The 121,347-nt window shown below is 34.4% G+C and overlaps 1 protein-coding gene across 1 annotated transcript; it reads left to right on the top strand.

Annotated features, from left to right (window-relative positions):
• Window positions 1–4,766: 4,766 nt before the first annotated feature.
• LOC133336800 (ATP-binding cassette sub-family C member Sur-like) lies at window positions 4,767–120,714 on the top strand (the record flags this gene model as incomplete). The annotated part of the gene is made up of 21 exons (XM_061545079.1): window positions 4,767–4,985; window positions 18,781–19,021; window positions 19,214–20,110; window positions 25,211–25,314; window positions 37,314–37,451; window positions 44,961–45,123; window positions 45,213–45,794; window positions 45,876–46,176; window positions 87,424–87,685; window positions 87,916–88,053; window positions 88,695–88,825; window positions 91,720–91,966; window positions 94,652–95,226; window positions 95,556–95,692; window positions 99,730–100,297; window positions 100,376–100,584; window positions 102,033–102,262; window positions 102,467–102,919; window positions 103,051–103,208; window positions 117,352–117,547; window positions 120,473–120,714. Coding segments are annotated over 21 exons (6,191 nt in total), but the record flags the coding sequence as incomplete, so codon positions are not given.
• Between the last annotated feature and the right edge of the window lie 633 nt (window positions 120,715–121,347).

Genomic DNA, 121,347 nt, shown 5'->3' with positions numbered 1-121,347 from the left:
CGTTCCGCTTGTTAAAAGATACACCCTTCAGCTTGTCTATAGGAATGCAATTAGCTAGTTAATAGAGGTTGCATTCATCTCATATGTAAAGACGTCATTTAGCTCGTCTATAAAGAATTACTTCAGCCTACAGCCTTCAGCTTGATTGTAGAGACTACATCTATAAATATGCCGTACATAAAGTGTGCCTCCTATAAAGATGGGGAATATTTTCAAACGATGGTGAACCTCTAATATACCTGTATCTACTCTTCTATAAGACTTCCCATCAATTCATCTCAAAATACAGTAAATCAAAATACGTTTAACCCATTAAACTCTGACTCTTAAAAAACGAAAAGTACGCAACAGAACAAAAATCCCAGTTTCACACATAGCATAAGGCATTTAACATGTAAAATATATAATATACACTGTGATACAAAAACTATTTATGATTCGTTTACGAAAATTGTCCTGTTTTTGATGGGTGTGTGTGTGTGGCAAACAATAACAAAAAACTCCACAACAAGAGATTGCTCTTGGGTAAATAAATTTTTAGCACTTTATTTTTTGAAGTTTCATGCTACAGGATAACAGGAGGTCTAGTGCGAGAGAATAAAACTATGTATGTTTTTATGAACATCAAAATTACATATCAACACTCTTCGCCCTGTGCCTCTGACTTAATAAAATTTGGGGCATTGGCATTTATGTAGTTTGAAAAAATGTATGTATGGACAAATAAAATAAACTAAACCAGAATCATTGCTGGTGGTATCCTAGAGTGTATAGACTGACAATAATATGCTGAAGGCAGAATTTGCAATACTTTTTTAGTTACGATAAAAAAATTACTTCAAGAGTGAAATTATTTTACACATAAATATATTAATTAACACATATAGAATTCTGAAAATCTGGGAAAATAAATCCATGCCTAGATCAATCGACAACAATAAAATCAATTAGAAGATTTAAATGATTGATATTATAAAAAGCCCTTGGTTGGCCATTATGGCGTATAAGTATTATCGCTATTCATACGATCCATGGTACTGCTTTAAATATTGGAAGAAGTATTCAAATAAACATATTAATTAAAGCAGTAAGGAAAATAGTAAAGTCGAAAGGGGCCGACTTTATGATACCCTTCACCACTTTGGGTATATTCAACAGATGAATCTTAACATACGTCGCACAGTGTCACTACCGCGGCCAAAAATGGTCAAAACCAAGTACCACGGAGGACAAATTTTTTGATGAGGATTGATAGAAAACACTCCAATTAGAATAAATATGAAATTTTATATCGATATGTTAAGTAGTTTTGTCTCTACAAAGGTTCAAATCTGATAATTATTTATAAACTGATTTTTTACCATATTTTCGAAAAATGGATGTGTTTTTCTGATGCTCAAATATTTGAATATTCAAATTAACGGTTATTATAAAAGTGTTTATTTTGGTTGCTGTGGATGTAAAAACTAGGATTCGCTTAAGTTTGTATGTATATAGATATCATATGGTGTATACAGTCGTCCACACTTGTAGTACTTAGTTCATCAAAATTTTAAAACAAATTTTGAAATTAGTGGAGCAGAAAAAAAAGTTTAAAAAAGGTTAGCTCTAATTTTTTTTATTTGAGTGGTGAAAAGTGTGTTATTTAAGGAATAAAAAAATTAGCTGCGGAGTCCTGCGGTCCTAAGAGTTATTTAACTTTTTTGGTGACAACCTTATTAAAAAATATGGCATATTCATGAGATGGTTAGAAGCGAATGGTCAAATATGTTATGTATACAATTAAATAAATTATTGAGGGTCAAATAGGAAGGAGAATATGTATTCAGAACATAGAAATAATACAATATTTTACATAAAATTTGCAATTAAGTGGTAAAAACGTTATTCGAAGCGAAGATATGGGAGAATTGTTTTTAAAATATAGCTTTTAAATAAATTTTCAGTCAGTTTGAAGATTATACTTATTTATCAGATCATTTGAGACATAATCTTATAATCTAAATTTAGATGTCGCACATGAATTACATTTGTGGAAAGTTCATACAGAAAAATATTAGTTCATGGCATGGGATATGCAAAGTGCAGTACAATACCTTTTGAGCGACTTTCACAAGATGCTAACAAGTCATGCCAACAAATGATTAGTAGCAGCCCGAACGTTTGTTAAACCGAGTTAAATAAGGATATTTAGAATTTTATATTACAACCCGACTTGTAATATCCTTAAACAGCCATAAAGTAAAGGCCCGAGATTATAACGTGGATAATACTAAATCGTACATTTGGGAAGACAATATTTTATATATATCTCTGACGTGTGTTTTGAAAATTTTGTGAATGATAAAAAAGAAATTTATTAGTAACTAAAGTATATCAAATATTTTATTATATAAAAATAAAAAAAATAAAACTACTATACTTAATTTAGCTGCATATAACGATTTTATAGTACAGAAAGTTACATTTTTAGGGATTTTTGGTATGGTAGGTACCTGAAATATGGGCCAACAACTAAATTACAGCACCTATTACTTTCTTCGCCCAAATTTGATGTAATTTGGAAGAAGACATGAAAATGTTCTTGCAATTTGGATGAATATAAAAAATGTATAGGTCCAAAAAGCGTATTTTTCAAGACCCTTCGTATGGGAGGTATATCAAATCTTGGGCCAATCTACCCAGTTTTTGGTCCGTTGCTTTATAGGCATAAGTAAATGTAAATTGCCAATTTTCACTGAATTTGGTTGAATATTAAAGATTATATAGCCCAAAATAGTAAAATTTTCAAGACCCTTTGTATGGGAGGTATATCAAATCTTGGTCCGATCTACACAGTTTTTGGTCAGTTGATTTAGAGGCCTAATTAAATGTAAATTGCCAATTTTCATTGAATTTGTTTGAATATTAAAGATTTTATAGGCCAAAAAAGGTTACATTCTCAAGACCCATTGTATGGGAGGTATGGGTATGGGAAATCTTGGTCCGATCAATCAAATTTTTTGTCAGTTGCTCTTTAGGCCAATAACAAGCACATGTACCAAATTTCATTAACTTACGATAACTCCTTCTATTTTTGGCCGCTGTGTATATGAACTCGCGACATAGTGCGTCGCATTTTTGAAGGATCAGTAAAATGAAATATGGTTATGGAATTTATATATATTTTCAGGAAACTTAACACACATCATTCTAGACCCAATTCATTATGCTGTGCCAAATTTCGTGCAAATCGAAAGATATATAAGGGACTCTGGTGCACCATTTATCTAAAATAGGACAAAAATATATATGGGAGCTATAGCTAAATCGGAACCGATTTTCACGAAACTTAACATACATCATTCTAGACTTTATTCAGTTCTATATGCCAAATTTCGTGCAAATCGGAAGGTATTTAGGGACTTTGGTACACCATATTCCTTAAATCGGACGAACATATATATGTGAGCTATATCTAAATCGGAACCGATTTTCACGAAACTGAACACACATCATTCTAGACTATTTTCAGTACGCTATACCAAATTTCGTGCAAATCGAAAGATATTTAGGGACTTTGGTGCACCATTTACCTTAACTCGAACCAAAATATATATGGGAGTTATATCTAAATCTGACCCGATTTTCACGAAACTTAGCACACATCATTTTAGGCTTAATTCAGTACACTGTGCCAAATTTCGTGCAAATCGAAAGATACTTATGACATTGGTGCACCATTTACCTTAAATCGGACGAAAATATATATGGGAGCTATATCTAAATCTGAACCGATTTTTCCCAATTTCAATAGGGTTCGTCCTTGGGCCGAATAAGGGACGTATGCCAAATTTCATCCAATTCGGATATTCGGATACAATTTAACATGGACAGACGGACGGACATGCATAAATCGACTTAAAAAGTGATTCTATGCATATTCTCAAAATGAACCATGTGTCTATCTCGTTTCCTTTTGCATGTTACAAACATATGCACAAAGACATAATACCCTGTACCACAGTGTAGTGAAGAGTATAAATATATGTAATTAGGAAAATCTGGGAAAATAAATTCATAGCTTTAGATTATGAAAAAGTGAGGTGTTTATATAAATAGCGTTTTAAAATTGTACCTATATATCTTATAGAGTATACGCATTTTCAGTATTTGTTCATAAAAATATGAACTTATTTTACCGGCCGGGAGAATGTTCATAAAAATATAAACATAATTTAAAAAGTGTATAGATTATAAATTTTTAATTGCCTAATATAAATATATTGCCATAGATAATTGCCGCATAAGTGATAATGCTTTATGAGCTGCTGGGGTGCAGCAATAATTAAGACAATGCCCAACTGATAATGCACTTAGCAAGGGAGCACCTAGTGATAAGTGCATAGAATAGATTTATATTCGCAATAAAATCAGAAGCGATTTAACATCTAAACAGTGCACTTTTCATAAACAGTATTTATACGCTCATTATTACAGATTTGAGAAAAAAATTCTGTCTCGGATTTGCCTGTAAATTATCTTCAGTCTATGAAAATATCCTCAAACTTTTCTTTTTGTAAATGCTACAACTGCTCTACAACTCAGAATAGTTAAAACTGTACCATTGAGCGTATGAATACTGACGACACTTATATGCTATAGGATTTCGGTTCAATTTTATGCCGAATTAGTTATTGAATTTATATTAGTTTGTCATATAATATTTCAAAATTTTTATTTTAATTTGATAGTATATTAATTTTCCTCTCTCTCTTCCTTTACAGCGTTACCGCCCAGATTACTTAGAGGATTATGATAAAATCGGTTACAAACATACGCTGGCCACATTTTATTCAAAGGCCTGCTTTTGGTGGCTAACTCCCTTGCTGTGGTTTGGTTACAAAGAACCCTTGGAATTGGAAGATTTGGGTCAAATGCGAGTGGAGGATAGTGCGAGGGCACATTATGATCGTTTTTTGCTGATTTATAAAACAGAAAAAGTGGTAAGTAAGACGAATTGCATACAAAAAGAGGATAAATTACAATTATTTCAATATTGCTTTCATTGCTTTGTATCGAATTATGCTTTTGTTTCTGTATTCAGAGTTATTTCATTTTGTGTATTATTTCATAATTTGTGTAAATTTTCTTTTTTCTTGTATGTTTTATATGAAATCAATTTGGGGGTGGCGTTTTAATTATACATGAATGTAAATTTAATATAAAAGTCATATAAAAAGTATTGGGCTGTATTAAAATTGCAGGAAGTTTATAATCAAAATTTGAGAAGATATTTCCAAGTGAAAAAAATTGGGTCAGCTATTTTGCGACATGACTTAAAATGTCTGCTAGTTAAAAAAATGTTTATTTTATTGAGAAAGAGCATATAAAATTTCAAAAAGACTTGACTTTGGATATTTTATATAAATGATTTATTTTTTAATTTATACATTTTTAAAGAAAACTATTTTATACTTTTAATTAAATACCTTGCAACCACATGGCGTATAATTGCCGACATGTATAATACGCTCTGATGTCCTTCATAAACATATATTGAAAATGAAATGCTGTTATAATAATAACTCATATTATATGATTCAATAAATATTCTTTTATGGTGAATTACTGAATTTCTTAAGCAGTTCGTATGCCCTACACTGCGTGCAATATTTGGCTGGATGCGACCCGAAGGAAGATATAACGTATTATGGAGCGATCGTACGAGGGTTGTCGACTTAACATTCCTAATATACCATTATATCCAGTACATACCTATTAGTGACCCATACATGAGAAGTATGGGCTAAGTGTGCTGCCGTAGTATCGAGTCAGTGTATCCGTAACATTTCAACACTGCGGTACCCATTATACTGGACCATTACTGCTAATATTGTAAAGAGGTAGAGGTCGGAAATTATTTAAAGCCTATGTTGAAGTCTTCAGATGTATGGCGACAATGGCAGTCCATCTGGAAGCGCTTAGTTGGTTGGATACGGAATGGTTTCCAGCAGTTCTTTTCGGAAGGGGTAAAAGTAGTGGCATGTACACCAACAATGGTACAAACTTCGTAGGTGACGCCTGGATGTTGAATGCAGATTTTGCGAATACTGTACGAACATTTTCTGAAATTTGAGAAATATTAGAGAGGGAAAGAGTTACTTACTTAGCTGGCTTGTGACAGAACTTTTGTTCCATAAGATGAGCTTAAACAAGATTTCCAGGTGCGTCGATCTTTTGCCCATTTTTTACCATTTGAAAGACCATGTTTGGCAATGTTGTCTTCCACTTGATATTTCCATCTTATTCGTGGCCTTCCTATTTATAAGGCTTTTGAGCTAAGGCATCTTCATCCATTCTCACAACATGAGCTAGCCAACGACACGTCTGAAAATGCCGATATCCGAGAATAGAAGATACAACTCATGGTTCATTCGACGGCGATATTCACCATTAACGCAGATCGGTCCATAGATCTTTCGGAGAAATTTTCACTCAAACACTGCCTCATCTGCTTGCGTAAGTACCCATGCTTCAGATCCAAATAACAGTATCAGCGTCTTGTAGAGTGTGAGTTTGGTCTGGCGGGAGGAGGCCTTGTTTCTAAAGAGCTTACTTAGACCATAGTAGCATCTGTTGGCCATCACAACCCTTCTCCGAATTTCAAAACTGGTGACATTAGTTTTATTAATGGCGGTACCAAGGTATATAAAATCTTTAACTAACTCGAAGCTGTAGTTCTCAAGTACTACAGTTGAACCGAGTCTACTGGAAGTCTTGCGCGTTGATACCATTAGCTTGGCTTCTCGCCGTTTATTGCCAGACTCACTTTGGCAGACTTCTTCTTAATTTGTTCAAAGGTGCCTCTCTCAATGTGACATGTGTTGTTTGGTGTACAGAGTGTCATTTGTGTTCACCTTTGCCTCTCTTTTGACCTTTTCCAGAGAAGGTAACACGACAAACTACCACCTTGTCTGAATTCTCGTTCGGTATTAAAGGGATCCGAGAGTCCTTTCCGATTTCAACTGCTGATCTTGTGTCAGTTTAAATTATCCTGCTTAACCGTATTAATTTTGCAGGAATGTCAAACGCAGATATGGCTTCAAACACCACTGAACGGATAGGGCTGTCGAATGCGGCTTTTGTAGTCGACGAATAGGTGGAATGTGTCGATGTGTTTTTCGTGTGTATTTTCCAGGATTTGGCGCAGAGTGAAAATCTGGTCAATGATGTATTTGCCAGGTCTGAAGCCGCATTAGAATGGTCCAATAATGTATTTGACCATTGTCTTCAGTCTTTCACACAGCACGCTGGATAGCACTTTATATGCGATGGGAAGGAGACTTATTCCTCAATAGTTGATACATATCGTCTTGTCTTTTTGCACGGGACACAGAATGCTGAGGTTCCAATCATTGTACTAATCAGCTGATGCATGCTCCTGATCAGCATCTGACCACCAGTTTGAGGGGTTTGGTTTTCTTTTGATAGTAGGAGGGGTTTTCGAGTGTGGGCAACTAACCCGACTTCTCCACCAATTTTTTATAGTTCTTTCATCAACGGGCGATGAAATTCGCAACCCCAGGTGACACCGTGGGGAGGTCAGTGTCAACAATTGAGCAGAAAGAGGTCGAGCTTCGCCATGTTAAAGCCAATTTGATCCGGTGCTTGATATCTATCATCCCCTACACCATCCGAGGCATACACTTAAATGGGATTTTAATCCGCCGGAAAGTTCTCACTTCGTATGAAACTGGGAGGCTGTAGTGAATTCCATGAAATTGGTCAGATGCTGGACCAATGATTAACTCGCTACCTTTCAGTAAAGATACAAATAAAAAAATCGGCAGGACAGATTACAGAAGGAGCCAATGTTAATTTTAAACAAGTGAATAAGTGTTAAGTTCGGTCGGGCCGAACTTTGGATACCCTCCACCATAGTTATGCTGACAGATACATGCAATGAAAATATAGGGAACATACCAAAAAGTGGGCATATACCGATAATTCTACAAACCGATTTATGTAAACCATTATGTACAACAAATACAAACTTCAGCAATTTTTAATGGGGATTTTTCCTAAAATCTGTAGTTCCAAAAAGTGGTCTAATACTGATAACGCATCCTCAAACTACTGTAATTTAGATTACAAAGGGTCTGCCAATATTGGGGGGACCAATATTGATTACATAGTGTAGGAAATAGTGAATACTTGGGGATATCACAATTTTGAACCCAATATTTTAAATGTTTATCTCAATTCTTTCCTTCATTAGGTATCACTATATTGAGGAGATGCCTAAATGTCTACCGATATATTTCATTATCGTCATATTTGAGTTTTTTTATCACAAAATCTTTAGTAGGCGGAATGCTTACAACAGATGGCTAAAAAGTCATTGTAGGGTAAAAATTGACTATTCCCCGTAACAACTACCCAACCGCAACACACGGAACAAATCAGATACCAATTTTAATATAAAAAAGGGTGTTAAATGGGGACCACATCTAAAAAGGGGTGAATATTTATAATTTTTGGTGGGGAGATATGTTACCATATACGACTACAAAATACCAAATTTCAGCGAATTCGGTTGAAAAACGCGCTCAAGAATCTCAAAATATCGAAAACAATATGGGGGCTACCCGAAAAAATTGACCTATATTTATATTTATAATTTTTTGTGGAGAGATTTGCTACCCAATAAGAACTCAAATTACTAAATTACAGCCAATTCGGTGAAAAAATCCGGTCAAAACCCCTCAAAAACTAGAAATTGGGAGGTAACCTTATATGGGGGCTACCAGAAAAAGTGGACCTATATTTATAATTTTTAGTGGGGACATTTGGTACCCAATAAGAACCCAATGTACCAAATTTCAGCGAATTCGGTTAGAAACCGCGCTCAAGAACCCTAAAATACCGAAAATTGGGGGGTACCCTTATATGGGGGCTACCCGACAAAATTGACCTTTATTTATAATTTTTAGTATAGAGATTTGCTACCCAATAAGAACTCAAAGTACCGAATTTCAGCGAATTAGGTCGAAAAATGCGATCAAACTCCCCAAAAACCGCAAAATTGGGGGTACCCTTATATGGGGGCTATCCCAAAATATGGACCTATATTTATATTTTTTTGTGGAGACATTTAGTACCCAATACGAACCCAAATGTAGCAAATTTCAGCAAATTCGGTTGTAAAACGCGCTCAAGAACCCCAAAATACCGAAAATTAGGGGGTACCCTTATATGGGACCTATGCCTAAACGTGGACCGATATATCCCATCTTCGAACTTGACCTGCCTGCAGACAAAAGACGACTCTATGCAAAATTTTGGCGATCTATCTCAACTCGTTTAGACGCTAGAGTGATTACAACAGACGGACGGACAGACGGACATGCTTAGATCGTCATCGAATTTTACGCTGATCAAGAATATATATACTTTATAGGATCGGAAATGATTATTTCGATGAGTTACAAACGGAAAAACAAAATTAATATACCCTCCATACTATGGTGGAGGGTATAAAAATGAAGATACACATCCAATTCGTTAGCCGTTGGGGATAATAGAACATACACATCCTGGCTTGCTGCGAACTACAACCGTTAAAACTAGTAGCGAAACAATGAAGAAGACGTATTTAAGGTATCATCAAAAAAACAGTGAAGTTCGTCGAACCAACCCTCAAATACTGAGTAGCAGATTTGTTTTTTCCTGTTAAGTTAGCAATGAACTAAAGGCTTTACAGTTGTTACGATTTCAAAAAATAGTTTAAATTGCTTTGGTAGGGGCATTCGAAGTCAACTTCATTTAACAATATCCATTTCAACTACACTTTGTTTTATTAATAAAATTTAACTACTCTGTGCAGAATATTTAACAAATTAATTACTTTCAATATTATATTTTCTGTTCGCCAATAATTTCCGCATCGAGTCAAAGTGAAATCTCCTCAGACGTTGTATATTTGTTGCTGCTACTATTTGCCAATGTTTATTGGCCAATTGCGAATTGCTTGTCGGATGACCGACTGCCTGGCAGAATGACTGTTTTCGAAGCGTATTGGTGTGGAGTTGCCATTTTTTCTGTTGGAAAATTTTTAATTATTGACACGTTGTTAATTTATGTTTTGTTTATATAAAAATAAATTGAAAAACGAAAAAAAGACGAACAGCTCTTAATGGGTAAACAAATTAACTGCAACAGAAAAAGAACATCTGGACATGGTAATGGAGGACAGGCAATGACTACATACAGCTGGACACAAAATAATAATAAGGAAAAAATGTAATCCCTTTAATTGTGTTTGAGTGTGGGTGGAAGTGTAAATGTATTGAGTTTGTCAAACTCTAGCTGGCGTTTGTGGTTGTGAGTGGGATGTTTATTTGGGCCTTTATTTTATTGATTTTAAATGAAATGTTTTAAGGAAATTATACCGTTTAAATTTTGAAATTTTCAAGGAAATAAAGCAAGGGAACAATGTAAACGTTTGGTTTCAAACGAAGTACTAAGAAAACAATAACTTTTTGTTTGAAGTAACCCGGGGAAATTTTGAAAAGGTCACAACTGGTGTCAAATCGTTGGAGCCAAAGGCGAAGGCAACTTTAGGTCATGACCTTAGCCTAAAATTGCCTTTTTTGTGGAACGAATTGACCAACTAAATATATGAACTGATTCTTTGAATTTCACAAAGAAAAATAAAATTGTAGCAAAATACAAGCCTTCTTGGAGGAAATTAATTTGAAATTGGAAAATATTTTGGTATTCGTACCAGACATAACTATAATACGGTACAATAAGTTGGTATTGAGTTCAAAAAATTTAAAATCCTAAACTGTCTGCACGTTGGTTTATCCTAAATTTTTCAAAAATTGTCAGCCATCTTAACCGTTTGCAAAAAAATCTGTACAATGGAATTCGACCACGGAGAGACCAAGGCATTTGAGGAATTAAAACAGATCTTTATTTAGGCTCCAGTACTAGCATGTCCAGATTTTACACTCCCTTTTTATTTGCAAACTGATGCTAGCATGGAGAGTGGCATTGATCCTTACTAGACGAGCAGTAATCCAGGATGTTGTTAAAAACCTTAAAGAACGCATCGTTTGAAAGTTTGTATGTCCAAAGGTATTGCTAACAGAGAACGGTGTCCAGTTTATAAGTCGGCTCTTTCAGAATGATCATAACAATGAACACCGAACAACCGCCGTCTACGCCTACCACGTAAATCCGACTGAACGCACAAATCGGGTAATCACCTTTGGGACCAATGCCTACCGCAAATTACATTTGTCATAAACACGGTCGTCAGCGAATCCCAAAAGAAATCTATATATATAAAAGAGCTTAGTGTTAAGTGAGTGAGTGAGTAAGTGACTGACAGATCATCGCCCAGACGAAACGGCTAAAGCTAGAAGCTTGAAATTTTAAGTGTGGGTTGGTGTTGATGTGTAGGCGTGAGATAAGGCTGGGTTTTTGGAAATTCGAACTAGAAGGGTACGAAAAGTACTAAAATGTACCAAATATGGTACCCTTTGTATTAGGCGAACGGGAAGAGCTAGAATTCTGAAATTTGGAATGTGGGTCACTGATGTAAAGTTAGGAAGATGTACAAAAGGGTTTTTGGAAATTCGTACTAGAACGGTACGAAAAGTACTAAAAAGTACTAAATGTGATACCATTTGTATTTGGCGAACCGGTAGAGCTAGAACTCTGAAATTTGGATTGGTGGTCGCTGAGTGTAGGATAAATGTACCAACGGGTTTTTGGAAATTCGAAATAGAAGGGTACGAAAAGTACTAAAATGTACTTAATTTTGTACAATTTCGTAGCATGTGAATTGATAGAGCTAAAAACTTGAAATTTGGAATGCGAATTAGGGATGAGATGTAGAGTCTATTTAAGGAGATGGTTTTGAAAGCGTGTACTCATGTGTACGAAAAGTACTATATGATACTATATTTGGTACAAATTTAATTTGGAGATACAAATCGAGCTGGAATCCTGAAATTTGAAATTAACATTAGGAGTTGGACATCTGAGTGTAGAATTGGGAATGTACGTAGTTTTGGAATTTTTTTACCCAGTTTCAGTAATTTATATTCATGGGTACTAAATGGTACTAAATTTGGTACAATTTGAATTTTATGCGAACCAATAGAGCTAGAATCATAAAATTTGGAGTCAGGATAACTGTTGGGGTGTAAGATCGAGATATGTAGGAAGTTTTAAAAATTTTTACTAATGTGTACTAAATTTGGTACAATTTGAATTGTGGGTGAACCGATAGAGTTGGAATCATAAATCTTGGATTTAGGATCAGTCTGGGGGTGAAAGTTTGGGTTAAGTGGGACGTTTTGGAAATTCGTACTACTGTGTACTAAATTTGGTACAATTTGAATTGTGAGTGAACCGAAAGAGTTGTAATCCTGAAACTTGGATTTAGCATCTCTGTTTAGGGTAAGTAAGAAGTTTTCTTGGATTTAGGATCACTGTGAGGGTGTAGGATTGGGGTCTGTAGGAAGTTTTGGAAATTCGTACTACAGTGTACTAAATTTGGTACAAATTGAATTGTGGATGAACCGATAGAGTTGGAATCCTGAAACTTGGATTTAGGATCACTGTGGGGGTGTAGAATAGGGGTATGTAGGAAGTTTTGGAAATTGGTACTACTGTGTACTAAATTTGGTACAATTTGAATTGAGGGTGAACCGATAGAGTTGGAATCCTGAAACTTGGATATAGGATCACTGTGGGGGTGTAGGATTGGGGTCTGTAGGAAGTTTTGGAAATTCATAGTACTGTGTACTAAATTTGGTACAATTTGAATTGGGGGTGAACCGATAGAGTTGGAATCCTGAAACTTGGATTTAGGATCACTGTGAGGGTGTAGGATTGGGGTCTGTAGGAAGTTTTGGAAATTCGTACTACAGTGTACTAAATTTGGTACAAATTGAATTGGGGATAAACCGATGGAGTTGGAATCCTGAAACTTGGATTTAGGATCACGGTGGGGGTGTAGGATTGGGGTATGTAGGAAGTTTTGGAAATTGGTAGGGGAGAGGGGGGCACCTTTGAACGTGGGGCACCTTTGAACAGCGCTCATAAAATCTTAGTTTAATATTTTTCCGACCCGCAACCACATTTTTATATATGGCAATCTTGTTCTCTATATGCGTAAACCACTTTGGCTTGCTTTTTCAGTTGTCGAAAAATTGTGCATGGGTGACCATGTTTTCTCAGTGTCATTGTAAACTTTTATTCATTTGGTTGTAAGGGCGCAGGAAGAATTATGTGACAGTTTTCTTTCGTCAAACCAATTTTTTGCATTCCAACAATCATTTCAAACATAACTAATGTAATTTCTTTCATATATATTTATTACAAAAAATTTTATTTTAAATTTCCGTAAAATGCCATGGGTGGGGCACCTTTGAACATGCCCATTAAACTCGAGTAAAAAAAGGAGTTTTTAACTTTTGGCTTCGATTTCTCAAAATTTCAAATGGGCTAATAAGATTACGAAATTAACTGTATTTTTCACCATATTAATTTGTATTTTTAAGTCATTTTATGTTTTAATAACTTTTGATCTAGATTTTTTAAATTTTGAACATTTTTTATATATTTTTTAATGAATTAATGCATTTTTGATATGTATGAATAAAATACATACATATTTGAACATAAACACTGTAAAAAAAGATGTCGTTCAAAAATGCTAACCCCTGTTCAAAGGTGCCCCCCTGGGGGGGCAGTTTTGAACACTTTGAGTTCGTCCATTAAAACAGTAATAAAATATATTTATCAAGCTTATAGTATGTCATATGTATATTCATTTTAAAGGTTACATATGTACCTATTAGTAACAATTAATAAGAAACCAAAAATGATAAAATAAAAAATGTTATAAAGCTTGAAAGCAAAAAGTGTTCAAAGGTGCCCCCCTCTCCCCTACTACTATGTACTTAATTTGGTACAATTTGAATTGAGGGTGAACCGATAGAGTTGGAATCCTAAAACTTGGATTTAGGATCATTGTGGGGGTGTAGGATTGGGGTATGTAGGATGTTTTGGAAATTGGTACTACTGTGTACTAAATGTGGTACAATTTTAATTGTGGGCGAACAGATAGAGTTGGAATCCTGAAACCTGGTGTTAGGATCACTGTGGTGGTGTAGGATTGTGGTAAGTAGGAGGTTTTGGAAATTCGTACTACTGTGTACTAAATTTGGTACAATTTGAATTGTGAGTGAACCGATAGAGTTGTAATCCTGAAACTTGGATTTAGGGTCACCGTGGGGTTGTAGGGTTAGGGTAAGTTGGAGGTTTTGGAAATTCATACTACTGTGTGCTAAATTTGGTACAATGTGGATTGTGAGTGAACCGATAGCGTTGGAATTCTGAAACTTGGAATTAGGATCTCTGTGAAGTGTAGGTTTGGGTTAAGTAGGAAGTTTTGGAAATTCATGCTACAGTGTACAGTCATTATGGGGGTGTAGGATCGGGGTATGCAGGAAGTTTTGTTGGAAGTAGAAGGGTACGAAAAGTACTAAAATGTACCAAATATGGTACCCTTTTTATTAGCGAACGGGAAGAGCTAGAATTCTGAAATTTGGAATGTTGGTCACTGATGGAAAGTTAGAATGATGTGCAAAGGGTTTTTGGAAATTCGACCTATAAGTGTACTAAAGGTACTAAACTTTACTGAATTTACTTCCTGTTGTATATATATTGAACATATATAGCATGAATCTTGACATATGAAATGGAATACTGGTTGGGAAGTAGTGTTGATGTACGGAAATAAGTACATTCGTACTTATGTGTATAAAAAGTGTAAAATGGTACTAAATTTCGTACTATTTACATTCAGTTGAGTGTGTAGATATGGAATCTTGATAATCGGAATTAGCTTTAAAAATCGTACTTATTTGTACGAAAAGTACTAAATGGTACTAAATTTGGTGGAAGTTGGATTTAGGTGAACAGACAGAGCTGAAGTCTTCAAATTGGGAATTAAAATGACTGTTGGAATGTAGGACTGAGGTAGATTATGAAATTCGTACTTATTGGTACGAAAGGTACTATATGGTACTAAATTTAGTACAATTTGGATTTTGCTTGAAAGGATGGAACTGAAAACCTGAAATTTGGAATTAAGATTTCTGTTGAAGATTGAGCTATAGAGACATCTTTGGAAACTCGTATTTATGTGTACGAAAAGTACTAAACGGCACTAGATGGATTTGGGTGAACGGAGAGAGCTGGAAACCCATAATTTGGACTAATGGTTGATGTTTGAATATAGAATTGAGATATGGAAGCATAGTACCTATGTGTACTAAATAGTACTATATTTCGTACAACTTGATTATGTGTGAACGGATAGAGCTGGACTCCCGAATTTTTTAATTAAAATTACTGTTGGAGTGTAAGATTGACATAGTTTAGGAAATTGTTAATTATAGAAACAAAAAGTACAAAATGGGTCCGGAAATTGCAAGATTAAGCAAGTATTGGAATTTCGTACTTATGGATACGAGAAGACCTAATTGGTACTAAATATGGTACAATTCGTTTTGTGTGAGCGGGAATCCTAATATTTGGACTTAAAAATAATTTGGAACAATTTGGACTTTGGTGGAAGTAAGATTAGGATTGATGGATTGATGTAGTTTTAGAAATTCTTACCTATGAGTATGAGAATTACTAAATGGTACTAAATTTGAAACCATTTGGATTTGGTTGAATCTTGAGATTTGGAACTTAGATTACTGTTGAAGTGTAGTATTGAGCTATGGAGACAACTTTGGAAACTCGAATTTATGTGTACCAATAGTATAGAATAGAAAATTCACTAAACTTGGATAACGGAGAGAGCTGGAAACCTAAAATTTAGAATGTTGGTCATTGACAGAGAGTTAGAAAGAAGGACCAAAGGGTTTTTGGTACTAAATTTAGTGGAGGTGACGGTGTTCGAAAAGTTCTAAATGGAATTACATTTGGAACCTGTACGTTTTTGCTAAAGTGTGGATTTCGGAAAATAGTGCTTATGTGTATGAAGAGTAATTAATGGCAATAACCTTGATATTAAATGTAGGAATAGAGGTGGAATTCAGAACTATAGTACAACTAATTATACGGTATTCACCATTTCCATATGAAATATTTTTTTATTCCCTTTCCGCATACGAAGTAGCGGGTACTTTGCTAGTATAGTATAAAACATTATTATAATATTTGAATGTAGTTACACATCCACAAAGCCCGAAACCTTATGAGCCTCCATTTTAAGCCCGGGCAAAGATAATTCTATTCGATTCCGGAATAGCCCAGAGTCTCCACCGTAACCATCATATTCGTACTGAAATATTGGTAGCAGCCTATCTCCCATTGTGAACCAGCCAGCCTTACAAACTCCAAGCTGAGTTCCAAGAGAGACTCTTGCAATATGCAGAACCTAGCAATGTCCATAACTGGTCAGAGACCGGCAAACCAAAATGTGTCGATGGCACCTACACCACATGCTCCTGATCGCAACATGCCCAAAATAGAGCGCCGGCAGAATTTTTTAACCCAGTTAGGAGGTCACCCAGATATGACTATGGTGCCAACCCCGCTTGCTTATTTGTATGCCCCAATCGAAAGCAGTAAATGGCAGAGTGGTTGCGGTCGTTGCGAATCCAGAAACCACATGTTCTTCGATACCAGTCCATGGTGGCGTACTCTAATCGACGACCAGTCAAAATTACCTTTCTAGTGTCTAGAAGAGCATGCCTACAATGTGGAGGTGTATCCGTAGTCGTTCCATTGGTGCCAAATAATGAGTTGTGCAGGCTCAATAACCCACAAACTTAAATTTTATATTAATTTAAAGTGGTAGAACAGCATAGTATTTAAGAATATCTATTTAAAGCTGTATGAAAGCATAGACCATTCGAAATTCATTAGTTCTTATCGGAAAGTAAGACTATAATTCATTTTTTTTCAAGCTGTAGGATTAAAACTTTTTAAGTTTAGGAAAACAAAATTAAATTAAATAAATAAACAAAACATCACCCTTATAGCCATTATAAAATACCACTCTAATATCCATAACACCATTTTATCTCTATTACAACAACACACATTACTTATGCGATCATTAAGACAACCAACCATCTATGTTTACTCATTCCCCTATTTTAACTTCAGTGCATTTATGCAATATATAGTGACAGAATAATTCACATTCACTTCGAATCACCATATGTATAAGTGTTTCACTTTTTCATCACTGAAGTTGTTGAGAACCAGAATTAGCGAACAGTACAAGTGAAGTCGACGTGTGGCAGGTCCGCAGTTATAGTAGCTCGTTAGTCGATAACAAAAGTCTTCGCCCCCCGCCCCCTCTAATAGCCAGGTCTACGTTCGTAGCGAGCTCCACGCTCGTAGCTCGATCCCTGTATCCACCCCGCTCCAGCATCTACCTCACTCCTGTCCTATTCCCGATCCTACATATAGCCGTACCTGTATTCAATTCACTTCTGGATTAACTCACCGTAACACCCATCGCGCTTTCCAGTCGTTTCCAGCTCACTCCTCGTAATATCTTGGCCCCGTGTCATTCTTGGGTTCCCAGCCAGTTACTCCTTACTGCCTAGCTAAAAAGGCTAACAGCCGAGAGTATTTACTGAAAACCTTCAGTTGACCCTGACCGCAACAAAGCTTACTCCAGCCTTAGATAAAACTACTCGTTATAACCACTCAAAGGTAGAGTTAGTTTTGATCCATACCTTGCACCAATATTTACTATAGCACTATTTCGAACTTTGTGACTTACATTAAATATTGTAAGAAATTTACATTAAATAATAAGACGAGGATAGCACAAAATTGGAATGGGAGAAGATAGCGCCACCCAGAAGAAAATGTCAACAGCAAATAACTAAGGAACTGCACTGCACAAAACTAAAGACCAATCATCTAATTAGCTGAACGCAAAACATTAAGATAAAACAAAATTGTAATGGCAGGAGATAGCGCCACCTAAAGGAAAACAGCAACACTAAATATAAGCAACGACTCAAACCACTGCACTATGTCTAGGCTACGATAAATGGCAGTGCCATCACAAAACAATGGCAGGAAATAACACAACCTAGATGAAAATGTCTACACTTAATACTCAAGTAGACGCTGTTTCTCGGCAACGATAGATGGCAGTATCGTCAACTGGGATAGGCTACAGCCTCAAGGATTCAAGGAGACCTGCATTCAAATGAAATACATCCGAAGCCCCCTGCCATTCTAATAACTACAACAAAAAATAGGAATGACAACACCTAAAATTCAAGGAAGTGTTGTTTCTAGGCAACGATAGATGACAGCTCCATCTGCTAAGGTATGCTGCAATAAATCTATCATCTACAGAAAAATAGCAACTCTAAATAAGTAAGGACCCCATCCACTGTAAATAATAAAATTCAAGGACACGTTGTTCCTAGGCTATGATAGATGTTAGCCCCATTGAGAATAAAACATAACATAGAAATTGCCAGGGATAGCGTAAACTTGAGGAAAACGGCAACCCTGAATAAGCAAGACCCCAACCACTGCACAAAATTCAAGGTGGCGTTGTTTCTATTCAAATGTAGATGACAGTCTCACCGCCATCAGAATGCTCAATATTTGAATATTGTTGCATATTTGAATTTTTTGAAAATTGTTATCAAATGTTTTTGTCGAAAATTTATCCAGAATTTTGTTATTTTACTATTTCCGTTTATTTTGTTCTTGCAGAAACATTCGGACAAGCCTCCCTCATTGTGGCTGTGCTATTTGAAAAACAGTTGGCGGATGTTCACTTTGGGTGGTCTCTTAAAATTGTTCGGTGATTTATTTGCGGTGATTGGCCCATTGGCTATACAGCAAATTGTGCAATATATCGAAATCATGTATAGCATGCATTACGACGACGGCAACAATCGACCGGGCTCTGATGACCATCAGCAACAAGGAGGCAATAGCAACAACAATATAAGTAAGTAATGACAATAACAATACATCAATTGCCGAAACCCCAAACTAAACTCATTCCAAGAGACGTCAATTCTTCTTAGTAACACACACGCACACACTAACTTACCCACTCTATACCCCCTGTTTTCCTTCCTTCCTGTCACACTTTCTTCCTCTTCGTGTCTATTACCAATTTCATTGTGTGTCATTATAGAAAGAAGCATTAGAAGTAACCAGGCCATTAATGCCACAAAAATGGCCCAAAAGGCAATCAATGTCGTAACTGTAGCAGCATTCGATGCAGCAACAGCATCGGGATCCAATTGGCTGCCAAATACAATGTGTCCAGAATGTGCAACAAGAGATTCAGCCTGGATGCTGCCCAGTTACGACAACTTAGATAACAACTACAATGATTTTGGAAATATTAATACCGATGTGTATAATCAAATTGCCAATGGTAACGATTATAATGCAACCACAATGCCTTATGCTTCTCTTTCAGCTGCTGGTGCTTCTTCGTCGTACGCCTCCTCCTCGTCCTCCTCATACGCTTCGTCGTACTCCCCCATGGCCATGGAAGGCATAACAAGTGATAGTGAAGTGGAAATTTACTATGCCACATGGTCTGATTTAGTAACGAATGGCTGGTGCATTGCTTGGCTGGTACTGTTGGCTGCCCTGGCCCAGGGTGCCTTGTCACAGGCATCAACGCACATACTTAATATGACAGGGATTCGCATCAAGACATCACTGCAGGGTCTCATCTATCGTAAAACACTATTGTTAAATTCAGCATACATTGAAACAAATGCCAGCCACTCCTCCGCCTCGACTTCCTTCGCCAGCAGCAGTCCAGGCAACTCAATGGCAGCTACGAGGCCAAATGACTTGCAACAATCGAATGGTGATAATCATTGTAAATCGGAAAATGGTGTGAATAGTAATTGTACCACTACCACCACGACAGCGTCAAAGACTAATGCAAGTAGGTCAGATAATGATAGTCTCATCATTGATGATTCTACCAATGCCGAGGATATAAATTTACCAACAACAACAACGACATCGAAGGATAATAACAATGTTGTAAAGCCGAATGACAACAACTGTAAGTATTTCTCGAAGACATTTCAAGCAATGATAGATAATAATAAATGATAGTTGGTTCGCAAAATGGGAAATTATTACTTTAAATAGTTGTAAGGACCAGGGATTATAAGGAGCGTAGGCAATTTTATATGTCGAAAGTGATAGAAATAGCATTCTATTGTAGAATAATGTGTGATTTGGGTACGGTGAAATCAGATGTCCGCACATGGTAAAGTCAAAATGTTAATGTTATGCTGAAAACGATATCCAAGTTCTTAATTGATGGGTGCAGGAAAATTTGAATATTTAAAAGATGTATGAGGAAACAAAAATAGAAAATAAAATATATAAAATAAGCTTAAAGCTATGACCAGAACAACTAATGAAGTACTAAATCCAAATGAAATGTATCCGAAATCTCGTGACATTCTAATAACCAACCTCGGTATAGACAATATAGGAAATGCAGTAGATAGCGCCGTACAGAGGAAAATTACAATAATAAATAAGCAAGGACATCAACCACTGCACAAAATTCAAGGGAATGTGGTTTCTAGAAAACTATAGATGGCAAATTCGAACACACGCTTCGGTAGTCTGGTGGACAGTAATGGACAAAAAATGTAATGTAAAATCGTTGCAGAAAGTACTGAAAACATGCTATATAGATATATGTGGGTCAATGCGGACAACACCAACGAGAACTTTTGAGCTATATTGTATATACATCCAATTGACATCCAAATAAGATATGAATCGGCCGTCTTTAAGCCTATAGGCTATGAACGAGTGGATCGACACCAGGCACTGTAACTGTTGTTACGCAGATGGATATGGGATGTTAAGGCTATAACAGAGTGCATGAACTGGTTTAATGCAAACTCGGTTCAGAATATAATAAATATAACGACAGATAGTAAACAAGCCTTAAAAACTAACCTCTAAAACAGTTAAATCCAAACCATAAATAACTTAACGCTGCACGGTCTCATACAAATCATATGACTACCGATTAATATATGTAGGAATAATAGGAAACGAGATAGCAAATATACTCGCTAGAAGGGCGACCGATAGGCCTACAATAGATTTAAATAGTTCCAAATAGTGAGGGGACTGGGATAAACACAAACATTTTATGGGAAGACCCAAACGAGGATAAGACAAAGAAAATCTTAACACTAAGAAGCAACTGGTGTAGAGTGTGTGTAGAAGACAGCGAAACGTTAGAACATTTCCCGTGCCACTGCCAGCCTTCTCAAGCTTCCGAACACAAATGCTAGGAAATAACAAAAAACTGAATGTCTTTACTAACACAGTATAATTCCTAGACGTTTAGGGCAATGTATCTACTAATAAAAACTCAAACCAAATTATATTGATGGGTACAGTTATAAAAAGTGAAAAAGTGTGTACCATTTCCAATATCAAACTACCTCGGAACCTCGGGCAATATTTCGTGATAGTTGCAACCTCTTGACCGACTTGAGGTCAACAAATATTACTAATGTTCAGTACAGCCCTTCTAATTGCATTTCCATATTCCCTTCACCGTGGGTTCTGCGGTTATGTTCGTCTTATAATTTTGGCTTATAGATCGACTCGAAACAATTAAAAAAGTAAGTTTTCGGTCCCCTCCTTCCCAAAATTATTATCCGATCAGCGCCGAATATTATAGGCGTTGTCCTTGACCATAACTGGAACCTCATGGAACATTTCGAAGCGATCGGCGCTATATTTCCGCCCTCCAGTGTGGTAATGGGTTAATAATAATATCTGAATACTTAAGCACCTGTAAATATTTCAGTGTAACTCCCACATCCGACTACATACTATCAAGGTCTATGACCTTCAGGGTTAAATATATACGCCATAGAATACAAATTTTGACATTTTGACCCGCTAAATATTGACCGATCTTTATCAAAATAGTCAGGCTTATTCTTCGGTCCAATTCCCTTCTCCATGCACAAATGCCCGATGTTTGGGCCATAATTGCGGCCTCGGGAGCTACCCGAAAAATCGAAAAATTATGTATTTGGTCCATTTCATCCCTTAAATAGTAACGGATCTTTTCCAAAAACAATAGGGGTCTTCATTGGCCAGAACCCATCCTACATGCAAAATTTCGTGAAGATTGGTCCATAACTGTGGTCTGTATCGTGTTTACAAATTATAATGGACAGACGGACGGACATGTCTAGATCCATTCAGCTAGTTGAGATATGACGATCGGTACACTTGAAGGTGGGTCTAGGACCAATATTTCGCGGCGTTACAAACTTTTGGGGCTGAACAAAGCTATAACACCCTGACAACATAGTTGTGTAGGGTATAATGAATGTGCAAAATTTCAAAGTTATATCCAAAGAATTGCGAGCCCTATCGAGATTTCAACAGACAGACATATATATGTATGGGGTTTTAGGGGAATATTTCGTGGTGTTCCAAACGGAATGACAAATAGAAAATACACACTGCCTTGTTTATTAACCCTTTGAGTCCCGATTTTTTTCCGTGATCATAAAACGATTTTCTGTGTGCAGATTGAATGCAACTATTATAAATAGGATAGGAACAAAATTTGGCCTCGCTACATCCTTGCGTTCCGGAGATTCAGTACATTCTTTTCGAAAAATAAAAGTCCAATATCAAGAAAAGTAAATGAGATATCGGCAAAAATATCACTGAAATTACTTTTTATGTTATTTTTTTCAAGAATGAAAAATAATTTTGAGGGTTTAATTTGGACTGTATACACAATATGGTACTGTACACATTTTTGTCCTTTTCTTTATATTTAAAAGCGCATAATTTGACAAATAATTTGAATTTTTAGATTTTTCTTTTGATATGTGTCGTCCATAATCAGGTCTTGACATATGTAATCCAAAAAATATAAATTTACTAGCTGTGTATTAAATATAAGCTCTAAAATATTTTGGAGCTGTGGAACCTAACGAACCAGGAACCCATACAAAAGCAGGGAATGGAAATGGATTGGTCACATCTTAAGGCAAAAAATATCCATAGCATAACAAGAATGGCGCTTGCAAATGAAATCCCCAGGGTCGACTATGAAACACCTAGCAGCGAACAATAATTTAAGATCTTAGACAAAATAAGAGTAAGATGGTGGTGCTTGTCATGGTGGCTTGTCATGGTAGTAAGATGGTGGTGCTTGTCATGTGTCACGTCCTTCAATTTCAGATCGCCATTGAGGGTTATGTTCTCAGCGACAATTCCAATAGCTCACAAATGTGTCATCATCCCTGTATTTTGTCTACAGGCAATTGTTCCGTATTCTGGAGATTTCAGACACATTTTTCATTGGGCTGTGTTTAGATGTAGCCCTCATATAATACCCTTTTTACCCTCCAACATAATATGGATGTTGGTTTTTAGGTTTGTAATACATCAAAATAATAATTTCTGAAATTTTTCATAGATTTGTCTTTTGTCTGCCATATAGCTGAATCGATCCATTTTAGTCATAGCCCCTTAACCCTTTGTGGCCCAATGTTGCCCACAGGCAACAAAATGTTTTAGAGCTTATATTTTATATGCAGCTAGTAGTTATGTATTATTTGGATTTCATATCTCAAGACCTGATTATGGACGACACATATCAAAAGAAAAATCAAAAAAATTAAAAATTTTGGTAAAGTTATGAGCCTTTTAATATAGAGAAGAGGGTAAATTTGTGTACAGTACTAATTTGTGTATACAGTCCAAATTATTTAAATCGCTTCGTATTCAAATTGTACAAATTCTACCCTCAAAATTATTTTTGATTCTTGTAAAATTCAATATAGAAAATAATTTAAAATGATTTTTTTGAAGATTTTGCATTTGGTTTTCTTGATATTTGTCTTTAATTTTTCCGAAAGAATGTACTGTATCTCCCAAATGCAAGGATATATCGATGTCAAATTTTGTGCATATCCTATTTAGGATAGTTGCATTAAATCTGTGAACAGAAATTCGTTCTAAGATTGCGGAAAAAAATTCGGGGCTCAAAGGGTTAATAACGGTACCCCAAAAGTTTCGTTATATTGGGCACTGGCTTCAACCGAATTACCTGTAATATTGTATATCCCACAAAAAAATGTTCAATATTGGTCCAATTTTCTATTACGTATTCCCATTATATAGCAAATCTCCCTACCACAACATATTTTGGCAACCCTTTATTTTGCGGAGTTTGGGCACGTGGCTGTATTGCCATTGGGTACCAAATATCCCTGCCAAAAAGTATCAAAATTGGTCCACTTTTTACGTTATTCCCATATAACGGTGCTCTCCGTTGGTCTTTTGGGTATTTTGAGCGTCTCGAACACGTTTTTCAAAATTTATTAATATTGAATCACTTTTTGAATTAGCCAATATATTGTTCCGCCTCATTTCTGGTATTTTGAATGTTTTAGTCTTTTTACAGAAGTAACTCTATTTTGGCATTACGGGTGTAGAAAACATTTTTGGAGAACAATTTCGACATAGATCTATGTTTTGTCACGACCCCACAATACAGTACGCCCCATTTCCGTTACTATGAAGGTTTTTACCACATTTTTCCATTTTAATGGATGTAATTTGGCATTTCAGATCCTTAGTAAAAATTTTCTTACAGCGCTATATTTTCGCTATTTTGAAGGCATTTCCAGATCTTGGAGGAGGGGAAATTTTCTGTAGAAAATGTTTTAAATTACTTATTTATATAGAAGAATTTAAACGAATGTTCTCATCGAAGGGGATATAATTAGGAATTCTGGGTTCATGGATGGTGTAAAACGTTTCTGTAGGAAATATTCTATATATTTTCATGTTTTGGAACAGCCGTCATACAAAGGTCACGAACCAATTGCCAGTATTTTCAAGGTTTTATCAGAAAATTTAGATCCATATTTTTAAAGAATTTCTTGATTGTTTTTAAAAGCTCATATATATCTGAGCCATCTAATGGGATATATCTGCGCCATCTTACGAATCTCGTTTATGTTATTTGGACTATATTTAAAAAATTAGTAGAGATTTGTTCGCCTCAACTCATCTAAATCTTCACAATATTTATATCTAATAATCAAATTACCCATATTTCTCTTTTATTTCTGCTTTATAGCACTAAATGACATTGGAGCCATAACAAATTTAATGTCTGAGGATACATTAAATATAATGTCCTTCTTTTGGATTGCTCACTACGTTTGGGCCATACCATTGAAAGTAAGTATAAATCTTTGATATAAATTGCACGAAACAACAAAATTTTCTGCCAGAATCAATCTGGTAATTATCGAGAATTTGCCATACAATTGTGTTGCTACTCTTCAATTGACAATAAATAACAAATTGGACATTATTCAAAGGGGCAAAAAAAAACTTTTTTCGAAATATAGCATAAAAAATATGTAACTTAACGATCAGAAAAAAATGAAAAAAAAAAACTGATGCTGCTGATGGAGGAAGACGAGATAGTGTAATGTAAAATAAATGGTTTTAAAATGCAATTAATTTATAGTTACAAAAACCCAAGAGAGATATAGAGAGGGGGGAGGGAGTGAACAATTACTACTCAAAGGATAACGGCCACTAGGCCAGTTGATTTTATTTCAGTTTCAGTTTTTTTTGTGGCCTACAGATTTATATACCAAAAAAGTGCTACCAATGGCAACAACCAAAATGATGAATATAAAAATCTCTCTTTTAAAATTAAAATTGGAAATTCATTGTGAATTTATTTGTTGTTTCTTTGTTTTTGTTCGTCGGATGCTGGCCAGCAGTGAACGAACGAGTTTTACATAATTTATGCTCTTAAAGTGTTTGATGAATGAATTGAAATTAATATCAAGGCGATATATTGATTGACCTACATATTTTACAATACATACTTGGAAATATTTTTAAAATTGTTGAGTTGCAAGTGAAAGAGTATTGAGTTGAATGTAAAGTGGATATTAAATTTGAAAAGAAGTATTAAATTAAATTTAAGAAAATAAAACCTGGTAATTATGCTATGACAACCTGAAAATTTACTACACCTCGTTTACAACAACACGAAATATTTATACCCTTCATCACACTGTGGTACAGGGTATTATGTCTTTGTGCATATGTTTGTAACAGGTAAAAGGAAACGAGATAGACACATGGTTCCTTTTGAGAATATGTATAGAATCACTTTCTAAGTCGATTTATGCATGTCCGTCCGTCCGTCTGTCAACAAAGTACAGGTCGCATTTATGTTCCGAATTGGATGAAATTTGGCACAGGTCACTTATTCGGCCCAAGGACGAACCCTATTGAAATTGGGAAAAATCGGTTCAGATTTAGATATAGCTCCCATATATATATTTAACCGATTTAATGTAAACGGACCCTATATATCTTTCGATTTGCACGAAATTTGGTACAGCCTAATCATTTAGGTCTAGAATGATGTCTGGCAAGTTTCGTGAAAATCGGTCCAGATTAAGATATAGCTCCCACATATAGTTTCGTCCGATTTCATGTAAATGGTGCACCAAAGTCCCTATATATCCTTCGATTTGCACCAAATTTGGCATAACGTACTGAATTGAGCCTAGAATTATGTCTGCCAAGTTTCGAGAAAATCGGTCCAGATTCAGATATAGCTCCCATATATAGTTTCGTTCTTCGATTTGCACCAAATTTGGATAACGTACTGAATTGAGCCTAGAATTATGTCTGCAAAGTTTCAGTAGTGTTTGGCGGGTTATTTGGGATACCATTTGTATTTTGTTTTTGCAAAATAGTCAGGCTTAATCCCAGTTTGTTGTTTTTATAAAAAACAACTATTTATTAGTGGGGAATGTATGGCATTGTCCGCCGAGGGGTAAGGCAGGGAAGACTATAGTTTCGGATCTCGCCACTGATCCTCATCAGTTCCCTTTGTTTTTTGTTGGGATATTCTCCCCAGAAGCTATTAATAGCTTCTTTACAAAAAACCTTTCAAACCCAAATGTCTCTTGTGACAATTCGAAGTTCTTACGTTACCAGCGATACGACCCCAATGAGAAGTTCCGACCCAATGAGAAGTTCCAAGTTTCGTGAAAATCGGTCCAGATTAAGATATAGCTCCCACATATAGTTTCGTCCGATTTCATGTAAATGGTGCACCAAAGTCCCTATATATCCTTCGATTTGCACGAAATTTGAAATAACGTACTGAATTAAGGCTAGAGTGATGTCTGCCATGTTTCGAGAAAATCGGTCCATATATAGTTTCGTCCGATTTCATGTAAATGGTGCACCAAAGTCCCGGTGCAAATCGGTCCAGATTAAGATATTGCTCCCACATATAGTTTCGTCCGATTTCATGTAAATGGTGCACCAAAGTCCCTATATATCCTTCGATTTGCACGAAATTTGGCATAACGTACTGAATTGAGCATAGAATGATGTCTGCCAAGTTTCGGGAAAGTCGTAGTTGCGTTTTCTAGAAGTACAGACATAGCCCAACGGATGACCTATTTATATTTGTTGGAAGTCGATTTACATACTTTATGGATAGATCTAGGTAGATTCACATTTAGATAAATATCACATATTTTATTTCATCCAATTTCATGTTAATAGTCCTGTTTAATATACCCATAGTGGTGAAGGGTATCATATAGTCGGCCCCGTCCGACTTTACTACTTTCCTTACTGTTTTTTTCTTGTTAATGACTATGATAACACTCAGTCGATACGCTGAAGGTGCCTCTTAGGCGTTTCTTTTCCCAAAAATTATTAAAACCCTATTTAAGACGGGGTTATGACAGTTCGAAATATTCTACAAAAATATTCGCCATTAATGAATCCACAATATGTATTACCTTATTTTAGAGATAATCGAGAGAAATGTGAATATTGTTAGTTCTTGTGAATGTTAGTTGGTTCTTATCAGGTTTCATCAGCCGATGTAGTTATGCTGCTATGGATGATGGGGGAGCTTCAGAACTACATATTATTGCAAATACATCCAATATCTTGAGGAAAATTATTTTCAGCAATAAGTTCATTTCCGCCGTTAGAAGACGTTATTTTAGACCCATATCGATATGTTGTGCAAATTTGAAAAACTTAGGTTGTTGGGGCATCATTTAATTAAAATCAGACGAAAAAATATATGAATGATGTATCTTAATCTGAACCGATTTTCTCCAATTTAAATTGCGGTTCGACCTTGGTTGAAATAAATGAGCACTATCAAATTTAATCCTTTTTTATATCGTCCACCATTGTATTGATGGTATATTAAGGGAACCCCCCATTCTCGATTTTTTTATTTTTAAGATTTTAAATGGGCTGGTAAATAAATACCAATGGTTGTTAAGGTTTGTTACTTTGCACATATATATTTGAAGATTTAAAAAGGAAGAAAAATAATGTAAAATAAAAATGTTGTTGTCGTTTTGTTGTTGTTGTTTTTTGTGATCCTTATTTTTGATGGCGGGCATGATAACTCCTCACTGGAACATCGGAATCCGAAAATTCCATCGGTGTTAGAAAGAGTACATGTCTGGTTCTCGTATGTACTAGGATTATTGACTTCGCTCTAAAATTAACAAAATGGTGGACGTTTGTTTTGGAAAATCGCCTATTTTTTACCACAAACTAAGTTAAAAAATAAGGAAGTTCTTCACCGATTGGCTTTATCCTAGTTCATACGAGAGCTATACACTCCCAGCGAAACGTGTCAAAATGTGGAACCGATTGGATTATTAGTTTTTGAGTTATCGTGCCCACCATTCGCAATAGAGAAAAACGCGTTTAAAGTTTGAGAAGCCCTTTAGCCGTCACTTGATGCTGACACAATAAATCGGCTATATCTTCAAGAGTTCTTGAGATTTTCACTTGAAATTTTGTAGGGACATTCTTGAATTAGTGTATATTTGAATTAAATCAAAAATGGTGGTCCCCTTAAGTTTGTTTTTCGTTTGTAACTCATCGAAATAATCATTTCCCTCAGAGTACAATTCTATGACGATTTATACGTGTCCGTCTGCCTGTCTGTAATCATTCTAACCTCTAAACGTATAGAGTTGTCTTTTGTGTGCTGTCGGTTCACATTGAATGTATAGATAATAAATGTCACTACTCTATGGTGAAAATTTTAGGAATTTACTAATAATATTTTTTTAAACAATTAAAATTTCTGGTCGTCTGTAGTTTACGTCTATATAAGTCTATATAAAGATCAGATCCATACATTCGAAGCATAACCACACTTCCCAAGGTCATTCGATATAGTATAGTTCTACGTGGGGATGGAACTTTAATTTCAAGTAAATGCCAGTATACCTATGGTGGAGGGTATCCAAAGTTCGGCCCGAACTTAACGCTTTTCATGTGTTGTGCCATTTAGCAGTACTCGACTATAGTCTGGAGCATATTCATAACATACTCTAATATTGATATCGGTCCAAATATTGGCATAGTCCCCATATAATGATAGGCCCAGATTTTCGGTATTTTAAGTGTTTAATTTAATTCTAGATATTTCTATGTGATGTAGTTAAGATTGGTCCAACTTTGGATATCGCCACATATAACGGTTACTTTATTTTTTCACCAATCGTCGGTCCATGTTTAGGGGGTTTCAGATTTTAGGAAAATATTCTATTAAAATTTTGTGGAATATCCCATATATTATGATACCGCTATTATTTTCAATTTGGCCAGGGCAGGAACTTAACGCTATCACTTGGACTCAGAAAGTGGTTATATGCATCTCTTCAAAAGTAACCATGGGTCTATCTTGTTTCCTTTTGCCTGTTACAAACATTTGCACAAAGACATAATAGTATGCACCACAAGGTCTTGAAGGGTATGCAATTAAATCATGCATTAGTAAAAAAGTTCTTGTTCCGGGGACATAAAATTTAATTTTGTTGAGAGATGTTCAAATAAATACTATGAAAGAATCATGATAAAACGAGAAAAGCTTGAGGATCCAAGATGGCAATGTGGCTTCTGAACTTTTTACCAGAATAACTACTATAAAGTCGAGCTAAAGAACATAACCTCTTTAGGTCTGTGGATCAGTGAGGAATATATGGTAATACGTTTTGTGACGAGCTATTGCCGACTGCTTTCATTCCACCACAAGTCGGCTTTAAATTTGAAAGGAACATGTCGTAAACATATAAGTCACAATCCAAAAACCTCTGGTGTCTTCGCGACCTCAGTTCAATGGAATTCGAACGAATAAAAGCCCATGCAACAAATTTGTCGATATTTAAATAAACATTTCAAATAACCAACCTTTACTGCAGAATTAAGGAATCTAGAAAATAAAACTTAGCGATATGGTCAGCATCTATAACATATACACCTCCACATTGTGGGGATGTAAAGAATACTCCATTATATCAACTTTTCATATCCTTTTAGGGTGAATTTTTGCAATCCAGTCACAATCTGTAATCAATAGTTACCCACTTTATAACATTCCAAGGCCTTAGCTTCAGTTGTTACATCAGGGCTTCATTCACCTATCATTGTGTCATCCCATGGCACTTAGCTATTTCGTATATTTGTGTACCTTTTTTCCATTGCACTAAAGGTGTGAATAAACAACAACAAGAAACAATCCCTGAACTATATCACGCTATTCTCGTTCTTTCATAAGTAATGGTGAAGAAATGTCACAAAGGACACAGATCCTGTGCTTTGACAATCCATAAAGCACACTGTTATTTCTTACTTCCCACAATTCAGTCATTTTTAAAGCTCAGATATTCCATTACTTTACAATTTTCATTTTTAATTACATGAGTATATGCGAGTGTGTTAGTATGCTGTTTTACATTTATGTGTATGTATGTGTCTCTTCTCACTCTCACTCCCAAGCCTGTGGTTTGGCTGTTGTTTGCTTGGTTAATTTGAATAAATATGTTTACTTTTTCGCAAAATTTATAGCAACAGACGTCAAAAGGTAAACGCTTGTAATGTCAGTAACAGCAACAGCTATCAAACAACCAACGAACCAGGCAAAACAGGCAGCCAACCATCGAACCAACAGCAACAGCAGCAGCAACGCCAACAAAAATAAATGACTTAAGTTAAAACATGCAAATAATACCGGAGTAACAACACGGGTTTATAAAGAACACAGCCTTGTTGCACAGTCACAACACAAATGGCAGGGAACTCATTATGTCACACATGAAAAGGGTAGTAGCAGCAATACACACACAAAGGCTATGAACTGAACGCGGAGAGTTGAGAATAAAGGTACTCCCTGATTGTGGTGGTTATGGTGGTACATACATACATATACACGGTGTTGAACTGTTGAACTTCATCGTCATCATCATCCACCTGTATTTTTGTTGTTGTTTTTTTTTGCTTCTTTGAAAGGAAAAATTAATTATGCGCATACATGTGTGCTGTTCAAAAATTTGTAATTTGTTAGGTGCGAGAGTTGTAAGTGCACACATGTTTATATCTGGATGTGTGTGTGGGAGTGTGAATGGATTTCAATCGTATAGCTGGTGTACAACTCTATGGTATTGGAGTATGGATTAAAATACGGATATATGACACAGTTACCATTGTAACGGGTTTATTATGACACAATAATTTGTGGTTTTAAATTGTGAAATTGTTATGAAAGTTACATAAATATATATAAACACAGGATAGAGATTATCAATGCCAAGGAAGATGAGGTTGATATTTATAGAAATTCTTTGGTATAATGATGAAAAATAAAAAGAAAAATTAACAATCTACTTCTACCCTTCACCACACTGTGGTACATGGTATTATGTCTTCGTGTATGTGGGAAACGAGTCTATATAGCAAACATGCCCCCTGGTAACTGTTGTTACACAGATGGCTCCCAGATAACAAAGAAGTCGGGAAAAAAAACTAAGCCTTGAAAAAATATTTAAAACCAGCAAGGAAAACAGTAAAGTCAGGAATCATTAACACGAAATTAAACATGTCATTCTGCAACCTATACTAAATTTTGGTCAGATATAAAGCTGATTCTTACAATGGGACAAAATTATGTAAATAAATCTGCCACATTTCGTCCAAATTTCGTGCAAATCGAAGGATATATAGGGACTTTGGTGCACTAATTACCTTAAATCGGACGAAAATATATATGGGAGCTATATCTAAATCTGAACCGATTTTCACGAAACTTAGCACACGCCATTTTAGACTTAATTCAGTACGCTATGCCGTAATTCGTGCAAATTGAATGATTTTCAGGGACTTTGGTGCACCATTTACCTAAAATCGGGCGAAACTATTTATGAGAGTTATACATAAATCAACCTATTTTCACGAAACTTAGCAGACGTCATTTTAGACTTAATGCAATACACTATGTCAAAATTCGTACAAATCAAATGATTTTCAGGGACTTTGGTGCACCATTTACCTAAAATCAGGCGAAACTGTATATGGGAGCTATATCTAAATCTGAACCGATTTCCACGAAACTTAGCACACATTATTCTAGACCGAATTTAGTAGGCTATACTCAATTTCGTGCAAATCGAAAGATATATAGGGATTTTGGTACACCATTTACCTAAAATCGGGCGAAACTATATATGGGAGCTATATCTAAATCTGAACCGATTTTTTCCCAATTTCAATAGGGTTCGTCCTTGTGCCAAATAAAGGAGCTGTGCCAAATTTCATCTAAATCGGATTATAAATGCGACCTGTACTTTGTTTACAATTTAACACCAACAGACGGACAGACGGACGGACATGCATAAATCGACTCAGAAAGTGATTCTATGCATATTATCAAAAGGAATCATGAGTCTATCTCGATTCCTTTTGCCTGTTACGAACATATGCACAGAGACATAATACCCTGTACCACAGTGTGGTGAAGGGTATAAAAAGAATTTGGTTCAAGAACCCCAAAATACCGAAAATTGGTATGGGAGCTACCCGAAAAAATTGACCTATATTTATAATCTATAGTACAGAGATTTGCTACCTAATAACAACTCGATGTACTAAATTGCAGTCAATTCGGTCGAAAAATCATCAGAACTCCCAAAATACCAAAAATTTGGGGGTACCGTTATATGGGGACTACCAAAAAACTGGACCTATATTTATAGTGGAGTAATTTGGTACCCAATAAGAACCCAATGTACAAAATTTCAGAGAATTCAGTTATAAAACGAGCCCAAGAACCCGAATATACCGAAAATTTGGGGGTACCCGAATTCGGTCGCAAAATGTGATCAAAACCTCCAAAATACCAAAAAATTGGCGGTACCCTTATATGGGGGGTATCCAAAAAAATGGACCTTTATTTATAAATTTTAGTGGGGAGATTTGCTACCCGATAAGAACTCAAAGAACCAAATTTCATCGAATTCAGTTAAAAAACGCGCTCAAGAACCTCAAAATACCGAAAATTTGGGGTACCCTTATATGGGAGCTATACCTAAACGTGGACCGATTTTCTCCAATTTCAATAGGGTTCGTCCTTGGGCCAATTAAGTGACCTGTGCCAAATTTCATCCAAATCGGATCATAAATGCGACCTGTACTTTGTTAACAAAAATACATGGACGGACGGACAGACGGACATGCATAAATCGACTCAGAAAGTGATTCTATGCATATTCTCAAAAGGAACCATGGGTCTATCTCGATTATTTTTGCCTGTTACAAACATATGCACAATGACATAATACCCTGTACCACAGTGTGGTGAAGGGTATAAAAACCTACGCTTTGATAAAATATTTTCAAAAAATTTAAATCTAAACAAATATTAAAAAATCAACGAAAAAAATAATTGCCCTGGAAAAAAATATTTTATAAACTCTACGCCTTGGAAAAAAATTATTTTAAAAAACCTTCGCATTAAAAAATTATGTTAAAAAACCTACGCATTAAAAAATTATGTTAAACCAGTGAGCGAAGCAGTATAGTCGGACGGGGCCGACCATACGATACCCTACACAACTACCACAGAACTCTAACTTTCTGCGGATGTTTATTCCGAGTCTAGGTAATATTTCGTTATATTTGTTCCCGCTACCCGATTAGAGGTCAACAACACCGATTCCTTACATTTTCGAATATTCAGCCCTTCTAATTACTTGTCCAGGTTCCCTTCACTTTAGGTTGTGTTGTGATATTTGGATTATATTCGAGTCGAAAACACACAAAAATTAAGTTTTCGGTCCATTTCATCCCAAAATATTAATCTGATCATCACCGACAATTATAGGCGTTTTCCTTGACCATAACTGGAACTTTCAAAGCAAAATTTCAAAGCAATCAGCGCTACATTTCCGCCCTCTAATGTGGTAATGGGTTACAAAATAATATCTGTATACGTAAGCACCTGTAAATATGTGGGTGTAACTCCCATATCCGATTACATACGACAATATAATTGGTATCAATTTAAACGTCAACCACTCCTCTTGGATGTACTGTCAACTTCTTGGGTCTATATCATGCTGGAGTAAATATATACGCCATAGAATACACATTTTGTCATTTTTCACACAAAAGTCAGGGTCCATTTGACCCGCTAAATATTGACCGATCTTTATCAAAACAGGCTTGCTTATTCTCTGGCCCGATCCCATTCTCCATGCAACAATTCGCGGTGTTTGGTACATAATTGCGGCCTCTGGAGCGACCAGAAAAACCCTTAATCTTTTCCAAAAACAATAGGGGTCTTCTTTAGCCAGAACCCATTTTACATGTAAAAATTCGTGAAGATTGGTCCATAATTGTGGCCTGTATCGTGTTTACAAATTATAATGGAAAGACGGACGGACGGACACACATGTCTAGATCGACTCAGCTAGTCGAGATATGACGATCGGTATACTTAAAGGTGGGTCTATGACCAATATTTCGCGGCGTTACAAACTTTTGGGGCTGCACAAAGCTATAATACCCTGACAACATAGTTGTGTAGGGTATAAAAACCTACGCATTGAAAAAAAATATTTAAAATAAAAACCTAGGCATTGAAAAAAATATTTTTAAATTTTACGCTTTGAAAAAATATTTTAAAAATATTTAGGCCTTAAAAAATTATTCTACGCATTGAAAAAATTATTTTACAAAATGTACGCCTTTAAAAAAAATGTTAAAAAATGTACGCCTTGAAAAAAATATTTTCAAAACATTTACGCCTTGAAAAAAAATTAAAAAATCTATGCCTAAATAAATTTTTTTTTTTTAATTCTATGCTTTGATAAAACTATTTTAAATTAAAAAATCTAAGCCTTGAAAAAAAAATATTTTAAGAAATTTACGACTGGAAGTAAAATATTGTGAAAAACCTACGCCGTAAAAAATATTTTAAAAAATCAACTCTTTGAATTTTGTTTAAGAAATCTATACCTTCAAAATAATTATTTTCAAATATCTACGCCTTTAAAAAACTTATTTTTAAAAATTCTACGCCTATCCGTCAATATAACCTGCTTCGTCATATGGTGCCCAAGAACTTCACCTTTCATTGTAAGAGACTACACTATGTCGGGTTTAATTTGAGGTCTGCAGAAAAATAGCTGCTACTGAATATTATATCGAAGGTGCCAAATCAGCATGCGGCGCCAAATCAGCAGGCATACTGTTCACCACATGCACGACAGAAATAAATCTCCGGATTAACATGAAATTTCGGTATTTTACAAAAAGTAACAAAACCAACAATTATTAATAACGGTTAGCTCCCATTTTAAAGTATTCACATGGACTTGGACACGTTTTTCAACCGAATTTGCTCTAATCCGATTTCATAGGTTCTCATAGGGTGTCAAATCTTCCTACGAAAAATTATGAATATCGATTTACGTGCTGATGTAGGTTACCGACCAATTTTCGGTATTTTGAAGGCATTAGCCGAATTTTCCGAATAATGTGGTTGTAATTTGGTACAAATTATATACAAAAAAATTATTATCATAATGCCTCTCTCATAGAAGTTCTGCTCTCTATTTGCAAAAAAACTCTAGTAGTCGATTTTCACAATCCTTCCTAGATACCTTTTTTATCATTAAAGAAATTTTGCAATGCAAGAAAAATATGATAATCGCTTGGTGCCAAGTCCGGTCTGTATGGCGGATACATTAAAACTTCACAGGAAAGCTCCCGAAGTTTCTGGCGAGTCACTGTAGATGTTTCGACGACAGGCCTAATAGATTTCTTTTTCCCCAACCTAAAAATATTAGTCTTCATCCAAATGTTCGGTTTAAATTTTGGTATGTTGAAGTTCCCAGCCCAGTTTTCAGGAGTGTCTGTATTGTACTACTACCGAATAATTCCATAATATTATCTATATTAACCGATTTAAGGAATTTTGCGCATTGCGAACATATATAATTGAACGATTCTAAAATTGTTAGGGCATGCAATATGGAAATTATATTGGTGGAAGTCAAAAATTGGTTTTATATAAAAATTTTAGTATTTACCGAATATTAAACTTTAAGAAATGACCAGCTAAATATTTTACCAAATGGTTTAAATTAAAATTTGAACAGATTTACTCTTCGCCCTTCAATACTTTGCGCATACAACAAACAAAATATTATTCTACGAATTTTATGTACTTTCAAATTCTTTGAATTTTATTTCATGTTCGTTTTTTTGTTGTTGCTGTAAAATTAGTTCGTAATCAATTAAAAGTAAAGCGATTAAATTTTCAAAATTATGGCCAAAACAATTTCGTCGCCGATTTCATCGAATACAACTTAAGCCGCTGTGTGTTTGTGTGTGTGAGTATTGAGTCAATTCCAACATTTTATTATCTCTTCGAAAACACAACAATTAAATTAAATGAACAATTCGCAAAACAACAAAATACCAAATTGACTGTAGAATGAATGATGGCTCTGTGAAAATAAGCTGCCAAAAGCTTTGACAATTAAACGGAGAAAAAGATTTCCTTTATTTTTAAAATTTTAATACTTTTTGAATACTTTCCAAAATATTTCGTCGGTTTGTTTGTTGCTGTTGTTGTTATGGCTATTCGAAGTGGATTAAATTTTGAGTTGTAAGAGAAACTAGCAGAAGCTATGGTCTGTAGCATCAATGGGATGTCCTTTACATTCGAACATTATCCTGAAGTATTATTAAGAAATTTTGGGAGTGGGTTACAATTACAATTTTGCAAAAAATACATTACATTCCATAATGTGAAAAAATTCATTAATAATTTCTTTTATTTCCTTATTGTTTCCATTTTCTAGATTGGCGTCGTTATGTATTTGCTGTACTTGAAGTTGGGCATAAGCGCTGTAATTGGTTCATTTGTTTGCATTTTAACAATGACTCCATTGCAGTTTTTAATTGGCAAGGCTATGTCTCAAAATGCTGAAGTAATGGCGGTAAGTTTCTAAAATATATTTTGTTTAAAAAAAGAAAAGAAAAAAAAAACAAACCCACTAAAATAAAATGTTGTTGCTTAATTTCTGCCCTAAAAGTATGCAATACATTTGTTATGGTAATGCCTTTATTTCGTTGCCGAAAAGTAGGCAATATTTATTTTCAATTATATTCAGGTTTCACACACACACTAATGAAGTTACTTTTCGACCTTTTTTCCATTTTGAAATCCTTTTCCTCATTTGAAAGTGTGTATGTAGGTAATTTTGAGTGTATGTTTGTGTATGTGTGCGGTTTGATGGAATAAAAATACTTGTTAGGCTTCTCCTTATTATCTTAAAAGAAAAGTTATTTTAGGTTTTCTGTTAACATGAACTCATGAAAATCGTTTCCCCTCCATTGAAATATTGATGTTAATTAACCAAACGTTTTTCTTTTAACTTCCGTTTGAAAATCTTTAAAGTTGCCCAAGCAAAAAAGGGGTTGAAATTCAATTTTCATTATGAATTATTAAATCATATGATATACGAGTAGTATTACTTTAATGAAGTGTAAATTATGGCAATAAAAGGGTTGGATCTTTGGAAACTTTTTTCACTAGTAAAAATTATGATTTACCATGAAAAACTCAACCTTTAGCCTCAAAATAAACATTGATTTGTGTTGGGATAGTCAATTCTTTTTGCGGATGAAATCCCTTGACGAGAATATTAAGAATCCAGAAGAACAAACTATCCGTAGTTGAAGTTTTTGAATAAAGGTATGATTTTTTACTGTTGTTTGGTTTGTATCAATTGCAAGTTATATTTGAAATGACATATCTTGAGTCGAATGGAATGAGAATGCAACCTTATGAAATACCACGTAAATCAAATACCTTAAGATGAGATTTTCGATCTCCAAATATTCTAAAATAATGTTGTTCATAAGATTCTGTCCTTATTGTCTTGAACCCCAAATATTACGTCCACCAATTATTTTAAATGTAATGAAAACTTTGCTGAATATAAACTGACAATTTCGAGTACAGAATATCCCCCAAACTATGGTAAAAAAGCTTGTATGGTGCCAACCCTTAATATGCGAAATTAAAAATAGAAGCTATATCTAAATCTGAACCGATTTCAGGAAACATAACACACATCATTCTAGACCTAATTCATTACGCTGTGCCAAATTTCGTGCAAATCGATAGATATAGATATTAAGAGACTTTGGTACACCATTTACTTTAAATCGGATAAAAATATATATGGGAGCTATATCTAAATCTGAACCGATTTTCACAAAACTTAGCATAAGTCATTCTAGACTCAATTCAGTACGCTATGCCAAAATTCGTGAAAATCCAATGATTTTCAGAACTTTGGTGCACCATTTACCTAAAATCGGGTGAAACTATATATGGGAGCTATATCAAAATCTGAACCGATTTTCAAGAAATTTTACACACATCATTCTAGACTCAATCCAGTACGCAATGCCAAATTTCGTGCAAATCGAAGGACATATAGGGAATTTGGTACACCATTTACATTAAATCGGGCGAAACTATATATAGGAGCTATATGTAAATCTGAACCGATTTCCTCCAATTTCAATTTCAAACCCTACGTCCTCGGGCCAAATAAGTGAACTGTACCAAATTTCATCCAAATAGGATCATAAATGGACAGACGGACGGACAGACATATGTACAAAGACATAATACCCTGTATCACAGTGTGGTTAAGGGTATAAAAAGGCCGACTATTGATAACTCTTAGAAGGGAGATTTGTCACCAAATATGAATCAAAGATACAAAATTAAAGTGAATTCTATTAAAAAACGTTATCAAAAACCTATATTGAGCTTTTTTATCAAATTAGAATCCAAAATGCCAATTTACAACCATTTCGGTTGAAAAACATGTCCAAACTTCTCCAAATAAAAAAAATATGGAGGCTACCGAATAATTTTTAGTGTGCAGATTTGATACCCAATAAGAACCCAAAAATTCCAAATTACCGCGAGTTCTACCTCAAAAACCCAAAAATAACAAAATGTTAGGGGCTACAAGAAAAAATGGATCGATATTTATAATTTTAAATATGGAGATTTGATACCCAATAAGAACCCAATGTGCCGAATCACAGCAAAACGGACGAAAAACGAGCTCAAAATACTGAAAATTGGAAGGTACCCTACCTACCAAAACGTGGACCGATATAGCCCATCGTTGAACTTGACACCCCTGCAGACAAAAGACAACCCTATGTAAAATGTCAGTGCCCTATCTTAATTCCTTTAGAAGATAGCGTGATTACAGCTATCGTCTAGAATTTTACCACGATCAAGAATATGTATACTTTATAGGGTCTGAAATGAATATTTCGATGAATAACAAACGAGTGACACAACTAATAAACCCTTCATACCATGGTGGAGGGTATAAAAACTGATTTTAACAATCTCAATACATGTCATTCTGGACTTAATTCGGTACGTTGTGTAAAATTTCGTTGCAATTGAGCTGTGCCGAACTTCATCTCATTCGGAAAAGAAATGCGAAATGTACTTTCGTTACAATACTAGACTTGATTTTTGTATATTTTCCTACAGATCCCACATATGATCTGAAGACCACGAAATTTGCAGATTGTGTCAAGTGGTTCGCTTCACAGTTAATGAGTTTTTACCCAATAGTTTGGTAAACACTCAAAATAAATTTGTGTGTGGATATTTGGTACACATTGAGAACTCTCTGTGCAAAATGACAGCAAGTTTTATTATAAAAAGTGGCTAATATATACAAATTACCTTTAATAGGGAGGTACGGTTATATGGGAGCTATATCAAAACATGGACCAGATACCCCATTTTCCATACCAGTATTCCTTTGGATATTAAAAACATGTGAACCCAATTTTGGCAGCCTGCCTTCAAAACATTTGGGTAAATACTCGGTATTTTAAGCACGTGTTTAAAGTATTTTAAATCTATTCATTTTGATTCGATGTGATAATAGAAACCCTTAAATAGGGTGTAAAATGTTGTATTAGCGATTCAATATAGTAAATACCTAAATAAATACACACAAATGGGTATATAACCGGTATTTACCAACTGCTCATCTCTAATGGTTCTTGTTTTGCATTTCTACTGTGTATACCGTTAACTTCCACGCACCATACTCTAACTTAAGGATTCAATTGATTTCATTCATATTTAGTATATCTAAAAAATGTAATGCCCACCTATGTAACAAGAGAAATTCTTCTTCTACAGAAACGATTTTAACACTTTGGTTTCTTTTAGAATTGTATAAAAATACTACTTTTTATTCACTCATCTTTTGATCTTTAATTATTCGTTAAAATGTATGTGATATTATTGAAACCTTGTACTAGAGCCGTTGACATTTTAACGAGTAATTACTTGTCACTTATTTTGCCGCCTCTTTTAAGCATCAAGGAATGCCATACTGTCATTCGGACATGCAACCACGTAATATCGTTTACGAGCACAGGTAAACTAGTTACGGCCTATCAATAATCTATTAAATATATATTTACTTAGAAGCCTCTATGTTTTTCTTCTTGTTATTTACTTTCACAGCAATCGATTCTCTTTACGTATCCCTACCCTACGGTCCATTGCTCGAAGCATTCGCCGTACCGACTCTCATCGGCTGAGCCCCTCTGAGCTAAATACATATTAAACATATTTATTCAGTTGGACATTAAAGGACATTAATTGAATAACTCAAAAAACAAATGTTCGCGAATGCTCGCGAGCACTCTTAAAAACAACAACAAACAAAAATATCATAAAAAAGTAAACACACGAAAGAATGTGTATGTAGAAGAAAGTGTGTGGAATAACAAAACACATGTGCAACAACTATTGAGTTCACCAACGTTTGTTGTTGTCGTTTTGAGCACTCGCGAGAATTCGGGAATGTTTGTTTCCATTCGAGAGAGAATGTCAGAAAGAATTTCAACCACCAAACTAAATGAACGATTGTGCTCTCATTCGTTTGTTATGTTTGTGCGAACATTCTTTGGCGAATGCTCGTTTGGTAAAAAATTTATCACCATAAATTCATTCCTAAAATGAGCACAAACGAAAAGAATGTATTTTGAACCAGTGAGCGGAGCAGTATAGACGAACGGGGGCGACCATACGATACCCTACACAACTACCGTAGAACTCTATCTTTCTGCGGATTTTTATTCCGAGCCTGGGTAATATTTCGTATAGTTGCACCCTCTTACCACATTAGAGGTCAACAGCACCTTTTCCATACACTGACATTTTTTCCGAATATTAACAATATTCAGTACAGCCCTTCTAATTACTTGTCCATATCCCCTTCACCGTGGTTTGTGTTGTTATGTTCGGCTTATATTTGCAGCCTATAATTCGAATCGAAAAAGGACATAAAAATATGTTTTCGCTCCACTTCATCCCAAAGTTATTATCTGATCATCACAAAATATTGCATAGGAAAACACATGTAAATTTTCTCGGATAATTAATCCCTGTTAATTGATTTTCCCGCTTAATTGGCTCAAAATTCATGTCATCAAAAATAAATTTCCTCTTATTTTTCATCGGCTAATTGCATTATTATTTAAAAATAATCTGATATTTTTATAGACCCATGGTTCCTTTTGAGAATATGCTTAGAATCACTTTCAGGGTCGATTTATGCATGTCCGTCAGTCCGTCTGTTAATGTTAAATTGTAAACAAAGTACAGGTCGCATTTATAATCCGGCCCAATTACGAACCCTATTGAAATTGAGGTTCAAATTTACATATAGCTCTCTTATATATTGTATATATATATATATACTAGCGGGCCCGGCAAACGTTGTCTTGCCTAGCAATTTTGTTGGTGTATAATGTTCGGCAATTTAGATTTATTTTTTCTTTAACCTACAACATAATGTATAGTGTACTTCTCTTTGTAATATTTTGGTATTTATCAGAGCACGCATAAAGTAACATTAAAGTACTAAATATCTACAATTTGATGTTTATGAGCGAGTCTGTAATTTTTTATTTTTTATTATTGGCTGTAATTTTTTATTTTGGATGATCATCGAGTAGAAAATGTTCGAAGCAAAATTTGCCCAAGCTTTCAAGAAGCCTCCTTTGGGCATTTAGGCACATTTTTCAACCTAATCAGCTGTAGTTGGTTGTTTTATTTGGTAGCATGAATCCTACTAAAAATTATTAATATAAGTCCATCTTTGTGGGGTTGCACATAACAGTTCCTACAATATTCAGTATTTTGGGGAGTTTGGTCACTTTTGTCTTCCTACAAAAAACGAATATATCTTCATTTCCATTGTAGTAGCTGTAATATGTCATTGCGATATATTGGGGGTTAAAACACATTTTTGCAAAAAATTCTCTATTTAGTTTTGATAAGTTTCAAATTGAGCTTACTGATACACATTTTTGGTATCGGATATATGCGAGGTGTTCTGTTTATAAGTTCAAAGATATTAACAAACGATTAGACATATAACCCCAATATAATGGTTGATTTTCCATCCTTGTTTTACCCTTAATAGAATGATTGCGTGTAAATTCAATTATAAAATTTTCAATTCTTTTTTGTATTCTCACATAAAAAAATTTCAATACAATGTCAATAGGATTGAAAAATTAAATATTTTGAAAATTTTCAATAATTGGCAAATGTAGGATTAAGGTAATGATACGCTACTAATTTTCGCCGAAAATAACAACTCGATGTGGTGCTACCAAAATACCTCGATACCTAATTCGTGAAAATGCAAATATGCTTCATAATATTTTATTACAAATTTTTCGCGGTTTTCGATTTTTTCTCACTTTTAAACCTTCCCTGAAGCTCCACGAACATTTCAAGACTAAGATAAGAAATATCCGTTCAGCCGTTCTCGAGTTTTAGCGAGACTAACGAACATCAATTCATTTTTCAAGGCAATGACAATCCAATTATTTGTAGAAAATTAACATATTTTAAGAATTTTCCATAATTGACAATTTCTTAAAGATATACGCTGCCCATTTTCGCCCAAAATATGTCCAAAAATAACTCCGAAGAGATGAAACCATAAAGGTTCGATATAAAATGTGTGGAAATGCTAATATCTTTCAAAATATATTTTGCAACATTTTCGCGGATTTTTCAAAATGTTCTTTCACTAAAATCTTTCCACTTCAATTACAGACTACTAACAGAAATTTTAAGTCAAATCGGTCCAGCCGTTTCTTTAAAATAATTTTTGCAAAATTTTCGCGGATTTTTCTCAAAATTTTATTTCATAAAAACCTTCCTACTATAATTACCGACAACTTAAAGAAATTTTGAGTCAAATCGGTCCAGCCGTTCTCAATTGATGCGTTAGTATACATTTTTCTTGCTCCATTTTTATATATATAGATATATATATTCGACCGATTTTATGTAAATGGTGCACCGAAGTCCCTATATATTTTTCGATTTTTACGAAATTTTGCATAGCATACTGTACGGTTCAGATTTTTTGATTTCCGCGAAATTTTTTTTCTGCTAATTTAATGTAAATAGTGCACCACAGTCCCTTCAGAACATTCGATTTAGAAGTAATTTGGCATAACGTACTGAAAAAGTCTATAATGAGGTGTGCTAAGTTTCGTGAAAATTTGTTTAGATTTAGATATAGCCTCCATATATATTTTCTAAATTTCTTTCAAGTTGCGATTAATTTTGCATAGCGTACTGAATTAAGTTAAGGATGATTTGTGCTAAGTTTCGTGAAAATCGGTTCAGATCTGGATAAAGCTTCCATATATATTTTCTTCCGTTTTTATGTAAGTTGTGTGCATAAGTCTTTAATTTGTATTTGACAATAACATTAGAAATTAATTTCTCCTAATTATGCGTGATTTCTGTAATTGAACAAACAGTTCAATTAAGCGGGTATAGGATAACTGGTTCCTCGGTTAATTGAAAAAAAAATTGTACAAATTTTGATGTGCAATTAACCGTAAAATACTGTATTGTGCATTTTGGTTGATCTTATTATTGCCATTAGTGCCTATACATTATGGCGTCAATTATACGCTGAAAATCCCTGAAATATTTTCTGTTTTGAGGACTTATGCAAGGGGTTCCACATAGAGCCATAAGTGAGGCGGCAGATATATCCGATAGAAATTGTATTTTGAAATTTGCATAGCTCCACATAACAACACCCGCAGAATACGATATTTTCGATACGCTTTTCATCCGAATTAGTTAGATTTGGTTATAAGAAGTTCCGACATGTTTTTCAACCGCACTTGTCATATTTGGATACATTATATATATTTGAAGTCTGTTCCAAAAATTATAATTCCAATAAAAAGTTTCAAAGATCTAATTTGAAAATTACGGTCTTTATATACGCCCATTGGGACTTGACACCAATCATAAGCATCCTACAATTAATTCTTTCACAATTTTAACGAATTTGTAACTAAATACACTCTTTCTTTCTTTCTTTCAGAAATTCACCGATATACGTTTAAAGAAACTACACGACTGTTTTATGGGTATCAAATTAATCAAACTAAATGCGTGGGACAATGTTTTCATAACAAAAATAACCGAAGCCCGTAACAATGAATTGAAATACTTAAATAAGGATTCATTTTATTGGACTTTAATGAGTAAGTGTTTGCAAATAATAATAAAATTGAAAAACAAATAAAAACTAATTTCCCAACAACACCCACTTTTAATTCTTTCTTTTGTGCAGCAATTTTAACCCACATCTCCTCGGTGCTCATTACCTTTGTTACCTTGGCCGTTTATGTTTATTACGATAGTAATTCGGAAATCACGGCCAGTCGTTTATTTTCCGCTTTGGCATTGTTTCAACAGTTAACCGTACCCCTGCTCATTTTCCCCATTACCGTGCCCATTATATTGTCGGCCATTGTTTCCACGAGGCGTTTGGAAAAATTCCTCGCTGCCCATGAAATACAAAAACAATTCGAAGGAATACGAAATATGGCTAGAATTCTAAGTAAAAGTGATGCTTCGTTGGATATGTATGAGGTGAAATCGAAATCGTTGCCAACGAATATCACCTTGAAAACGGTTAGTGAACAGGTGAATTCCAAGGCGACGGGGAAGCCAAATATTAAAATCTATATACCGGATAAACCGGCACCGTTGGCAAATTCCGAACCACAGACGCCATTGATTGTATCCGAAAACAAAGAAATGATGGAATTTCCGGTGGATCATAAAAAGTTGTCGTCACATGCACGTAAGGAGCTGCTAAGAAATACACCATATGTGGTAATAAGACCACGTAAAAATCTAACAACACATGGTGGACATCATCATCAACAGCACCAGTCGCATCATCATCAGCAGCAACAACAACAGCACCATCATCATCAAAACAATGCAGGACAACAGGCACAAATTAAAGCAGGACATCGTACATCACATCATCGTACGGGGAAGACCGATTCATGGCATCGTGATTCATTGCTTTTAAAAATGCCCGATGACATTGCTGTCTCCGTGAAGAATTGTAAATTCTCATGGAATCCTCAAGGCACCACCACCATGTTGTATATCCGGGATTTTGTTGTGCCCCGCGGCAAGCTAACAATGATTGTTGGCAAAAATGGTAGTGGCAAATCGTCGCTGTTATCGGCATTGCTAATGGAAATGCCATTAATATCGGGCGATATGATATGGAATAAGTAAGTAGAGAGAATTTATTTGTTGTGGAATATTTTAAAAGGAAGAAGGGAAATATCGCAGGGTAAATGGTTTGGTGATATAAAGGGTTGGTAAAATATGATGGCATTCAAAACGGTTTGAACGTACGATATGTTCTCTGTGTTATAAATTTGAATTTCATAAACCATCCTTAGATACACTTTCCCTAGTCCGATCTTCCATTCGATGTTTATGGTGTTTGTCTGCGAGATCTGGAAATTTATATACGTATTTATATCAAAATAAACTGAAGACTCGCAAATAATTTACCATAAATATTCTGTGGATTTAATTTTAAATATCAAATTCTCATACCGTCCACCATAAGGTAGAAGGTACATTAATTTTTTCATTATATTTGCGGGGAAAAATACCGTGTTTGTCTATTGAAATCATGATGGAGTTCCACGAAAACTCATTTTAGGGTAAAAACCGATCATATTCCGAGTTTGTACCAATTTTTCTGACTATATGTCGCTTCAGAAAGATGGTATAAAAAACAAACATATTCTCCATCAAATTTTAGTATAAGTTACTGAACAACATATACTAAATTTACCAAAAAAAATTTGGGGTAACCCCCATCATTTGTACCTCAGTATATAGTATTTCAGTGCCCTACTTCAACCGATTTGGTTCTCGTTTGATATTTTAGGTTCTAATTTGTTGTCAAATCTTCTACCAACAATTATAAATACAAGTCGATCTTTGCCCGATGAAAAGGTCCAGTCCCTTTATATGTAGTTTAATTGTCCTTGTAGCATTTTCCAACCGAACCTAGGTGAGTTAATAATTTGTTTACAAAACATTTTCTATATAAGTCACGCGTCGTTTTAGTATGTTCAATGTCCTAATCCAATTTTCCACCCTAAGTGCATGTAGTTCCATTGTTAGGCCTTTTATGGGTAATGCCTAACTATGAAATTGCATGCACTTAGGTTGGAAATTTGGACTAGGACTGTGAACATCTATTTCAGGTATTTTGAATGTCCACCTGATGCTGGTGACTATTAGAAGTTGGGCCGGCCGAAATTAACATAATTATACACAACTATGTTGTCTGGGTATTATAGCTTTGTGCAGCCCCAAGAGTTTGTAACGACGCGAAATATTTGTCCTAGACCACCTTTAAGTATACCGATCGTCATATCTCGACTAGCTGAGTCGATCTAGACACGTGTGTACGTCCGTCTGTCCTCTATAATTTGTAAGTACGATACAGGTCACAGTAATGGACCAATCTTCACGAAATGTAGGACCGGTTAATACCAATGAAGACCCCTATTGTTTTTGGTAATGATTGGTTAGTATTTAGGGGATGTAATGAACCAAATACTTTAATTTTGCCGGGTTTTCTGGTCGCTCCAAAGGCCGCAATTATGGCCCGAACATTGCGAAGTTTTACATGTCTGTTTGTTTCACTTTTGTGTGAAAAATTACAAAAATTATATTCTATGACGTATATATTTACTTCTGGAGGACATAGACCCGAGAAGAAGGAAACGTCCGAGTATACTGCTCCGCTTACAGGGTTTTTAGATATTTGGGGTATAAAACGTTTGTGAATAGAAGAAAAGGGAGGAAGTTAGACGAAGTCATATTTCGATTTAATTTTTCTAAACGTCTAGGAATTCTGCCGCTGTCTTCCCCTTTCGGGAATTCCGGTTAGTCATTTTGGTATTGCCGGACTTCACGGAAGAATCGGATGCAGTGCTCGTATTCTTGATATTGACTTCGGTCGGTTAAATATACACACAGCCGCGCGTAGCGTGTGGGATTTTAGACTCTTATCTTAAAACACTCCAACGATCAAATCTGCTGCAATACAAAATTCTGTTCAAAGTATTTTGAAAAAGTCAATGGATTACCGTGACAATCTTCTTTGACTTCGAGTAGGCTATGTCTTCTCTTGCTATCAGTCGACGGGATTTTTTGCGGGTTTGGCGTTCGTCTGATCTTCCGAAGTCCTAATCCTCCTTGCCAATTTTGTTCTTTTGGTTGATGCTGGCTATGCCTTCCTTTTATGCCGCAGATAACTACTTCTTTATTGTAGTGTGCTTCGGCGATTTTTCTTGCTCAATACATTAACCATCTTATCGATTTCTATTTTTCTTCGGCATTCAAAGAAAGTTATATTTTTATATATTCATGTTCAGACTGAGAGTTTAAGTCCACATCTGTCTCAGAAGGTGGGGTTGAGATTGTGGCGAGCAATCTGTGGTCCTTAAACTGAGATTAATTTTTCTCGATTGCTGCGTGCTTGTAGCAGTACCCTCGACTGCAGGTACTAAGACAACCACATTTGTAGGAGATGTTTGCTCACGATTGCAGAATGATGATGAGCAGATCAACGGTATTGACTTATTTAGGCACCGTTATGTTATTGCTTTTTGTAGTTATCATTGTTGTTTTCACTGTTTGTAATAAGTTAATATGATCATCCACCAGATATTCTCATATAGCTCCTATATAAAATATTCGGTATGTTGAAATTCTTAGCCGAATTGTCATAACAAAATATTTACATATATATATATATATGGTTTTAGTTATTTAGAATGTCAATCTCATCGTGGACGGTATAAAACGATGGAACATAACAAAGAACTGGTAGCAATTTGACACTTCTGGGCAAAGCTGTATTGAATCCACTTTCGAAAGAATTACATTTATTATTCATGAGAGATCGTCAATCTTTATACAAATGTTTGTTTATTCGCAAATCCAAGGTTTTCGGTCGAATTGATTCCTTCAAATTCCTGAATTTGGTATTCCTTATTTTATATTTTCCTGCCTTAGTTGATTGATTAATTCTGATGATGGAGTTCGAATTTTCATGTCTTTACACCCTGGGCAGAATTATTGAGCAATTGAGTATTTCAGTCATCTGACAGTCCTTCTGACAACGAAATTTATCGAATCTCTTATTGATTTTAAGATAATGTCAAGTTAAATTGCGAAACAAACAGTGGCAACAAAAGGGAATGTACCAAACAGAAATCATTTGAAATCCCTGGTAATACACACACACTAAAAAAGTTCTTTCTTTCCAAACTACCTAAAAAAGTGGAAAAACGTAAGTATTATTAAATATGACACTAGATCGTATACATAACGACAGTACTTATATACAACACAGTCCATAAAGATGCGGATCTGGAACTTTAACAAGATAAAAAAATGTTAAAAAAAACATTTGTTTTACAATTTCTGGGTCTAAAGAAATAAAATATTTTTTTAATATCAGCGCCTCTATAGACGTCTAAAAAAATATTCTTAAATAATTCCACGCCTTCTTTAAAAATCTGGCCTTTGACGGACCTGAAAAAGTATCTGCGAAAAATCTGCATCTTGGAGGACCCTGAAGAATTGATCCTTTAAATGATCAACACCTTGAAAAATTAATATCTTAAAAATCTGCTTCTTGAATCTTGCGCCTTAAAAATAATCCTTTAAGAATCCACTGAACACCGTATACTAAATTTACCAAAAAAATTTTGGGATAACCCCCATCATTTAGTAACTCATTATATAGTATTTCAGTGCCCTACTTCAACCGATTTGGTTCTCGTTTGATATTTTAGGTTCTAAATTGTTGTCAAATCTTCTACCAACAATAATAAATACAAGTCGATCTTTGCCCGATGAAAAGTTCCAGCCCCTTTATAAGAAGAAATAAAATGTATTTTTTTAAATATCAACGCCTCTATAGACGTCTTAAAAAATATTCTTAAATAATTCCACGCTTTCTTTAAAAATCTGGCCTTTGTATCTGTGAAAAATCTGCACCTTAGAGGACCCTGAAAAATTGATTCTTTAAATGATCAACACCTTGAAAAATTAATATCTTAAAAATCTGCTTCTTGAATCTTGCGTCTTAAAAATAATCCTTTAAGAATCCACGCATTGGTGGACCCTGAAAATTTAATTAAAATTTCACCTTCTGCGAGAAAAATTTATTTTAGAAAAATCTACGCCTTGCCGGACAGTGAAGAATTATTCATTCAAATATTTACTCCAAAAATATTTTTCTAAGTACACGCTTTCTATAGCATTTCAGAAAAATATATTTCAGAAATCTGCAAAATACTTTCTGCGGTTCCAAAATCCAAGTTTCTTTGCATATGTATCATCCTTAGAAAATTATTCCTTGTACTAGGATTTTTTTAAGTGTTTTTGTTATTCATACGCCACCTCCTGTCAATTTTATTCTTTTCATAAAAATTATATTTTTTTAAATATTTCCAGGAGATGTGTATGCGTTATCAAACATTGTTGAAAATTGTCAGTCTATATAGAAGTCTAAACCAATAAGGAAAGTAGAAAAGTAGTAAAGTCGGACAGGGCCGACTATATGATACCCTTCACTACTTTGAGTATATTAAACAGGACTATTAACATGAAATTGGATAAAATATGTGATATTTATCTAAATGTGAATCAACTTAGATCAATCCATAAACATATCATTCGTTTGTTACATGGGACAAAAGTATGTAAATCGACTTCAAACAAATATCAACAGGTCATCAGTTAGGCTATGTCTGTACTTCTAGAAAACGCAACTACGTTATTGTACGTTTACGTTGTACGTTGTGTAACATTTGATGTCAATCTGACAAACATGATGAGTTTAATGCATAATTTACTTAAAATCGAACGAAAATATATATGGGAGCTATATCAAAATATGAACCGATTTCAACGAAGTTTGTCACAGGTTATACTAATTTCAGTACGTTTTGTTCGTATCAGCCATATTTTGGCTTCTTGGTGCGTCAATTACTTAAAATCAATCTACAATATAAGGGAGCTATATCCTCAACCGATTTTCACGAAACTTGGCACACATCATTCTGGATTAAATTCACTACGCTATGCAACATAAGAACTTTGGTACATTATTTACATTAAATCGGACGAAACTATATATATATATATATATCTAGATCTGAACCAATTTTCACGAAACTCAGCACACATCATTCCATCATCAATTCAGTACGCTATGCCAAATTTCGTGCAAATCGAAATATACATAACATATGTACAAAGACATAATACCCTGTACCACAGTGTGGTGAATGGTATAAAAATATGGATGGCTGAAAAAATATTCTTTAAAAAATTTAAAATGTCACAACATTTAAATTCCCAAAAATTCGTTCTATATTGCAAATTGTATTGTATTATTATACTACGATTTACCTTGACCTGCACAATGCGCAAAAAATTTTTTTTACACCGCCGGGGCTGGAAGATTAGAGCGTTCTTAAATATTTTATTCTTCTGATCCTTGAAAGGAGAAAAAGGGTGATAGATGCCTTGAAGTTGAGGCCTGTAGGAAACAGTGGGAAAATTTTGGTATTCTGAAAGTTCCCAATTTCCTGTGGTTTAGTAGGTCAGAAATGCTTCGTGAATCTGATCGCAAGATTTGAGGTAGGAAATTACCGGTCTCCTTATGTGGATGCCTTAAAAAATATTCTTCAAAAAATTTTAAATATCACAACATTTAAATCCCTAAAAATTAGTTCTATATTGCAAATTTGAGAGGCTATTTTATTATACTACGATTTACCTTGACCTTTAATTCAATCTGTTACAAATAATAATATATTTTATATAAACAATTTTTGAAAATTTTAAATGTTTTCCACACATTATAACCATCATGAATTTCCCCAGAGTATTTGAAGAATAATTAAAAAAGCCATTTGATGCTAAACCAAGTTAACCCATTAAATTTAGTTTCATTGAAAAAGAGACATAAACCTCAGCTGTTTTGGAAGTACTCGCAAAAAAGCCATTTAACCCACATGCATACATAGTAGTGTACGAGTACATAAATGCAGATATGTCGAGTGTGTGGTTTCATGTGGTACAATAACTCTTATTTTATGTCTTTATAAAAATCGTTGCAAAAGAAAGTTCAAAGTGTGCAGATTTCTTTTCTTATAATTTTTCTTGCCTGCCATCATAAATCTTGGCTAGCAAATAAGTATGAAGCGAACTGAATCGAGAGGAATACACGCATTTTTACCATCTACGAATTAATGGAAGACACATGGCAGATGAAGAAGACGACAGGGACTGACAACTAGAAGACGATTCAGACATTTATAATGGTAATTGAATTTGAGAGAAAATTTTGCAAAAACAAACCAGAAGAAGAAACGAAGATGAAATTGCTGTTGGTTGGTAGTCCGCTGTCTGATTTTTCTTGAAGAAGACCCAAAACATAGTATTTGAACATTTTTTGTATGTCGCAGATTGGCTGGTGTGATGTATTGACTACTTGGAAATTACTTAAAAGTGAGTGCAAAAAGTATGTGTGTAGGAAAATTTACGTATGCATAGGGGATCCTTTACCTAAAATAAAAATTATTTACGGCGAGGAAAATGATATCAAAGAACATTAATTTGAAAGTGATGTTTGTAAGGTTATTGTAAATGAAATATCCATGTTTAGAGGAACAAATTTCTCCAATATATCAAACTTTGATATAATGGTCAGGACCGACGTGGATGTCGACGGTCTAAGGTGTCAACTTGGATATATCCTGACAATTTGCTGGTTTGATGGCGTGGTTTAATGGTTTTGAATCCGATGTCACTGTTGGAGGAATTGGGTACAAGGCCGTAATCTGCATTGATATGTGTTTTAAAGACTTCGTGTTTCAAGCATACTGGATTTGCTGTTATATATTGTTTTTATATATTTTATTTTTCTGATCTTTGAGAGGTGAGAAAGAGTGATAGACGTCTTGAAATTGATGTCCGCAGAAAACAGTGGTAAACATTTGATATTCTGGGAGTTCATAATCCACTATTGTAAATCTGATCTTAAGGGTTGGTGAAGGAAATTAGTGGTCTCGACCGAGATTTGAGTGAACGGACTCATAAAGTATACAACGGTTGTAAAATTTCGTCAAATTCAGTATGGTGCGTAAAGAAAAAGTCATATTTAGCTGATTTTTCAGCCACTTTTTTACTCGACGTGGGGTATAAACCCTTATTTTAGCTGTATTGCTATTAAAATTTGTAACAATATATTTGGAAATAGATCTTTGTCACATACTACAATCACATAAAGTGGATTAAATGCGATTAGGTCGTGGATATTTCGCTTTCCACATAGTGATCCATAGATCCACTATCAGATACTTTTCATAAAATTGGATGATTTCTTTAAAATCTTAACATTAAAATTTTATAATTCTCGATGTAAATCTGTAATTCTATAAAATACTCGGAGTGAGAACTCATTACATTTGACCTGGAACTTCTACGTCTTAGAAATAAATCCAAATTCAATCTTACCATTTGACTCTATTTCTTCCAACGATTCTATTTTTCTATTTTTCTCGAGATATTCTACATAAAGTAGCAGACCTTTTTGGATTTTCTAAAGAATGAGCAAATTTCTAAAATTGTAGAAAATATACTTCAGCTGCATTTAAACTTAATTTTAAAGTGTGAAAAGAATAATAAATGTGTACCGCTGAAATGAATTTTGATTTAACAATGGTCCGCACTCCATTATAATTGACATGTTAGACGGCATCATATCCTTGACCTCTCAAAAATGTTGGATCCAAACCCAAACTGATAACTGTGTTTGTTATGATGGTCGAAAATACTTTTTTTTTTATTATTTATTTATATTTTATTTTGTAAAAAAAGCCTAAAGGCCAATGAGATTTACAATATGCATGAACTTATAGTACCTACTCCAGATTATGACAATAATAATTTAGATATATTTACCATATAATTACAATTAATAATATTTGATTTTTTGTAGATAACAAACAATTTTATAAAGCAGAAAAAATTTAGTTCTCAGTTTAATTGAAGATGCCGCAAAATGCGCTTCCGAAAGGTTGAAATAGATGTACAAAAAGTTTTTAAGTTATTGGGAAGGTCATTAAAGAGACGAGAAACCCTAACCCGAAATGACTTATCCATCCTTTCAACTAAACGAGGTATTAGAAGGCTTGTAGTCCGAGTAGAGCGTGCAAATGTAAACGAATTAACAAGAAAGTTAGGGCATTGAAATTTAACAATTTTATAAAAAAGTAAGAGGCATCGAATATTAACAAATTCATCAAATGTGCATCCCAAAAAGTCTCTTGTTAGAGGCGTAACATGAGAGAAGCGTTTGGAATAATAGAGGTAATGCATTGCGTTGTTGAACGCCTTGTGAACGAGCTTCATTCTGGTCATAGTTGTGCCAGAAAAGAGTTCAATGCCGTATAGTATGTTTGGCATAACTAATGAATGAATTAATAACTTTTTAATATGATTTGGTAAGATTAGATCACAATTATAAAGCTGGCGTAAAACATAGTTTATACGTGAAACAACTCGATCTATGTGATGAGAGAAGTCAAGTTTATTATCCAGAAGAACACCAAGACATTCCAATCTGTCAACAAAATCGATTGATACACCATTATACTTTACATTTAATACAAAATCGCGGGGAGAAAAAAGCATTGCTTTTGTTTTGGAAGGGTTAACAGAGAGCTTATTTGCAACCATCCATTCTCTAATTATAAATAGAGTGTAATTAATTTTAGCTTGTAGCACATCTATTGAATCGATGTTGCTTGTGAATAAAATTTGAACATCGTCAGCAAATAGGAAAGTTGAGCTATAATGACACAGGGAGGAAAATAAATCATTAATGTACAGCATAAATAATAATGGACCAAGCACTGAGCCTTGCGGCACACCACTTCTCACCGAAAGTATACTGGATGCTACACCATTCACGAATACATATTGCTTTCTATTTGTCAGATATGAGGATGTGCCGTAGTCCATATGAGGATGTGCCGTAGTCCATATGAGGATGTGCCGTAGTCCAATCGGTCGAAGGCTTTCTCCATATCAATAGATACAAGCACACTTGCATTATGATCATCAAAGGACTTTCTAATGAGATCAGTGAGTCCAATGAGCAAAGTGGTTGTACTTCTATGTCCACGGAAAGCGCATTGAAAATCAGTCAGAAGTCCACAAGTTTCAATGTGTTGTGACAATTGAAGTTTTAGAACATGTTCTACTACCTTAGCTAGGATAGGCAAGATAGAAATAGGTCTGATATTATCAATGCTAATCGAATGCGATTTTTTCCGTATGGGAACTATCCTAGCCACCTTCCACTCGGATGGAAAAATAGATGTCATAATTATAGTATTCACAAGCCGAAGGAAAATAACCCCGATAAGAGGCAATACAATTTTAAGAAACTTTAACGGGTATCCATCATTACCGGCCACATTGGATTTTATTAAAGAAAATGCAAAAAACAATTCCTCAAGAGATATTGTTCGAAAAGTAAAATCACTTTCAGAATCAGAAAAAGATAAACTATTTGTGCTTATTGAATTGTCCAACTGATTGGCAAGAAATGAATTATTAAGTTGATCCACATCAATATCTAAGGAAGTACATACATCAGGACCATTATCATGTATACCATTATTTTTAATTTTTTGCCACAGTTTTTTCCCATTACCAACGTCCGAAAGGGAGGCAAGGTGTGCTTCACGTTTAGCTTTTCTTACAAAGGATTTGTCTCTATTCCTAGCTTTGCAAAATATTTTCCAGTTCTCGTCGGTAAGCTTTGAACGCCAAATCCCTAAGAGATGTATAATAAGCAATACTAGGACAATTGTACCAATCGTCTGTGACTACACAGACTCTTCGACGTTTTAAGGGAACAGCAGAGTGAATATGGGAAAGAGCAGACATAAATATTTGAAGTTGCTCATTTACATCCGATGTACGCCATATGCCTGAAAAGTCGAAGGAATTTATTTTGGGTTGTAGCGAGTCGGCATTGACTGCCCCATAGTCATAAAACTCATAATACGCCTCTTCACGCCTAACGGTAAAATTAATCCCAACGTAGATCATTGCATGTTTAGAAATTGACGGACAAATAACCTGATCTGAAAGTAAAATGTCATCAGGAATGGACACTAAAAAGAAGTCTAAGAGAGACGTAGACTTGTGAGCCACATCAAAATGGGTTGGTTTTGAGTTATGTCTAATTGACATATTCATCCTAACACAAGATCTTCTTACGAAGGAAGCGACATTAGCATCTAATAAATTTTTATTATAATCACCCATAATGACAATTTTGGAATACTTAAGCAACAAGTCAGCAATTTCATTCTCAAACGCCTCAAAATCGCCATGAGGTAGATATACTACCCCCACTAAGACAACCTCAGACTCACAAACAACCTCAGCAAATAAACATTCAACAACCCCGTAATTAATGCCCCTATAAACAATTTTATATGATAGGGATTTTGAGAGATACAATGCGACACCACCGCCTCTATTGATGGGTCGATCATTACGACAACAGTTAAATCCATTAACTTTTAAACAGTTGGACGATATTCCCGGCTTCAGCCAAGTTTCTGAAATCCCTACAATGTCCAAAGTACTACCGGCAATAATATTTCTAATTTCCGAAAATTTTATCGAGGATGGATTAACGCAGAAGCTCTGAATGTTGTAATGAGCGATCTTCATGCGCAAACTCATATTAATAAACTGAGAGCAAATTTTTTGATTATTATGAATAACGTCACCTAAGTTATTCATTGTGTGTGTTCCCGTACACAATAACGGACAAAATTTTTACGATTTTTTTTAATTAAAGCAAAAATATAACTGAACTAATATCGAGAAAATTAATATGAAAAATATAAACAAATTGTATAATTTAATATAATATAATACAAGTGGGAATTTTTTATATAAGAAACAGTAAATTGTACAACAATCATCAAAGAAAATGCAAAAACTTAATATGTAGAAGAATACTACTCCGGAACACAGTTATACCAAAATTCTGCCCTTATATACAATTCCGATAATACATAGAAGATAATATAAAATAATAATACTGGTCATTTATAATCTTGAGCCATCGGAAGTAATAGGAATATTAAAAAACAATATGTTCAACAGCACTAAAGAGAAAATATCTCACTTTGATTTATTTGCATATAGCTGGAGCTGGAATTGTCTGCAAGATTACCAGCTAATGCTAAACATTGTTGTAAACTCAACGATTCCTTCTTGCCATTCAGATGAATAATAGTAGCTTTAGGAATGTCGCCATTTATAAGTGTATACTTTGCTATATGTTTGTTGTCTCTTAATTTTCGACATGTATAAACCAACTTCGATGCTTCTGGTGTTAAGTGGTCATTGAGGTAAATTTTAGAGTTACCTGCTCCATCGATAATCTCACAAAGATTGATGGTACGCCTGCGGTAGAAATTTGACATTATCCGATCCCTCAATTGAACGGAATTTAATTTTACCAAAATCGACTTCCCATTAGCAAAGTAACAGCTGTGCTGAATATCTTTAGGGCTCAATGGCACATTGCAAAGATTACAAATATCTATAACATACTTGCTAAGATCAACAATTCCTCTGGGTAAGCCATTAATAACAATATTTGCACGGTTAAGCCTTCTCAACAGAGTATTGTTATGCCTTTCAACTAGTTGAAGCCTCTGGCAAAAGTCGTTGTTAGTTTTAATAATCAGCTTAATATCATCTTTTATGTCACGAATTAGTGATTTGAACTCTTCTCTTAATTGTAACACCCATTTATTAATTGTTTCTTCAAACCCAGCTGCTGACTTCTGCAAATGTTCATCCAAGTCTTTTTGTTGGGCAAGGATCTGGTTTTTGAGAGATTCGCCGAAATCTAGGAAGCGTCTATCTAAAACATCTGTGCTTCCAGGCGATGCTGCAATACTACTTCTATCATTGCCACTAGTTGAGAGAACTGATGAAACGCCATTACCATTCCCACTCGGCGAGGAATCATTTATGCTGCATTTGGGACATGTAAATTCAACAGCTTTGCTTTTTAATCTTGCCGTTGAAATGCCTAAACACTTGGTAGCATGATAATACACAGAGCATCGGCGACAGAAAACGCTATATTGAGTTTTTGTGCAATTGGTATTACAAATGCCACATTTATATTCCTTTGGAGGAGCCATTGTTACTGCACAGGTTATGTTGTATTTTTGTAAACAAACAAATATACAGGTTACAAAAGTGCGGCAAATACAATTGCGATACTAAAAAATTACAGCTGGTTTTCAACAATTGTCACTAATTCGAACTTCTATATGACAATTCTGCACTACTCCACTACAATTAACTTTGTATAATTATGTATTTATATATTTCAATATTTTTTTCGATAAGCACGCGTAAATTTTAGTTCTTCATCGCGGCGTTGCCTATTAATTCTTCTAATTCTAATTCTTCTAATTCCTATTAATTCTTCTATTAATTTTTAGTGGTCGGTGAATCATTCAAGATCATCTTTCCAATTTGTAAGAGGGTGCTACAGTGGTAATTTTGGGACTTGGTGGTTACCTCTTCCGCACCCTTATTTATTTAAAACCAATAAGGAAAGTAGTCGGACTGGGCCGACTATATGATACCCTTCGCCACTTTGGGAATATTGTACATATGAATCCTTACAATTGCATGTCAATGCCCCCCCGAAGGAACATATTCATGCCTTGATACACGCTTTTCGGTACGTCGCGCTGTTAAAAATTTAATCTCAATCAGACAACCGTTCGAAATACATATGGAAGCTAGCTACATCTGCACCAATTTCAACAAAACTAGAATGTCACTTACCACTCATTATTGCTGACTCAATTCAGTACCCTAAGCCAAATTTCGTGCAAATCGAAAGTTATATAGGGACGTTGGTGCACCATTTACATAAAATCTAACGAACATATATTTGGGAGCTATATCTAAATCTGAACCGATTTTCATGAAACTTAGCACACATCATTCTAGGCTTAATTAAGTATGCTGTGCCAAATTTTGTGTAAATGGAAAGATATATATTGACTTTAGTGCACCAATTAACTTAAATCGGACGAAAATATATATGGGAGCTATATCTAAATCTGAACCGGGTTTCACGAAACTTAGCACACATCATTCTAGGCTTAATTTAGTACGCTGTGCCAAATTTCGTGCAAATCTAAAGACAATTAGGGACTTTGGTTTCGTGCAAATCGAAACCATTTACCTTTAATCGGACGAAAATATATATGGGAGCTATATCTAAGGCTGAACCAATTTTAACGAAATTTAACACGCGTCGTTCTAGACAAAATTTAGTAAGCTATGCCAAATTTCGTGCAAATCGAAGCATATATATGGACTTTGGTGCACCATTTACATAAAATTGGACGAAAATATATATGGGAGCTATATCGAAATCTGAGCCGATTTTCACGAAATTTAACACACATCGTTCTAGACTTAATTCACTACGTTATGCCGAATTTCGTGCAAATCGATGATGTTTTTGGTGCACTATTTACCGAAACTCGGAGGAAGATTTATATGGGAGCTATATCTAAATCTAACTTCATAACTCTTAATCTATATCTAAATCTGAACCGATTTTAACGAAATTTAACACGCGTCGTTGTAGACTTAATTCAATACGCTATGCCAAATTTCGTGCAAATCGAAGCATATATATACTTTGGTGCACTATTTACAAAAAATCGGATGAAAATATATATGGGAGCTAAATCCAAATTTGAACCGATTTTTCCCAATTTCAATAGGGTTCGTCCTTGGGCCGAATCAATGAGCTCTGCCAATTTTCATCCAATTCGGATTATAAATGCGACCTGTACTTTGTTTACAATTTAACATGGACAGACGGACGGACATGCATAAATCGACTTAAAAAGTGATTCTATGCATATTCTCGTTTCCTTTTGCCTGCTATAAACATATAAAAACGCATCTGTTCAAAATTTTAGTTTCTGTCGATTTCTTCTAAAGTTAGCGTGATTGCAACTGACGGACAGACTTATATAGGGATCCACTTCTCTAATAATATATTGAACAAACCACTAGTCTCCCTCTCCTTACGAAACAACTAATTGTTCAGTTGGGACCTCTGCGCAATCATGTAGCTCGAAACATATTGGGGAGGTAAAATACACGGTAGTTCTATTCCACCATAATGAGGTGCAATTGAATGCTTCATTTCCGTTTTTCAACTAGCTTTTGACTAGGTTACGGAACCCTTAACAGTATCCATTTTATAGTCAATTGACACACACTTTCAAAAATTTACCTTTGGTCCAACTTTGGTACAACGGCAACACTGTTAACACAATATCTTGCTTTTATGTTAACTTGTCTAGAAAATGATTGCACACCCTCGTCTTATTTTGTTTTTGGTTCAGTTTTTCATAACTTTATCTTGCACGTTGAATAAGAAACCCCAGTCGATATGTTCTACAGTTGGATTGCTGCAATTTTCTATTGCGCGTTTCAGACAACGAAATGTAGAACGATATTTGTCGCATGACATACATACATATACATACATGTATGTTGCTATATCGGATATGTTATATCGATGTCGTTGTTTTGTCGCTATTGTATGTGTTCACCCCATAAAATTAACATGCAAACATTTGTGATAAATTACACTTACGTGATATGCTTGGTAATGCTGTGATAGTGGAATAGGAAGTTTGATAAAAAAAAACTGGACTTCCCGCGACAATAACCACCCTAACAATATGATTGAACTTTCACATAGGGTATTTGCAAAAAAAAAAAAAAAAAAAAAAAACTCAAAAGGAGATGTGGACCCTCGTGTATCAGGATCAAAAGAATTTCATTAAAAACAATGTCGGCGAACAATTCGCAAATGAGGAAATCAACAATTGCCCCCTTATTATGGCCCGGGGACAGTCGGACTTTGTTCAAATATTAAAATAGACGGAGTATGGAATTGAGTGCCGTTTGAATCATTTTAATTGCTTGGGTTGAAATTAAGTTATTAAGGATTTTATAAATGCCAGCCAGAGGGTGTACAATCATTAGTTATATAATATTTTATTGTATATGCCAGACATGTCTAGGAATGGGAATTGTTTTGAGGTCATTTTAGGGGAAGATATTGTTTCTACTTGTAATGCACGATAAGTATTCAGTTAGACGGAATCGAGCATGTTATAATTAAAATTGGTAACTATACAGAAGGAAGAAATCAAAAACCAAATATAATGTTGAAAAATTAAAATAAAATTTTTAAAAATTACAAAAAATACAGTCAAATTCGGTTAAGCGAAAAAGTATAATTTCAGAAAATTTGTTTTCTCTTAAGCTGAATTTTCAATTAAAAAAACTTCGGATAATCGAAACTCGTTGCGCTTAAACGAAGTTTTCAATTAATATCTGAAAAATTGAGAAAATTTATAAATCATTATGAAATGAATTAAGTAAGAACTTATTTTTTCGTAGACATTTCCTTGGATGGTTGGAAAAATGTGCAACATAATTTTAGGATTTTACATAAAAAGTTTAAAAAACTAAATTTTACAAAAATTAATTTTTTTCTCTTAAACGTTGCTGGTTTCATATATAATTATGTTTTTGCAACAAAAAATTCCTTCTCTTATACAGATTTTCAATTAACCGGTTTTATTTTAAGCGAAGTCGAGTGTCTAAAAATTCATCCGAAATATTAATTTAAAATTTGTAGTTTCAATTAACCGATATTTTCAATACACCGGCGTTCGCTTATCCGAATTCGACTGTACATCTAATAGCAGAAGTCTCATTTGAGAAATTATTAATGGCAATCCTTTTTTAATTTGGAACTCAAATGTTAATAATGTATATATTCTTTAAATAAATATCTAAATTTTTCGATTAATATTGTTCTTAAGATATAACTATAGATATTATAGCTTATATTTACAGATTATATAGGCTGGGAACTTCAAGACATTAAATATTTTGTTATTATTGCCACTGAATACGTGCTTTAGGTACATTTCGAAGGAGGATATTTTCATTTAAATTTTGAAAGCTGCATGTTATCAATCTTAAAATTATGAAAAAATTGGAATCATATGTCTGCATTAGACCATCTTGTGTAATTATGCCATGCTATTTAGATTTGGAAAATTCTACCGGAACCATTAAACGAATCCTTTGAGACATGAATATGTGCTTGAATATCCTCAAAATACTATAATAGGCATTTTAGCGTAATAAACATTCAAAAGCTCTATATTTACTATTCTGTGATTCAGCACATTAAAGCATAAAGGTAAAACTGACAGTAGGTAGCACACATGGTACAATAATACAAGGTAGGGCAGCTTGTGGTGAATAACAAAAAAGTAACTATGCACGTGTGGCTTCTTCTGCCAAAAATGAAAGAATTATACGCAACAAGTGTTTTTATACCCTCCACCATAGTATGGAGGGTATATTAATTTTGTTTTTCCGTTTGTAACTCGTCGAAATAATCATTTCCGACCCTATAAAGTATTTATATTCTTGATCAGCGTAAAATTCTATGACGATATAGCCATGTCCGTCTGTCTGTCTGTTGTATTCTTGATCAGCGTAAAATTCTATGACGATATAGCCATGTCCGTCTGTCTGTCTGTTGTAATCAATCTAGCGTCTAAACGAATTGAGATAGAGTCGTCTTTTGTCGTCTTTTGTCTGCAGGCAGGTCAAGTTCGAAGATGGGCTTTATCGGCCCACGTTTAGGTATAGCTCCCATATAAGGACACCCCCCAATTTTCGTTATTTTGAGGTTCTTGAGCGCATATTTCATCAGAATTCGCTGAAATTTGGTACATTGAGTTCTTATTGGGTAGCAAATCTCTCCACTAAAAATTATAAATATGGGTTCATATTTTCGGATAGCCCCCATATAAGGGTACCCCCCAATTTTTGGTATTTTGGGTTTCTTGAGCGCGGTTTTCAACCGAATTCCCTGAAATTTGGTACATGGGGTTCTTATTTCCAGTTTTTGGGGGTTTTGATTTCGGATTCGGATTTTTTCACCGAATTGGCTGTAATTTAGTAATTTGAGTTCTTATTGGGTAGCAAATCCCCCCACAAAAAATTATAAATATAGGTCTATTTTTTCGGGTACCCCAATTTTCGATATTTTGAGGTTCTTGAGGGTTTTTTTCAACCGAATTCGCTGAAATTTGGTATTTTGTAATAGTATATGGTAACAAATCTCCTCACCAAAAATTATTAATATTCACCCCTTTTTAGGGATAGTCTCCATATAACCCCCTTTTTATATTAAAATAGTTATATGATTTGTTCCGTGTGTTGCGGTTGGGTCGTTACGGGGAATAGTCAATTTTTTACCCTACAAAGACTATTTAGCCATCTGTTGTAAGCATTCCACCTTCTAAAGATATTGTGATAAAAAAAAAAACTCAAACATGACGATAATGAAATATATCGGCAGACATTTAGGCATCTCCTCAATATAGTGATACCTCCTGAAGGAAAGAATTGAGATAAACAATTAAAATATTGGGTTCGAAATTGACATATACCGGTCATTAATTAGGCATAGCCCTCATATAATGCTATTCCCAAATACTCACTATTTCCTACATTATGTAATCAATATTGGTCCCCTTTTAGGCATAGCCTCATATAACTTTGTAATCTAAATTACGGTATTTGAGGATTTTATATTCTACCATGCGTTATCAGTATCAGTCCACTTTTTGGATCTTACAGATTTTAGAAAAAATCCCCATTAAAAATTGCTGAAGTTTGTTTTTGGTGTACATAATGGTTTAGATAAATCAGTTTGTAGAATTATCGATATATGCCCACTTTTAGGTATGTTCCCTATATTTTCATTGCAAGTATCTGTCAGTATATGGTGGAGGGTATCCAAAGTTCGGCCCGGCCGAACTTAACGCTTTTTCTCATGTTTTTATTTGACATTTTCTCAACACAAAACTAAAAACGCGAAAAATTAATGAAAGGTTATGATTTCTTCCCAAAATCAAGTAGGGAATACCATCAAATATTTGTTTCATCCATAACAAAGTAATTATTTCCAGACGAATATGTTAAAAACATAATTTTCATTTCAATTAAATTTGAATATATTTCAATTTATTTTGAATTTATTTCACATAGTATTGAATAATAATTGTAATAATTGTACTATGGTAGCACATATTTTTTTACTAAAAATGGTCAATATTTTTTCACATTTTATGGTTTTTTTTTCGGTTTTCAACCAAAATGACTTTAATTTTGCTTTTTGGAATTCTTATTAGGTAAAAAAATCTACTTACCAAAAATTATTAATGTTGGCCCAAGTTTCGGTGTAGCCTCCATATTTGTAATACATTTCAAATCGCTTATTTTGGCCGCGATAGTCCTTATAAACGATATCAAATTAATGGGAAGAGTTCTTCTCGGGACGTTTGTACACCGTCGTTATAACCGATATACCATTAAAATGAAAAAATATTAATTTGAGACCTATGAAATTCTAATAGTCAATATATTAAAGTAGGACAGTGGGAGTTTTGGTAAGCTAGCTGTCAGTACAGGCTTATAGTTTGTATTATTATTGTAAATAACAATAAAAATTCCCTTTTATTTAAATAAGATTACTGTAATCAGAAATGCAAGTTAAATAGCAAATGATACTTCAGTCGCAAGATTTGGTACGAAATGCCTGTTAATTGAAGAGAACTAACAAATCTCCCTTCAAAAATTATTTATATTCGTTCCCTATTAAGTGTAGTCCCCATACAACCAACTTTTTAATATTAAAATAGTTATCTAATTTGTTCCGCATATAGTCGTATTCCACCATAGTAGGGTGATATTCTGTACTCGAAAGTATGGAATTCTAAGACTATTTGGCCGGTCCGGCCGAACTTAACGCCTTTTTCATTTATTTTATTGATTGACAATCTGTCAAAGGGTAAAACAATAAATTCAAACATTTATTTAGCGAATACTCGTTTGATAAAGAGTTTATCGCGATAAATGCATTCGTATAATGAGTCCAAAAAAGACGTTTTTTGAATCATTCGCGAGCGAATTTTGCGCACCCTGTCGAAACCACTATTTTGAAGACCTTGAGGAAAACTATTTTAATCAAGGGACAGAATTGCTGGAAAAGCGTTGGACTAAGTGTATTGAAGTTTTAGTAGATTATATTGAAAAATTAAAATGTTTTCGAAAATCTAACTATTCTCTTTAATTGATAGGATAAGAAGTTTCCGAACCGCCTTCTTATATTATTGTCTAGTATTTTTATAAATAATAATTTCCTGTAAACTGGGAAAACTGTCGTGAAAATTTGCATTGAGATCCAATGAGTGTAAGTCCCGTGGCAATGGTAGAGTATTCCTAATGGTTGTGGTATACATATTTGCTTTTTGGTAACAACTTACAGGATATTTATTGAAAAGCGCTAGATTTTCATTTGTGAATAATATGAAGTCTTAGATTAAAAATAACAACGTTTTGAAAAATTTGATAAACAATTTACAGTTATATTTTAAGGGGACCTCATCCATTCTCGTTCTTAAATTTCAACCAGTTTCAATCGGTTGGCAAATGAGCATACTTTATGATTAAACTTGTAGCTTTGCATACATTTACTTTTTCTTTAAGTCTTCAAATATATTATATTTGAAGACTTAAAGAAAAAGTAAGAAAATTGGCAAAATGTTCTTGTTGTTTGCTGTAATTAAAAAAGAAAACACCTTTTTATCGAAGGCGAGTATTATTGCCTATCATTGCAACATCCGATCCTAAAATTTCACCGCAATTAGAAAGACTACATATCCAGTACTGATATGAACAAGGATTATTGACTTCACTCAAAAATTAGCCAAATGGCGGACCAAGGGAAATATGTTTTTTGGTAAATCGCCTATTTTCGGCCAAAAATCAACCTGAAAAAGGGTAGATCTTCACCGATTGGATTTCTCCCAGTTCATACGATAGCTATGTAGGTCCAGACTATTTGGAGCCTATTGGATTAATAGTTTTTGAGATATCATTCAAAGTTTGAGAAGCACTCTTGCCGATGTTTGATGCAGACAAAATAAATCGGCTCAAGAGTTGTTGAGAAATTTTAATGAGACATTCTAGAGATTTTATATGTTCTTATTAAATAAAAATAAACAAATCGATTTAATGAAAACGTGAATGGGTTAGGGGGAGTAACGTATTTAAACTTAAAAAAATCTATTTTGAAAACATTAAGTAAATGCCATTTTGTTTTTTCCTTTAACTTTATACACATACTTTGCTGCTCATATTATAATTTAACTTATTTTTTAGTAGGAAAAATCGTATATCACATACACCGTCTTCGGTAGGAAATTTCCGACCTAACTCTATAGGGTATCATATGGTCGCTCTCGTCGAACTATAATGCTTCGCTCTCTGGTTTTGGAATATCGAACGGATCTTCTATTCTTGCCGGTTGTCCACGGTTTCGTTATTACTGAGGCAGACTACACACATTAGGCAATGATCCGTTGAACTGTGCTATTAAAACTCAGTGGTCAAAATCATCGTCAGAAAATCAAATTATAAAATATTCAAAATATTTTCATTACATTGATTTCATATACTTTCCCGACTCAAATTTCCTTCTCACTTTTATTTTATTACCAATATTTCGAAAATTGTTGACAAATTACTCACATAATATTTTGTAATATTATTATATAAATTGTTTAAAATTAAACGAAATGCATTGTTTATTGATAGCAGAGGAAGCAACCTTTAATTCAAGTGTAATTTTTATTTTGAAAAAAAAAAAAATCCTACCGTTATATGGGAATATTAGCAAAACCGATCAAGTCCATATTTTGTCCAGTAATTTATTCGCCAAATTTTCAGGAACATATTTCAATTGGTTGTGAATTTATAAACTTAACAACTCTAAAACAGTTATTTCGACCACTCTGCGTATTGAATTGTGTAAAGTTTTTTTTCAAATCGTTTCGAATTTAGATATGCTTCCATATATTGTTTTCTTCGATTTCATTCAAATTCTCATGTTTTGTTCCATCGAAACGGTATTTTGCACAATATACAAAATTGAGCCTAGAATAACGTTTATTAAATTTCGTTGAAAATGGTTCAGATTTATATATATTTCATATATATTATAAGAAAATGGTGTAGAAAATACATTTACATGAACTCTTACACACCGTTTTTATTATATAGCCTTCACCATACTATGGTAAAAGGTATTATGTCTTTGTGCATATGTTTGTAACAAGCAAAAGGAATCGAGATGTATCCATGGTTCCTTTTGAGAATATGCATAGTATTACTTTCTGAGTCGATTTATGCATGTCCGCCTGAAAAAGAATTTTGCACAGGGTAGTGAATTATTTGACGTATCCGATGTTTTGTTGGTATCGGTTCAGATTTAGATACAACTCCCATACATAGTTTCGTCCGATTATATGTAAATGGTGCACCAACCTCCCAATATTTGTCCGTTTGAAACGAAATATTGCACAGCGTACTGAATTAGTTCCTGATTGATGTATGCGAAGTTTTGTTGAAATCTGTTCGGATATAGATATAGCTCCATATATATTTCGGTCAGATTTCAGCCAAAATGAGGACTTTGTTCGACTGCCACAAATAGCCTAGCGAATTGAGACTAGAACGACACATTTTCAATGTTGTAAATATTTGAAAATGTATTTTTGTCCATTTTCTTGTATATAGTGCATCAGTGATATACGTTTTTCCGTTTACAATAAAGTGTTCCGGGATAGCTTTAAATCGGTTCGAATAAAGAACTAACAATTAATTTTGGAAAAACTCGTTAATACGTTGACTCTTCAGTTTTTTCACTGTTTCCAAGAATAACATGTCGTATACCGTCAAATAAATGTTATGTACATCTACTTCCAATGTCATTGAATTGGCATTAACGATACTCAAATAATTTATATTTCAAACCTATGTTTACCTTTAAATTTTCCAAACTATGCAATTTCATCGTTATCATTTTGTGGTCTTCACTTGGCCATCCGGCTTAAATTAATAATTGCCATAGTATTATTATAAGTTCATTAAACGCGGTTATGTGTGTCTAATCTAATTGACGCCAACACACGCATATGTTTGTAGTATGGTTGATACAAACCACGAATAAATGTAAACAAAACTAATTTTAATTTAAACACTATTACACATACATATGTATGTATTCATTTTCAGGTGAATTTGTTACAAAATTAGTACTTGAAGAAAGCGTCTCAAAATTACATTAAGGGGCCCCCCATTCTCGGGGTCAAATTTTTTTTGATTTAATTCGAATCTACACTAATTCAATGTCCCTACAAAATTTTAATGTCCCTACAAAATTTCAAGCGAAAATCGCAAGAACTCTTGAAGATATAGCCGATTTATTGTGTCAGCATCAAGTGACGGCTAAAGGGTTTCTCAAACTTTAAACGCGTTTTTCTCTTTTGCGAATGGTGGGCACGATAACTCAAAAACTAATAACCCAATCGATTCCAAATTTTTACACGTTTCTCTGTGAGTGTACTGCTATCGTATGAACTAGGATAAAGCCAATCGGTGAAGATCATTCTTATTTTTAACTTGGTTTTTTGTCAAAAATCGGTGATTTTCCAAAAATATTTTTTCAAAGGTCCGCCATTTTGTTAATTTTAGAGCGAAGTCAATAATCCTAGTTCATACGAGAGCCAGACATGTACTCTTTCTAACACCGTTGGAATTTTCGGATTCCGATGATCCAGTGAGGAATTATCATGCCCACCATCAAAAATAAGGACTTTTCTTTAATTACAAAAAACAACAACAAAGCAATAACAAAAATTTTTTGTAAATTATTTTTTTTTCTTTTTTTAAATCTTCAAGTATGTATGTACAAAGTTGCAAACCTTAACAAGCATTGGTATTGAATTACCAGCCCATTGAAAATCTTGAAAAATTAAAATCGAGAATGGGTGGGGTTCCCTTAAGAGATTTAGGTCAACCACGGTAAATGAGTACACTCTTTAGACACTTGTTCTCTGGTTTCTCTTTTCTTCATACGGTGAATTATCAGTTACTCAGGCTTACACGAAAATGGCCTGAAAGTACCAACTCCATTGTTGAACGTTTCCGTCATGTTTGGCTGCTTAGGTACCAGTTGACGTATATGTATTAATATTATTAATACGCCAACGTTTACTATAAATTAACTATTCATTTTTCATAAAAAGTCTAATTTATATTTTTGTGAACCATAAATGAACTATTGTTTTATAAATTTTAGTTAATTGTTGTAAATTCATGACTCATTGAACGATGTATTGAATTAATTTAGGTAAAAATAATTAACTTTAAACAATTGACATTTTAATCGTACAAATTCATTGACTTTTTATTTCCTATAAATTTATATTGATTTTTATTGTTATTATTTTATTATAATAAATAAATATCAACTGAAATAACCACTAACCTTGTAATATCAGACATAATGGTACCATTATATTATTGTACCATCAAAAGTCCGTGCATGTTTACAACACTATTTCAAAAATTTCCATTATAATTTTTTTTGTTCTGTAAATTAAATGAATGAATATATACATTGGCAAAATTTTGAATTTTACCCCCTCTCACTAGTTTGTGTTGGAAATTAAATATCCTCGCATTCATTGCAGCGTCCACAATACACCAGAAAATATTTTTGCTAAATTTGCTGGCATTTACGTATGCGTTTAATTATTGTTTATTATTTATGTGAAAATTGTCGTGCACAATTTTAAACCTTTTAACTTGATTTAAATATTTAATTAATAGTTATACTTGTATGCATACAATATCACACACACATGCACGCATCGCACCAATATTTAGAGGGAAATGAACATTACACTGCTACTACTTCGGCTATTGCTAATGAAGAGCCTGGGTATGTTTTGTAAAATACATAGGCCAGGGATAATAGAACTAAACTTTGGTAGTGAAATATATTTTGGGGAACAATTGCTATATTAAATATATGTATATATAAAGCAAGCACTGTGGGGAATAAGTAACAAATTGCGGATATTTGTCATTTCGTTTTGGAAAAACTCGAAGTATTCACACAAATAAATCAGCTGTGCCATATTTCATCTCATTCAGATCATAAATGCAAGCTGTACTTTGTTTAGAATAAAACATGGACAGACAGACAGACAGACAGACAGAAGGATGAACAGCATATAAGTCGAAACTATTTGCATGACTTAAATTTTAAGTCATTATGTTGGCTTCAACCGCGTGATAATCTAGAACATTTAATTACATCTTAAATTTCTTCCCTTAGTTATCATGCTATTTTGATCCCACTGTGCGTATTTGCATTGCCCCCTAATCTGGCCTTGTTGCAAAATTTTCGAATACACTTTACACTACACCAAACAGCATTGCTGCCTATTTTATTCAACAAAAACGTCATTCCCCCTTCTATTATTCGACTTTTATAACCTACAATTATTCGAATGTTTTGAAGGGTGGATAAATAGCACGTACACACATACGCGCGCGCACACAAATACATAAGTATGTGTTAAATAAGTAGAATGCACAACTTTGGCATAATTATAGTCTAAACCCCATGTAAAGTCTTGAATGTTACTGAAAAGTTCGGTTCTACTCTGTTGTATTGATAATGAAGTTTAGCTGATGGTAGTAGCCTCCAGAAGAGTATAAATGTTAATGTGAGGGTGTTTTGTTTTGCCTCGGTGCGGATGTTTAGTAAATTTTGTTTATTTAGGCATTAAAACTATATATGAAAATCTGGGAACATCCAGGCAGCAACAACGAACGAACGAGCAAACCAACCAACAACACTGTCAACAACATACCGACAACAAGACCAAAACATGGTCAAGTCAACAAAACAACAGCAGCAACAACAACGGCGGCATAAATATAAGTTAACTCGTGCAACAATGGCTATGACAACTAGTAAAAGGAAGTTCCTGGTCATGTTACAAAAGAGTAAAATAATGTATTAAATTTTAGTAACCGGAGAGGAGTTTACTGTGAAAAAAGGACATATTATATGATGAGATTAAAGTTTAGGCATTTGCGAAGTTAATGTGTGATTATAATTAGCTTAAAATAAGTATTTAAATTTTTTAATAAAAATCGCCGAGTATAATTTATGGACAGCTATTAAATTAATTAGATTAGAAAAATTAAAATGATTTTTTCTGTTCGCTCTAGAGGTCACAGTCATGACCCGAACAATACGAAATTGTGCACGCAATGTGCAATGGCTAAGCAATAAGCACAGCTCTTTTGAACCCAAACTTTTGTGTGAACAAGTTAAAACGATGTTAAATTGGGCTTTAAAACCTCCACCATGAGGATGTCATTCAAAATATTTAAAATTAATTGGGGCTTCTAGGAGATGACTCATGTTATGATAAGACCTTGAATATACCGAAAAAGACGTGGCGTTTTATGGGACTATGCTAAACCGGGGATCAATATTGATCATTTTAGTGAGTGAAACCATCTTTAATACAGAGATGTAGTTGTAGCGTGATATAGGCGCTGCAGTCAAATAATTTTTAGCACAAAGATGTGTTATACAATGAAAACCCAAAATACAACTCCGTTAAATAAAGTTTCCAAAATACCAAATATTGTGAGTTACCATTATATGGGGGCTTTCCCTGAAATTTGAGTTAGTATTAGGTTAGGTTAAATTTGGTTGAAAAGAGGGGTGGATGATACCACCACATGTCCAACATGAAAAGGATATACACATAAGCCAATTGAGGCCTGTTGTGCGCTCTGGAACTGCGGAGAAAGTTAGAATTAGTGAAGGTTTAGATTAAAAACATTTGGGTTTGATTCTCTTATAAATCTAGGAATTCCGTGTTATTTGAGAACTCCTTCAGTCTTTTCCATTCACACCCCGTCAGATCGGTTAGTCCGTGAAGAGTGTCATTTCCTAAGAATTGTTTCCGATGGCATGTAAAAGCTGAGCAATGGCACAGGAAATGTTCCAGCGTTTCACCGTCTTCCACACACGCTCTGCACCTGCTGTTATCTTAGCATCCAATCTTGAGAAGATGTGCTTTCAGGCTGAGGTGTTCCGTCAGAATACCCGTCAGAAGGCTTATTTCTTTTTTGCTTAGAGTTAGGATTTGCTTATTTTTGTCTTCACTTGGGTCACCCCATAAAAATTTGGTGATTTTTCTGTCCCCCTCATTTTCCCAAAAGGGTTTTGTGGGTCTCAATCGCCCATTTCCTCATTTCGTCAGTATTAATAATTCTTGTACGGACATGAAATATACAATGAGAACCCAAAATACTAAATTACAGCCAATTCGGTTAAAAACGTATCCAAAAACCCCCAATATGAATAATGTTTAGTATAGAGATGTGCTATACAATAATAACCCAAAAATATGAAATTATAGCCAATTCTGTTGAAATGCGTGCCAAAATACCGAATATTTTTGGGTACCGTAACACAATTGCTACACCAAAACGTGGACTGATATATCCCATTTGTAACACCAAACATCCTACAAGTACTAGCAATGTCTGTGCAAAATTTCAGAGCTCTATCTTAAATATTGTGGTTTCTATAGTGACTTCAACAGACGGACAGACAGAACGACATGTGTAAATAGACATAGAGTTTTATTCTGATCAAAAATATATTATACTTTGTGAGGTCTCCGGTAAATATGTTGATGCGTTGCAAACGGAATGACAAATTTAATGTACAGTCCATCTATTGGTGGAGGGTATAATGAAGGGGTCTGTATTTTTAGGCGCTTTCTCAAAACATGTACTTAAAAAAAACTACTGTACGGGCGAGAACCCGGAATTCCCAATGACATACACTACAGTGTGAACATACGACTAAATTATAGAAAATGAGATGAGACATTTATTTGAGGGTTATGTCAAAATTCAGACCTATATAGACAATTATTGGAAAAATATTTGTCACCCTCCAGGAATCCGTAATGATAAACTACACTTACATTTGTGGCATATGAGGGCTTCAAATCGGGCAATGACTAGCCAATGAAAGCCAACAATATGAAATTAGTGTAAATTCGGTTAAGAAAACGCGACCATAGTCCCCACAAAAAACTTCGAACCAACAGAGGGAATTAATAAAAATTCAATTTTTGATGTCCCGTAAATATTACATTTTCTACCGTTATATGGGGTTAAATCTATAAAGTGGACTGATATAATTCATTTGTGCAACATCTGAAACCTCTATATTCAATATTGCGATCTCTATCCTGATTTCAGCTGATGGAAGGACGGTTGGGTTAAAAAGAGGGGGTTTTTACACCACCACCATAATAATAGTCTTTAGAATTTTTATTCACACCCCCTTAAGTCGGTAATTTCGTAAATAGTACCATAAACACCATTCACAATTTTCGCCACTTGGCTTGCATTTTCGCCTTTGCAAAGAAAAGCTGTAAAATATACCGAGTTTTTGAGCGGTATATTGTGTCCGTTGTCGATTCACTGTTGCATTGCTTTAAGTCGGATATCAATTGAATGTATGCAACATATAGTCTCCAAAGCTCTAATTAATTTTATCCGCATTACTCAACGCAGACCTCGACAGCATGCTGGAATTTCTGTAGTCAGACGAGTATTTTAGAATTGGTCTAATAACGCTCTGAGGACAATTTCCTTCGAAGTACATTGCTATGGTTTCCGCTAGGTTCTGTTCATTCCTATATATGTCATCAGTGCATTCTTTGATCAGTATCCAGAATTTCACACTAGTATTGGACTTGTTTCAGAAGCATATGTTGCCATGAAATATTAAACCTAACCAGTCGCTACAGCTACGCCATTGGTGGTGGTATCGGCGAGTCGAACGGAATAGCACACGTTTTTGTGGCATATTGGGTTTTTGGGCACAATTTTTGCTAATTTATATGGTTTAGTCAGTCCAAGGTACTTGAATTAGCCCGGTGTATATATTACCTTCAATTTATTTTTTCATCAGAGCCATTATTGCCGTCTCAATACAATGGATGTACTACCACCGATGTACTACCACTTGCCATTGAATACCTGTCCTAGCATACTACAAGGATAGTCCCATTTTTGTTTTCCTCCCTGTAGAAAACTCTCCACTTTTCCACCAGCAGTGTGTTGTTCTGCAACGACCGTCGCCTCTTTTAGTTGAGGAATTTCCTCACTTGTTTATGTTTGGAAGTGTCGTTTATGGATACGATATTTGCTACTAATTTCATAAGGGCTTCTATGCTACTTGATAACTGAAAGTGTATCAGTGATAGTCCCTTGCAGATGGCGCTCCATGATTTTATTATTGGCCGCATCCATCATCTCCTTTTTATACCCTTCACCACACTGTGGTACATCGAATTTTTTCATAGTGTGAAGGGTGTAATTATCATTCATATCGTTTGGAATGAACACATATAGGCAAATATATTTAGGAAACTATATTTTTCTTAGTTTTTTAATCGCGCTATATATTATATGTATGATCTGAAGAGCCTGAATCTGTAAAAAAGAGTTCCTTTTGATAATTATAGGTAAATCAATATCGAATATGCATTTTTTGTAAATTAGTCTATACGAATCATGTAATCACTTTCATGTTTAAATGATAATCTATAAAACTTTTATAGAAATTTCGTTATAGCTTTCGAATGGGTTAAGCTTTTTAAATTATTTTTAATAGGGATCCAATTTAGTGTTCCGCAAATTTGTGTAGCCTGCGTGTTGTTTAATTTCATATTTATGTAAAGAATATTTAAACTGTTATTAGCAACGACGTCTAAAATTATGTATATTTGGAGACGCGTGAATGACCGTGGCTTTTATCTCAAAAAATAATTACCAGAGACTCTCAATATTTTTCCACTGATAATACTCTACAAATGCTTAAAAACAATACTACAAAAAATATTACGCTGGTGGTTGCGTAGGGTCTTGTGGTCAGTCCGACTATACTGCTCCGTTCACTGGTTATTAATAGATTGATTTAATGGACTACCTATTTATTTTTATTTATTATTTTAAAGAATTTGCCGTTTTTTATGATTTCTACGATTTTCCACACAAAATATGTCGAATTTACACAATTTTTTTCTGGAACGTATATAGCGGGTAAATCGGAGGAGAGGTGCACTTATATAGAACAAATGTTGAACTCACAATAATAAACTATATTTACTTTGAGGGCAATATTCTGTTTAGACTTCGAAACATCGACAAGAGGATGGGGCATTTATATAAGAGGTATGTTAAAACTTGGAGCGATATTAGAATTTATAGCATACATGTATGTTGGCCTCCTGGCCAACTGAGACCTACGTTAAAACATGGAGCGATATTAGAATTTATAGCATACATGTATGTCTGTATGGCTTGGTTTATGGTTTGGATACTGCAACAGCCAATTATGTGCAATTTTTATTTCGTAGATTCCGTGCCGGAATTTTTGATGTTAAAGATGCACCTGGCACAGCTAGGTCGGTGGTCGAAAATGTCGATAAAATCGAAGAAATGATAGCAGTTGACCAGCATGTTAGCAGTCGTAACATCGTCCAGGAGCTAAAAATCTATCATAACTGTTCTAAACCACTTACCAAAAAAAAAAAAATAAATAAATAAATAAATTACAATTATAATATTTCTTTTCCCCAACCTAATATTTCAAGGAGTTTCGATTGGTGGTTCTTGTCAAGTTGTTTCACTTCACTAAGCATGGAAATTATACCAATATACTACGTATTTTTTCGGTGTGGTAAGTTGTAAAGTCTTCGGAACACTTTTCCTTTGTTTGGAATCTTCTCAGTCATGTAGGGTTTTTCGATGGCAGATTTACCCTCTCGAAGTGGAAAATATTCTTCAAAAGACTTTACTATTATATCCCTTAAAATTTTGATATTCTTGACTATGTCATCAGTTTTTAGGCGGAAATGGTTGGGCTGGCCTAACCTATCTTTGATCAATCTCCCGTATTCTACCCAGTACTTCTATCAGTACTTCGCTGCCCGTTCCGTATTTTAACAATTCAAGGTTCCTATGCCTCTAATACCGATGCCTATAATACCATTAATTAATTTTTCCATCAGAGTCAATATGCCGTCTCACTCCGATGAAGGTTTATCTGAATAGCTACCAATAAACGATATTCTTGGGAGTGGGGCATGTTCTCATCCAATCCTTGCCTTCTCAATCTTGAAATGGACACGTGGTATGCCTTACCATTAGCCAAAGTGGAACGCTATCAATATTAATATACACAGCTCCCGAATTTATTTTCGTGTGGTACACTTACCTGACTAATTTTTGGGAGAAATTTTGTTGTTGATATGCTATGAAACTTCCAAGGATATGTACCTACCAAGTATTTAATCCCAATTACAAATGTTTCAAGCAAAACATTCAACAGTCATTATTTTCTGTCATAAATTCAGAATTTCAATGTCCAAAGAAAATTCTGTCCTTGAATATCTTTTATATTCACACTAGGAAAGCCTTACAAAATTATCACGTTATCTCTAGTTTAACAGGAGTCAATTTCCGTAGTAATAAATTTTCAATATGTCAATAAATGTATTTTTTGTAAACTTATTTATATCTACGCTACACGAATCGAAGCAACAACAAAAATACATAAAAAATATTGCACTTCATTTGGATGTTTTATGAAAGCAACAAAATTCGAGAGTAACCAAGCATTTATGTTTATGGTTATATTTTTGGCCAAAAGCCTAAACAATTTCTTTGGTGTATGCAATATGTACGTGTACGTATGTATATGTGTGTGCAAAGATCAAGTAGTCAACATTATAATGTTTGGTTTGTACATAAAAAATCGTTTGGTTATATGTCTTTCCGCTAAGAAAGCGGGATACCCTCCAGTGCCGGAGACAACTTATTGCATATAAATTGAATTTTGTTGGTAATAAAAAGAGCGCAGGAAAAAATAGTACTACGAGGAGTGTAAAAGAAGCGGAAATTATCCAGCCATGTGACATAAAGGGGACCAGCGAACAATTTGAGAAGTTTGTGAGATAATTTTCTCTAGGACAAAAATAAGAAATCACAAGTCCGGCCGAACTTCTTACACCCTCCAAAATGTGGTAATTTTCCAGTTTCATTAAATAGGTCGAAACCTTTATAGGCCATTGTACATTTACAGCCACTCATATTAAATCAAATTGTAGCAGGTGGGTGGCAAAATGAGGCGGGACCTTTATATCGCACATTTTCTGATTTTTTTTTTCACTTCTTAGAACGCAAAATATTCAATTGCAAGCACTTCGTTGGGGAAATACAACTAAAGTCTTTAAAATAGTAAAAAGGAGTCTGGAACTTTCTCTGGGGATATATACAAAATGTTACCATTATTGAACATTTCTTGCGTTGTCACTCTTTATGAATTCCAAACTTAAAAATGTGTCTAAAACTTTCAAAATACTGAAAATGAGGCCGACCCATTATATGTGGTAAACTCACCAAAAAATGGATCGGCATATACTATTTTCAATACCAAATATCGTTAGCAATGTCTTTGCAAATTTTCAAAGCTCAGATAGGCGAAAATTGTAACATCTCCATCTACTTTTTGGTAAAGTGTACCAAAATGTTTGCTGGGCATTATTACTTGTGAAATGCATATAAAAAGGATTCTTTCTCCTTTTTTTATTATTCCGCTATATGAATACTTAAAGACTTGTGTATGTATTTACACTAAATGTGTTGGTGTATGTATGTGTTTAACTTTATTTCTACATATTGTATTTATATGGCAGCAAAAAGGCATTGCCTTCTTTGCAACTTCATATGCCAATGCAATATAAAAATATGTGTGTACAACCAACAACAATAACGACTTTGTGTGTGTGTGTTTGTGTCCGTTTATGTTAAGGAAGGAAACATATTTTTCTCGGTTATAAAATAAGAATATGTGTATACAAATTGTGTATATAATAATAAAAATATGTATAATAAAAAGGATATCATATTTATTTGATTTCAATTGAATTATAGATGATTTATTTTTTAAAAGTTCTTAAATATTTTCAAGAGGCCTTAATTGATGTTTTTAAGAGTATTTTCTATACAAATTTTAAAGGTCCCACTCACAGTTTTATAACATTGTTGTTCACGGTTTACAAATGACATGTGGTCAAAATCATAATTTCATATTTTTGTAAATACAATTTATATTTGAAAAATTTTAATATAGCATTGAAATGTGTCAAAATATAAAAATGGAATGACTGTTAATTAAATAGAAGCGACTGGTGATTACAAGGGAAGTAAAAATTATTAGTAATTTGGAGATGACCATCAAAAGTTTTGTATATGGGCAATATTGCCAAATTTTTAATATTCCATTTTCAAAAAATCAGCTTTTTTTGTTTTTGTGGCACATCATTGATTTTTGGTACACCTATAGAGAATGTTCTGACTCCGAAACCGTTCGCAATCAATTTTTTGGTTGAGGTTTTAATTTTGGGCATAAGAAAAAAATCTTAAAATTATGCCGTTTATTATATTGACCAAACACGTTGATATAGATCTTCCTCCGTAAAATAAGAATATGAATATATTATAATAATCCCGATAAAATTGCACATCTTCGCGAAATATCAGAAAAATAAAAAAATATATTTTCATTATATTAATGACATACACACATCTAAAAATTAATTTAAAAATATCTACATAATCTAAACACCATCATGAATCAAATGATATCAAAATCACACAAGTCCGTGAAGCAGTTTGTAAATCACAGCGACAACAAAACAAGATATTCAGGAAAAATATTTGTTTTTGGTTCGAAAAAATAATGTCATTATATTTATTTTATAATTTTATACAAGAAATTTCAGAAAAAAAAAATGTTGGGGTTATTCTGCTATTTTACCCGAATTTCGCCGAAAAATTTACATATATAATAATCACTTTTTGTGTATAAGTATACGCCTTGCGGATTATATCAAGACCCTTCCGATAAATCTTAGGGTTCTATAAATAGGAATAAATCTTAAAAAAATCATAGATGCGCATGCGTTTTCCAGGAAGTACTGAAGTTTATTTTCCAATCCATATATATTTTGCGAAATTTCATTTGACGGCTAAGATGTGCCACACGTTGAATTGAAGTACCCAAAAAATCGTAAAACGCGAATAATTTCCGAAAACTCCATATGCCATTAAAGCGCATCCGATTTCGGTGTGCACCCTATACCGATTCAATGTGGTACATTGATCTATACCGATTTCAATGTGGTACAGTACATCGATCTATACCGATTTCAATGTGGTACATTAAGAACCATGGATGTCCCAGCTCACACTATTTTTGAGATAAATTGGGTACATCTCTCTTTCGGCTGAAGTTTTTAAAGTTCTCTTTTCGAAAAAGATCAAAATCCGTATGAGGTCATTCAAAATGTCAGCATCATTTAAAGGTAGATGCAGCCAAAATTTTGTAAATGGTACATAAGGGGCGTAGTCCCCATTTTGTTGGCTTCTAGTTTTTCTTTGAAACGAAGACAGTGAAATGAGTGAAATGAGTCTTTAAAATAGTAAAAAGGAGTCTGGAACTTTCTCTGGGGATATATACAAAATGTTACCATTATTGAACATTTCTTGCGTTGTCACTCTTTATGAATTCCAAACTTAAAAATGTGTCTAAAACTTTCAAAATACTGAAAATGAGGCCGACCCATTATATGTGGTAAACTCACCAAAAAATGGATCGGCATATACTATTTTCAATACCAAATATCGTTAGCAATGTCTTTGCAAATTTTCAAAGCTCAGATAGGCGAAAATTGTAACATCTCCATCTACTTTTTGGTAAAGTGTACCAAAATGTTTGCTGGGCATTATTACTTGTGAAATGCATATAAAAAGGATTCTTTCTCCTTTTTTTATTATTCCGCTATATGAATACTTAAAGACTTGTGTATGTATTTACACTAAATGTGTTGGTGTATGTATGTGTTTAACTTTATTTCTACATATTGTATTTATATGGCAGCAAAAAGGCATTGCCTTCTTTGCAACTTCATATGCCAATGCAATATAAAAATATGTGTGTACAACCAACAACAATAACGACTTTGTGTGTGTGTGTTTGTGTCCGTTTATGTTAAGGAAGGAAACATATTTTTCTCGGTTATAAAATAAGAATATGTGTATACAAATTGTGTATATAATAATAAAAATATGTATAATAAAAAGGATATCATATTTATTTGATTTCAATTGAATTATAGATGATTTATTTTTTAAAAGTTCTTAAATATTTTCAAGAGGCCTTAATTGATGTTTTTAAGAGTATTTTCTATACAAATTTTAAAGGTCCCACTCACAGTTTTATAACATTGTTGTTCACGGTTTACAAATGACATGAGGTCAAAATCATAATTTCATATTTTTGTAAATACAATTTATATTTGAAAAATTTTAATATAGCATTGAAATGTGTCAAAATATAAAAATGGAATGACTGTTAATTAAATAGAAGCGACTGGTGATTACAAGGGAAGTAAAAATTATTAGTAATTTGGAGATGACCATCAAAAGTTTTGTATATGGGCAATATTGCCAAATTTTTAATATTCCATTTTCAAAAAATCAGCTTTTTTTGTTTTTGTGGCACATCATTGATTTTTGGTACACCTATAGAGAATGTTCTGACTCCGAAACCGTTCGCAATCAATTTTTTGGTTGAGGTTTTAATTTTGGGCATAAGAAAAAAATCTTAAAATTATGCCGTTTATTATATTGACCAAACACGTTGATATAGATCTTCCTCCGTAAAATAAGAATATGAATATATTATAATAATCCCGATAAAGTTGCACATCTTCGCGAAATATGAGAAATATAAAAAATATAGCCGATTACATCAATATTTTCATTATATTAATGACATACACACACCTAAAATTAATTTAAAAATATCTACATAATCTAAACACCATGATGAATCAAATGATGTCAAAATCACACAAGTCCGTGAAGCAGTTTGTAAATCACAGCGACAACAAAACAAGATATTCAGGAAAAATATTTGTTTTTGGTTCGAAAAAATAATGTCATTATATTTATTTTATAATTTTATACAAGAAATTTCAGAAAAAAAAAATGTTGGGGTTATTCTGCTATTTTACCCGAATTTCGCCGAAAAATTTACATATATAATAATCACTTTTTGTGTATAAGTATACGCCTTGCGGATTATATCAAGACCCTTCCGATAAATCTTAGGGTTCTATAAATAGGAATAAATCTTAAAAAAATCATAGATGCGCATGCGTTTTCCAGGAAGTACTGAAGTTTATTTTCCAATCCATATATATTTTGCGAAATTTCATTTGACGGCTAAGATGTGCCACACGTTGAATTGAAGTACCCAAAAAATCGTAAAACGCGAATAATTTCCGAAAACTCCATATGCCATTAAAGCGCATCCGATTTCGGTGTGCACCCTATACCGATTCAATGTGGTACATTGATCTATACCGATTTCAATGTGGTACAGTACATCGATCTATACCGATTTCAATGTGGTACATTAAGAACCATGGATGTCCCAGCTCACACTATTTTTGAGATAAATTGGGTACATCTCTCTTTCGGCTGAAGTTTTTAAAGTTCTCTTTTCGAAAAAGATCAAAATCCGTATGAGGTCATTCAAAATGTCAGCATCATTTAAAGGTAGATGCAGCCAAAATTTTGTAAATGGTACATAAGGGGCGTAGTCCCCATTTTGTTGGCTTCTAGTTTTTCTTTGAAACGAAGACAGTGAAATGAGTGGTTTAAACACAAATCGATAGAGGACATAAAAAACTGGTTTGCCTCAACCTGTTTTTACAAATTTTTTTACATGAAAGTAGACACAGCTTCCACCAAAATAAACTTTGGAGGTCAATATCATGAACAGTTTGCAACGACAGATCAATTAACCCAAAATTATTCCCTTTTTTATATACTTCAGTAATTCCAGAGTTATAAATTCGACATAATCTCTATTTTGGGTTCGAATTGTGTAGCACATATTCTTACCAAAAATTATCAATTCTGGTCAAGTTTTTGGGGTAAGCCCTACATAACTGTACCACCCTTATTTTGTTTTATGGGGGGATATTGTGCGTGTTTTTCAACTAAATTACCTGTAATTTAGTATTTTGAATTCTCATTGGGTGTGAAAATAATCAATATTGGCATATGTTTCGGGTAAACGCCATATAATCGGACCATACATTATTCGGTGTATTGGTGATTTTGGTCAAGTTTTTAAACCAAATTGGCTATATTTTAATTTTAATTAATTAATTAGTTTAATTAGTTTTATACTCATAATACATAAACCAGCGATTTCATGCTAAGAAACTGCTAAGAAATGAAATTTTATTTTTTGGTTGATCCGCCATTTTGTATCATCTTATTTGATTTTCAAAATTTAACTTTTTCTTACAGAATCGTAATCAGCATCCCCGAAACCCTTATATGTGATATTTATTTTGTAATCCCAATAATTTGGATCTCTGGCCCATAGTGGGATCGTCAGAACAGGTGTAAATTGACAGTCTATATCTTATATTCCGGATCTAAATTCCCAAACCTGTTTTAATGGTAGAATGTTAACTATCTGGAACCTTGCCAACAAAATTATAAAAACTTCAAGATTTGTTTTTTTTAACTTACATAAATTATGAAGATTGAGTTTATAGTTTAACTCCTCATTCTGCCATTCATACGAGGGCTTATTTAATTAAAATTAATGAGGGCACCTAGAAAAACAACTCATGTTATGATAGGACCTCGAACATATCGAAAAATACGTGAGAAAAAGATGATTTAAATTCTCAAAATATCGAATAGTGGTGCTACCGTTATATGGGGAGATCAATATTGAGATTTGACAGCCAATTAAAATACAAAATACCAAATTACCGTTATATGCAGGACCACACCAAAAAATATAGCCGATTACTTCAATATTTTCATTATATTAATGACATACACACACCTAAAAATTAATTTAAAAACCGCAAACCGCTTCACACAAGTCCGTGAAGCGGTTTGTAAATCACAGCGACAACAAAACAAGATATTGAGGAAAAATATTTGTTTTTGGTTCGAAAAAATAATGTCATCATATTTATTTTTTAATTTTATACAAGAAATTTCAGAAAAAAATGTTGGGGTTATTCTGCTATTTGACCCGAATTTCGCCGAAAAATGTACATATATAATAATAATAATAATCACTTTTTGTGTATAAGTATACGCCTTGCGGATTATATCAAGACCCTTCCGATAAATCTTAGGGTTCTATAAATAGGAAAAAATCTTAAAAAAATAATATTATAAAATATACATTTTAAATTGCGTCTAAATCGCGTAATTCTCAAAATCATTTGATGCGCATGCGGTTTCATGGAAGTACTGAAGTTTATCTTCCAATCCATATATATTTTGCGAAATTTCATTAGACGGCTAAGATGTGCCACACGTTGAATTGAAGTACCCAAAAAAACGTAAAACGTGAATAATTTCCGAAAACTCCATATGCCATTAACGCGCATCCGATTTCGGTGTGCACCCTAAAAAAATTCATCGATCTATACCAATTTCAATGTGGTCCATTAAAAACCATGGATGTGCCAGCTCACACTATTTTTGAGATAGTTTGGGTACATCTCTCTTTCGGCTGAAGTTTTTAAAGATCTCTTTTCGAAAAAGATCAAAATCCGTATGAGGTCACTTATTGAAGCGATCCACAGAAAACGCAAATAAATCCGCGATATTTTCAAAAACATTTTGTGCCAAATTTCGTGTTTTTGGAAGGCCAGTTCCCGCCGTCCTAGTAGATGGATTTTCACGAAGAAGATTTATAATACACAAAATACATATTAAATTATACAAAGACTCGCGACTACAATAATCTTATAATCGATTTTTAGAAATTCCTGTTTGCGTATTAAAGCTAGAAGTAAAATTCAAATAACACTAAAAATCGAGCTTCAAAATGTCAGCATCATTTAAAGGTAGATGCAGTTAAAATTTTGTAAATGATACATAAGGGGCGTAGTCCCTATTTTGTTGGCTTCTAGTTTTTCTTTGACACGAAGACAGTGAAATGAGTGGTTTAATCACAAATCGATAGAGGACATAAAAAACTGATTTGCCTCAACCTGTTTTTACACATTTTTTTACATGAAAGTAGACACAGCTTCCACCAAAATAAACTTTGGAGGTCAATATCATGAACAGTTTGCAACGACAGATCAATTAACCCAAAATTATTCCCTTTTTTTATATACTTCAGTAATTCCAGAGTTATAAATTCGACATAATCTCTATTCTTATTCTTACCAAAAATTATCAATTCTGGTCAACTTTTTGGGGTAAGCCCTACATAACTGTACCACCCTTATTTTGTTTTATGGGGGGATATTGTGCGTGTTTTTCAACTAAATTACCTGTAATTTAGTATTTTGAATTCTCATTGGGTGTGAAAATAATCAATATTGGCATATGTTTCGGGTAAACGCCATATAATCGGACCATACATTATTCGGTGTATTGGTGATTTTGGCCAAGTTTTTAAACCAAATTGGCTATATTTTAATTTTAATTAATTAATTAGTTTAATTAGTTTTATACCCATATTACATAAACTAGTGATTTCATGCTAAGAAACTGCTAAGAAATGAAATTTTATTTTTTTGGTTGATCCGCCATTTTGTATCATCTTATTTGATTTTCAAAATTTAACTTTTTCTTACAGAATCGTAATCAGCATCCCCGAAACCCTTATATGTGATATTTATTTTGTAATCCCAATAAATTGGATCTGTGGCCTATAGTGGGTTCGTCAGAACAAGTGTTAATTGACAATCTATATCTTATATTCCGGATCTAAATTCCCAAACCTGTTTTAATGGTAGAATGTTAACTATCTGGAACCTTGCCAACCAAATTATAAAAACTTCAGGATTTTTTTTTATCTTAGATCAATTTTGAAGATTGAGTTTATAGGTTAACTCCTCATTCTGATATGCATACGAGGGATTATTTAATTAATGAGGGAACCTAGAAAAAACTCATTTTATGATAGGACCTCGAACTTATCGAAAAATACGTGAGACAAAGATGATTAAAATTCTCAAAATATCTGATAATGGTGCTGCCGTTATATGGGGCTATAATAAAACAGAGATCAAATTAAGAGTTTTGGTACAGCCAATCAAAATACCAAATACCTAAATATAAAAACTAGTACCAAAAATATATAATAAATTAGTATTTGTTAACATTTTTTACAGTTTTTTAAAAAAAGTAAAATTTGCCGAATGTGCCCCTACCCGGGATAGCTTCGGCATTTTATGGGGCACATTCGGCACTATGACTAGTCTGGTAATTATCACCGCTATCAGTCTGGTTGAAATTCACATCCTTTACAGGTTCTATTTTGTTTTAAAGCTATATTTTCCAACAGCGGACGTTGACGTCTCAGGCGACATGGTATTTATTAAGTTGGTTGGGTTTTGGTAATTTTTAATAAGATTATGATCAGGGTGCAATTTAATATTCACAACTTTGTACAGAAGTGATCGGATATTGTATCTTTCCGATTAGTCCTGATGAGAGGACATCGACGGACTGCCTGATAGCCATGTGACCGCGAAGGATCTTCTATGGGTTTCTTTTATTAGTTTTCCAGACGCTCTGTTTTAATCGATCACTGCATTGTATACCTCGTCCTCGTAAATTACTGTAATGTTATGTTTTTTAACCCTACCAACAATTATTAATATCGAACTCCGTTTTGGCATAACTCCTATATTATGGTAACATGCACTATTCAGGACTTCAATAATTTTGTACCTCTTTTTTAACCATCACGCTTCATATTCAATATGTTCAAGGTTCTTGCCCAACATGTGTATCAGAAGTTTCGTTTTCTCCTGAAAATATCAGATTCAGTTGGTTTTCCACTTATTTGGATAGGTTTTCCTGGCCTTCCGCCAGGTTTCATATTATTAATTTTTTTCTCTATAAAATACAAATTTATATGTGATGAACATATTTTGAGAATTTTCCATAATTGACCATTTCTTATACGCTGACAATTTTCGACTAAAAAAGAACTACGAAGTTATGAAATCATAAAACTTCAAAAAAAAAAAAAAAAAAAAAAAATGTGTGGAAATCCAAATATCCTTAAACATATATTTTGCAACATTTTCGCGGATTTTTCTCGAAATGTTCCTTCTTTAAAAACATTCCACTTTAATAACAGACAACTGAAAGTAATTTATTTCATAAAAACCTTCCCACTGCAGTTACCGACAATTGAAACCCATTTTGAGTAAAATCGGTCCAGCTGCTCATAATTGATGAGTTACTATACATTTTATACTCCATTTTTATACCCTTCTCCACACTGTGGTACAGGGTATTATGTCTTTGTGCATATGTTTGTAACAGGCAAAAATAATCGAGATAGACCCATGGTTCCTTTTGAGAATATGCATAGAATCACTTTCTAAGTCGATTTATGCATGCCCGTCCGTCCGTCCGTCTGTCCATGTTAAATTGTAAACAAAGTACAGGTCGCATTTATGATCCGAATTGGATAAAATTTGGCACAGTTAACTTATTTCGCCCAAGGATGAACCCTATTGAAATTGGGAAAAATCGAATCAGATTTAGATATAGCTCCCATATATATTTTCGTCCGATTTAAGGTAAATGGTGCACCAAAGTCCCTATATATTTCGATTTGCACGAAATTTGGCACAGCGTAATGAATAAGGTCACGAATGATGTGTGCAAAGTTTCGCGAAAATCGGTTCAGGTTTAGATATAGCTCCCAAAGACCCTATATATCTTTCGATTTGCACGAATTTTGGTATAGGGTACTGAATTAAGTGTAGAATGATGTTGCTAAGCTTCGTGAAAAGATCCATAGCTTGGCCGATTGACACAACGTGATGATCTTATATAAATTAGTCTCTGGCAATTTTCCCTGAAATTTATTCAGATATAGATTTATAACAAAACGCGTCGTCTGTTAGGATACATATGTAAAATATACCCAAAGTGGTGAAGGGTATCATATAGTCGGCCCAGTCCGACTTTACTACTTTCCTTACTGGTTATATATATAGATTAACTCGAAACCCTTGTATATTTGATGTTATAAACAAATGTTTTTTTGCAATAGATTTTTATTTATGCCACTTCTTTATGTATTATTTTCCCCCCTATTGCAGGTCATCAACAATTGCCTTTGTACCGCAACAACCATGGCTGCTGAATGCCAGTATACGTGAAAATATTCTATTTGGCGAATCATTTCGACCGAAACGTTATGACTTTGTGTTGGATGCCTGTGCTCTAAAGCCGGACATAGATTTGATGCCAGCGGGAGATTTAACTGTTATCGGCGAGAGAGGCATTAATTTGTCGGGTGGCCAAAGGCAACGTGTGGCAATTGCCAGAGCCTTGTATTCATCGGCCAATGTGGTGATAATGGTAAGGAATAACAACCAAAATTTTCATATTTTTTTTAATAATTTGATATCAATCGAAAAATATTTGGAATTGTATGGGAGAAAGTGTATGGTGTGCTTGGTCATGATGCTCCGAGTTAAACTGATGTCATTTGTCATAATATTTCTGCTCGGCGTAATTCTTCTCTTTGTTCAACTATTAATATTTCGTTCTTTCATTTAACCATGTCTGTTTTCCTTTCTCATTTCAAGGATGATCCCTTATCATCGCTGGACAATGAAGTGGCCCGTCACATTTTCGAACAGAGCATTAAGAAGATGCTGCTGAAAGCCAATCGCACTGTCATTTTGGTGACACAACAATTAAATCTGGTACAACAGGCGCACAATGTAAGTAACCCTATAGCCAAACTGAAAATCCATTCGAAAAAGGCATCCCCACTTCGCCCCGCAAAAATTGTATTTTATGACATTTCTGTTAGCTTTGGATTTGGAAACAGAGACATTATGAAAACATCATCATCGTCATTGCCAATGGCCTTAAGGTGTGAGTGACAGTTATTGGTAAATTAATCAAACAAAAATGACATTTGCAATTTTTTTGTGTTCTTGTCGTTCTTTTTTGAAATGTTTGCCAAATGTCAACATCCTCTCACCCAAACCCTTGTCAGATACCATTTTATCTATTTCCTATTAGAAAATGTTCATTGATTCGAATTTTCTATTTTTTATTAGAAATTTTGTTTGTCCATTATGTGAAAATTTCAGCATCTCTTGACTTTTCCTGGAAATATGAATTTAATTTATTGCATTGCTTGTCCTCTACTGCTGACTATCCAATTCATAAACACTTGTAATGCCCTGTTTCCGAACCTTTTCATTTCAATGACATTTTTTCCATCATCTCCTTCTTTCATCTGCTTTGGCGGATGTTGGAATACGAGTAAATTTTTTGAAATATTGAATCGCTCTCTTTGCCTTGCTGTTGTTGTTTTTTGCCTTTTTGTTATTTGTCGTCATCTCTTTTGCAGTTAATTGTATTGAAAGATGGTTGTCTTCAGGCATCCGGCAGCTATAAGGAGATCGCAGCCACTCATCCACACATAATCGCCAAATGGAATTCAATAATTGCAAAAGCCAATGAAAAGGAACAACAAAACAAGTAAGTACAAGAATTCCCTTTTTCATTGGAAAAAGGGCAAAGTGAGTTTTTCGTGATTAATGTTATTTGAATGCGGGAAAAAAGTTTGATGGGAAATGGTAAATTAAAATTTGTTCGCCAGCAGTCTTTTAGACATTTTTGTAGTAACAACAGTAATTGCAATTAGGGGAGACTGGGACACTTTCGGCATCGGGGCACATTCGGCAATCGCGTTTTCGATATGAACCGGACATCACTAGCTTTGATACATAGGTATCGAATACCAAAATAAATAACTGTTGCAAAGTTTGAAATCTCAAGCTAATATACTTATTTAGATGCATGGTTTTTTGTATTTTTACATATGTTTTTGTAATATTTCCATTCCATTTCGTAAGTGTTTCGGGTATAATACTTCTAAATTCTTAAGGCAGTATTATTACAAAATAGTTAATTACAATGTGCATTCTTTTAAAAATAATTAAAAATATAACGTTTTTAGAAGATTGATAGACATAAATGAAAAAAATATAAAAAATACCTTCAGGATAGATGCGGTATTTTGATGTGGGGCACATTCGGCCATATACAGATAGTGCGATATTATTCCCTTAAAATGTTTTTGAGTTTGTCTTGAAAAATAATCCTTTAATATGGTTCGAAATTACATATATAAGACCAAAACTTCTTGTATTGACGAAAATGCGATAGAAAAAAACTACTTCTGATGTTGTGTGTGGCCTTGAGATGTCAAAGTCCGCCGCTAGAAAATATAGCATTAAAAATCCAACTTTGAGTCGCATATTAAAGAAAAATGGAACATTTAGAGGACCTGAATTTCAACCACACTGAGAGCGGTGTCTATGGTGCCGAATGACAGGGCCATAACTATCGTTTCGAATGTGCCCCTTCAAATGCCGAAGCTATACCGGGTAGGGGCACATTCGGCGAATGCGACATTTTTTTACAAAACTGTAAAAATGTTTAACTAATACTAATTTATTATATGTTTTTGGTACTAGTTTTTATAATTAAGTATCCGGGGATACTTAGCACAACTCCGGGGAGTTGTGCTAAGTTTCGTGCAAATCGGTTCAGATTTAGATATAATAATAAAAAATATTTTTCTATGATCTAAAATAGGCGTGAAATTTTTATACCCTTCAACACACTGTGGTACAGGGTATTATATCTTTGGGCATATATTTGTAACATGCAAAAGGAAACGATATAGACGATGGTTCCTTTTGAGAATATGCATAGAATCACGCTTTATGTCGATTTATGCATGTCTGGCCGTCTATCCATGTTAAATTGTAAAAATTTGGCACAGCTCATTTATTTGGCCCAAGGACGAACCCTATTGAAATTGGGAAAACTCGGTTCAGATTTAGATATAGCTTCACCAAAGTCTTTTGATTTTCACGAAATTTAGCATAGCGTACTAAATCAAGTCTAGAGTGTGTTGATCCATAGCTAGGCCGACTCATACAGCGTATTGAAGTTAAGTCGTTAAAGGTGACAAATCCGAATTGATAGGTAATTATTTCCCGCAAGAATAAGGGACATAACCATAGTGATACCAGGTCGGATAAATAATGCAATCTGGCAACTTGTCAATTCTCCATATACTACTCAAATTCATAATATCTGAACGCCTGAACCATGAGAAAGCTGAACGAGACTACCCATACCTTCAAATCCTCGGGTATCTGAGAGAAATTTACTACTGCTGATGCACGCTTTATACCTTATGGATTAAGATATAGTTTCCATATATATTTTCGTCCGATTTCAGACGAAAATCTTTAGATTTTCACGAAATTTAGCATAGCGTACTAAATCAAGTCTAGAGTGTGTTGATCCATAGCTAGGCCGATTCATACTTCGTAATGAAGTTAATATAAATTTATCTCTGGCAAGTTTCCTTGAAATCGGTTCAAATATATATGTAATATCGACCTATTCATGCTAATTGATTGAGATTAAATTTGAAACAGTGCAGCATATCAATTAGTGTGTCTCAAGTTTGTTTAAATCGATTTACAAAATTTAGCATAGGAAGCAGAATGACATGTAAGCGTGGATTTAAAAATTATCTAAAAAAGTTCATTGCGGACATGTCGTTTATGAAAGTAATCTCATTCAGGAAATTCTGTAATTTGTTTTTAGAAATTTACTTAATGTTTCCTCAATTAATAACGTAGGACGTTCCAATTTATAGTACTGTACTTATTTCCCCAGCCATTAACACATTTTATTAGGTAATTTTTTTTGGCGGCTTCAATCATCAAAATCACACCGTGGTCAATTACTCACGTAAAAACTTAATTGAAATCCCTTCCAATGAGAATTGCCCGCTCTTACTTAGCTGACATTTATAAAATAATTCCGGGAATTTGAAACCACACATAAGGCAAACATTTTCAACAACCTCAGGATATTTACAACAACATGTACAAGAAAATGGTAGGGGCAAGTGTTTTACTTGACAGCCTCTTTCACACAGTTTAAATACTCGTAACTAACTTAAAAGTGGAGAAGAATTGCTGGTACAAATTGTAATAGGCGTTTTTTTACTCTTAACCCTAAAGGACTTCCGTCCTGAACTTAAAAAAAATGGGGAAATACAATTTTTGATGGTGTTTTTCATTGAATTGTTGTTCAATAGCATCATCGCCACCGCCGTCATCATCCCCACCACAAAACAAACGGCAATTCATTCGCTGTTGTTCCGTCGAACCCCATTAACTTTTCAACGTGGGACGAACGAAACAAACTCCCATTTGGCGGATGACAATGTAACAGACGTTGTTTTAACTGATATCTTTATTCTTGAATTCATATCCTTTTCAATTGGTTTTTTGATGTTTTTCTTGTTTTTTGTTTTTGTTCTTATCGTTGTTGTTGCACAGCCCCAACGAAAACACCGCTTTAGGCCGCACAGCCCGTGAACGTTGGAAATTATTTAAAAATGTTTCGAAATTGGGTTTATTGCGTTCCACCTCCTGTACAACACAACAATCCACCGGATCTACAACGGAGAGCAATGGAGGAGGTGGCAATGATGCCATTGATATGGCAACGGAAATGAAAGCAACTTCTGCCGAAAATATATTGGCCGCTGACAACGAAGATGACGAGTACACAATCATGCCAGCGGTAAGTGTAAATTATTTATTATTTATTTTAGATACTGGTTAAATGAAAAAGGAGAATTTAAATTGAAAAATTACAAAATTATTTTTATGTTTAAACTTTTTCGTAATAGATATTAAAATTGGTAAATATTTGAATGGAATTGTTAATGGCCAGAGGCAAATGAAATGTTGTAGATTGTTTACTCGAATATTCTGAATTATGAAAGTATGAGAATTGTTCAAATGAGAATTGTGAATATTGGATATTAACATACTAACGGTATTCGACTTTCTGCATTCGAATCGACCTCTACATCTCTTATATTAGATGACAAGGTCAACAGTGTTTTTGTCAACTGATTTCTTTGGACACTATATGTTTCGTCCTCGATTTTTGTACAAATGAGTAGTTATTTTGAAATTGGTTTAAGGGGTCCCCCCAATTCTCGGTTTCAAGAAAATCAATATTTTATTTTGATTTAATTCGAACCTACACTAATTCAAGAATGTCTTTTTAAATTTCAAGTGAAAATCTCAAAAAAAAAAAAAAAAAATGAAGATATAGCCGATTTGTAGTGTTAGCATTAAGTGACGGCAAAAGGGCTACTCAAACTTTAAACGCATTATTCTCCAAAGAGCGTTTTTGCGAATGGCGGGCACGATAACTCAAAAACTAATAATCAATTGATTCCTAATTTTAGGATGTTCTCTGTGAGTGTATAGCTATCGTATAATAGATATATAGGATAAATCCAATCGGTGAATATATATTAATTTAGTCAAAAATAGGCTATATTTCAAAATTATTTTTTTAAAGGGCCGCCATTTTCTTAATTTTTGAACGAAATCAATAATTTATACGATAGCCCGACATATACTCATTCCAACACTGTTGAAATTTTTGGATTCCGAAAATCATGTGGTTTAACCACTTAGTGTTGACACTGCTACGAGTTGATGGAACAGTCGTCACATGACCAGTTTTGCCGTTTGCTTCAAAACGATTTCGATGCCTTTTTTTTGCCTTCGAAAACCCACACATGGTCGATTATATGCATAGATTTTTAATTTGTCGCCTGTGACAATTTCTTGTGCGGATGGAGCGTACCAGAATCGCCTGACAAAGCATGCACAATGAGTATGTCTTCACAAGGATAAAGAGAAATTGCCTAAGCTCGCCAGAGATCAGGTCTAATAAATGCATAACCTGGATATCCGTCATTTCCTTCGGATCAGACCACCTACCAATCATCGTCTGCGTTTATAGATCACGGGACTTCATAATATCTGTAATGTAACCTGGCAACCTATAATTTCCCTCGGATCAGACCACCTCCCTATCATTGTCTTCGCATTGATCATACCTTTAAATTCTGGGGTATCGGAGAGGAATTTCCGGAAAATCATCACTTGCTTGCGGGAGCAGAGCATTGTATCCGAAATAAGACCAATTTTTCCAGCCTATACGATGGTATTGGCGAACGAACGTGGCTAGTTTCGTCGTACGACACCTGAAGAACAAAGTGTGGGAGAACTTACTCTTGAAGTCAACAGACCCATATGCGAGTATAAAAGGAAAAAAGTGGATAGACCAAATAAAACAATTGAACATTGTGAACGGAACAAGTAAATCGTGAGGCATGTTAAGATACCTCTGAGAATGACAAAGCGAAGAGGAGTGTTCTACGTTACATAAGAAACCTCGTAGACCAAAAGGTAACACCACAATTTACAAAATAATGCAGGTGTCATCGATAACGCTGTCATCCAACCCCTTAGTCTCTGATGTCATTTTCATGGTAATGCTTAAGCAATTGGATGCACCTGGAGTTGAGAACTTAAACTTTGCCATAGTTCCTGAAGCCTGAGAAATAGACAATGTGGTTCCGCAACGGAGGACTTGGGAGGATGCTAGCCGAGGTAAAACGTAATGGCTCAGTTCACTTCTGTCTCCAACAACTATATTCCGCCCACCAACTACTCAAAGATATTGTGTGCAACATTTGACAGCCTATAAAATTCATCCGAAGAAGTCACTGCAATTAACGATAAGCTGAGAGGTAGGAACAAGGTTCTCAAACCGCTGACCTACATCACTTGAGGTCTTGACAAAATTCGTCCAGATACAGTCTCCCAGGCAATAGAACAATGCTGCATGAATCTAATACACGGAGACCGTTCACCATCATCCATAGCAGCAGATAATACGAAGCTGCCTAGAATGCTGTATTCGGAGACCAACCACAATCTATAGCAGTAGATGATATGCTTGGTCTCCTAGTTGCCTAGACAGCCAGAAGTAGTCACAGCAAAGTTAAAGTAAGTATGGTGCAGCCGCCTTAATTCCTACTGGGTACGAAATGACGGCACATGCCCTGGATGTGGACTAGAATTACACGGCACGTTGCATTTATTTAAATACCCATATAAGCCTGTCTCCAAATTCTTTATAGATGCAGCCAATACAGTACCAGACAACACATAATGAAGGCAACACTTAGTGTCTGATATAATAACGTAAAATTTTTTCAACCTTATATCATCTATAATATATCGACCACCCTTCGCTTACCTCTCACGTATAAAGGATTCAAATTTGTAAATTTGGAATGTATAAGTTTAAAGAATATTTTAAGATTTTATTGAGAGTACGGAGAGAGCTTTGAGCTTCTATGTATTTAAAATTTTATTATTTTTTTTATTTCAGACCTCTTCAATGGCTTGCAATTCCGGCTTTAAGCTATCCCGCACACCATCTGGTTTCTACAGTTCTCGACATTTAATCTATGACGTCCCACTGCCTCTGGATGAATGTCAACTTGAAGGAGTACCGTTGCGACGTCGTCGACGTACTGGTAGTGATACCTTTCGCAGTGGTCATAGACCCAGTTCTCGAACCTCAAGTCGCCTCAGTAATATCAGTAACACCCCAACCGAATTACGCAGAAGTTTACTTACCGATAGTGTTGGCAGTGCTGTAAGTTATATGACAAATTTAAGTAGTAGTGAAGAGGCACCATCACGTACCCAATCATGGCAACCCGTGGCACCGATGAGCAAACATCAACCATTGACCAAGAATGTTTCAGCACCACCAGCATTTGTAGAAAATGGTGAAGGTAAAGATGAAATCGATGCGGCTGAATCTCCTTTGGAAACGGGTAATGGTTTTCAACAATTCCTTAGACGTATGACTATGCGTAGATCGAATAAATCGAAAACGGTTGCCCCGGCATCACATCATCACAGGCCCAGGCCTGGTAGTGGAGATACAGCTATTGTGTAAGTGTTTTTGTTTTTGTTTCCTTATTTTGTGTCTTTATTTTCCAGAGCATTCAATGAAATCCATATTGCTTTTGTGTGTTATGCCAACAATGTAATGAAATTTACTTTTAATTCCATCACTTGAAAATCATCATCATCATCAGCAACGTCATTGCCATCCGGCTATGTCGGTACTTTATCTCTCCATTCATCTTCCTCCCTATATATGAAATGATATACAATTGCAATTTATAGTTTACTCTTCTATAAAAATACCAATAACAATTCATTTTCTTTCATTCATTCATCCATCCATTTATTCCTCGATTCTTCTTGGCCACCTACAGGAGCATCTCGGAGGAATCGTCTGGCATAGCTGGTTCATCAGTGCCATCCATTGAATTGAGCTCAGTGCTAACGGATGCAACTGAAACTGAGACGGAAAGTTGGATTGCCGGTATTGAAAATGAGGAATCCATTCAAGGTATGTATGTATGAATGTATGTAGCATCACACACACTAACATACATATGTGTGAACTCACACTTGTCTAGAAGTATCCAGGATGCCTAGACTCAATAGATACGTAGAATGCACTGTGGGAAAAGTCATAATCCACAGTCATCGCAGCACAGCTATCATTACACTCAACATCCTGTTTGTTAGTGTGAGTGTGGATGAGTGCAGTCGTGTGTGTTGTCAGTTGCCTGTGGCTTGCTGGCTGACTGGCTGGATAGCAAACTGTCTCACTGTATGCCTGTCTGCTGCTGCCGCATGCTATGCCATGGCTATGAAGTTGCGTCATTCGTTTTTTTGTTCCTGTGTGTCCTAAACTAAAAACTTTTTCATTGATTATTATCAATTGTACGAACAAAAGGTGTTTATTAAGCACTAATGATAACTGATGTTCGATAATATCCCTTGGCAGGTATTGAGGCAAAAATATTTATATCTACAGTTTTCACATCCAAAATTGAATTGATTCCAATCCGAATTTTTAATTGAATTGGAGTAAATTGAATCGAATGGCGAACGTTGTTGAATAATTGAAATCGAACAGGAAATAACAAATAAATATTGATAGTCACCCAGAGGCCTACACAATATTGACAGCGTTTTGGGAACGTTGTTTTCGCATAGTGGCGTTGAAGGGGGTTTGTTATGGATTGAATTAAAGTGTAAGCCGTTTATAGTGCATTACACATAATGGATAATTTCAGGTATAGTTCATTGTTATTTTTTACTATAAAACGAAAATGTCAGATATCGTCTATTTCTCAAAAAAATGGGTATTCAGGAACTATATTTGAGTATTGGACGTGGTTCTGACCTTGTCACTATATAAAGGTCCCTTCCCACTTTTGGTATTTTTAAAGTTTTAATCTCATCTTTTAATTAATGTGGTTGTAATTTCATATTTAGGGTTTTCATAAAGGTCTCGCCAAATCTTCGGTATTAAGAGAGTTTTAGAATTGGTAAAGAAAATACTTCTCCCCAGAAAATTTACAATTTAGGTCAATGTTTGTAAATACTTTTAATACATTTTTAATATTTTCTAAATCGGTGTCATACGGCTAATAAAGAATACTACCTTGGAGTTGTCCTATCTTGATAAAAAAACGTCACTTGTGTCTCCCTTAATTTTGCAACCGTTCATAAACTTAAGATTTGTTGAAAATTGCATGTAAAATTTAATAAAAACAAACGCCAGTAAATCAGTATGGAACCTATGTATGCATCTTCGCCAATTTCAAACAAAACTCAACAACGTCATTATATTCTCAATTTGATACGTTGTGCAAAATTTTGTATCAATCGGACAAACATTAAGAGTTTTGTACACCATTTACATAAAATCGGACAAAAATATATATGGGAACTCTATTTAAATCTGAATCGATTCTTACGAAATTTAGCGCACATTATTCTAAACTCAATTCAGTACGCTATGCCAAATATATTGTAAATGAAATATAGGCCCCTTGGGACTTTGACGAAAATATATATGGGAACTATATATAAATCTGAACCGATTTTCAGGAAACTTTACACACATCAATCTTGACCCAATTAATTACGCTGTGCCAAATTTCGTGAAAATCGAAAGATATATAGGGTCTTTGGTACACGATTTACATTAAATCGGACGAAAATATATATGAGAGCTATAACTAAATCAGAACCGATTTCACGAAACTTTATTCAGTACGCTATGCCAAATTTCGTGCAAATCGTAAGATATATAGGGATTTTGGTGCAGCATTTATCTTAACTTGTACGAAAATATATGTGGGAGCTATATCTAAATCTGAACCGATTTTCAGGAAACTTAACGCACATCATTCCTGAGCTAATTCATTACGCTGTGCCAAATTTCGTGCAAATCTAAAGATATATAGGGACTTCTAAATCTAAATCGATTTTCCCCATTTCAATAGGATTCGTCTTTGAGCCAAATAAGTGACCTATGCCAAATTTCATCCAAGTGTGGTGAAAGATATAAAGAGGGGTTATATGGAGACTACACCCTTATATACGGAAATGATTATTTCGATGAGTTAGATGAGAACGGAAAAACAAAACTAATATACCCTCCATTGTATTGTTTTAACTGTCCCGGTTTTGTGGGATCTATTTTAAAAATTAGCGATTTGCGTCTAAAAAAATGTTTTAAATATCCACGACTTGTGTGGATCCTTAAATACTATTTTCAAAAATGGTCTAGTATGTCTTCTTAAAGAATATTGCTTTGTAAATATACGCCTTGTATGTCTCCTTAAAACATTTTTGCCAATCCACGTATACGTTTTGTATGATTCCTTAAAACTATTTTGTTGTAAATATACGCCTTGTATGTAGTGGTCCCATAAAAAATAGCCAGAAGAAGAACATATGCACCCAGGCGTTTCGAAGTTTTTTAAGCGGCTCAACAGGCTTATTGGGCTAAGTGGCTTTACAAAGGTCGTATGTTGATAACTTGAATTTATGTCGCAGTTGATGCGAATTTGCATCTGCGAATTAAATTCAAATTTGTTAAGTTTCGACATTTGTCTTCACTCTAGAAACAGTCCTTTTCAAATCAGATGTTTGTTGTAGCGATGGATAATTAATACACATGTTTCTTACGCCACCTTTTGGAAGTGTGTTTATGGCTGAGAACGCCATGTGGTCTGGTAACATTTGTGTTGTGTTGGAGACTTAGGTTCCAAAACTTGTGTGTATTATGAAAACATTACGTTTTTAATCCCCATTAAAATATTTTTCTAAGAAGTCTACGCCTTGTGTTACTTAGAAATATTTTTAAAATATAGGCTTTGTATGGATCCTTAAATATACATTTTAATATCTCGTTGCGTAAATATACGTTTATTGAAGGTTTACGACTGTGAGGACTAGTGAGGATATTATTTGGATTTTTATTATCAGACCAGAAATTGATGTAATAGCCCGCGTAAGTGGTATTTTTTATCAGATGACTGAAATTGAAATCCTCACAATGGAATCACAGATTAAACATTTAGTTAAATTTACAATACTTGGTCAGATTTGGTGTTTGTGACTGTTCAAAATGCTTTGAACAGAAATTTAATTTGTCAGCTCTTCTTGCGAGTCGTCAGCATGTTCAAAATACTTTGAACAGAATTTTGTAGTACAGAAGATTTGATAGTTGGATTGTTTTAAGATAAGAGTCTAAAATCCCACACGCAACGTTGATAAGACTGTTGTTGTTGGTGGTGAGATTTTATGACGCACACGATGGGAAAACTCTCCACAGATCAAATTCTATTATTAAAACAAATAGTTTGCTGATAAGTATTTTGTGTTTGAGATTAGGCTAAGAAAGAGTTGTTTAAGTAGAACCTAAGGATAAATATTTTAAAATAAAATTAGTGCCTTACAACCACTCACATAGTACGGTCGGGAGCACCGTGTCGTGTCTTAATTTATTATACAGGCGAGCTGCGGCTGTCTGTATATTTTTATCACTTTTTTGGTCCTTCGAAAAAATGAGTTTTCCCCCACCCGTGGTAAGAGACTCAGTAGAACCAGCAAAGGTGAAAAAAAAAATATAAAAGCAATTTTGAGTAAGGAGCTCAAGAATTGCTAAATTTTCTGTTCTACGAGGTAAACAGTTTTTTATAAAATAAAATGGAGATGGAGTTAGACTTCTGCATAGAGTCTTGGGAAAAAAGACTTGATGAGAAGGATAGAACGAGAATGTACAGGCGGTTTAATCGAGATGCACAGGAGTTAAACGTCATAAGTGCATATTTAACGAAAAGAATACCCTTCCGGCCAGAAGGTCTACTAAAGGAATGGGTGAAGATTATTAAAGACATGTTGGCTGAACTGAAGCAACTTGCATTCGAAATCAATGATGAAGGAGTAAATGCTGATCTGAAGCAGGTGACCCAAATTTGTGAAAGCATGGTAAAAAAGTGAATGGAATCAAGCGGAATTATCCGGAGTTCTATTGTCATATCTACGCCAAGAACATGAATATTTATGATTTCGCATTAGAGGAAATATATAATGAAGCTGATTATGTAATTGAGCGATGCGATGAAGTGAAAATGGAATTGCCTACAATGTCCAAGGAAAAAACCCTATCGGAAATGGAATATTTGAAGGCAATATATATGGAAATCAAAAAGTTGATTCCAAAAAATTCAAATGTGGAGTTTTCTGAAGATATGTTCTACAAATTGAAGCGTATGGAGGACATATACTTTGATGTAAAGGAGGAGCTGTGTAATAAGCTGGAATCCTCCAATGATATTTTGGTGCCCCCGGCAAGCCCTCACTATGGAGGGAATTTATTCGCAAGAGGCAATGATGGTGACAGTCCACTAGTGCAGCAGAAACAAATAGAAACCTTGCAGTTTAGCGAGGCTGGATCTATGTGCCAGCTGAAGAAAAAGGAAGATGACGGCACCGATCTTGAAAAACAGGAACAAGAAGTCGATTTACAGACTGAGGAGGAGTATTGTGATGTTTACTCCATAGACGAAGAAATTCCTGAAGAAAGCAATGTAGAAGAAAATAGTGATGTTGTCTACATGAATGTAAAATCCAAGAAAGAAGTGATGTTTGAGGTTGAAAAGGACTGAAGTTCACTAATCCCCGAAGGTAATTTGAATTGTGTTAAATTTAATCACTTCTCCAGTTTTAGAATGGTGAAGGCGCATAAGAAAACAGCAAAAACTGTAGTCAAAATGGAAAACGAAGAAGAAAGCCTCAAGCCAGTCGAACGTTTACATCGTCGCGGGAAAATACCTCCGGTTAACGAAGATTGGAAAGAGAAAAGTTCTAACAAAAACAATAGCTGGATAATGAAAGCAATAGATGAAGGTGGAGGAAATTCTAATGGAGGCTGTATAAAAAATTGGCTGCGACGAATCGTGGGTGCTGTTACCTAGAGGCTGATCTTATTTATTATTTCCTTAATTATAGTATATAGTAGATCATTATTGTTAATAAGTAATATGTATTATGATAGAATAATTCTGCTCACATTGCTTTAGATTTATATAAGAATGTATGAGTAGATTTAAGAAAACACCACAAGGGATCAATCTATTTGAAAATAAAATAAATATTGTTTTTGTCATCCCTTTGTGAGTGGTCAGCATGTTCAAAATGCTTTGAACAGAAATTTAATTTGTCAGCTCTTCTTGCGAGTCGTCAGCATGTTCAAAATACTTTGAACAGAATTTTGTAGTACAGAAGATTTGATAGTTGGATTGTTTTAAGATAAGAGTCTAAAATCCCACACGCAACGTTGATAAGACTGTTGTTGTTGGTGGTGAGATTTTATGACGCACACGATGGGAAAACTCTCCACAGATCAAATTCTATTATTAAAACAAATAGTTTACTGAAAAGTATTTTGTGTTTGAGATTATGCTAAGAAAGAGTTGTTTAAGTAGAACCTAAGGATAAATATTTTAAAATAAAATTAGTGACTTACAACCACTCAACAAGAACGGTCGGCTGTCCGTGTCTTATCATTTGTTATAAAAGCGAGCTGCGGCTGCTTGTATATTTTTCTACAGTGACCTCGAGTAAATTAATGTTGAAGATATAGGAACATTATTTTAGGCAATAATGTTTCTAGCTGACAAGTAGAAGAAACATGTGGTATATGTGACCGAGACCGAGCTAAGCGAATGTGATTTCCAGTTTTCCGAATTCTTTCTGAATCGCAAGAATCTAATTTCCATCCAAATGTTTTGGCATTGAAAACACATTTTTCTACCCTTCACCGCACTGTGGTACAGGGTAATTTGTCTTTGTGCATATGTTTGTAACAGCCAAAAGGAATCGAGATAGACCGATTGCACGAAATTTGGCATAGAGTACTGAATTAAATAATTTCGATCTATTCATGTTAACTGTACACCAAGTAGATGTCTGATTGAAATTAAATTTTAAACCGTGCAGCATACCAAATAACGTGTGTAAAGTTTGCTTCAAATCGATATACAAAATTTAGCATAGCTTGCAGAATGGCATGTGTAGGTCTCATATTTAACTTCGTTCAATTTAATGCCAATATTCTTTCAAAGTGGTGAAGGGAAGCATATAGTCGGCCCAGTCCGACTTTACTACTTTACTGGTTTAAACTTCTGTTAGCAAATAAAATCATATCCTGGTCTAACATGGGAACGGCATCAAAACACTTGATACTAATATCTGGAATTTAAAAATTGTAATTTTATTTCCGATAGTATTTTCATTCTATTTAAAGACATTATTTTTGTTGAAAGAGAGAAGAAAAAATAAAATTACGATTTTCTTGTCCCGTTTTCCTCCTTTTACAGATGTCAATATTGACTATAAAGCTTTGTTGGCAAACAATGCGAATCACATGGAAAAACATGCCGACAATACCGGAGTTACAACTACAAGCAATATCAACAACAATAACGCAGCCACCACCAACATGTTGGCCACCAATGTTACCACTTTGCGAGATGATGCAGCAACACCACCAACAAAAACAACATCAACTGAAATGCCCAATTCCAACGAATTATACTCGGCCAGGCAGGCAAACAACAAGAAACCAACGACGACAACAACAAATTACGATGTCGAACGAAAATATGGTAAAATACCGGCGGAAATCTATTTGCTGTATGTGCGTGCATCTGGTTTCGCAATTGTTTTAATATTTTTCATCACGGCCCTAATTTGGCAAACTTTGCGCGTGTACACGGATGTTTGGTTACAACAATGGACCGATGACAATAAGCCAACGGCAGCGGTAGTGGCAACTGGAGGTAGCGGTGGTGGTAGTAGTAATGGTGCATTGCTGGTGCAGCAACATAAAGCGATAACATCCGTAAATATATCCGCAATGCAACAAATGGGTGTCCACAATTACGCAACAACCGGCCGTGCCACCACTACTGCCATTGCTGATGATATGGAAAATCTGTTCGCTGGCCCTTCATCTCCGACCAACAGCAGTACGCATCACGAAGTCACGTATTATTTCCACATTTATGCCATAATTTCCTGCGTATGCATAGTCATGGCCATGATATCGACACCGGCCGGTCAATGGGCCGGCTGTAAGGCCCGTCGCAATTTACATGAAAAACTTCTGCAGTCAATTATGCACAAATCGTTGCATTTCTTTCAGGTCACACCATTGGGTCGTATCATGAATCGCTTCAGTAACGATATGGCTATCATTGATAAGGTAAGAATGGGGCTGGAAGGTATTCGGGGTGTGTGTGTGTAAATTTTGCGTCCATGATTTGTGCATTTTCATTGAATTTCCGAACATTTCGATTTAATGTTGTTTCTTTTTTTGATTTTTGTTTTTTTTAGAAAATCGCCGCCACTAGCCAACGTTTACTGCAGTTCACTTTGTTATGCGTGTGTGCCATTCTAATCAATATTATCATCACTCCCTGGTTTATAGTGGTCACTGTGCCAGTGTGTCTGGCCTATTATGTTATACAGAAGTTTTATCGTTGTTCATCCAGGTAAGTGTGTGAGTGAGTGAATTATGAATTGAAGTTAATGTAAATTTTTGGAGGAAACAGGAACGGGTAGAGTTTAATAAATCCGCTGAACTTTAACCAGTAGATCTTTTACGAGTAGATCTTGTATAGTAGATAACATCTACAACGTAGTAGATGGCGTTCATGCTTATCTTTTATGGAAATGTTCTTGGTCCCTTATACAGATGTCTCTACCAGTTCACACTAGTCTTTAACATATTACAAATTTAATAGCTATTGCTTGTGCTATGACGCCTACTATATATGTCTAGCCTGCGAATGTGAATCATTATATTTATTTTGAAAACACCCAATATTCGTCCGATTGAAACAACATTTTGTACAGTTTAATGAATTAGATCCATATTAATTGATGTGTACGAAGTTTTCTGAAAGTCGGTTCAGATTTAGATGTAGCTCCCATATATAGTTTCGTCTTATTTTTTGGTAAATGGTGCACCAAACCCCAAGGATTGTCCGATCGATGCAAAATTTTGCACAACGTATTGAAATAGGTCCATATTGATGTGTACGAAGTATTGTGGGAATCGGTTTAGATTTAGATATAGCTCCCATATAGATATAGCTCCCATATAGATATAGCTCCCATATATATATTTTATCTAAATGCTGCACAAAACTCCCAAGGATTGTCTGATTGATACAAAATTTTGCACAGCGTATTGAAATATGTCGTATACACGATAAAAATCGGTTCAGATTTAGATATAGCTCCCATATATAGTTTCGTCCGATTTTATGTTAATAATGCACGAAACTCCCAATATTTGACCAATTTAAACAAAATTTTGCACAGGGTACAGACTTAAATGGTGCTCCAAACTCTCAATATTTGTCCGATTGAGACAAAATTTTGCGGAGTGTACGAATTTAGGTCAAGGTAGGCGTATGCGAAGTTTTGTATCAGCTATATCTACTCCCATATACATGTTCGTCCTAGTTTATGTAAATGGTGCACCGATTTACACGAAATTTGGCAGAGGTGAGTTAGAGTGATGTGTATTAAAGTTGCAAAAATCGGTTTAGATTTAGATATATCTCCTATATATATTATCGCCTGATTTGTGCACCGATGAACCTACGTTGATTTCATACAAATGGTACACAAAAGAATCCGGTTGATATGAAAACTTTCATAGATTTCAGAATGGTATGTGTTTTTTAATTGGTTCAAATATCTATGTTGATCGCACATTTAAGCTCACCTTTTTGCATTTTAGCTGACGATATATATATATATATATATATATACATATATATATATGATTCTCCTGTTTATCTGCGCAGAAATAATATACAATTGGTAGTACAAAATGTTGGTAGTACAAAATGAAAAAATCCGCTGTTGCAAACATAAAATTTATGGGCAATATTGCCAAGTTTTTAATATTCCATTTTCAAAAAATCGGCTTTTTGTTTTCGTAGTACATCAATCATTTTTGATACATATATAGAGAAAAATGTCCTAACTCCAAATCCGTTCGCGATCAAATTTTTGGTTGATGCACGCAAAAGTTATCGAGGTTTTAAAATTACGCCGTTTATTGTTTGACCAAAAACGTTGATATATGACTCCTTCGTAAAATATGAATATATTACTGGGGTTATTGTTCTTTTTTACTCGAATGTTGCCGACAAATTGACATATGTATATAAAAATAATCACTTCTTGTGTATAAGTATACAATTTGCGGATTATATCAAAACTCTTCCGACAAATCTTGGGGTTCTACGAATAAAAATAATTCTTAAAATAAAACTATATTTTGAAATATACATTTTAAACTGCGTCTAAATCGCGTCATACTCATAATTATTTGATACGCATCCGGTTTTCTAAATACTAAAGGTTATCTTCAAATCCATTTATTTTGCGAAATTCCATTTGACGGCTAAGATGTACCACCACACGTTGCATTGAAGTACCCAAAAAATCGGAAAACGCGAAGAATTTCCGAAAACTCTATATGCCTATAACGCGCATCCGATTTCGGTGTGCACCCTAAAAAATGCTTCAATCTATACCTATTTCAATGCGGTCCATTAAGAACCACGGATGACCCAGCTCACACTATTTTTGAGATAAATTGGGTACATCTCTCTTTCGGCTGAAGTTTTTAAAGTTCCGTTTTTACAACGGAAACGGATACCCCGTATTTGTGGTGATTTCTATTATAAATATTTTGGAAAAATTATATTCCACCTTGCAAAAGGAATGGTATGTGAATTAAAAATAATATTACAATAAAATTCATATTTCCCAATTCCTAAAATATCTAAAATATGGGTGAATATATTGCCTCGATGGACAGTAACTATACTTGACATTTAGACACCCGGATGTGTTTGTTCCTCTTTTTTGAAGATAAGAATGTTATTAGTCGTAACAGTTTCTATCGTTTGAATCTGGAGTTTAAGAGTTTTTATTTACATTGAACCGAGAATCCGTTGTGAAAAATAGAGAAAACCCCTTAGTTGCTGGACTGCCTTATCGGAACGAGTCGCTATGTCGCTTAATGTACATTCCTGGTATGCAGCAGTAATTGACGGTTGCCCTTTTTGGGATTCGTATTTTAATACTGTTTACACATTTTTGCATTTGAAACCAGTAAGGAAAGTTCAAAAGTCGGACGGGGCCAACTACGTGATACCCTTCACCACTTTGGGTACGTACAAGAGATGCTTATATATACAATATCCTTTAGATAGAATAGACAAAGCATCTTTGGAGACCATTAAAATGGAATCGGACGAAATAAACTGTGTGAAGTACATACATATTTGAACTAAATTAAAACACCCCATACACAAACCATTCAGAAATTTATGAAAAACTGAATGTCGCTTAATTGTATGAAATCGAGAAAAATATGTATGAGAGCTATATATAAATGGACGTATTTGAGCAACCGTGGCATCCATCATTTGGTATGCTGCAACACATTGCGTTATCCAAAATTTATCTCGACACAAAATCCAATACACGTTATTCTAGGTTCCATTTTGAACGTTGTGCACTAATTCGTCCTAAGCGGACAAACTTCAGTTATTTAGTATATCATTTAGATGAAATCGGATGAAAATATGTATGGAATCTATATCTAAACCTGAATCTTCAATCAAATACGCTATGCAATATTTCATGTAAAGCGAACAGACATAGAGTCCTCCATTTAAACCATTTACATAAAATCGGAAAAATATGTGAGAGAGATATATGCGCATCTGAATTAATTTCAACAACAAAATATCGTGAAAATATAACATGGTGCATTATTTACATAAAATAGGACTAAAGTATATATGTGAGCCGTATTTAAATCAAGACCGATTTCAATCTTAACAAAAAGTATTCTAGACTCACACTGACATATTTTCCGAATATTGTGTTGTGATGTTCGGCTTTCATTTGTGGTCTATAGTTCGACTCGAAAATAACACAAAAAATTTAGTTTTCGGCCCACTTCATTCCAAAACTATTAGCTGATCATCACCGAAAATTATAGGCGTTGTCCTTGAACATAACTGGAACCTCATGGAACATTTCAAAGCGATCTGCGATATAGTTCCGTTCTCTAGAGTGATAATGGGTTACTAAATAATATACAAATACGGAGATACCTGAAATTATTTAGGTGTAACTCCCACATCCGAGCACATACAACAACATAATTAGTATTAATTTAAAGGTCAACCACTCCTCTTGGATATAATATCGACTTCTCAGGTCTATGTCCTTCAGGGGTAAATATATACGCAAAAGAATACAAATTTTGTCATTTTTCACACAAAAGATAGGGTCCATTTGACCCGCTAAATATCGACCGATATTTATCAAATTCTTGGCACGATCCCCTTCTCCATGCAAAATTTCACGATGTTCGGGCCATTATTGCGGCCTCTGGAGCGACCAGAAAAATCGACAAAAATTTAGTATTTGGTCCATTTCATCCCCTAAATATTAACCGATCTTTCCCAAAAACAATAGGGGTATTCATTGGCCAGAACCCATCCTACATGCAAAATTTCGTGAAGATTGGTCCATAACTGTGGCCTGTATCGTGTTTACAAATTATAATGGACAGACGGACGGACACACATGTCTAGATCGACTCAGCTAGTCGAGATATGACGATCGGTATACTTGAAGGTGGGTCTAGGACCAATATTTCGCGGCGTTACAAACTTTTGGGGCTGCACAAAGCTATAATACCCTGACAACATAGTTGTGTAGGGTATAAATAGACTCCTCCGTGCGCAATTTACATAAAATTGGACGAAAATGTATATGGGAGCTATATCTAAATCTGAACTTTTTAAACAAAACTTCACGGATATCAACCTGTAGTAACATTAATATGCAAAATTTTGTATCAATCGGTAAATATTGACAGTATGGAGCACCATTTACATAAAATTGAACAAACATTTTTATGGGAGCTATATCTAAATCTGAACCGATTTCAACAAATCTTATCTGGACCTAATTCAGTAAGCTGTGCAAAATTTTGTGCCAATTGGCCTACATTTCCATTCCCATTTACATAAAATTGGACGAAATTATTTATGGGAACTATATCTAAATCTGAGTCGATTCCAACAAAACTTCGCATACATCAATCTGAACCTAATTCAGTAAGCTGTGCAAAAGTTTGTCTTAATCGGGCAAATATTGGCAGTATGGTTCTCCATTTACATAAAATCGGACGAAAATATACATGGGAGCTATATCTAAATCTGAACCGATTTCAACAGAACTTGGCATACAGCAATCTAGACCTAATAGTGTACTCTGTGCAAAATTTGGTCTCAATCGGACAAATATTGGAAGTTTGGTGGACCATTTGCATAAAATCGGACGAAACGATATATGGGAGCTATATACGACTGCAACAAAACTTCGCATACATCTATCTGAACCTAAATCAGTAAGCTGTGCAAAAGTTTTTCTTAATCGGGCATATATTGGCAGTATGGTTCTCCATTTACATAAAATCGGATGAAAATATATATGGGATCTATATCTTAATCTGAACTGATTTCAACAGAACTTGGCATAGACCTACTTCTGTACTCTGTGCAAAATTTTGTTCTCAATCGGACAAATATTAGGAGTTTGGTGCACCATTTGCATAAAATCGGACGAAACTATATATGGGAGCTATATACGACTGCAACAAAACTTCGCATACATCAATCTGAACTTAATTTAGTAAGCTGTGCAAAAGTTTGTCTTAATCGGGCAAATATTGGCAGTATGGTTCTCCATTTACATAAAATCGGACGAAAATATACATGGGAGCTATATCTAAATCTGAACCGATTTCAACAGAACTTGGCATACAGCAATCTAGACCTAATAGTGTACTCTGTGCAAAATTTGGTCTCAATCGGACAAATATTGGGAGTTTGGTGCACCGTTTGCATAAAATCGGACGAAACTATATGGGAGCTATATCTAAATCTGAACCGATTTTCTCCAATTTCAATAGGATTCGTCCTTGGGCCAAATAAGTGGCATGTGTCAAATTTCTTCCAAATTCACAAAAATGAATGTACACAAAAATACATGGACAGACGGACGAACATGCAAAAATCGACTCAGAAAGTGATTGTATGCATATTCTTAAAAGGAACCATGGGTCTATCTCGTTTACCTTTGCCTGTTACAAACATATGCACAAAGACATAATGTCCTGTACCACAGTGTGGTGAAGGGTATAAACACCCAAAATGCCCTACCCCCATTCAAATTGTAAAAACCAATTTAAGGGAACCCCCCCCCATTCCCGATTTTAATTTTTCAAGATTATCAATTGGCTGGTAAATCAATACCAATGCTTGTTAAGGTTTGTAATTTTGTACATATATATTTGAAGATTTAAAAGAGAAGAAAAAAAAGAAAAAAAAAATTATTGTTTTGTTGTTGTTTTTTTGTAATTAAAGAAAAGTCCTTATTTTTGATGGCGGACATGATAACTCCTCACTGGAACATCGGAATCCGAAAATGCCAACGGTGTTAGAAAGAGTACAAGTCTGGCTCTCGCATGAACTAGGATTATTGACTTCGCTCTAAAAGTAACAAAATGGGGTACCTTTGAAAAAATATTTTTGGTCCAAAAACCAGATTAAAAAATAAGGAAGATCTTCACTGACTTTATCCTAGTTCATACGATAGCTATACACCCACAGAGGAAAGTGTAAAAATTTGGAATCGATTGGGTTATTAGTTTTTGAGTTATCGAGGCCGGCCTTTCGCAAAAGAGAAAAACGCGTTTAAAGTTTGAGAAGCCATTCAGCCGTCTCTTGATGCTGACACAATAAATCGGCTATATCTTCAAGAGTTCTTGAGATTTTCACTTGAAATATTGCAGGGACATTCTTGAATTAGTGTAGATTATAATTAAATCGAACAAAAATTTGACCCCGAGAATCGGGGGGTCCCCTTAAATCGCCTCCCACTTGTATTCGCTAAATTTCCTCCCGAAAAATTGCATCGCTCAATTCATTTACCTCAATTGTTTGGCAGTTATCATTTTTTTGTTTAGACACGCTTCGCTTTTTGTTTAACGTCATTTCCCAGTTTATTTTTTTTTTATTATTTTTACGTCTGATTTTATCATTGCCTCACCATGGTGCCTTTTGTCAGTCAGTAACAGGAAACGGACATGGATATAATTTTTGTGCGCAAATGTTACGCTGAACACGCACCAAATTATTTTTTGGGTTTCTGTTTTGACGAAAATTCTATGACGTACAAATTAACACAACTAGTGGGTGGGGGAGGGGAATGGTCTTCACTTGCAAATACTTTAAAATAGGATAGGAATGTGTAAAAGGATGGGAGAGGGATTCTCTGCAAACAGCAACAAAGTAGTTTGGCGCAAAAAACAACTGAACAAAAACCACCAGTTTGAGTATTATTAGTTGTAACTCGACAAGTATGAATTTTAAATTTGTTGCTGTGGGGAGAACAATTTGAAAATTTCTCATGTTTTTGACAGTCGGACCAAACCGTTCGTTCGCCAAAAGCATCGTCAACGACTTCATCATTGTTTGTTGTTTTGTGGTATGTATTGGAAACTTTGTTCAGACGTCCTGGTGTTATATTGGGTATATTCGTATTTGTGTGTGTGTGTAGGCGAGAAGTAACGAAAAAAGAAATACACAAACATAAATACACTGTCACGTACCCAAGAACACAATATTTCAACAAAGTTTTATGTTGGCTATGGCGGGACTGATGTTGCATTTAAAACTTTTCCGACTTTTGTTTTGAGTTTAAATAAAGACTTATTACACGTACACTACGTTTTACTTATTAAGGAAATAAATATTTGTTTTTTTCCCTTCTGCGTTTTGAGAATTTTTGTGAAATGTGATTTTAATTAACGATGATGCCAGGAAGAAAATAAAATTGGAAATTATTGTCTTCTGTTGGTCATTCGAGGTTGAGGGATATCCGTGAGGCTTGCTTGTGGGCATAATGTTATTAAAATGACATACAAGTATGAAATTCCAAAATATGGCAATTCAAACTTTTACTACATTGTCAACCTCTAAACTTTACAACAGTTTTTAAAAAAATGTTTTGATGAGAAATCCTTAGACTGTTACAGGTTTAATCAGCCAGTTGCTTCTTTGATTTTTGTTTCAATTTCATGACAAAATGACAAAAAGTTGGATTTATACTTTTATATGCTACACCACATGAAAAAATTAGGTTGGGGGAAAAGAAATCCATTATTTTTATATGAACTATAGGACTTTGGGATTTGGGCCAGATATGCATCGTTTTGTTTTATGATTTGTTGCAATTTTAAAGGCATTTCTCGATCATTTTTCCGATTTTATCGACATTTTCGACGACCAGCCAACCTGTGCGAAGTGCATCTTTAACATCCAAAACGGAATCAACGAAACCCAAAATTGCTCATAATATTCTGTTACCGTATCGGAAACAATAACAATATTCACAATTTTAGCCGCTTGGCTTGCATTTTCGCCTTTGTCCAAGAAAAACTGTAAAAATTTGCCGAATTTTCTATTCCTTCACTTCCATTTTTAACATCCAGTAACTCACAACTGAATGCACAAAACAACCCCTTCTACCCTTCCAAATAGCATAAATCTGAAATTGTTTGATCGATACTTTACGGGAAATCTATCAGTACAGTCATCTGCCGAAAAAATTATGGATTTCATTTTCCCCAATCGAATATATAGACATTTTACAAAGCGTTTTGAAATAATTGTAAAATGATGTTCTCTCTACTAGCTATATTTAATAACTTCTATAGAAAAAAAAAAACGTTTTAAACCTTTAAGATACCGGAAACTTTATATACATGATATGTCATGACAGCAACTTATTTAAAAAATTCGGTGGGAAACGTTGCTGTTAAAACCCAAAAAGTTCCGAAAATTAGGATGGACGTTTAAGTGATGGCTATATTTAAAAACAAGGATCTATTAACATAATTTGTTGGAATTGGAATGCCAAATTACAGTAACTTAGGTGATATTTATTTTATTTTAAGTAATAATATTTCAAACTTCATAATTATTCTATAAAAGTTGTGGATATATATAAAAGTATTGGATTTGGAACTTCTCTGACATATTCATCATTTTCTGTTAGCCTTTAAGAATCCTTTATTCAAAATTACAGGCACATCGGTGGGTAAATGCGGATAAAACCTTCAAAATACCGAAAATATGTCAGTACCGGAATATGAAATTATTGTTAGAAAGTAAACCGGAAAAAATAGAACCAAACCCAAAATACCAAATAATGGGAGTACCAGATATGGGGTTACTCTGTGAGAGAATTCAGCCATTCTTGATTTTTGGTGGGCAGAGTTTATTTCAAATGAGAATCCATAACATAAAATTGCAGTCAAATGATGAAAACGTGTCCATACTCCCAAAGTACCGAAATTTAGAGTTTTATGAGGGCTACCATAAAAGTAGACCAATATTTATAATTTCTTGTGAGAAGATACCAAATGAGAACTCAAAATACCAAATTACAGCTAATTATGATACAAAAATGTGCCCAAAAACCGAATGTCGGGAGGTACAGTTACATGGACTGTATCCTAAAAAGTGATATATGCAATATTCAATACCAAACATCCTGGGAGAACTAGCAATTTATGTGCAACATTTTAAAGCCCTGTCTCTTTGAGAGCTTCATCGTGATTTCAACAAACGAACATGGCCGAAGCCGAAGTTCGTTCCTTTATAACTCGAGACTTTTTAAAGTATATGAAAACAACTATTGGATTAATTGATCTGTCGTTGAAAACTTTATAGCCTCATATATAGTTTCGTCCGATTTTATGTGAATGATGCAGCAAACTCCCAATATTTGTCCGATTGGGAAAAAATTTTACACAGTGTACTGATGTCTGGGAAGTTTTGTTAAAATCAGTTCAGATTTAGATATAGCTCCCATACATAGTTTCGTTCGATTTTTTGGTGAATATTTGTAATGATACACCAAACTCCCAATATTTGTCCGATTGGCACAAAATTGTGCACAGAGTACTGAATCGGTTCAGATTTCGATATAGCTCCCATATATAGGTTCTTCCGATTTTATGTGAATGATGCACCAAACTCTCAATATTTGTATGATTGGGACAAAATTCTGCACAGAGTACTGAATTAGGTTCAGACTTATGTCTGCGAAATTAGATATAGCTCTCATATCGTCATCATAACTGCATACGGACGTAACTACAGAAAAATTGGAAATGTACTTTTTGCTTGATTGTTGTTCTTCTGATCAAACTACATGTTCACACAAAAAATTAGACATCTAACGTCAAAAAGAGAGAACTTATTAAAGAAATTCAAACGGACGTAACTACAATAGTATGCTTTTATTAATGCAAACAGACGTAACTACACTCCTTTAAAAAATTAAAGTTCGCAATATTAAAGATGGAAAGATAGATAGAAGATTGAAGTTATATTAATGTTACTTCTGGTATGTTTGATATTGAAAATGAGATATATCGGCAAGTTTTCTACGGTAGCCCCCAAAATTCTGTATTTTAAGGCTTTTCTTCATTTTTTTAACTAAACAGCTATAATTAGGTATTTTTGTTTCCCACTGGGTGGAAAAGTACGCTGTGCAAAGTTTTATCGTTATCGGAGAAATATTTAATGTCTTTAGTGCAACATTTATATAAAATCGGTAGAGCTGTATATGGGAGCTATATCGAAATCTGAACCGATTTTCACGAAACTTAAAACTAATCACTCTAGACTCAATTCAGTACGCTATGCAAAATTTCGTGCAAATCGAAAGAAACATAGGGGCTTTAATGCATCATTTAGACTCAATTTGGTACGCTGTACACATTTTAGTCTCAATCGGATAATTATTTGACACTTTGTTGTACTACAAAAAAAAAATCTTTTCAAAAAATAAATACGGATCTATAGTGCGGTTAAACTTTGAAGAAATTTCCAGCCATGCTCCATTTTTATAGATTTTATAACGTTTTTTGCTGCTCCTGTAAAATTAGTAAAACTGTTGTTGTTGTTGTAGCAGCCCTATTGCTTTTACACAATGGGCTGAGGTGACAGACGTTGGCCGAGTAAGACTCGGGTCGTTTCGGATCGTAGACCCCTCTGTCGAGGAAACGTAGTAAAACTGTAGTTACGTCCGTTTGCATTTATGATGACGATATATAGCTTCGTTCAATTTTGTGCGAATTATACACTAAACTCTCAATATTTGTCCGATTGAGCAAAATATATATAGCCCCATACATACTTTTACTCGATTTCATACAAATGGTACACCAAGGAATCCAAGTCGGCCCGTTTGACATGCAATTTTTCATTGTTTTTAGAATGGTATGTGTATGGGGTTTTTTCAATTTGTTGAAATATCTATCTAGATAGCACATTTAATTTCGCCTAATTCTATCCCAATGGTCCTCCAAAGATTCTATGACTGTTCTACCAACAGGATTTTGTAGATATTAACATCTCTTGTATGTACCCAATGTGGTGAAGGGTATCATATAGTCGGCCCCATCCGACCTTTGAGCTTTCCTTACTGGTTATGTTTCGCAAAGTTCTTCGCGATTTCTACAATAAATCCATATTCATATTACTCGAACAAATCCATGTATTAACGCTTTTGGTCACTATAACAAACAGCGTAATTTTAATATTTCCTATAATATAACCCCCACAACTTTTGCACACACCAAACGAAAATCTGATCGTGAACGGATTCGGAAAACAAGAAAAACCGATTTATGGAAAGTGGAATATAAAGAAATTGGCATATATATTTGTAAATTGGATTTTCGAGTTCTTAGACGATTTACCTGGCGTTAACAAACAATTTTTTGGGTAGACAATAGATAAGATATAAAACATTTTAAGCAACGCATTTATATATATATATATATATATATTTATATATAAATCTGGACAATTTATGACATTTAAAAGTAAAATTATAATAATTAATATTTAACAAGTGAGCCGAAATGGAGTGAACATTAAATAAATTGAAAAATTGTAAAATAATATATGGTCTGTTCCAGTACTTTTTAAATATTAAATCTAGTAAATGGGAAACATTTCAAAATTGCTCTCAGAGTACAAAATAATTTGAAAAGTGCGTTCCCGAACTATCTAGTAAATATGCCAAAATTAGATGACAATACTTCAAAATCAACATAACAGCCAATCAGAAGTAGGCATTCCTGTTTACCATTTTTACTCGGTCAAATTTCTCGAGTAAAAAGTTTACAAATAGAACGCCATTTTGTTTTGTGCTCTCTTAAATTTGATTCAATGTTTTACCAGTTTTGTGTGTTGAGGAACGGGTTTCGAGTAAAAAGTTGCAAAACATGTAAAATGAGTAGATTCTTTTAGGTTCTGGAACGGAACTATAATTAATATTTTCAGATTTATTCATAAGGTTAACAGTCTTCTCTTGCTGTCATAGTCTTCTCTTGCTGTCAACATTTTAATCGCGAAATACCAACCAGAACAGGATAAAAACTCATAATATCTTTCAGGAAAACGTAATGATAGTAATACGCACATATATTTTGGTTCGAATAAATTATTTTTTGTTTATTTATTCTTCAAATAATAAATTTGACAGTCTACGAATTCGCCTCCCTGTTAACCTTATGAATAAGCCTTGACGCCTACGTCACAAAGACAATTTGTAATTTTTGGAAATTCGTACGTGAACCCAATTGTCTTGTCTCTTGTGAACAGAGAGCAGAGAAAAAATTTTATGAGATTCAAAACAATTTCTTTAAAATTTTAATTTAATTTAATTAAACACAATCAAACCCCTATGTAGAATAATGTAACCCTACCCTACTCTTTTATATAAATTACCCGACCTAAAATATATAAGGGAAGATACAAAACTTAATAAACAATCAGAAAATCTTTTCAAGCAATGCCAAATAACAAATAAATTTTGCAATGAAACATGCAACCTAACAATTGTGAATTGTGTTGTGTATCAATGGTATGGCTTTTGAAAATGATAATGTGAAGCAGCCAACGAACCAAATCGACCACAAATGGGGGAATTTGGTTACTTTACTTGTTAGATGTGTTGTTCTCCCTACACTGTTTCGATAAAAAGATGGAAACTAAAAATAAAAGATTTCACAAAACAAAATAAGCAAAAAACAGAGATAAGTTCGGCAGTTTCGAATTTTTAATACCTTCCCAAAAATACCACATTTTAGTGCTGACAAGTTTTTTTTCAAAATAAATGGCTAGAATCGATATTATTTATTTACATTGGGTTGTAAATCTTCCCACCAAATATTTTCAATATTGGTCCGCTTATAGCTTTCCCACGGCACCTCTAATTTTCGTCATTCCGAACACCAAATTGATTGAAATATAATATTTTAGAATTTCATTGAGTGGCGAATTTTCCTACAAAAAATATGTATGCAGAAAATGTTCTACAAAGGTTCCATCCAATTTTGAGAATCGCCATTCTCCTTGGCGAATTCGCTTCGTGGGTAAACAACATTTTACGGAACACTTTCAATATAAGTTCATGGTTTGGCATAACCATCATATAAGAGTCCCGACTAATTTTATGTATCCATCTCATGGCTAATAAGTTCAGGCCAGCCGAATTAGATGTGTTTGTTCAAGGTGTTGCAAACAGAATGACAACGTGAATATACTCTCCACATCATAGTTAAAGTATGAAAAAGACCTAAACATAAAGAAATGTTTCAGGAGTATTCCTTGCATGCTTCGCAATGTAGTAACAAACACTTGAAGACTGACTGCTCCCAAAGTGGCATTCTTGCTGGTAGCGTAGTAACATCTTGGAGTATTGTTTGCTGTTTGTTTTAGAAATTTTATTGTGCTCTCTGTTATAAACAGCTGTCCGCTGCATGTGGTCTGATACAAACACACACCCTCTGACATGGAAGGAAGAAAGTTAAACAAACAAATTAGTGTTGCATAAAAAATGCCACTGGATTGTTGTTGTTGTTTTTCTTTTTCCTCTACTTCATGGGATATGTAAATAATATGGAACTCCTTAAGTATGGCTTCCTTCTTATGCTGCTGGCATAGAAGTTATCGCAATTCCCTTTGGAGCTTTAAGGCGAAACATAATATGTGCAACAAAGTCAAGCAGAAATAGTTTTATAATTTTGTGATTGTTTGGGGAACCACTATCAAAAGGATGTAGGATAATACAATTACGTCAAATGCTTTGGCTTATGGAGGAGAAAGATATATGTTGTGATGTTGAACAAAATAGCTAGTTGATGTTAATATTGTGGGTGTGTGTTTGTCACATATTCTCAGGAGGGGACTAACAAATAAACATGTATTTCATTAGGATATTGATGTGACATATTAAGAATATGTTGTACTGAGATTTAAACACAGAAGTCCAGATATTGATAATAGGTCAATAGGGAGTCATAGGTTACGACTCCTAGCTGTAAGGACTTTTATTAGATCAAGTAATGTAAATGATATATATAGTTATTTATTTTTTCTCAAAATTATTCTTTAATATTTTCTGTTTTCCCTTTAATATTATCTTTATTCTTCACAGGGAATTGCAGCGCATTGAAAATGCAACCAATACACCGGTTATATCCCATCTATCCGAAACGATACAAGGTGTTACCACAATACGTGCCTACAATCAGGAATCACGTTTCACGGAAATATTATTTCGACGATTGGAAGAAAATACGATTGCATTCACGATACTCAATACCAGCAATCGTTGGTTGGGCATATCATTGGTAAGTACTTTTGTGTGTGTGTGTGTGAGGATGGGTGTTATATACGGGAGTAGGTACACTCAACTCCCACAAGGCGATTAAAGTTCAGTAGGAGAAGAATAATTTTGTGGTGGCGTTTAAATTCGAGACTAAACCTTTTAAAAAGGGAAATAATGTTTTTCTTTAAAAACTACAAAGTTAATGATAATTTTTTCAAAATATATTAGGTTGGGGAAAAAGAAATCCATTAGGCCCGTAGTCGACAATGTCGATAAAATCCGAGAAATGATCGAAATTGACCGGCATGTTAGCAAAAACTGTTTTAAACCATTTACACAAAGCTAGTTTCAAAAAGAAGCTCAATGTTTGGGTGCCACACCAATTAACAAAAAAGAAAATAGGATGGATCGAATTTCCATCTGCGAAGCCTTGTCCAAACGGAATTAGATAGATCCAGCAACGTACACAGGATTTCATTTCGGGGGGGGGGCCAGCAGTACAAAATGAAAAAACTCGGTGTTGCAAACATAAATTTACTGTGAAAAAAATTCATTTCGGGGGGGGCCCGGGCCCCCCGGGCCGCCCCCCTGCGTACGTCCCTGGATAGACCCATTCCTTAAACGGATGGTTACTGGAGATGAGAAATGGATCACATACAATAACCCTGTGCGAAAACGATCGTGGTCAAAGAGCCGTGAAGCACCTCTAACGGTGGTCAAACCAGGACTAACGGCCAGAAATGTTCTGCCATACATTTGGTGGGACTGCAAGGGGATTATTTATGTCTTACTTCCATACGGCCAATCGCTAATTTCTGGACTCTACTGTCAACAACTGGATCTTTTGATAGCAATTGACCAGAAACAGCCAGAATTGGCCAACAGGAGAAGTGTCGTGTTCCACCAGGGCAACGTTAGGCCACACACATCTACAGTGACTCGCCAGAAACTTCGGGAGCTTGGTTGGGTAATTTTAATGCATCCGCCATGCAGTCTTGACCTGGCACCAACCGATTATCATAATTTTCTTGCTTTGCAAAATGTCTTTAATGATAAAAAATGGTATCTAGAGAGGATTGTGAACATCGACTACTAGAGGTTTTTGCAAGCAGGACTTCTATGAGAGAGGCGTTATGAAGTTACCTATAAAATGGCAACAAATCGGTGCATATTAGGCCCAAACCGGACATGTTAAATAAATCCCTATATTTCATAAAAAAATAATGGATTTCTTTTTCCCCAACATAATACAATTTATACGAAATTTATTAGTGAAAATAGATTAAAGACTTCCTGAGATAGGATCGGGTAAATGTAGAAAAGAAAGCTCCAAATATACGAATGTAAAATCTCATAATCTACATACGGATGACAAAAAACTTGTCTGGTGATATTTAAAAGAGTAGTTTTGGAATCATAATTTATTCAAGAATATGAAAACCAGTAAGGAAAGAAGTAAGGTCGGACGGTGCCGACTATAAGACACCCTTCACCACTATGGATATTATAAACAGATTCATCCTAACAGACTTCGCATTTTTGGAGGACCATTAATATATATAGGAGCTATATCCACATCTGAACGTTGTGCAACATTGTGTGACAATCGGCGTATCTTTGGGTCTTTGGTACACAATTACTTAAAATCGGACGAAACTATATACGGGAGCTATATCAACATCTGAACCGATTTTCACTAAACTCATCACACATCATTCTCGACCTAATTCAGTACGCTGTGCCAAATTTCGTGTAAATCGAAAGATATATAGGGACTTTGGTGCACCATTTTCCTTAAATCGGACGAAAATATATACAGACAGCTATATTTAAATCTGAAACGATTTTTTCAATAGGGTTCGTTCTTGGGACAAATAAATGAGCTGTGCCAACTTTCATCCAATTTGAATCATAAATGCGACTTATACATTGTTTACAATTTATAGGGGTCATATACCAGAAGTATTGAACCGATATAACCCATCTTCGAACTTGAACTAAGTTTGGAAGAAATTCTACGATGTGCAGAGTTTGGTTGAAATCGGTTCCTCCCCGTCCGGCGAAACAGACAAACGAACGGAAATTTGTAGATTGACTTCAAATTATGTAAAACGGAATTGGTCCAAAGAAACATGAAGTTTAAAACCAATATTTCGATAAGGCACATTTCTGTCGTATCAAAGTGTATATACCCTCATTAGCCATAAGGCTGAGGATATAATGATATTATCGAGTTATGCATGCCAGTCTGTTGAAATCTCGAAGGACCTCAAATTATTTACGATAGAGCTTTGAAATTTTGCATATACATTGCTATTTCTCTAGGACGTTTAGTACTGAAAATGGAATACATTGGGCCACTTTATGATATAGAAACCAAAATCGGTATTTTGCGGATTTTTGGAACATTTTTCTTTGGGAATCAAATTTTCTAACTGAATATGTTTTATATTGGTCCAATCTCTGTGATAGCCCCCATGTATAGGTACCTCCTAAAGTTCAGTATTTTGGGGATTATGTGCACGTTTTTCAACCGAATTGGCTGTAATTTGGTATTTTGGATATTTTAAGCATTGATACACTTTTTACGATAAGTGTATCGCTCAATAAGGGTATCCCTCAAATTGCGGTGTTTTGGGGAGTATGGGTACATTTTTCAACAGAATTGACTGTAATTTGGTATTTTGAATTCACATTGAGTAGTAAATATTCCCACCACAAATCATCATATATATTTACGATAGCCTCCATATAACGGTACCAGCTTTAATTTGGTATTTTGAAATTGTAGATCCTTTTCCCAGAATGAACTGTAATTTCTTATTAGCTGTCAAATTCCCTACCAGAAATGCGAAATAATTCTGTAGTTGCCATTAATACCACCTCATATCTTTTCCGAATGATCTGCATCTACTGTTTCTGATGCATCCAATATTGTGTTAAAAAGCCAACAGGAGGCGTTGTCCTGCAAGAATATCTGCCAACCCCCTTGTTGTTCTATTTCGATCATGACCTCAATTCGAGACATGTTGTACTAAAGGTTTTGGCGTGTGTATTCCCCTGGTTCTCTGAACCAGTCTCGTTCTTCCTGCTAACCGAGTGTCATCTGGGTACCTACAATTTTCGAGCATCGCGAGTTACCCATCTGGCTACGTCGTTAGCCTGTTCTATAATTGTGTGGGATGTATTGTGAGGTGTATCGAGCGGTCAAAGCTGTTATTGTGCTTGATAAAATCGGTCAATATTTAGCTGACCAAGACTTTTGCAAGGCAAATTAAACAAGTAAAAACGTCGTTAAATACTACCACATTTTTTTGGAAAGCGTGCCCAACATCCACAAATATATCTAAATCATTTCGATATCTATCTCCATCGTTATTTCAAAATATATAGTTTTATTCTGATCAAGAATATATATCTAAAGGGTATTATGTATATATGTTAGTTGCATTTCTATTACCCCAAAAATTAAATAATAGACTTCCACATCTGGGTTCAATAACCTTAGCTTAGCGACTCTATGAATTATTCACCTTAAAGCGATTTTAGATAAAAATGTTGACACAATAGAAGAGTTGCTGTTTCCAGTTTGTCACCAATTAAAATAAACTATTTTCCTATTTTCTCGAATATTGAACTTTTTTCGCCGAATTCAATTCGTTTTTTTACAAAATTTTACATAAAATATATATGAAAATAAAAACAAATTGTATCGTAAAACTACTAACTTGTTGTTCTTGTCTTTTTTATTTAACTTTCTGATCAACGCTTGTTATTGTTGTTGTTACTCACGGTACATTTGATGACACAACAACAACCGCA

Source organism: Musca vetustissima, unplaced genomic scaffold (assembly GCF_032173495.1).
Source record: "Musca vetustissima isolate MV318-11 ecotype Yass unplaced genomic scaffold, APGP_CSIRO_Mvet_v1 utg1611, whole genome shotgun sequence".
NCBI lineage: Eukaryota > Metazoa > Arthropoda > Insecta > Diptera > Muscidae > Musca > Musca vetustissima.
The sequence above is the reverse complement of the archived record's forward strand: the minus strand, read 5'-3'. Positions and strand labels throughout refer to the sequence as shown.